The sequence below is a fragment of the Pectinophora gossypiella genome, chromosome 7 (genome assembly GCF_024362695.1).
Source record: "Pectinophora gossypiella chromosome 7, ilPecGoss1.1, whole genome shotgun sequence".
NCBI classification, from domain to species: domain Eukaryota; kingdom Metazoa; phylum Arthropoda; class Insecta; order Lepidoptera; family Gelechiidae; genus Pectinophora; species Pectinophora gossypiella.
In genome coordinates, this window is record NC_065410.1 from 10,238,086 (window position 1) to 10,359,981 (window position 121,896).

Consider the following 121,896-nt stretch of genomic DNA (forward strand, 5'->3'; position numbering starts at 1 on the left):
CGTCGGTATGGTGTTTGAGTTGTTTTTGTCGTAATTTTGTTTAACAGGTAGTGTCTAATGTCGGTTATAAAGTTATGAATTTTCAATTTATGGTACACTTTTATTTTTAGGGGTTTAAAGTACTTATTATGGGTGCTACTTAGTAAAGAAATACGTAATTCATTTAATGATGAATATCGTAATAACATAATATCTCATTTCATATCTGCTAATAAGCGGTGTATCCGCAATGCATTTCATTAAAAAAAAAACGTTTAGATGGAAGACATATAATTGAAAATATACATATACGTTTTGCCTCTAGGTTTATGATGCGAACAGCAAAAGACTGGAACTGTCTGCCGTCGTCTGTTTTTCCAACTCGTTATAATGAGAGCCTTCAAGGCTAGAGTGAATAGGCATTTGTTAGGTAACCGTGATCCACCCTAGACCACATCATCACTTACCATCAGGTGAGATTGTAGTCAAACGGGAGTCTATATTTAAAAAAAATATATAAGTACTAGTACATGTCTTAAATTAATAACTATAAATCTTAATGATTACTTTAAATTCACCGTGCGTTATATACTTACTTGAAAACTTGTAAAATGAAAACGGGTATAATTTCATGTAAATTGATGTGTCCTTTTATGATAATCCAAAGGTCTGTATGAAGTATTTTTCCTTGAAGCACTCCGGCGCAGACTTCGTGGCGCGGTATGTAGATTCTTACATATTTTACCGAAGATGATTAACGTATGGGAGTGGCTCAGTAAAGATACTATACAAATAATTTGCGATTGTGACTAATAGATATAAATATTTGTTTATCTTAAAACAACCTTTATTTTTCTAATAACACGCTCGGCAAAAACAAATTTATTTTTAGTTATATGATGTGTAAATTTAATATTTATATAAATAATTATTTACGATTTTTCTGTTCCTGACACGTTAAAAATTTAAAAAAAAATCATGTACCTACTCAAATAAATATCCTTATGGCCCGCCGGCTTCCTAAAAAACCGCCCTAATGTAAGGTACTCAAGGCGCATTTCTTTAGTTATATTTCCAGTTCATTTTATTAATCTATCTACTTAAGTTCATGCACAAATCATAAATTATTTATTTGCATAAAAACATGTATGTAATAGTAATTATGTGTAATATTTTAAGTACTTATTGATATTTATTTATTATAACAATAATTATATGTGTATTATTATTTTTTATGTTATATTTTATATATACAGGTATTCCTATGCTGCACTATCCCGCTATATTATAAATATAATAATAAATATCTCCTACTTACAAATAAGGCCGACTATTGTACTCTTTCTATTTTGTTTTGTATTTCCTGTGTGTTGGTAATTCCTATATCTATGCTTAACCATAAGTATAAGTCAGCCGTCCAACTGTTTTACCATTTGGTGACAAGTGTCTAATAGTCCAGAATTAGTTAGCTACTATAGTTATGAGAAAATATCAATTAATTTGGAATAATAATGTGTCACAGAATAAGTTAGAAAAACTATTAGTCTATAAGTAGGTAGGTATATATAACGAATAAGCATTGTACCACTTAATAGTTTTTAAAAGACAACCTGCATTATATTAAATGCCTTTTCAGTTGGTTGCGATGCCGGATACGTCGTAATTATAGTTCACATTGAAGAAATAGAATGGCATTTGATATATAAAAACCAATTTGGCCAATAATAAATGGGGTTTGCCTGAGGCCGGGCAACCTCAGGTTGGTCCCACGTTTTGATATCGATTTGGACTTCGTTTGTGACACCGAAACGTAACGTTCCAATTATTATTATAAAATAGAAAGATTTTGAAGCATTCGAAACTTTCGAAAAAAGAAAGGCTTTTGAATGTTTTGTTCTATATTGCTAATGTTTTGAGTCTTTACGGGATAAAATATAATTATCATTTTTGAGAGCCGTTTTATAGATTTTCATGTAAACGATACCCAATTTGATTCATTGAACCTACTTGATATTCAATGAATAAAACCCTTTGCAATAACAGGTCGGGTATCAACTTAGGTTTTACAACCAGACTACATTTAAGTGATTGCAAAGAGATTTACCTGTATAAAGCTTTCTAAAGGATGTAAGGACATGTGATCACACGGAGACACGTACGCCACCACAGCGCCGCCACCCGCGCTCACCGCACTACACCACTGCAGCTCTTCTCACGACTCACGCTACCATGGTGTGAGCATCCACAATTTGCGGTCGAAATAATGGCTTCAAATTACGTGGTCTGTCCTTGGCATGACCATCCGTTCCTGTGCAAGTTATTGCGTCACGGTCCCTCTAATTATGTGTCGATGGGATGCACAAATTATACCCTGTCGGTGGAACAAGGGCCGGCCATTTTGGACGCGATGTCTTTGATACTTTTTGGTCTGTGCTTTAGGTTGTGTGGGTAGACCACCTGGCTGGGGAGACGGTATGCACCTAAACAACCTAATTGGGCCGAGCGCGGTTGGTTTGGTAAGACATCGGTATCAATGTTCAAGTTTACTTCTTACCTGCATACGAGCTTACTCATAATACCAACATACAGATGTATTTACAAAGTGTCATGTTTTGTCTACGTAAAAATAACAAATGATATTCATTGTAACACTAGAAAGTAAACATTTCAATGACAATTAAATGATGGTCCCAAATGTCAGTTGGAATACCGCTATAAATAATTCATATCTGTCCCAGCCAAAACAACCATAAAATAAATTTAATATAGCGTACCCTCACATTACCATAAATAGAAACAAAACCAACAAGACAATAGCTAACAATAAAATATCTGTCGAGGTATCAACGCTAACGATATTCACGCGATATGTTTAAGACATCAGAATCAGAATCAATTATTATTTTCCAACTGGACTTATTCTTTGAGTTATTTATCATTATGATCTCGATCACAAAAGGAGAACAACACGGAATAACTTATTTAGTGGTCGCAGTGGAAAGTGGGCTTTATTTTTGGTAATTTAGAGTAATTTGTTGGGTGGAGGCGGGAAGGGCGATGCTCGGAGCGATTTCGATTTGGGATACATGAATGCGTGCAAAGGATTTGGACTGTTTACGACTTCGTGGGTGGTTGTGGGCGTGGCGTGCCCCGTCCCGCTCGCTCCCGCGGTGGAGCCCTATCGCTATCTCGTCCGCGGCCGCTCCCACAGGACCGCTCTTGTTAACGTGTTTTTTGTTCCTCTCATCTCGGCATTAGGAATGGTCAGATGAGCAAATATTTACTCACGATTTTGAAAATCTTGTTTTCATACTACCAGTTCTTAAAGTAAGGATGATGGCTTGTTAACTGTTGCTTTATCTGACTACCTTTTACAAGTTCTTGACAGTGAACTTGACATATTTATATGTACTTACCTAACACATAGGCCTACACATTTCGCACCAACTTGATGACTATTACATAAAAAGTATAGTTACAAATACATAAGAACTTAAAACACAATTAAGACAATAAAATATAAAACAAAAACCTTAAAATGAGATGCCTCTACCTCTAGCATTTCGCCATCAAAGAGCTCCCAAAAAACCCATAAGATTTACGATCATTTGAACTAGATTACGTCTGAGAGCGTTTCTGTCGGCGATAGTACTTTGGGCTTCTAGGTGTTTATGAGCGCAGGCGGCTCTTCAAAGAGGGTCGGACCTCCCGCGCCCTCCGGCACTCCGATGAAGAAATTATCCGTTTTCCCGCTAACGATCCTCTATACCCCCTAATTGGACCCTGTCGATGCGCTGATTCATTCAATGGATTCAAACCAGAAAATCACTTTGTACCTTTTGTCGTTCATAATAATATTACTTACTACAATATTGTTGAGATGACTTTTGTTTTTTTTATAAGTGGGGTAAAGTAAGGTTCCCATGTGACTGTCAGTTGAGATAGTTTACGAGTGACTACTTTGTTCTAAATTGTAGAGACCTGAAAGCGTAGGTTAAATTTAAATTGTATAAGTACAAATATTAAAAATAAATTCAAACAATTATTTACCTACTATAGATATTTCCATTATGTAATGTTTTAAAATTATCAATTTTATACAATTATTTATTTAAGGCAGAAGCATAAACGAAAGCGCTCTCTCGCCGTACAGAAGACATCAACGCGTTACGTACGAAAAAAAGTTGCCTAATTTTGTATGAGAAATCCACACTTACATGTTTAGACCAGTTTAAACTTTAAAAAAAGTCAGTAAGTCCAGAAATTTCTGAATTGAAAAAAGGTTTTGAAAGGAAAAAACTAAGTGAGTCACTTTAAGTGAATCATACATTAACCGCTAGCTTCTAACGTTTCACTGATAACTTGATAACATTTAGCTCTCATCATTGTGAAGAAAGAAAAGGACTTGAGTATTGGTTAATGTCTTTAAGAAGACCAATTTATGCTTGCCACACAGCTAAAGAATTTTGACTTCTATTTTCGAGACAATTCGGTGTTTTGAAAGCTTCGAGAAAGATAATGTGAGGTAAAGAATTCTGGGTACAGAAGCTTTAAGGACGCCGCCGGCGCTAGGGGGACAATGGTTTATCTGCGGACAAAAACAAACAGAGCATTCGACATTACACCGCATGGGCAAAAACCTCGACAGGTTCGACATTGGCAGGGAAAGTTAACAGGTAGACAAAGATAACACAAACACGCAGGCCTCAGCTATGCGCAGTACCGTAACTATTATATCGTGAAGGACAACTATCCTGCGCCATTGTCCTGTTATGGTGACGTCATTATTTATAGCCTCCCCTTTATTGCCTGTAATCTGCTTATGTAATAGTATTGACGTCTCAAGTTTTATTGCATGGCGCTTAGATACGTAACTTGATCTTATTGTGTCCTTTTATTGAATTCGATTTCACGTATACCTACTTTTGAAAAGATTTCAAGAACAATTAGAGTACCTACCTAGTAGTATAGTTTCATGTAAAGTAGTTAAGGAAGTATAGGACAATCCATACTTCGGGCATGCATAATCATTTCGGGCATGCTGTATAGACTCTAAGTGGGTCGGCTCAATATGTATTCCTCTTCCATTCATCTCTATCAGTCCTCACACCTTTCACACACAATTCATCAACATTTTCTTAGGTCGTCCACTAATATTCATCGACATTCATATTCATCACTTTTATTGTAATGATGCTGTATAGTAGAAAAAATAATATTTTGTGTTGTTTCGTATGTGGGTTCTATATTATTTTTATTTTTTATGTTACATAAAAATAACCTGATGTCAATTTTATTAGTTGTAACTCGCTAACAAAAATTTTCATGAAAATTAATTGTAAGACATAGCAATTGGATGACGCATGGTGTACTCAGCAGGGTTCGGTATTGCGGAGGTGTCAGCTAGCGGGAGGCGGGGGGCGCTAACGCACTATTTTGCCTCAAATATTACGGCTTTGTGTCCAACTTAGCGCCACCATAAAAAAAGCACCGACGGAAGTAAGGTTCGCCACAAAGCGAATGCCAACGAGCAAAAAGTCGACGAAAAAAACTGCATAATGCGGTCGAGAGGCAGTGTGGGCGCTCCACCGCTCTTGTAAAATTTATAACAGCTCTATTTTGTTTACCTGCTTGACTCCGCTCTTATATTGTCCAGTAATTGGAGGCATTTGACGATGACTTATTAATTTATTGAGCGTAGTTTCGCCTCAGTTTTTATGGAGGTGCTAAAACGTTCCTTGTCGCTCGCCTTTGTGTGCTTGTGCAAGAATGTTTTTGTCTCAACATTGGAGCACCGATCACAAATGTTTTAAGTTTTATAACGCAATTTAGTGTATCATTAAAAACAGTGAAAATGAATTCAAGTATGTTTGAAGACAAGGCAGATTTACAATATTTTGCTTGACCACAAGTCGAAAGTGTTAATATAATAAAATACATGTAAGTCGTGTGTTTGTTTGGTCATTCCAGTTTCATGATATATTTATTAGTGTTCATGAGCCACGGAAATGTATTCTAACCTATTTTTATTATACTAGCGACCCGCCCCGGCCTCGTTCGGGTGCAATGCTGGGAAAAAAATGAAATTATTTACGACATCACATTAAAAACGTTGAAAATAACAGTATTTCTCCACTATTTAAATAAACCTTCCTCTTGAATAACTCTATCTATTTAAAAAAAAACCGCACCAAAATCCGTTGCGTAGTTTTAAAGATTTAAGACTTTGTTCTATACTATGTAGTGATGACAGTATAGTACTATGATAAACGCTTGGGTATTATTGTATCCTCCTGTAGCCAGATTTTTAGACAGAATAGTTTAAAACAATGGGGTTTGGATTTTAAAAGGACTTTAGGTCTTTGTATTATATTACACGTAGTGTTTGAATCCCGGGTCGGGCTCTAAACCACTGAATTCGACTTTATAAGTTTGAATTCATGTTTGGATCATATTGATATTACGTGGTTTCCAGCATTAGTGCCCAGTAAATGGCAATAGGCTTGCCCCCTGTTTCATGAGACTTAAATATATCTGGCGAGGATTGGGTGTATTGTATCTATATACTATACGCCTCTGCCTACCCCTTCGGGGAACGAATTTTACACCAATAATGTGTATATAAAGCGTAGATATTTAGAAAGTGGACAAGGTTCGAGTCTCGGCGCGTCGAGAGTGATAGGCCCTGCCGAGAGGGGACGACTCAGCCCGTGTAAACATAAACGTCAACTTCTGTTGCTGACGCCGCATTTGCTATAAGTCTGATAATAAATACTACTTTTGATGAGAAAAGATATAGCAATTCTTACAAACCAATGTTTCAAATATACTTTATTGACATCTAAAAAAGAGGTGGATAATTTCAGGCTAGTTAGAACTTCAGGCTTAGTGCTTAAGCTAATTGCTTTTAGAAAGAATAAATAAAAGAAAAATTCTCTATTCCCCATAATATTTACAAATCGTCTCTACAATACGTTAGTTCCTCATTCCTCATGCACTATTATTCAACATATTTATGCGATATAAAATGTTATTTCGATCATATTCTTGAACTCAAATGAAGGAACAAAAACAAAACCTTCTCGACGTATAATAAAAGCCCTATTTGTCGATTGCACAATCTACAAGATACCATGCGTCAAGAGCATCGCGATGTGCTAGTGAGATATGGCCCTATATTACTTCTGAAGCACCTTGGGAAATCTACGAAACCATCATAGACCGTGACAAGTGCAAAATATTGATATGCTATAAAAATGACGAAGAAGATGAAGAAATATCGAAAGCATCCAACCCACTAGCCATAACAGGAGTCCTTGTCTACTTCACAGCCGCCTATCAGCGCTGTGTTCTGTTGGAATTTGTGCCTTCACTAAATGATTACTGCCTTTGTTTTCTTTTTGTCCGCGCCTCCAATCGAAACGTTAAAACATTATTATGACTTTTATATTATGGAAGGCTTTAGGCCCCGGGCTATAGTGTTATTGGTGTTAATACGTAGCTTTGTGTATGTGTGTGTGACCCACACGCAGGGTCGAATATTCCTCGGCTGTCATTAGCTCTAGTTAGCGTCAAAGTGTTTTAAGTTTTAAGATACAGGTGTCGACGATCGTTCATGGTGATAATTGTAGACGAAGGTATTAGATGATACAGAGCAGTGATAATTTGTCTAAATGCCTAGATTGCAATTTAGATAATTAGTTCGCTTACGTAACTAAATTCAATTATTTTTCAATAGTTTAAGTTATGTCATTAGGCCCTGTATCGGGAATCGGGAGAGACTGATTTCACGGTGTTCATTGTAGTTTCAAAATAGCATATTAGAGAGAATCTTTTCAAAACATAGCACCGTAACCGATGCAGCACTTATTGTATAACTCGTGTAGGTATTGCTTGCGTTTCCACATCTCCACTGTCGCCCGTATGTCTCGGACCGCTTACACCTGTGGCCCTTTACCTAAACGTAACAAAATTGATACACGAGCCACCGTATTATTTTAAACCCTGTACAACGCTGCGGCAGTTTGAAAAGAGTTCATATACAGCTGGAGAAATGCTTCAATGGATCGTAAGTCAGTGGGAAGATGGCAACAAATGACGATCGTGGTGAGAGTGTTCACAATTCAGGTTCTGTACGGCACCTGTAGACGAATGTGCCATTTACATTGTAATGCACACGTACGTCCAACCAGTTCGATTAGGAGGGGAATGCTGTCCACATAGGCCTATAGATAAACTACGAGGTACTTTGTTACATCTTAGTGCCTATCTGCGGTCTGCTCGTATCGGAATCCCGTTTATATTTGGAGTAGGTATACCTACAGATTGGAAAGTTAAACTAAATCGACTAATTAGTTCGCATTGATATATTATTATCTCGGATTTAGAAAAAATAAGGTTAGGCAAAAAAGGGTTCATATTTTTCTTTTAGAAACGTTAATTTTGAATGTTATTGGTTGAGAGACTTCATTTTTATTACCTACTAAATGTTTGTCCAATTGATGACAAATAAAATAATTTTCAATTAAAATGAAACTGTTTTTGGGTTAGGTACTTGTAAGTCATTGCATATAAAAAACTTTTGGTTTTTTCTCAAACTGACTTTTTTTGACGTGACTTATTGTAGATTCGCCGCAAATGGCATTAACTACTTAGCCGGAGAAGTGGGGAGCGCTGACGGCTCTCACCCGGTAACCCAAACTGACTACCAAAACCCACAACAGCCGAAAAAGAAATTATCCGAGTAAAAAAAAATGAAACAACAAATTTTGAATTGAAACTAGCTTGTCTATTGCAAGGTTTTGTTAAAAAAAAAACAAATGTGAATGTGATTTATTCAACATGGCGCTTATATGGTTTTCACTTTACGGTAACGATATAGTTTTCGTAATTTCCCTTAACACTATAGTAATACTATGTACACATATACATTCTCAGACGACGCCCTGAGCAGGGTTTCGCGCCCAACTGAGCACCCTCATGCCTGTTGTCTTAAATTTTGTACCAGATGAGAGCCCTCAGCGGTCCCCATTTGTCCGGCCAAGTACCTAGTTAATGCCATCTGCGGCAAATCTACAATAATTCTCGTTAAAAAAAATGTGTACATACTTACATTGCGTCAACGTTCAACGTTTCGTCACGTCACATAATAATCGTCTGTTTTATTATTTTATTAGTAAACTTTTACGTAGGTAATTTCGGCTGCTTTTCTAGACACAATGCAATGTGCCTTTGTAAGTAAATAGGTAAGCTAGATTTTAATGTAGGGTGCTGTAACTGCATAGACACTTTCTTTAGTATTTTATGTTGTTTGATGTAATTTCGCCTGTTTTTCTAGTCCCGCTACCCATGTGTGTAATGTGCAAGCTCTTGGTGTTACTAAATACATATACACTTTATTTACACTTTTATCAAAAATCGACTGCTTCTATTCACGGTGTGTGCATTGTGCATCTAAGTACAAATGTACCTATATTTTGGTGAAGTGTGGTGTAACTGCATAGACACTTTCAGTGGGAGTAAGTACGTGATTGATCCGCGGGGAGGGAGGCGGGGAGGGGGACGGCAGTGACCGCTCTGCCAGGTGCGCGCGGGCATCGACACCGTAAAATTAATAACCCGCTCTGAACCGATGCACGCTCCGTGTGCACTCCGCATTACCCCGCCGTATGCAGCGAGCATTGTACACTACTGGCTGAAACTTTAAAAAAGTGACGCCAAAAAGGTTTTATTTTCAAGCGTCCTTGACAATGCTGGCTGCTTTACTTTTTTCTATAAGTACTTAACTTATTTTTTTTTTTTATTTAAATTAAAAACTTAATCGGTAGATTTACAAATCATCCCCGCCAAACTTATGAAGTTTGATGGCAAGTAGCGCTCATATGCTTATAAATATCTTAATTTACCTACCGACAGTAATTGGAACGGCATTCTACTTCTTTATCAATTATTTTTACATTACCTATTTGGTTTCCTCACGATGACTTATTACGGCTTCTTCGAGAGTAGGGCAGAGCACGGGATAGGTAAGATCCCTTGAAGTCATGGTTTTGTCTAGAGGGTAGTTACCAACCTCGATCGGCGTTCGTATCGCTAAGAGAAGAGCACGCAGATGGTCTGCACGGGTTGCGTTATTGCACGATAAATACTGTAGATTTCGACTAATAGACATTGCAAATGCTATCTTTCTAGGTACATAAACGTCTAAGTTTATTGGTCAAAGCTCGCGATATTTTGGTTTCTAAAGATGTGTGACTCTCAATTGTTATTTCGGTGGTCTTTTGAACTTAATTATAAATATAAATTAAGCAAAACTTGACGAAAATAAAATATTTTTTGGATAATTTTAGAAGTATCGTATCGAAAAGCTTTACGAAAACTCTTCACCATTTGCCAATAAACGATGCAATCTCAGGACCACTCCTGCGTAATAGAGTTTTTCTGATAAAATAACATAATTATGATCACCAGTACCTATACACAAGATAAAACTTCATAAAGGCAATAAACTTTTCCATTTATGCTGCACAACCGCCGAGACGAACGATAAAATTTATAGTAAACATAAAATGTTCCATTTGGAATCCCTCAAATTGAATTATCATAAATTGGGTCTTTCAACGCGTTCTGGTTCATTCAGGGCTGATGTTAGATTTGTATTTAATAGCGGCTAAATAAAGGTTGCGGGTGCGGCGGCGCGGGGCGGGCGCGGGGAGCGGGGCGGCGCGGGCGCAGCGAGACGGTGAGTCTGCCTGATAAAGGAGGATTTTATCCGGTCGATTTAGCATGAAATTGGAACACAAAGTGAATAAAGCCACAAGATTGTAAACATTATGAGGTTCCTCTTTTTTATTGCGGGTATTCGGCTTATTTACGGTTCTCTTTTTATTGGTCACTAGTGTCTGCCTCGAACCCCTATTTATTACCTTGTTAAACTCTAGTTAACGAACTGATCGCTCGGTACCAGTTCGGTGCTCGCGTTGCAGTTAATTGAAAATTTATCGCTCTACCTCTGCGGAACTTAATTGATTCGCGTCGTAAGTGTCTGTAAACTGGAGTATGCACCGTGCCACGCAATAAATTGAATTTGAATAAAAAGCTCTGAAAATCGAAATATCTAGAGACAATTTGAGAGGCTCGTAAAGTGGAAGCGAGCGTAAATCACGCGCGTTATAGGTTCCCATTCCCACGCGAGCGAAGCGGGCGAGGCGGGCGCAGCGGCGGCGGGCGCGAGTCCGCACCGGAATGAATGACTCACTAAACTCTCAGCTCCATTTCCACAAGTCATAGTGCAATTAATAATATGCGGCATCCTGTCGAATTATCTCTCGCCGTGGCAGGGGTCCGGCCGGCTTTAATTTACCACAATGGAAGTCGGTTCTCAGAATCGTCCGCCGACGAGGCGGGTCGATTCTTCGACGAAAACAAACAGAAAATAATTATCATAAAGATGAAGAGCGGCCGCTCGAGCCCGCCGCTGCTAATGGCGGGCCACCTGGCCGCGCCGCGCCGCGAGCCTCGCGCCCGCGCACTCCTGCGCACACTCCCGCTCACTCCCTTCCCCATACCTACATCGCCCTCGACAACGCGTACCTAATAAACACTTAATTGGTTTTTAATTGTGATTGTTAAGTCTCGTTTTCTGTTCACGTTGAGCGCTAACGAACCGAGATGTATCTGTTATATTTAGTACTTAGAAAATCATTATAATCATGTGAAGTTAATGAGGCTCTCGCAAGAAAAGGACCCGTTTCAGCCTACCTGAAGATTGTTCGTGAGAAGAGACTCTTTAAGTTTGAATAGATGCTTTCTAGTAAGTAATCACTTTATCAGGGCGGTACGAGGAGCAGCCCAGATATCTGGTAACATGCACCGCGGCCCGCCGGCTTGATAAGATAGCTTTGTGTCGTCATTGTTTGCTATCCTCGTACTATTTCTGACACAATTGGCGCTGCTATCTATTAAATTACAATTACCGTTAACCTTTTCAACCCATCGATAAGGTGGCCTTTGACAATATTACATTTCCTAGCAGATGTAGATATGGAGATTCCTAACAGTGAATAGATTTTCCTCATAATACCCCTTATCTCCGAGTGGTCTGAGGTGGGCGACGATATTTTTTCAACCTGTCTGGTATGTAGGGACGGTTACGGTACTTTCTCTTAAGAATTACAAGTACACTGTTGCGGAAAGTAAAGAAAAAAGCGTAAAATGTTTGCGTTGCTCACATTCCTAACATGTCGGCAGCAGGGCACGCAACTATCAATTACGTGTAATAAATATTTCTTATATTACGTAGTGTTAGGTAGTTTTCAATGCTTGGTAACTTTGTGAAGTATGTAAATGATGGATAGGTACAGATGTACGAAGACAAGTCGATGTACCTAACTCATCTCGGGACTTGATTTGGGTTAAGGGCTCCCTCACCGCGAGCTTTCACCCATCGCTACCACCGAGGAGCACCTTTGTGAAATAGATAGATGCCATCACTATTACCATCATAGTTATCTCAAGACTGACAAGGAGAGAACAAAACTGTCTGCAATTATTTTACAAAACCCCACAAGTGCGTTGGCATTTTTTGATATTTTATGCCTAAATTTTTAGTTCTAATTACTCAAGTATTTACTCTAATACTACCAAACTCATAAAAATGCGTCACACAAGACGTCTCCTTCCAGCAATAACTCAGGCCGACCGCCGTGGAACTGTGAAAGCTCCAGATAAAGCCAACTGACGAATTCCTCGGCCACATCAATGGCGAAATGAGTTTTTAGTATTCTTTTTCTCTCGAAGGAGAGCAGTTTTTGCACGGATACCGCCTCATCGGTGGTCCATTAACGAGGAACAAAAGCCACTTGGTTTGTATTACCCATTTTATCTAAGTTTGACGCAGATTATGTGAATACTCTCGGGCTGTGTTTTTTCTAAGTTTGCCTAATGATGTGTCGTTATTATATGGAACACCGCCGTAGGTCGGTGCGTTTGTTTGCTTTTATTAGTTTTGTTTTAAATTGATTTTGATTATGAACAAGGAGAAAATATCGTTTAGGTACTTTGTATTACGCTCTCCTCATTTCAGGTTCACTTATTCATGATTTTAATGATTGTCGTGTATTATTTCATGTAACGACTAATCTGTTAGAAGTATGAAGGTGTATTGTACACCCAAGAGAATCGGCTTACATTAACTTAGATTTATAAAATTAATCGCCTCCTAATTCCAACGAATTAGAAACACGACGAATAAAAACAAAGAATCTGCCCTGACAACATCATCAATGGCTATAAAATCATTACACATTTTTGTTTGGAAAAAATGAGTCATTGGTTAAAATTGGGGAATGCTGGGAAGGCGGTGTGTTGAGAATTTTATCAATTATAAGATAGCCTCGGACCGCACCCGCCCCCCGCGGGGCGGACTATGGAATCACAATACTATGGAAACGGTTTTCTATAATAAACTTATACCACTTTTCTTTTAACAAGATATTTATTAGGTTGCTTAGTACGCTGCATAAAAGTTATTTTGCGTGCGTTTCTTGTTTTACTGGACGGGTCTCAATTATGAAGATTTCAGTGTTGGTTTCGTATCCACATATTGGGCGACGAACTTCGACGTTACACCAACAAACACTACGACGGGGAAGAAGCAAATACTCCTATCTTACATTTTTAGGCAAATCGACTTTTTGATGTAGTTCGTTGCGAAATTTAATTTTACGTTGGCTGGCAAGATCTCCGTTGTATATTTCCTACTTTTAGGGTGATTTTCGATGAATAGAAATAGCTCTTAAAATAAAGATTTTATATGTTGCAATATTTTTTATAAAAATATCTCCTTTCTACAGAAATAAATAACTCCTATCTCATGTTTTAATCGATAATAGCTCCTATCTTCAGAATCAAGCATGAGTCTTTTTGTTTAATGGAAGATGATGGAGGTCGATGGATGATGATGGGCAATGGGCATGGCACGAAATGTGTCTTTGTTTCAAAAATAAGAGATGATGGACCCAAGATCTACTTTTTGGGGTGATTCGATCACTGACACTTTTCAATATTAAATTATTTTTTTCCTAAGCGTGTAGCTCGAAAACGGACGAAATATCAAAAATATATTATATTAACAAATTTGTAGACAATTGAATGTTCTTTAAATTAATATAAAGTTATTTTCTCTAGGACGCATCGTTTTTGAGATATCAGCGAAAAACTCAAAATTGGTATCTCTGACCTACACCCATTCCGCAACACAAAACATTTTTTTAAAGACAGTTATTAATAAAAATTGTTTGACAAGTTAATTATTTGATATTGGATAACTGGGTTATTTATAATTATCTTTTTGTCAAAAAAATTCCCACAGTTTTAATTTTGGAGAGGAATTTAGAATAAAAAGTGAGAAGTAAATCGAACGACCAATACCATACAAAAATATCGATATTTTATATTTTTGTATGGTTTGGTAAACATTAAGTTCATTAAGTTACGGAAATGGCACCATGTTAACGTGGGAATTTTTACTATGTCTCCATAAATAAGGACACATTCAGGAATGTGTTCCGGAACACATTCCTGAAGAAAAATCATAGGATTCCTCCCACATACTCTACAACCCCTTTATTGACCGGGCTATTGATAATTATTTTAATAAGTACCTACTTGTTGATCTCAGTTGATTATTGACTTAATAAATATATAATTCGTACTATATTGATATTTTTTTTAAATGCCAATTAAAAAACGAAGGTGCCTACTTTATCATGATCAATAAATAATTTGTTAAACCTTGTTTAAGATCAAAGTTTATTTTCATGAAAAATGCTAAGCGTAGCACTTTCTTTAAAAAAGCTGTCGGTTCAGTATTTTTTTTAAAAATACGATTATTTGTTATTATATTGCATGCTTTATAATAGTTTACAGTTAAATATTTACTAGTTAAATGTTGCGGCATTGCTTTATAATATCTCCTAACTTGAACATAATTTGAAATTCATTCAAAGCAATACATCCTATCTTACAAAATCATGTATAATTTACGTTAGTTTTATACTTATTATTGTTTTTTTTTAATTATTAATAGGTTTTTGAAGCTACAGTGAATAGTTTACAAAGAGAAATAAGTCAAACAATAGGAATTTGAAGGATTAATTGCAAGTGGAAAAACCGTCTAACGTCAAAACTTTCGACCCAACACAGAAACCAATAGGCTCTAACTTACATTAACTTTAATTCCTCTATATATACAAAATTAATATTAGTTTAAAAAAGTGTCTCTTGAAATAACAAAACTACCTTCAGAACATGACGTCGCGCTATAATTATTAACAAAAAAGTTATTCAGTTTTTCCTCCTCCTGTAAAGTTAGGTCTGTGTAAGATAGGAGTATTTGCTTCTTCCCCGTCGAGTCTATCTTTTAATGCAACTGAGTCACTGTGGTCGTGTGGTACACCGGCTTGCTTCTCAATCGAGGAGGATCGGTTCAAACCCCGATACCGAACTTGCACCAATGAGTTACCTCTAAATTTATCTTAAGTGCAGTTTTCACTAACACTGTTTGCTTGACCATTATAGACGGCGATACGACTCACCACCTATCACGTCGGTCTAACAGAAAGCTCGGTGAGGTGTGGGTACTTAGTTCGTCTTGTGATAGATGTATCTCTGACAACCCCAATGGGATATAGCCGTGAGCTTATATATGTTACGTATCTTTTGTCGGGAAATCGGGACAAGTATAGGTATTCTTTTGTATGAAACCGTAAACAATCAGAGTCCGGGCCGGCTTCTCCTGCTGTTCCGGTTCTATCTGCATTAAGCTTTAGTTTATTGACTGAAAGGTCCGCGAAGGTCCGTGTTGCTCTATGCTGAAAACACTTCGAGATGGTCTATGGTTTCCCAAAGGGAAACCTAATGATATCTCCTTAAGTTTTAGTAGGCATTGATTTAAATTAAGAAGCAGTCTCCACAGTCCCCCGCCGCAGGTGTCTCGTGTGGAGCTGTCCCACTCTACGCGTGTGTTCCAAGCTTTACATTCCAACGCATAATGGATACAACCTACCATTAATATTGTAAGACATACCCCCTAGCCTTTAGTGGGCATTGTTACGACTTCATCGTGTTACGTTTTTTATTCGGGTTATCTACTTGTTTTAGTATGTAGGTACTTATCTAATAGTAAAAAAATATCACTAACATATCCCAATATTGCGTTGGATATAAGCTTTTTAGGTGCCATACTTGTGCCATAATATACGTCTTTGTAGTCAAAATAAATGAACATTTATATGTATATTAACATTGCATTTAAATATTAACAGCTTCTGTGGTGTAGTGGTTAAGGCTCACGATCTGGAGGTCCGGGTTCAATTCCCGATGGGGACATTGTCGAAATCACTTTGTGAGACTGTCCTTTGTTTGTTGTTTGGTAAGGAATTTTCAGGCTTGAATCACCTGATTGTCCGAAAAAGTAAGATGATTTCGTGCTTCGGAGGGCACGTTAAGCAGTCGGTACCGGCTATTAGCCGTAAAATCACCTCCACCAACCCGCATTGGAGCAGCGTGGTGGACTATGGAAAAGTTTACAAGGCTTAAGGCATTAGTACACTAAGCTATTAGGTAATATTTCAACAAGTATGTGGTGCCTTTGGAGGATAAAAACTGCCTATTTCTCCTATCAGATGTCACTACTGTTGAGTGTACTGTTCCCTATCTATTTGAAGGAGCTATAGCGGTTCTAATACAAAATGCGCGTTAGGGCCTTTCTAACCTGTTTATTCTATTCCGTGAAAATTCCTGTAACACTATCTATTGCGTGTATGTAAGTAGTAGAACGATGTTGAAGTTAGATACATACGTATCCGTCGTACATTGTACCCTGCGTTGAGTGCTCTTCCAAGGCGCACCACTGAACTCGATCTTCAGGTGTACTTACCTACTTGTGTAGCAGTGCGTGTTTATGTTACATTGTAACCATTGTTTACACTCACAAGAAATTACCAAGCAACAAAGTTTCAGATTTACACGTGGATACAGACGTCGGGATCGCCTCGCTTTTTGCAACATATTATGAAAACAACCTTTTGTTATTACAGATTACAACATCTATTTTTGGCAGCGTTAATTAGATCACGAAGCCAGTAAGTTATATGGATTATACCTAATGTTTTGTTGCAGTAATTGTTGTATAATAAACATTACCCAACCAACCCCAACATTGTAGCATCCCAAACAACACGCGCTGACTAACCGGCAATGAAACAGCCGAGAAACAACACTGTATTTACTTTAATGGAAAATTATTTAATGTTACATCGCACCGAACGAAAAACAGCACGCCGCCGCTCTGTTTGTAAACGCGCTGAAAAGACGAGGCCTTGGGAAGTGCAGCTAACATGTTCCATCTTTTGCCAATAAACCTCTCGTATATACAAAAATACACCTTCTGATACAAATTAGACGTACGAAATTGGACCAACAGTGTTGCTGCTATCAACACCTAAAGCGGGTAACTGTGTCTTACAACACTGGACTTTGATGTTAAGATTTAGAGTTTAGTTTCTGAAAGCCAGTTGTAAATCCTGGAAACTTCAAGAGCGAGTTACCGAAAAGTGTTTACCCGTAAATCACGTTCATTGTTTGAGTAAACTTCTATTTCGAAGCATACTGTGAAGCGGGGATTCGCGCTAAGCCCGCTTCTTGGTACCGAATGAGAAAGCTAACTGCGCAATTATATTAGGAAGAGCTTTCGAACAACAAAACAATTTTTGTAATAATACCTATTATCATAATAGGCAAATGACAAAGGTCACATAGAAAATACGGAAGACTTATGTTTTGGATGAGTGAAACCGCGTCACATATCACATTTCACACATACATATGTATATCTGTTTTAGAGACAAATCCACCTTTTGTACCTATTTTTATTTTTTATATTATTAATGTGTACAATAAAGAGTTTAATACTGATTTACATTAAAACTAGTGGGAAATAGGCGTGAGTTTTTGTATGTATGTATTACAACTAGTAAATATATGATAGGTATACAGGGTGTTAGTAACATCGTAACGAATACTCAGGGGGATGATTCAGACCATGATCCACTTTTTCGTCGCAAAATTCATGTTTTTTTATTTATGTTTTATTTATTTTCAATTCTATACTTTTGCGAAGGAAAATTCTACTTGATATTAACTCAGAATAATCAGCTGAATCATCCCCCTCAGTATTCGTTACGATGTCACTTACACCGCACACAAGTACATACGGTAGCCATACAAGTAGGTATGGGTGTTAGTGACACCGTAACGAATACTGAGGGGGATGGTTCAGACTATGATTCTGAGTTGATATCAAGTGGAATTTTCAGTCTGAATATTCCTGAAAATTTTTGTGTTTTTTTTAATTATTTTCAATTCCATACTTTTGCGACGGAAAATTCCACTTGATATCATCTCAGAATCATGGCCTCAATCACCCCTCAAAGTTTTTGTTACGATGTCACTAACACCCTGTATATGATATATATGATCAAAATATTTGTACTGTGGTTATATCCGGTTACTGTGACATCTGATTACTGTACTACCAATCAGTACCTAATTAGGTACTTAAACTTTAACGAAGGAAAATCTTTGCAGCGCTATCTGAATGATTTGAGGAACGTAGTCCCTCATTGGGAGGACTGAGCTACTTTGCACTTAATTAAATAGCTACAATTATAAACATAGGACACCAACTGACGAATTTTTAAAAAGTGAAACAGAAAAGGAGCTTTATTTCTTTAAGTTTACTGCTGCTTCTATTTCTAATAAGCAAGTTATACTCTATGCAATTACTCTTCAACGTCCTCCGCAAGATTTCCAGACACCGTTTTATAAACAATTAAAAGAAAAACTTTCGGTCATAAGACCATAATATTGTTAGAAACTCAAAAAAGGAGGCATGACATAAATTCCCGTATAAAATCAATACAAACTATCTTTATTAATAATATATATAATAATTAATATTATGACTACACTTATGGTACACTACCAGGTTTCTTCAATCAAGAACTCGTGGACACACTTGTTGTATCGTTCAGGCAGTATGTCGGACAATTCGTTGCGCGTGAGCCAGTTAGCCTTGCTCTTGTCGCTGGGTTTCCCTCCCTTGTAGTTCGCGTAGTAGAAGAATACCTGGTTATTAAGATATAAGATAGGAGAGTTGTCTTATTAACTTCTCTGCTGGGGTGTACAGGAGAAAGAAATTATAGCATACATTTAGCTACGTCATCTAGCGATGGTCCCGAGATCGATTACCGGTCGGTTATTTCACTATAGCCACTATAAACTGTTATGGACTAGATCCTGATCATCAACATCCCGCAATGGAGCAGTTTGAATAGAATACGTTCCGTACCCTCTTCATTCGGTGAAGGGAGGCCTATACCTAGTAACGGAACGTATAGCAGTATGTGCTGTCATCGTCAGCCCATTAATTTCCCCACTGCTGGGGCACGGGCCTTCCCTATGGATGGATAGGGAGATCGGGCCTTAAACCATCACGCGGGCCCAATACGGATTGATGGTTATTAACGACTGCTAATGCAGCCGGGACCAACGGCTTAACGTGCCTTCCGAAGCACGGAGGAGCTCGAGATGAAAACTTTTTTTTTGTGGTCACCCATCCTTTGACCGGCCTTTGCGAAAGTTGCTTAACTTCAACAATTACAGACCGAGCGCGTTTACCGCTGCGCCACCGAGCTCCTCATATGTTATTAAATGTGCTGTATACGTTATTAAATTATAAATCATATTTTTATTACAATCGAGATTTCGAAAAAGGTTCAACATAAAACAACTGATCTACAAAGAGCGAAAAGATCATAAAATTCTGAAAGCGATAAACCAAAAGTGCAAGAACTGACCTTAGCCCCAATTTTTCCGTCGATCTCCGAGGGGTACTTGTATTTGTAGAAGCCGCAGGGCGCGTTTGACAAGAACTTCACTTTAAGGTCAGGTCCGCATTGCTCCTGGACGACTCTTTCTGCTGTCTATAACAATTCAATCAAAAATATCTTTATTCAGTAGGTATCGTAGTTACACTGGAATCTTCAATTTCTACATAAAGAACGTCTCATCCGTCTAAAACTACTGCAGCTTCTCGCAAGAGAAGTGTGCCAGGATCGAAGCAAATGGAATTCTATAGTCTCTGCTTACCCCGGTGGGAAATAAGCGTGAGTTTATGTATGTATGTATCATAGTTACACTTTGAATCTTAAATTTTTACATAACGAACGTCTTATCCGCCTAAAACTACTGCAGCTTCTCGCAACCTGTATAGCCGAGGAAAAGTAGTAAAAACAACCGCGGCACAGGGTCTTAAACACTCAAATTCATATGTTGGACTGGGACTTGGGAGTTTGGGAGCGAACAAAAACATAAGGCATGTTCATCTGCTTCTCTCTCGGATGTGGTGTAAAATCTGATAGAGGTATTGCCTTTTTTATACATGGGATATTCGACCATTATAATGGGAGATGTGCTTAGGTATGTACAAGTAAAAATGGGTGACTAGAAGAACCGATAAACTGACACTAATATAAAGTACTACTAGTTAGTAGTAAGTTTTATAAATTCTTACTCAAATTCCTTCTGTCTAAGCGATTCTTATGGGAATCCAACATATTTTGTGATGTGGTTTCCCTGCCATCTAGCGATATAAGAGAGTAACATATTCTAATTAGAGATACATTTAGTTTTTTCCACTCAGTATTACAACCCAGCACGCCTAGAGGGCGTTGTGTGACAATTTTTTTTAAATTACTTATTCTAAGTTAAATATTACTAAGTTATTTTCATATTTTTTTTGATATTGTCTAAAAATATACAAATATGTCCAATTATTTTTTATTACCTGTCGGAGAGTTTCGCCCTCTTTCCAAAGTCCTTGAGGTAGTAGACTTTTGGTGTCTTTGCCCAACTTAATTGGAGCCACCAACACTAGATGCCTTTGAAGACACCTTTCTGAAGAAGTCTTATCATTTTTCTTGTCAGCATCTGAAACATTAGTTATATTTTTTTATTTTTTGTATCTGTCATTGCGTATAATAATAAGTCCTTCATGTTAGTAGTACTTACTACTTACTTATCTGTTTGTACTAAAAGTGTGGTTTATTTGACTTACCTGTCTCTGTACTAGCAAATTTGAACTGTGCATATTCCTCATTGGAAGCATCTTCAAAGTCTTGAGCTGTTATTTTGCTCACAGTATCCATGTCCACATCTGAAGATTCATTTTTGAGAAGTTCTGCTTGTATCCTAAAAGTAAATCAATACAATGTTTTTTTTATAAAGCTCGAATCTTCAGTAATTAGAAGTAATAATGTAGGTATTTATAACCTACCCATGTATTTTTGTTACAAATACATAACAGAAAGTGATAATATAACATAGGTACATAATGTAAAAGGCAATACCAGAAATAGGTACCTCATCCACAACTTCTTTTTATTATTAGTTCATCTTGCGATGGATATACCTCTGCCAGATTGTGTTGTTATACAATTGCTAAGGTTGCTGTACTATGAGTTGTAGAAAAACAATTTTAACTGGATCATTCTATAGTTACAATAATTGCTGATTGTTTTGAGATATCCTTGTCTTACTTACTTATCTTGTTCATGGCGCAATTCATGATCAGATTTGAGACTTTTTTCTATTTCCATAGTAAACAGCATATCTTTGAACTTTTGTTGGATTTCATTGAGTGGTGGAGTCACTACTGGAAGCCTTTCAACGCATACTCCCGATACGATGTCCCATTGCGATTTTGTGCTTACACCTGAAATAATTTAATTGATAAATCTGCAAATATCTAATGCTAGTGCACCTAACCTTAAAACAAAAATGTTGTGATTTTACCTCTTATAAAAATTCTGTGGCATAACCTTATTTCAGACTGTAAAAATGTCTTCAAAAACATGTTTACGGAAAAGATACGGGATTATTAACGTTAGAAACTACTATTATTCCGAGGTTTATTTATACATAACCTCTCAATCCAATCAGCTGATCGGTGTCACTTGGTTTGATAAGAAACTCTTTGGCGCTCTGTAATATTTTTTGTGAAACAAATGTGTTGCAAATGTGGATAGTGTTTATTCGTTTTGTCTTATTTATGTTCGCACAAATAACGCAAATAAAACAGTTTTTTCTCCTTTATAGTCTGTGGCTCATCCTTATTGGTTAATTTTGACAGATTTGACAGCTAATCCTGCCAATCAGCGTCTAGCAATGCGTTTTTTATGCAAAATGGTCAATCTTATTTAATGCGTTGAGGAGGAAATGGTCTATCTTTGCAATATAAACCTGTATAAATCTATTTCACTTATATATTTCACATTTGTCCCAAATTATGCCGAATATACTGAGAACGCAAAATGTGCATGGTGTACACACACATACCATACATTCTCTGTTAATTTTATGATTTATGGTAATGTTAATTGTTTAATTTGACTGATTTCGTGAGTTTTTATCGAGACGCTGTTCCCGTACTGGGGCTTTTCGGCGGGAGACGGGAACGGGACAGTTGCTTTCTTCATTGAGTAATCTAAATAATTAATACGAAGTGGTGTTTTGTGGTTAATGATCGCATTAAGTTAGTCGGAAGACATTCGCGAGTGTTATTATATTGGAGTATTCAATAAACAAAGTGTATCTGCCTATTTTCGCTTCGTGCCGGGAAGCCGCTTCATAACTCAAAAGTTTATGCGGACTTTTGAGTTAATTCGTTTGGGGTTCGGAGTAGGAGTCTACTCCGAGGGTGGGGGCTTAGGTTTCATCATCATCACCTTTCATCATTTCATTAATCACCAAGAAAAAAAATACGTCAGACATGGCTGTATGGGCATAGTTCCCTTTGCCTTACCCTTCGGGGAAAACCAAAACAAAAAAAAAAAAAAATGTTCCCGTACTGATATGATAACGTTTCATTCGCTCGTGCGCTTTCGGTGGTCCTAGACGTGTTACGCGTTGTATTCACTTTAGTTCGCCGGTTCCCCAGTGCTGCTTCATCATGGAGATGGAAACCATAGGAGACCAGGCCACTAAACTGGACGACCCTCCGAAGTACGGGCTCAAGTTGCCTTTGGACCATGTATTTCCTCTCCAGACCAAGCAGATAATAGTACCTAAAGCTAATCAGATTCTTGAAATGATGCCTCTTACTGTCAGGTATGTGGATTGTTGTATAAAATATTAGAATTTAATTTAGGACGAGTTTACAGTATGAAACAATTAGTTAAGTTCATTTATTTACTGAATAAGAATGTCTTCAAATATACCTAACATCTTACTTAGTAATTTACTATCTATTCAGGTATCTGAAGTATTATCTTGGAAAGAAAATGCACAAAAAACGTCCAATTATGGACTACATTAACATGATTTCAGCACAAAGAATGTATGGTGAGTCTGATTTTATTATGAATCATTTCTCTGTGGTTACTTATAAGTACTATACAGTGTTTTTTCCCTATTAGTTGGAAGAAAATAAAATATGCTATTATAATATTAAAATTTTGGTTCCAGGATGTCCAATAGGTGGTATAGGAAGTGGTACCATTGGCAGGGGATTTAAAGGAGAATTCTGCAGGTTCCAAATGTTCCCAGGCCTCTATCAGTATGTCACAGTACCAGAATGCCAGTTCATAGTTAACATCAGAAATGCCAACAAAGAAACCATTTTCCAGTCGGTGTTATCGACTTATGAGTAAGTCCAAGGGCGAATTGAATCATTTTAGCACTTTGATACGCTAATGAATGGCTACGATGGCCGTTCAATGGGTACTATTCATTCAATAATTTGTCTAATTATAGCAAGCCCAAAAAAGCACCGGCGTCATGGGAATGGAACTTGAAAGGTGCAAACTGTGAATACACGGCTTTGTATCCACGTGCATGGACCACTTATGATTTGTCAGAGTATGGAGTGAAACTGGTCTGCCGCCAAGTATCACCAGTGGTACCACATAACTACAAGGTTACTATTACTAACAACTAAATCATTTAATTGTTTTGCACTATCACTGGTTTGTTTGCATTTTATGACATTGATATGACTGCATGAGTTTTAAAATCACTGAAATGTTCAAATAGAATGTTAATATATGAATATAATATAATATAAGTTAATATAAGAATATGTTAATATAACTAATACACAGTTTGTAAAATTACAATATAATTCAAAAACACTTTATAGCACATACCTATAATCACAACACTAAAAACAATTACAAATGTGACAAGAGAAGTACAATCGGTGGCCTTATTACTTACACAGCACATTATTTCTTATAACCCTAACATAAAACAAGCATAATTTTGATCTTTTCCAGGACAGTAGCCTTCCTTGTGCTGTGTTTGTGTTCACAGCAGAAAATGTATGCGATGAACACAGAGATGTTAATATTACATTTACTTGGACCGAAGTACTGGCAGATCCCAGAAAGAAGAAATCAGCAAGTAAGACCAAAAAATATTATTTATTTCGTTTAACAAATACTTTGCACACCCACCTGCTTACATAAAAAATAGAAGGAAAATCAGAAAATATTTTTTGTGATTCCTCTCTTTAATCAAACACAATCTTACTTTTGTTGTGACATGAGATAAAGAAAAAAAGTAGATAGATAGATAAATACTTTATTTAGCTTTAAGATTAACTTAACACAACATAACAACAACTAACATTAACTTCTTAAAAGTGTATTAAGTACTTAAAAAAAAGGTTTTGTGTGGGTACTGAATTTGTCTTGCGATAGATGTACCTCTGACTACCCCGATTGGGATATAGTCGTGAGCTTATGTTTTTCTGTTTTTGTATCACATTTATTCTCATCACAGGTGTTTGGATTAAGAATAATATAATTACAGTGATTAGATCAATTATCAAAAGTATTAAGATAATTTCGATGTAATCATAATTATAGTGTCTATACATTGACAGCTTACCACAAAAAATTGGTGCTTACCAATAACAAGTGGTGAACGTTTTTGTAAGTATTTGATAACCAAGCAAATTGGAATCTATAGTGGTTGGAATTTTACTGTGGTTTTTATCCTATTTGATGACTTGTGTCATCCTCTCACAAATTATTTTCTAAGACATATTTGAATATGTGTTCATATTTAATTATTTTAGTAAAATTAGACCTGGAAAGGTACTCAGAAGACCAAACATGCGGTGTGACCCTAGACCAGAAGATATTAGATCAACCATGCACTTTCACCATAGCCAAGACGAAAAACAATAATGAGACTATTCACGAGGGTTACTGCCTGTGGAACGCGGCAAAGACGTCGGCCTACGTATGGCAGTGTATGAAAGAACATGGCAGGCTGTATCCCGACCCGAGCCTCACCCCGCCCCCGCCTAAAGTCCCAGACAAGTCTGAAAGCAAAGATGAAAAGAAAAAATCAGAGAAAGAAAAACAGCAAAAGCAGAAGAAAATGTATAAATGTAAGTTTTATAGTTGCCTTGTCTGCAGTGTTTATAGCTAGACTGGCTGTTACCCATCGTTCATCGCAAATCGTTCTCATGAAATCCTACTATTAAAACTAAGCATAGAAGTTTCATAATAAACTTTGTCACCCCATTTTACCCTATATTATGGGGTTGACTTTCTTGAATTTCTGCTTGCAATTTCTGAGATTTCGCGATGAGGTCAGTTACTCAGTGACCATTCGCTTTTATTTACTGTAGTATATTATTTATTGTCCTAAACCAAAAATATTATGTGACTTTTGTAACTGGGTGTGTTTTTGAAAATGCCTTTGTACTTACGTAATATACCTTTTTGTGGATCGAATAAAATGATTTGTGACGCTCTTATTTGTAGCTAACCTTTGGAAAAACAAGCAAAAATTGCGCCACCGAAATTTAATACGTCTAGTCGCACTTTCAAAAATTCACCCAAGTAATGCAGAATGTCTTAAACAAATGTATGTTTCAGGCGATTCCATAGCTCTGTCAAGTTCGCTATCTCTAAAAGCCGGCGCTACTGGAATGACTGAGTTCTGTCTCGCGTGGGACATGCCTGTTATTAAGTACGCGAAGGATAAGACCATCCGTAAAAGGTAAAGTGGTAAAAAAGTGCTTTGTCTATAATTATTTTTGCAACGTCCGGAATAAAGAGCTTTGGTTCACACCAAAGTTCATGTCTTTGAAGGTCAACGGCGCTTAGAGCTTGATGCTAAGTGCGATGAATGCCCGAAAGCCCGACCACCTGCGACGATCAATTATACGTTATGTGCGAGGATCTTTCCCAACAAGATCGGTTATATAAGCCATATGTGGAGCACAAAAAAAGTCGTAGTCGAAGCAGTCGCCGTAGGCGAAATCGGCTGGATCACATCATCATATTTGTATTTCCGTTTCAGGTTTTACACAAGATTTTTCGGCAGTGACGGTATAGCGGGCGCGAGTATTGCTGGATACGCCCTTAGGAATTATAGAAATTGGGAAAGGCAACTCATTGAGTGGCAAAACCCCATTTTGAATAATAGGTAAATACATTTTGGTACAGGTTTTGCAGCTTCAGATATCTGGAAGCCTTCACTAACTGGGCACTTACCTAGTAGATAGCACGACAATTCCAACAACTTGCAAATTAGTGATATCAGAGTATTCTTATTATCATCTGCGTTTGTTTTCAGTAATATACCAGACTGGTTAAAAAGTGCCTTAATGAATGAGCTTTACTTTATCGCCGACGGAGGAACTATTTGGTTCGACGGCCGCGAAGATTTTCCGGAAGGCGACCCCAGGTAAATGTTGTTCCATTGTGTCAACGTCTGTCACTCTGAGAGATCTATTATGCAATGAAAAATTAAAAAAATCTTGGGGATGATGATACATATGAAAGGAGCTAGAAAGAAGCAGTATCTATAGTTCATTTCGCTAAGATAAAATTTGGATTCTAAGCGCGGGGAAGTGCGGGTCAGCAATACGTATACGGAGCAACATAAAGTTCCCCCTTATTGACGTCATGGGCTGTGTTGTTCATAACGCCGCTATATTCATACCCGAACTTCTTTTTGTTACAGTTCCGTGGATTTATATGTTAAGTATGTCATTCTTTTTTTCAGACACGATTTTGGATTGTTTGGCTATCTGGAGGGACACGAGTATAGAATGTACAATACTTACGACGTACACTTCTATGCGTCCTTTGCTTTAGCACAACTTTGGCCTAATTTACAAGTCAGTATACAATTTTCTTCAAAATTCTTTGTTAACTTGTCATCGGTAAAAATAAAATATCTATTAATTTGCTTTTTATATATTCAACAGGTAGTACTACAATACATGTATCGAGATACAATCGCGCTAGAATCGGAGAAGAGTCGAAAATCTTTATATAACGGCAAAAATGTGAAATATAAAGTCAAGGAATCTATTCCACACGATTTGGGAGATCCAGGTGCAGTATTTTTTGTTTAAAATTATAATTCGTTTCGTGTGCTATTATAATACTTTGTGATGATGATTTTTTAAAAAGCCGCTAAGGAGCTTTTCGCTATAAGGCGATGACCTAAGTAGATTTTTTACACGTACAATACTCTCTTACAAAACAGACGATGTGCCGTTTACGAACATAAACTGCTACAACATCCACGACGTGAGCGAGTGGCGCGACCTCAACCTGAAGTTCGTGTTGCAAGTGTGCCGCGACCTGCGTATCCTGCGAGCTTACGCCGCGCCCTTCGGCAACGAGAGGTACTAATTCACCCAGCTTGTAACAATATAACGGTCGCAAATCGGATGCCTTTTCGTACCTATTCGACTCGTACGTAACCATCTAATGTTCACACACCCTACTTGCTTGGAAGAATTCTTCTGGCGTGTTCGTACGTGTACGCATTGGTCGAGTTCGTACGAGAGTGCGTCCGAAGTGTAACCTTACAGCGTATCTAATTGTAGACACGTTTATACGACTAAAGTCCCCATGTGAACACGTAGGTACCGCTCAATGTCGTATATCGACGACGTGAGAGACGGTACAGAGGACGACTTGTACTCGCGCGCGACGGAGCAGGCGGTGCCGCCGCCATGTGAGACGCCGCCGCCGCCGCCGCCGCGGGCGCCGCCGCCCCCGCGACAGGCGAGCAAGCCCGTGGCCGTCGGCGATATACTAGACCTGTTGTACAGGTGCGCACAAATTGATGTTTCGTTCGTCTTCTAACAGCATGCCGCCGGTGTCGTGGTTTCTAATCATTTACGGGTGGAAATGAAATTAAAAATTGCCTGAATATAAAAATACCACCTGTATTCCTTATTTACGTAACTAAACTAATTATTCATATCATTTTTTAACCGTAATAAAATTTCATGAAGAATAGCGACCTAACCTAACCTTTGGAATCATACCGCGCCTAACTATGCTGCGCTCACGCGGTGGCGGGGCAGTCCACTGGGGACAGATATATCTTTCTCTCTTTGTCCAGAGCATCATTTAAACTCCAGCTTTTTATCCCCCCACCCACTATCCAAAGCACGGTACAGCGCGCGAACACGTCAGAATCGGTCGAACTTTAAGTAGGCTAGCTTGTAACTACTTGTATCCGTGCATGTATTAATATTTAAGATTCGATGTGATTTCCTTAGCTAGTTTTGCTTACCCTTATTAATTGGTCTTTAACATGACATGCCTATAATTATTGAGCTTGTCTAAATGAATGAAACGGGGCTCAGTTTCTGCCTAGTTTACTCAGTGACATGTAGATGATAACGGGTGTTAAAAAGGCCACATCATAGCTATTCGTTTAAAAAAGCAATATTACTGAATAGTAGCATCTAAAAATATTTTTATATGCGCAAATGTCAAATATCAATATTGCTTTTTATATGCTTCGATGTGGCCTTTTAAACCGCCAGTTATGGAGTGAACAGGTAACGCAAAACTTCTATTGTACGCTATTAAGCGCATTGAGTGCATTCCACTTACTTACCTAAGATAAAACTTACTTTGTACTTAAATATTAAAAAATATATAATAGCGTTATTTGTTCATATCTGTGGGTAGATAAAAAAAATTACTAAGGACATCTACATTCGAGCGTTTTAATCTCACCAGGAGCACAGCGTCAGAGGTACAGGAATCCGAAGTGAGGCAGGAACCGCGAGAGAGCGTCACAGCAGTATGGGATAGCAGGCGATACCTCAACGATATGTATCCGTCGTGTTGTGCGCTGCTGCGACGCGCACTTAGCTGGGACGCGGATGGCGACGGGCTTATTGAGAACAGCGGCAGTCCTGACCAGACCTTCGATGCTTGGGTGATGACTGGACCCAGGTGAGACACCACTAAACTTATTTCATAATATCGTCAAACACTGACAGATATTAAAGATGGGTGCTCAGCAGTGAAGGAAAACATCGTGAGGAAACCCACATTCCCGAGAAATGCATTTGCGGAGGTATGTCGCAACAACGCCATCTGTCGTGTTTTTGGGGATCGCCGATTGTAAAGTTCCTCATTGAGCCGTCTTTGGGTTTACTTTATTGACACGTTTATTTCTAATGGTACTCCTTCTCTCGTGTGGGTTGTGAGACCAATCGACCTCATCAACCCTGTTGTCAATGTTACTATTAAGTTACATGCTTACGTAAGTAAACAGCAGCTGGTACCGACTGCTAAACGTGTCCTCCGAAGTACGGATTATCTTACTTTCAAGCGGAGAGCCTAAAATGTCCTAATCAAAATAAGCATCATAAAGTGATTTTATAATTATGTCCCCAACAGGATTCAAAGCCGGGACTTCCAATCACTGGATCACGGAGTACATATTTAGAATAGAATAGAATAATTTATTTGCCAGAAAACAGTGTTTACAGATGTTATTGTATACAGTAGTCCGTGTTTTCAGCTTACAAGTAAGCATGCAATTTTTTTATTTACAAGTACCGAAATATTGTTATTTTCAGCGCATACTGCGGCGGGCTATGGCTAGCAGCATTATCAGGAGTACGCCATATGGCACGTTTACTGGAGAAAGAGGATGACGAGCGAGAATTCGGCAAACTATTGGACCAAGCACAACACTCCTTCCACGACAAGTTGTGGAACGGAACGTATTACCTGTTCGATACCAAACCCTCTAATAGAAACGTTGTCATGGCTGATCAACTCGCTGGCCAATGGTAAGTTTACAAATACCTAAAAGTAGATTTCACAGGACACTTCCCTCCAATCTCGAAGAAGTACTATTTCATTTCAGGGGGGTTAAAATGACACATCGAAGCAATTCATCTAAAAAAGCAATATTGCTATTTGACATTTGCGCATATAAAAGTAAGTCCGCAATACAAACAAATGTCAAATAGCAATATTGCTTTTTTAGATGAACTGCTTTGATGTACCCTTTTTTTAACCCCCAGACATCGATGGTCCCTGTCCCAAGATTTTAGTGAGTCATGTTGAAGATTTACACATAAGCTCGACTATATATAACCCAATTGGAGTAGTCAGAGGTACAGCTATCGCAAGATAAACTAAGTACACACACCTCACCGAGCTTTCTGTTAGGCCAATGGTGAGGCGTATCGCCGTCTATAATGGGCCAACTGTATTAGTGAAAAACTGCACTCAAGATAAATTACTAACTCATTGGTGCAAGTCCGGTATGGCGAACCACAGATCTACAGTGACTACATATAGATTTATTTCAGGAAGTCTTATCATATTTTAAACTTGTAGGTTCCTTCGAGCATCCGGGTCATCCGATCAAGTGTTCCCAGAGAGCAACGTCCGCAAATCTCTGGGGACGATATACGAGAACAACGTACAAAAATTTGTCGACGGCAAGATGGGCGCAGTCAACGGCTGGGTGCTGGAGGGCCGCGGTCGCATCGACACTACCGCGCTGCAGAGCGAGGAGATGTGGACCGGAGTCACATATGGACTCGCCTCGCTCATGATATTTGAAGGTATTTTTTTCTTTTGCCATTGTCTCCAATCGGTTTCCGGGCTACGACAGGATTTACTTCATTCCTTTTTATTTATTCATCAAATTCATAGTGATATATAACATTTTAAGTACTTAAAAAGATAGGTATTAATAAACTAATCTCAGCTTCGAAGTTTCGAAGTCTCGAAGACAGTCGCCCTCAAGATCATGTCAATGTGACATCTTTCTTAAGATTGAGATAGTCTAATAAAATAATTTCTCGGAAACTTTTCAGGCATGCACGAAGAGGCCTTCGTAACCGCAGGCGGGATGTACAAGACATTGACAGATATGGGCCTTGCTTTCGAGACTCCAGAGGCGTTGTACGAGAATGGTAACCACCGCTCCATTGCTTACATGCGACCTCTGGCCATATGGGGTATGTACCAGGCGATAGTCAATAGGCCCCCGCCGCCTGCGCCCGTTGCTAATGGACAACTGAAGCACGCCAAAGAAAATGCTAAGTTATAGTGAATTTCTGAAGGTTTAAGGTCTGTATGGAATGTGTTCAGAGGTAAGATTTATATTTTTTCTTACGATACTTAATGTATATCATGTTATCTCGTAATTTCGGTAGCTTTTTTTGGCTTGACTTTCAAGGGAGATACTGTTACGTTTGATGTACTATGGAATTTGTAAAATGAACTGTAGGATTTTAAAATTATATATAGCATTGTACTGTAATTCGGTTTCCTAGGCCATTTGTCCGCAACGGAAACTCGGTATTCATTCTTCATGCTCTCTTCTGGTTTATGAGTGGAAGAATTGTCCAGATTAGTAGTTGTTTTTTACGTTTTTCATATCCAAAGGATGTGCTGTTTTAGACATCTTAGTCTAGGCAAAGCCTGAGTGGTTTAAGTATACGACTATTAGTTGGAAACCTTTGAAAGCCGTCTTTTAGACAAAGCGAATGTATGGGGTAGATGGAATATTGGTAACCTTATGTTGAACTATTCGATAGTTACCTATTAATTTATTAATGAAATTGTTTAAGTATTGTAAAATTGTGTTTAAAACTGGCGCTAAATGTTGTCATGGGCAATATAAAAAAAACTTAGTTTAAATCGTATGAGGCAATATTGTGATATTTCGTAAAGAAGGAAATGTAAAATTTCGTGTGATTTAGACGTAACTCGTAAAACTATGCATTTAATTTTCTTACCAATTGTTATACCAATGAGATTGCTACAATAGTATTAATTTTATTATATTACTGTTTGTTTATTTTTACTAAGGTTTTTAATGTTTTACTTTGTATTCAAAATATACTTTTTGTTATATTTAAAATACAATTAAGTTATTGTGTTAATGAAGAGTGCTAAATAGAACTTTGAATTTAGAAAATTATTATATTTTAGTAATTTATGTTGTTTGTATTTGGGTACTTAATGGAATGTAACTGTTTATTTCACTTTAAATAATATTAATAAAGGTCAAAATTAAACGATATCATTTTATTTAATTATATATTTCAATAGATTATAAGCCATAAATGCATTTCGGGAATATAATTAATAAAAATCTATTACTAAAACACTAAATGTGATCTTTCAATCTAATGTTTTCGTTAAAGTTAAAGGCTGCTAAAACGATTATTTCCATTTATTAAAAAATATCAAGAATATATTTTGTACTATTTATAATTAAATAATATGTATAATAGATACCGAATACAAAAATAAATAAAAATATCACTAAGAATCTCATATCTAAATTACGTATTTACAATACCTATTTATTTACATCAAAATTCTTTCAGTCTTTATTATTGATGATTATCATGGAATTCATACAAAACCAGCAAAAATACTTGAAGGAGTATAAGTATAAAAATATTGTTTTATAGGTGTATGACCTATGATAGAAGGTAATATACCAGAAGTAACATGGCGGACGTTGATACACGGTGATAATTCGTGCTTTACACAGCTACACTACACGTGCACGTGCATACACGTACGACAACTGGGGCCATATTTTTGAAGGTCGCCTTCAACTCACGTTCGAAAATATATACCCATTTCACGTAGCACATCAGAACAGGTATACATTTTCGTATCCGAGATGAAGGCGAGCGATTTAAATAAAGACCCCTGATCTATGATAACAAACTCTTTACCCTCAGGCCTCAGTGTAGGGAATATATGGTGGTGCCTAGTAGACGTGCAATTTGGATTATTGTGATCCGTTTTAATTCGCGAGTGATCCAGATAGCACACCATTTTATTACAGACAGACATCTATAACTGCAGTTATGTGTGTGTAGCAGAGATGTTCATGTACATATGCGCGCCGTCGCGGTCGTCGCAGCGCGCGTGGTGGTGCGGGCGTGTGAAGTTGAGTCTCAGGTGCGTATCCGGCTCGCAGTCCAACCGCTCGCGGGATGCCGACGGTTCGCGTTCTACTATCGTCGCCATGTGAGGGGCTCTGGAACGATTGACGTTATATATAAGAAAACGAAAAAAGAACAAGAAGACATAAGCTAAATCACCTTCGCTTTAATCTCAATCATGTATATTACGCGTAATACGTCTTTACTATTTTTAGTGGGTTGTGGACATATAACGCAATACATCGGCTTTATTTTTTTGTATCTGTTTACTTTGGAGCACCGTATGTATGTACGTTTATAGTTGTGGTAACCGGTTACCAGCCTAAAGCCTATATTGATAGTGTTTCATGTTGGAGAGAATTTGTGTCAAATTCCATTATCTGGTAGGAATAGTGCCCGATCTTCTTCTTCAGCAACTGAAAATCCCATATAAAAATAATAATACCTGTTATCATTCTTGGGGTGTCCGAAGGTAGTGAACTGCGGACAGCCGTTGAGCGGTCGCGGCGGTGGCGGGATCAGATAGTCATCCAAACGACTGTCGCTGTCACATGCCGAGTGCATCGTCAGCGTGCTGGATGATATCTGCGGGATACATGATGGGGTTAAACAATCATCAGCGACAGGTTTACTAAAGCAAGAATGTTCTATGTTTAAGGCAGAGAAGTTGGTGATGTGGTGGAAGAACAGAAATTAGACGCAGCAGTCTTGAATACCAAAGACATACGCAACATGAAATCCGGGTAGAAGTTTTTCCCGTTGACTGGGCAGAAGGAATAACGTAAAATTATAAACGATTTAAAGAACAATGCGTTCACTATGTCCGAAGCAGAGAACATGGTTGGGAATTGAAGAATAGGAATAAGACTACAGTCGCTAAAGGAAAAACAAATGCAACAGCAGTGAGTGAAGAGTAAGACAATATTAAGCAGAAAATTAAAGATACCCTAAATACGGGTGCTTTTTGAGATTCACCCTCTAACCACGCAATTTTCCTTTAAGAACTGTACCCTTGATCAGAAAATAACATGTTATTGATATGACTTACAATAGATCTGGCTTTGTCATCCATTTCCGACTGTACGCTGTTGGTCTCGCCGACACTACCACCGCTGACGGTGCTTAGACGGCCAGAAGATGACGAACCTGCCAAAACGCAACATTAATTTTAATAAAATAATTCAATATCCCTAATGTGGCAAGCAGTGTGTTTAGAATAAACCTTACTTTCGCTTAAGCTGCTATTTGGTCTGGTTCCATTTCTTTTTTCAATAGTTCCATTGGAGTGATCGTGGTCTGAAAAGAGTAAAAAGATATAGATTTCCAATTACTGGAATAGGCGTAGTAATCTTATGTATGTATGTGTCCAATGATTTCTTTATAGAAAAGAGCTGCATTTGTTTATAGAAAATTGTTAAAAAAATTACTTACTCTTATTTTTGTTTTTGGAGAACATCTTCTTCACCCTCTCGAACGGCGTCGGTCGCTTCATGTTATCTTTTATCTTCTGTTGGATCTTGTCATACTCTTCCCTCATCTTGTTTAGCTGTTCTTGTTTTTCCTTCAGCGACTGCTGTGTCTCATTCCTGTTCTTCCACTCCATTACCAACTTCTCTACCTCCGATATAGTGAAAACATTGTTCTTAAAATCGTTTATAATTTCAGCTAATTCTTCTTGCCCGGTCAATGGGAAAGTCTCTTTCCCAGATTTCATGCTGCCACTGCTGCGTATATCTTTGGTATTCAAGTTGATTTGGCTTATATCGCTAGTTGGCGTATCAATGGTAAAAGTCTTCGATTCTTCGGTGGGTGAGTATAAGAATATATCGTTTTGCTGCGGCATTAACCGCGAGCTATTAGCGTATAAATTATTTGGTCTAAATTTAGGGCTTTCTACTTTAATATTGGAGGGTTGGACTAAGTAGTCATGTTCGATGGCTTGTTGTATTCTTCCTCGTGTGTCGTCGTGGAGTGGGAATTCGTTTTGGTAAAGCTGCTCTTTGACTTTTGGTAATTTCAGGGTTGGTCGTGACTTTTTCTCTTCGATATTTTTCTCTGGGATCTCGAGGTTCTGTGTGCAGGCCTCACTGAACGGGTCAGTGGTGGATTCGTGTGTCTTTGGTTCAGTCTTGTCGTGGGTGGGCGAGTCGACAGTGTCACAAGCTTCGACAATACGCAACTCCTCTTGAGGCTTCCTTTCTTCCTGAAGATCATCTTTATCGTTGTCTGACATGTTCTTCAAGTAATAGTACATGTTGGAGAACTCGTTTATTTTCTGAAATTAAATAATACGTTTTATGGTCACGATCAATCTAATGTGAATTTAAATATTTGGTTTATCCATCACTGAAGTTCATGGGGGAAATTTTGACACTGCATTTGTACCTACGTAATTTACGTTGCCCATTTCTTACATATATACTTATTGACTTACAGAATAAGAGCCTCATAGGCCAGTCGATTCGATCGATAAAAAACTTTAGATAATTATTTAAATATTTCCATCATCACAACAACAATTACGTACTATAACGTCAATTTCAAAAATGAATCCGGTTTTCCTCACAACATCTTACCATATGGTCAGCCAGCACATCAGCCAAGCGATGGTGCTTGTAGTCCCTCGCGAGGTCGGCGGGGGTGCGGTGACGCGCATTGCGGAGCGCCACAGCGGCGCCGCCCCCCGGGCACTCCAGCAGCTGCCAGCACAGGCGCTCCAGGCCGAACCGTGCCGCCCAGTGCAGCAGCGTCGGGTATTCTTCGCCGCCTGTAAGGATATAATCCTATTAGTGTTCAGTCGATGATCGACAAGCTGAATTGTTTACTACTTCTTTTTCTATCGAATCCACTCATTCTTCTCAAAACCCAGTGTTGAGTGTACTCGCGCATTTTGAGACGTTATCCTCTTTCCTACCTCAGGTTTATAACTAAAAAGTAAACATCCAGTCTCACAAGATCTTACCTACCTATGTGCCTTCTATAGGAAAGAGATTTGAATCCGAGGCGTCTGTTTTTTATTAGAAAATCAGGTAGGTAGTTTCAGCACGGTGATCATCATGATAATGAAAAGATTTGGATTATATTTGCAGTTGTACTTTCGATTGACTAATAGTGGTTAAACTATTTAACTGACATACGGTTTTAGTATTTTGTTTTACTGATCAATATGATCAATAATAACTATTTGTTCAATTTACATTTTACGGCGTGTCTTAAATTCATGCGACTCTTCCATGATTATTTATTGGGACACAAAACAAAGAGTTGATTCGAGTAGTAGGTACTAGATAATGAAACAAGGGCTGATTGTCCCCTTAATTTTTTGCATCCGCTCGCCCATCAGAACCGTTTAAGTAATGTCTAAAAATAGGTCGCGTAACAAGGACGGACAATGTTTGTCTAAGTTAATTAAGATGACCCGTTCTTTATGTTCCAGCGAGTGTTTGGATAGGACCATGAAATTGACACCCGGGAACGGAAGGCAATAATTAGTATACAAGCGTATGTTAATTATCACACGCAAAAATGATTGTTTTTTACGTAAATTCGCTTAGACCACAGTGATGTGGTCTTACAGAAGTAATCGTTGTATGTAGGTAGAAGTATGATGATGCCACTTAGTGAACGTACGTCAAGGAATCAATACAAAACTAGAAATAAAGTTTCGGCTGCTCCGATTTTGGTCTAGTGGATGCGCAGCTTTAGGGTTGCGTGCACTTTGGACGTGTTTTCTTACGGATTTGCAACATATCGTTACGGGTACTTGTCTATAACAGTCTATTCGCATCCAATGGGCGCGTTTGCAATGAGATTGTTCCTGCGTTTTCTTTCGTGTACTTTCAATGGAAGTACGAAAATACGACCCAAGTACAACCAGCCTCAAAGAGTGTATACTTACTGGAGACATCAGCTTTGGGGTTGAACTGTTCAGTGGACGCCAACAGGTTAAAGTGCGGCGGAATGTTCTTCTGAAAAGCGTTGAGCATCCAGCTGTCCAGCTGCTCTTTACTGCTTGTTTTGAAACCCAAGGTCTGTCAAATAAACCAAAATAACTTAAACACGTACTACATTGTGTCTACTAAAGATACTATAGTTGGCAACTAAGTGAAGAACGAACTAGTCTACGAGAAGACTCTAGTGTTTATTTGGAGTTATTTAGTAATGGACCTTATTTACTAAAACATTTGAAAACCTTTTCTGGCTTTGTCAGAGAAATCAATGTCTTTTTAAAGAAGAAGAGCTTTTACGAAGAAGTGTTCGGAAATTCCTATTTTGAAAGTATCTACAGCTGATGTAGTTACGAATACCAATGTAGGTTACCTGGCACATGAATTCTAGCGGATGATCAGAGGCTCGTAACAACTGGTCGAGCTCCCTCAGTCGGCTCTCGCACTTGATCTGACGCCGCCCCAACGACTGCCCGTTCTTGCTCACGCGCACCCATATCAACATCGACACCTCCAGGCACGATTCTGTAGGACAGTAGTGTTTTATTTTTTATTCACAATACAGTTCAGGCGGTATTTTAAGACGGTTCTCTGCCAATAAAACGTTCATCTTTACTTACCTATATGGATGTATGAGATAGGTAAAATTATTTTATTACAAAATGGGACAGTTCTCTTCTTCGAGAACATACTTTAGGACAAACTTTTAAAATAAAGGAGTTTTCAGTAAGTCTTTCGGACCAACTAGACACGTGTCTCTGGTATGCAACTTTCTTGAGTTCGTTCGTGTTCATGATTTCCTTCGCGAAGTGTCCAGCTGATTCGAAGTCGTTATAAGTATTAGTAATATACCTGGGATATCAAACTGCAGTGTATACGGGTTCCTCTTCTTGAAGCTATTAATGTGGATGACCTCCCCTTTCTTGTCCACCATGATCTTGATGCTGTCTTCTTCTCTGATCGGATCGTTCAGAAGAGCTATCACTCTGCTTTGGCCCTGTGGACAAAATTGAGAATTGCATTCAGAATAAAAGACCAGGGAAAGTTTCGGTATAATATAATTATAACAAACTTGTCTTACGCTCACGACATCCTGTGCGTGAACGTGGGAAATATCGCGGAAAACATTTTTAAATCTATCCTTGGGAGTACTCAATTCGTCCCTTAAAAGTCATCATGATTAATTTAAGAACCACGCTCTTGTCGGTGTAGCATTGTCTATTCTTGTTTATCAAAGGCCAATTCTTTCACTTATAAGACACGTTCACCTTTGAAAGTACCCACCCTCTTTCCATCTCGAATTATGATCTACCTATCAACTTTTATACAAAGCGGTCCAGTGATATATTTGCGAACGTAGCACAAACTCTCAAACAGATAGATAATTTCGCGGTTATAATATTAGTACATATCAACAACTACTCGGCAAGCTAAATCGATCTCTGGACATGTCATGGGAGCCTGGAAATCTGCCGGAAAACTTCGATCCCTACATCCCAGCAGTAGATAACAGGGTTAGAAGAAAAAGAGATGAATTACTCACAATTTTGACTTTCTTGGGTACGATAGAGAAGCTGGTGCGGTCCGTGGCGGTGTCCTTGCAGTCCTTGGTGCGGAGGATGCCCACTGCGGCCGTCAGGAACGTGTCTACGAAGGAGGTGTCCTTCTCGCGCACGCACATCATCTGCCATTGCTCGATTGATGGGTATTCTGGCGAAATTCAAGGCGTGAATGTGTGAAGTTAGTGTCGTAGTTCGTAGCATTGGTGGCAATATGGGTATTCTGGGAATATTCTTGTATGTGTCAATCGATATTTGAATGTTATGGAGAAGTTATTGTCTTAGGTACTTCACTGCATTGATTTCAAACTTGTCTGTAATTTTCTTTAATGAGGCATAAAACACCCATATACAACTAGTATGTCACTAGAACACACACGTAAAATTAAATTGAAATAACATTGGGGGCGATATAGGGTGGATTTCGTGATGAGAGAATAGAGTTTGTATAAAACTCAACTCGTGCCAAGATTTCATTCCCTAATATCATCCATCATTTATTATTTCCTATCATGTTACAAAAATATACGGTCGAATTGAGAACCTCATCCTTTTTTGAAGTCGGTAAAAAAAAACAGGTACTACCTATTCCTTTTTTAGTCAGAATATCTTACCTTCGGAATTACTAGCAATGACTTGACTCTTCTCGACTCCAAGGAGCATGACCAAGACTTTGTCCACTTTGAACAGATCATCTGCAGCTGTCTCCCTCTTCAGCTCAGCCATCTTATTTATCAGGTTCGGACAGATTATTACTATTTGGAGCTGCGCTTTGATTAGCTTGTCCAGTTTGTCTTGAGCTTGGGCATCGTTGGCTAGAAGTTCCTCTGCTGTTATTGGTGTTACCCTAGAAGTGAAAAAACAATAAGTCAGGGATATCTCGTCGTCGTGGCTAGTATGCAGTTTAGTTTTATCTTAAAACAGTTGCTAAAGATGTCTCATGTCTTCTAACGACTTGTGCTTCTACCTTAACAGATTAGGTAATAGTTACTAAGTACAGCACATTTTCTTTACATATGTCTCCCTCGCACTATGTTGTATTATATCTTTCCTGCTGTTACTCCAATTAACCGATTATGGTAGAAAAGACTTTCCCTCAATCAGCGCTTATCGCAATAGACCCACTAGGGTCGATTAATTGTCTCAAATATTTTTCCTCTCAGACGACGCCCTGAGCCGAGGTTCGCGCCAAACTGGGCACCCTCAGGCTTGTTGTCTTAAACGTTGTACCGGGTGAGAGCCTTCAGCGCTCCCCATTTGTCCGGCCAAGTAGTTAATGCCATTTGCGGCAAATCTACAATAAGTCACGTCAAAAAAAAGACAAAAAAAAGGTAGAAAACATTGTGTTTTAAATATGTGTTACTAGATTATAATGAATGTAAACTGACACCCGTAACTAATTAACCATAGAATATTAATTACATTATTACTGTTTCAAATATTAATCTACAAACGAACGTCGCTTATCATTTCAGGCAAATATTTAATTAATTTAAAGGAGTACCTACGGATGCCGGTATCCAATTAATAAATTTCGGGTTAACGAGTTCACTTCGACATCAATCGGAAAACAATTTTAACTTTTAATTGATAAGCCTGTGAAATATCAGGATTTATTGCTGAAAGTTTGTATTGCGTGTACTTTAAAATGTATAAGCCTGGCAGCAAAATCACGGTTAGGTACTTACCTTAAATTGACTTCGCTGAAGTTGTATCAATTATTACGAGTAGTTCTAAACGTTGGACTTTCCGTCGCAAAATTGTTTGTGTAGCATATTTTTTTAAGCTAATACCAATCAACAAACAATTGTGATGTATGTGTTACCTAATATCCCTAATGCTTGCTGCGGGCATTAAAACGGGGATTTTAAAAGTTTTCACTTGCCGCCTTCCCGACTTAGACCTATTAACTTCCCGCATAAAGTAACTGATACAGTCATGAGCAATATCATATACCCACTTTAGAACCCTGTCGCACTATCGTATTTGACAGTTAGTGAGACTTGCGGCTTAATTTGTCAAAAAACTTAATGTGACATGGTATCAAAGTTTATACATATTAATGCTCGTAACCGTACATACCTATCGAGTATGTCGTCGAATTGTATGAAGGTATACTAGAGTTGTATCCATTGTTAAAATAAGTAGGTCAAGTACGTACCGGTAGTGGTGTCTTGCCCTTTGTGACATGATCTTATCGAAACTGGCGACGAGGTATTCTGACCACAGCGCGCTCTCCGGCGACCCTGAACTCCATAGGATCGCTATATCTTCCATCTCTGTAACAAACATAATATACATGAACATATGCCCGTGGGTGGATAGACCACAAAGTAATCAAAAGACAATTTCCAGCCACTTTTGATACGGAGTCCGATAGGAGTGATAAGATGGATATGAATGATGGTGCCAGGTGATCATCCCTCGGTCTGTTTTTACGACATTCCCGGAGAAATAAGCAGCTAAACACTATCTATGTTTTTATGCGCTCCCAGTTCAGCATGAAAATACAGATCATGGAAGGATAAAATCTAGATGTTAGTGAGATCGTAACGAATACTGGGGGAATGATTGAGACCATGATTCTGAGTTAATATTAAGCGTAATTTCCCGTCGCAAAATTCATGTGTTTTTTTTAAATTATTTTAAATTTTCAAACTTTAACGATTGAAAATTCCATTTGACTCAGAATAATGAGCTGAATCATTTTCCTCACTCAGTATTTGTTACGATGTCACTTACACCACGTATAACTACGTAAACCGTAACAAATACTGAGAAGGATAATTTAGACCATGATTCTGAGTTGATATCAAGTGGAATTTCCTATCAGAAAATTCATTAAAATTTTAGAGATTTTTAAAATTATTTTCAGTTTCCTACTTTTGCGACGGAAAATTCCATTTGAAATCTACTTACAATTATGGTCTGAATCATCCCCCAAAGTTTTCGTTACGATATCGCTAACATCCTGTATGTAACAACCTAAACAAAATTCACGACAGATAATATTTTGTCTGGAATCTTTCAAAATAGGCATACAATTCGCAATATTGCGCATAGTTTGAGAAGTTTTGGAAATTGTACGGATACTTTCAACATTCCCAGACTGTGAGATTGCAGCTTACCTATTGTGTGTTTCAGTTGAGATGTTATTTTATGAGTTAGCCAGGTGTGATCGTTTCAAAAGGCAATTGTATTAGAAAGACATTCAGTTCATTGAACAAATCGTTCTTGGCAAGTGTTCAAGTGAATAAATTCAGATAAGCGTATAAATGAGATCCTGCATTGATAGTTAATCATTTATTGTGGGAAACGTAATAAACGTAATAATAGCTGTTGAGACGACGGGTTGTTGGGGTAGCGATGCTAAAAAAATTATAGCGGAAATCGGACGTCGTTTAAGAGAGAGTGGAGATGACCCCCGTGCCGGATTGTTCTTGGCGCAAAGGTTGTCCATTGCTATACAGCGAGGAAATGCGGCTAGTGTAATGGGCACCTTCGCGCCCGGATTAGTCAGGGGCGGGCTTTTTGACGAGTGCAGTAAATAGCATTATTTTTGTTAACTATTTATGTAATTCCGTGTTTAGTAGTAGTATTAAAATAGGAGTAATAGTATTTGCATGTTTAGGTACATTAATAAATCTTAATGACATGTAATAATATATTGAATTAATATTTGTCTACACAAAGCCCAAAAAAAGAATGTGGGAGTCAGTTCATCAAGCGCTCGTAACGTGTCATATAACAAGCTACGTAACCCGACAATGTAGCGATTGACTACGCCTTCAAAATCCCGTTTGGATTATTGAATGGAAAGTGTTGTTGGGATCAGCCGAGCCATGAATGATGTCCAATGTGCTCGCAGTACCCAGGGTGATTGAACGATCGGGCGAAGTTCATTCCTTACATCACGCTAACTCATAACGTATATGTTTACGTTTCGTGTTACTCCGACATGTTACGACTTCCGATCAAGTAAAAGCTATTTAAAGACAAACAATATCTTTCTGCGTAATGGTTTTATTGTAGCATAACGTTTATATAATAATATTTATGTCGAACGAAAGTAGCAGAGTGCAATATTCTACTAAAGGAAATAGAAACCACTTTGCTCGCTCAGGGCTATTGGTAACTCAATATGAACTCCATATTCAGTTATTCCATTTACGAAGCACTTGAAAGCAATTAATCTACATTCAGCATTGATTTATATATAAGTTTTAAAGTGCAGTACATCATCTGAAACTGACATTTAAAACTACTTTTCGTTGTAGCGTTGGTAACATCAAAAGTCCTTTGTTGTCGGAATTTTAATGATTTCGTAGAAAGTGAGTAACAAAAAAATCTATAGCGTGTCCCAAAAACACACTTAGATATTCCCTTCGAATCTACGGCTACACATGAATGAAAGCATATGGCTGTTAAAAGTTTTATGGCATCGAGTGCATACGCATCGGCTGCTTACAAAATATGCTATGCACCGCGCGGCGCGCGCCGGAAACCGTACAGATTTATACATAGCCACCTCTACCGCCAAATGAAGACCCAACTAAATGTAATATCCGTTTCCTAAATAGACAAACGTCTATCGTTGTCGCCCGGAATAAACTATGGGCGATTAGATGCATCGTAGGGGACTTGCAGTTATGCCGGCTCGAATTTCATTCATGCCAATGTGGTGCAAGTTGTTCTGTCTGTGATTTCAATGCTGCTTTTAAAGTATTTTAGCAAACTTTTATCAACGTGAATTAGTATTTTAATTAGATACGTAAGTAAATTAAAATTGGAAATTGAGTTTAGTTGCTATGGTCTTGTGTTACCGGTTCATTCTCAAACGAGGGCTTCAGTTCGATCCCCTGTAACTATCGGATAAATTTGCAATTAATTTATCACTAACACAGCTCAACCAATATTAAGTTATTCTATAATAACCGTCTATATGGACGGCTCACCAATCATATTGCTCTAACAAAATCTTAGGAGAAAAGTTGATGGATGTACCTCTGACTAGCCCAATCGGGAACATAGTCGTGTGCTTATGTTTATACATAAAACCAACAATAAATATCTTTTGACATAAACATAGTAAGAAAGAAAATACCAAAAATAAGTTCTGTCATTGGTAAAATGTCTACTGAATAAACCTTACAATATATTTTAGTGGAGCAGAAAATTATTCAATTGGCCATGTCTCCCCAATACTTTAAACTATTTTTAACTTAAGAGGGGCAGCTTTTTACTGCAGAGTACATTGTGTACCTTGTATAGATCTACCTAGTTTGTTGGTTTGGGCACGTGAGTATGTGTTCGGTTCACCGCATCCACTCGGGTGAAAGAAAACTTCACAAGAGGAGTGCGTAACGTAACAACATTATTGGCATTTTAAGGCATTTTATTTCTACTTTTGCAATTAAAAACATAACAAACAGCCTTTATACGTCCCACTGCTGGGCACAGACCTCCCTTCGTTAAAACGGAGGGGATACTCGGCCACGCTGCTCCACTGCGGGTTCGTGGAGGTGTTTTTACGACGACTTAACGTGTTTTCCGAAGCACATATCATTTTACTTTTTCAACAATCAATAAATGTTTGAACAATCAGGTGATTCAACTTACAATATCCCTCCCAAACAATGGACAATTTCACAAAGTGATTTTCGTCAATGGCCCCATCGGGATTCAAATCTGAACCTCCAGATGGAGAGACCAACGCTTTAACCATTATGCCACTGTGGCCGTTAACATGTACCTGATACTAGCCAAAAGGTTTTTCTTGCCGCTTAGCACTGCAGACGCGATTGTGATAGCAGGAGTAGGTTTTGCTATTTAATAAATACAAGTCTACAAAACCGCACCTTGTTATTATTATCATAGGATATATTTAGACGTAAATGTCATGTGCGAGCCGACTCGTCTATAAATAATGGCGCCCTGAGATTTTTTACTTTCATTAATATTAAAATCCTAAGCTGCCGTCATAGAATACTAAATAATAGTTACCTACACTGTTTGGTCTTATTATTCTGTTTGAGTAAAATACTTATTGCAATTTATTTAGGTGGATCTTTGTAGGAGGTGTCCTAAAAGAGCCAATTCTATTCTAAGTTTAAATAAATACAAATGCGCGCGTAGGTAACATTATTAACCAACAAATAAAGTCAGAAATGTAATATTCAACGTAATCATACGAGTTTATATTACATAATTAACAATACGAGAATGTGAAACATAAATTCACAACGCAATATTAGTCAGATGACACCTTTTGATTTGAATTGAATAGTTACAGCCGCCCTTCGCATATAATCGGGAAGACTAACTATACTTCTCATCAAAAAGTTGGAACACTTCCGTATTTTGTTCAACGGAACGTGAAATTAATTATTTTTTTCAATTTGAAGGGTCATGCGAAAATATGATATCATGATTCGTCGCCTTAGTAAAGTGAAAATCCCGTAAACGCCATTTTTAAAAATCAATTTCTGTGATTACCTCGAGAACCTCGAGGTTTTATTGAATGAAATCGATTTCATTCACATAATTTAATTCCGGGTAAAAATTGAGACTCAATCTAATGTGATTTGTAAACGCGCTTACGAGGTTTTCGTCTGTAGAACGACGAGTAAATGGTAATACTCGGTCCTATAACTAGTTTCCAACTATCAATTTTCAGTGGAGCAATGCGCTTTGATGTGTACGACTGTGTTGAAATATTGCAGTTTCCCATCCCGCCTGTCTGACAGGTGCTTTTGATCTCTTTCCTGTCGATCTGAATGTTGCCTACTGTCCGATGTTCTTCCGTTGTTTGAATTATGAGCGAAATTGTGCATCTGATTCCGAATAGTGCTATTGTTTGCTAGTTGCAGTCGTTCCGTACATCATCAGGGGTCATGCATCTTTTCCGGAAATCTGAATAATTTATTCAACGAAATTATCATGGATAAACTTAATGACGGTCAATTTAACATATTTGAATTTACGTCATTTCGCAAAGGTTTATTTATGACTGAGAAGAAATGACAAGAAACTGCAACAGCAACACTGTATCTTTTAAATGCGAATTGACCTATTCTTTCAGACGAATAGAAACGCAGATTAACTCCCCATGTGGTCTGTTTGCGGAGATAATGTCTCTTTTGTAAAAAGCGAGTGTAATTATATTACAATATCCGCAAAACCAAAATTCGTTTTGGAGAAGCATATATATTTTACTTAGGCAAGTTCTAATGATGTCAGTGGTTTAGTGGCGATCCGGAGGTCCCGGGACTCCCGGATTTGATTCCCGGTAGGGACATAATATGACAAAAATGTCTTTCTGAACTGATCACGTTTGTCTGAAAAGTAATATGATCCGTGCTTCGGTGGGCACCTTAAGCATTTGGTCCCGGCTACTAGGTAGGTATTTAAATTACAAACTAGAATGAACTCGCAGAGATAGATAAGCAAGATTAATACTAAGGTATTCGAAATATTTCTTATTCTTCTAAGGATAATCATATTAAGTTTCGTAAACATGAAATAATAAAACCGAATCTACTCAGTTTTTTTTTTATTTTGTAGATAATATAAAAGATTAATATCTTAATATGTATGTCTGAATCCGAAGAACCTTTTTAGTAATAACGTTCGAACAATTGGGAACGAGGACGGAATTCCTAGATGTTATGAATCTTCCAAAGCAAGGGTATACTTATACTATAAAAAATGTAGCTGTTTATATTTTACAATAACAAATATATCTACCTATATAAACACACTCACAGTCTGATGACACTGGAAGAAGCGAAAGTGGTGCGGGAAATAGGCGTGCTCATGTACCTATATATGAACGGTCACGATTACTTTGAAACCATGTCACATTAACTTTTTGACAAATTAAACCGCAAGTCTCATTAAATGTGAAATATGATAGTGCGACAGGGTTCTAAAGTGGGTACATGATATTGGTCATGACTACGTGCTTGATCTTATACAGGGTATTATTGACATCGTAAAGAAAACCCCTCCCGACCCGTGGTACAACTGCGATGTCCAACTGGTTGTACTACGGAGAAGTAAAGTTAGCCATAGTTCAACTGGTTGCTTTGAGGGAAGATTCAGAGCATGATTCTGAGTGATATCAAGAGTAATTTTCCGTCGCAAAAGTACGTAACTGAAATTAATTAAAAAGAAACACTAAAATCCCACTTGATATTAACTCAGAATCATGGTCTGAATCATCCCCCTCAGTGTTTTTTTACGGTGTCACTAACACCCATATGTCTACTTGTATGGCAACCTGACTTGTACGGGGTATCGGGTTGTAGTATAGAATTGAAAATATTAAAAAAAGAAATGTAATTAATATTGCGAAGGAAAATAGCACTTAATATCAACTCAGGATCATGGTCTGAATCACCTCCTCAGTATTCGTTACGATATCACTAACAACCTGTATATGGGTTGTTCTTCTTTTTTATCGACAATGATCTGTCCTTCGTTCTGTTTCTGATAAGTTATGTTTTAGAATTTTATTTCATGTTTTGATTGTCCAAAAATATAGTTATCTTATTATACTCAAAATACAAGCAAAATACTAATCGGTTCGTCAATTAGTTATTAACGTAGCTTGATCGTTTTTCACAAAATTATGTGACAGAGTGGTAAATTGAAATGCTGTCTCCGATGAAAAGGGCCACTCTGTCACAATATTTTTTGGAATGCGCCTGCAAAGAAAAGTATGTTACCAAGATAAAGAGAACCACTAAATAGTCCTCTACAGACACATCTTTATATGATGTTTTAAAATATTTATTGTCGATATAATTTTAAAGATGTTAAATCCGATAAATCGAGAAAATGTCTTTTTATTGTCGATAAAAAAGAAGAACGACCCATATACGTATATATACGTTATAATTTACGTAGATACAGTCACGAGTACTAATATGTATACACTTTGAAACCATGTCACATTAACTTTTTTGACAAATTGAACTGTAAGTCTCACTAAATGTCAAATATGTTAGTGCGACAGAGTCCTAAAGTGGGTATATGATATTGCTCATTACTGTACGTGTTCAGTGTTCGTCTAGCTCGAACATTAATAACGGAAAATGGGTTAATTTTATCCAACTCGAAGACGGACTAATTTGGTAAGTAAAACACATTGCCGAGAAAGACTAACAGGGCAGTTGCTCGCCAGACGCAGATGATTCACGACATTAAAATAAACAAATTCCTTTATTTTTCTTCAACCGCCTGAACTCGGTAAATCTCCACTGCGTCCTCATTATAAAACATAAATTCATAATTTCCTTCACAATATTTTTCGCAACGGCTTAACGAATTTCCCTCTTAAGCAATTCAAAGCTTTCATTCTTTTTGAGTCGGTACTTAATTAAGTTCTTCATTATTAACGGTTACTGCAAAACGTAACTTTCTTATTTACATCAGGAAAAGTATAAATATTATTCATGAAAGGCCTTTGAGAGACTCGTCTCAGTACACTAGAGTTATAAACCTATTTGCACTAAAAGTTGACTCCAATTCATTAGCGGAATGAGTAAGCTTAATGACGTCATTGCATTCGCCTACTAACATTTATTGTCCTCAGTAATATGAGTGGATGCTTGAATAAACATATCAAAATACAAAACATCGTCATTTCCTCGAAGATAGGAGGAAAGAAAACAAATGGGGTGTTCCAATAGAGCTTATCAGTGAGAAAGTAAATAATTAGTAGACGGAAAGCAGCCTTGAAGTCGGTCACAAGCGATAGGAAGTCGTACATTCCTCCTGTAGGTATGTACCTACTTACTGACAAACAATGTTATAACTCAATAAGCATCAGATAACATAAGCAACATTAGAAGTCACTAATGGCCTGTTTTTGTGCGTACTGATCTCGCACCTAATGATTGTCAACATTTTGCCATACTTACACTTAATACGTTCCTCGTACTCGTCAGTAAAACATGCCACACACAGAAAATTCCCTTTGTTGACTCGCTTTATTTATATTGAATAGACAACAAAGGAATTGAGGGAAACTGAACTTAACAAAGACTCGCCATCTACATACGAAACAAATTCGAGACACATCCCTTTGCACAAAGAATTCTTGTTTTTTGTAAGACCGCTTAATAAAATACCTTCATACCTACAAAATTTATTCGCTCTATAGAAGATCTGCATAGTGCGGACGGCATAAAGCAAGTAAAGTGACAAGGTACTAACTTGTCCGTTGTGGGAGCGATCTCAAGTCATAGAGCACTGTGTCACATTTACATTCTAGTAGCGAGTACATTACGGGAGGCGCTTCGATGCATGTAAATCACACATGTATATTCAGCTTGCATAGCCCTCTGCATAACTAATAATGTACCCCATAAAACTTTACTAATCGGGAAGAACATTACACTTCCACCTCTAATTCCTTGGTGTTAAGCGTCACGTTCGTTTGTCGTAGCTCTTAGGCAACGGTAAAACGTATTTGGTAAAGGCTACGTTGGTTCTTTTGACATTGATTTTGGATGTGCCTGGACATCTTCAAATGACAACGTGACGCCGATGCTGGGCGCAGTAGGTATCGAAGGACATGTCTAACAATAGGTTGTTAGGGAGTCATAAAATTTAATTATGCGAACACAGAACGCATCTCGATCGTATGGGCGTGATATAAATGTTATTGTTTGAAAAGCTTTTGCAAACTAATACCTATGTAAGTAGACGAAAACTTGTAAATTTGTAGACGTTAAGTCGAGTTTTAAACGAAACGACAGCTATAATTAAGCCAGCGGGTGCCGCGCCATGACTCATTAAAAAGTACAGAGTTATTATTTTAATTGCTAATTAATAATATAGACAGCATAAAGTCACTAAGAATGCAATAAAATATCTAATAACTATTACCTACTACAACTTAAAACTCTTCTTATTTTGGTATCTCACATAAAAAATAAACAAAAGGGTCGTTTCAAAAGTTGATGGACTCACTTGTGTCGGTCATTGTTCCCCCTCCTCTCGAATGTGTTTAAGAAAGTACCCTCGCAGGAGTTCAACAGTTTGACATGGCACTGAACTGCAGCCACTAGAAAGCGCACGGAAAACAGGAGTCGTCGGAACTGTGGCGGAATGAAGTGTCGCGATCATGTGCGTGCGCCGGCGCGGCGGTACTGCGCGCTGGCGTCGGGCGGCGCTCGCGCACGCGGTTCGCATACTAACCACCCGCCACGATAATCGCAACTCGCCATCCCTCGCGCCTAATCTCCACAAACACATTTGGGCCCAGTGTAAATATTCCCCGAGCGTTATCGATCGCCAAATAAGAGGCTGTAAATACTAAACACGTCCCGATTGTATTCCGGCCGCGTCCCCAGATAGCTTAATCGGTGAGGTGAGACATTACGGTTCCTGAAAGCCGATGGACTGGCGACGTTTTGTAGCGCGTGTTTGCTTAGGAACGGAACTCAATGCTTGAACAAAAAGTCTTATCTTTACAACAACACGGTTTCGCAACAAATTCCAAGTATTATGTTAGAATAGCGTAATATTAGATAACCGTGTTGTAAGGTCACATAAAACGTATTGAAATCAAAGTGCCGCCTTGTAATTACATTGTGGAGTAGTTTGGAGTTCGGAAGCTTCAACTGCGCGCCTCGCTATCAGCGGAGGGCGGAGGCCGACTTGGGAGCAACGCTCGATATCTGCCCTTACGTCTCTACGATTATTTACGACCACTATCACTCTCGATCCATAACTATTACCTAATAATAGATTTTACTAAACTTTCCATCTTATCAAGAAACTCGTAAAAATGACAAAAAAGTAAAATAATGTCTCTTACTTTTGATATGGTTTTGACAATTTGTTTTATTTTTGTTTTGATTGTGGAACAGGATATGAGTGTAAAGCAAATACTTAAACATGTCTCAGGGGAAAAATCTACGAAACCTGTGTAAAGAATACCTACTTCCCATTCTCAACATTCAAATAACATTATTTTTTTACCTGTGCTCCCATAAACAAATACTTGTGTGCTACAATGCGAGAATCAGGAATATCGTCGCTATCATAAGTACATATTACTTTAATCTCCTTAGGTAAACAATGTGCTTTCGGTCTTACAACTTTAGGTAAACTTTTAATTAAATAGTCCAGGAGATGTCCTTAGAAAAGGTTCAGTACGATCTACTCTAAACCAGCGTGCGTGTATGAAACGATTTATGAATTTGTCAGGAGCGAAGATAATGAAATTATATTAGTCTCTGCTTACCCAGGTAGGAAATAGGCGTGAGATTATGTACTTGTGTAGTTAAAAAAAGTTCAAAGGGAATAAAGACAAACGTTTAGTAAAGATGGAGACTTACAACAAATTAATATTTTTACCAAAACCACACTGTGTAAGTAAATAAAAACATGTTAAAAGTATGCTATTCCTACCATCTCCAGTACACGAAACAAACAAGGTCGAATAAGTTGTTTATGTATGCAAAGTATTGCAAAGTGAAACACTTCACTTACCTTTGAAAGGAAAGTTCTTAGGACGTCGTCTCTTGACCTCGTCATCCTTGCCGAACCGCGGTGGAGGCATGCGGGGGACTTCACTGGGCACTGTGGTCACCTCCCCGGCCCCTGCGGCCCCCGTGGCCAAGTAGCCCCCCACTGAGTGCCTCCTCCGGCCCTGCAGAGGGATCGTATAAAACACCTCCTCCCGATCCTGAGGCCCTTTCGCTGGTGACAGAGGCGTCTTGCCCTTCCTAAAGAAAAAAGGGAAAACGAAAATGTAACAGGAAACTTTTGTAAGTCAGAAAGTCCTTTAGGACTAAAATTTAGATGGATTTACGCACGAAGCATTTTTGATGCCCTTAACTGACATGTGACTTTTGAAACTGAAGTGTATCTCAGATACGATATTTATATAATATAAGGAAGCTTTCTTTTGAGAGCTGTGTAAAGTCAACCTATTTCTTGATGAGTAGGTAAGTAGAAATACGTTATTCGACGAGTAGGGTAGGGTAGACGTGTAGGGTTCTCACCATAAGCATGGTGAAATGGAGTAGATACACACGTCGCTTGACATCTAAGTAAATACTAAGTACTTTTGTATTTTTTCTAATAATCACTTTATTGATCAAACACGACTGACTCTATCCAAGGTGAAGGTTACAACTGAAACTAGTTACGCTGGATTGTTTACATAAGTTGCGTAACTTTTAATCTCAGTATTAATTGTTATTCTGTAATGGAAGGAGTTATTAAAACTGAAAAGTAATCAAACTCTTCGAGGCGTGACGAGTTTTATCTTTATTATTTAATTGATAAAATGGGAAGATTTGATTAGAGAAAGTATTTCTAACACTTACAGAATAGGAAGCAGTAGTTAATAATTTTTTTTCATTGCGGTGCCTGAAAAACTTGAGGTGCCCAGTACTTTTCGGCATGGATCTAAAAATTATCAATAGGTACTTACTTTATTCTGGGAGCAGTGAAGGTATGCCTCATGTCGCTAGGCGCGCAGTCCCCGGGTCTGGGTTGCCCTTTCAGGAACGCTTCAGCTTGCTCGGGCTCTCTGGCGGACAGGGATCGGAGGAGGGCCCTGAACTCCTTCCTGCGAGGGCTCTCAGGCTCCCTCCTCCGGGGCGACCCGAGAGCCCTGATCTCCGGCCAGCGACTGGGTGCCGACCTGGAGTACACTTCCCCGGAAGCCTCAGCGGCATCTGGTACATCCTTGTTCGGCAATGCGAAGTATGATGGATTGTCTGCAACAAAAAATACTTGTTCAGTATTGAAATAGGAAGGTGGGTATTTCGTCATCGATGGTACTAAGCTAGGGCGGTTTAAAAGTTTCTCTCTAATAGTCTCTATAATGTTTTCTACCCAGGTAGCTTCAGAGCTGATCATAAAAACATACCTAATGTAAATTTTTCGATACACAGTAAATTTTGCTTTTTATTGTTTCTTAATAAAATAAAATATTGATAAAATTACATTTTTTGTCGATTTTCTTAAATTATCAACGAAATATTCGTTAAGTTTTCGTAACAATGTTTTAATACCTAATTAGTTAATTCAAGACGCTCTGAATCCAACTTGGAAACAAAGAATTTAGGACACCATTGTTAGTATCCACAAGCTCTGTTTAAGACATGGCGCTTGAATAAACTTGACCGACTGGATTATAATCGTTGGCACGCAACACTTCGGCTTCAATCTGTATGCAGATTTGTTGTGCGATAAGCTAAATTAGTTTCTAGATATGGTACGCCCTAATCTTACGGTTTCGATTTTATCTACGCGTCTAGACGTTACGAGTCTATTTACTTAGGTAGTGTTTCTCGTCTGAGACAAATAATAATTGCGAAAATTTGGTGACAGGAACCTGGTAACCACGTCTATTAATTATTTATCCAAACATAAAAGCTAAGACATCAATTTTCAATGAATTTCAATTCCTGATGCTAATGCGTGACCTACTAATGATTACGTAAACTTATTTCAAATTCGCAAAAGCGTTTTCTTTTTTAGAAATTAACATAATATATATTTTCAGTGGGCAACAATAACGCGATACATTTAAGGAGCAGCGGAGACGCGGCGGCGGGCTGCGCTTGCGCGGGAATTATTCAATAACGTCAACAAGCTAACGGCTCTCCATTACGTCCAGAGCAACCTAGTTCTGTAAGCCGGAAAATGCGAATTGAAGGCAATCTTCCCGCCCTATCTGGTATCTAGACGAGAACAAAGCGGTCAATGGTCTGTTAGATAACTATGAGGATTGCTACTGTCAATTTGTTATGGGTTTATGGTCTACCTACAAACACTTGTCTCGATAACATAATGTCTTTCGTAGATTCTTTCTATCAGAGTTTATCCCGTATAATAAATATTCAGACTATTTCTCACCTAGCTAACTTTTGCTAAATGTAAATGTAATTTTAACAAGCAGAGCAATTTCAGCGATAAATAGATTTATTTATGAGGGTTGTTGTGATGAATAGACGTTCTAAAGCATGATTGTAATTTACTTTAAAACCCATTTCGGAGTAAACTTTGATATAATGTTTCATTCACAATATTAGCGTCCATTTAAGGTCCATTGACCAGTTTTTGTCTGCCCGCATGTGCGTACGAGTATTATTCCTGCGTTTTGGAGACTAAAACCCCAAGGGCGGAACAAAAACTCGAATGTCCCTGGGAACATGTGGCTCCACAAAAAACAAAGTACCAAATAATGGGGCTCTAATACTTCGTGTCCCTAATATTATAATCAGAACAACAAGCTCTGTTCATAAAACTGTACTGAAGGCCTTATCATTCTTATGTTCGCGTTCTGTCAGGATCGAAGCAAATGGATATTCATATTCTCTGCTTACCCCGGTGGGAAATAGGCTTGAGTTTACGTATGTATATCGCGTTCTAGAAACATACGACGGCAATATATTTCAGTTAACCGGGGCTGCTAGCAGGCCTTTGGCGTTGCATGAGTTGGTACGGTAGCATTCACCTTGTAAACTCTAACATTCCGGTTGGTTACCAGATCGATACCACCACCAATCTTTAGTTCAGCAGTGTGGTGGAATACTCTCGGACATTGAGCGTATGCTTTGTACCGCGGATGAAAGTGGAAGTATGCAGACTTTAGGACGTGTCCACACGCACTGTTTATGTTGCGTATACAAGCAACTGTATTATAAAGATGGTATACCTACTGTCCTCTTTGCGCTGTCATAACAATATATTATTATAATTTAATAATGCTATTTATTATTATTGTGATACTTAGGACAGGGCGATGAAGTATGGTTTATAATTGATGAGATGCCACAAAATGCGGTCGCGTCTTGCTCGCATTAATTATAATATTACACTGAGTATTTTTTATTCGCCCGTGCCTCTGCTGAGCATGTTTTGATTTAATTTAAACATGTGTAATGTATGATTGATGATAATTACGCAAGTGAGTCTGTTGTGATAGCTCTCAATTTTATTTCCTAATTTCGTACGCGTGATTTGTGTGAAGGATTTGTAACAATAAATAGGTAGATGAGTTTAGTGTCTGTTGCGTGCGACACAATATACCTAACGAATTAACAGAAACAAATAAGCAATCATAACTTTTTTTTGACGTGAGTTATTGTATATTTGCTGCAGATGGCATTAACTACTTGGCCGGCCAATGGGGAGCGCTGAGGGCTCTCACCCGGTACAAAATTTAAGGGAACAGGCCTGAGGGTTCCCAGCAATGATAACCAGACTTACGTCCTGTATATGGTATATACCAATTACTAACTATGATTGTTTAAAAATTAAAAGAACGCTACATTTTATTTATTACAATGACATGAACCGTGCGCCACTATTAATTCAAAAGTATTTAGTTTAGAATGTACAAACACCTTCATCTACTTCCATCCTCCATCCGTCTGTATATCCCGAAAGACACATTGTGGGAACACAAACAATTTCTTACTAGTGAATGTAAAAAAATACATTTTTCAGTTCACGGTATTTAAAAATTCATGTAATTTACATCTGCTACAGAACACATGAGCTTTGTCTGATGAATCAATTCTTTCTTAGAACTTTGGTTTTCATAAACTCAAAATGTTGCTACAATGAACCTACTGAGTAATTTTGTTGTTCTTGGTACATCTATCTGTGTTTTTACGATTAGCTGTAAAACTGAAAAACTAGAAGATGTTATTACAAGACTTAGTAATTGATTCTAGCGATTCGATTAGTTGATTTTTTTCGCGGATAAATATTTAGTTATGTCCCAACTTTAGCTAGAATATACGAGATTTTGTTATCATCAAAAAACATGTTTAAATTGCCCATAAACCTATTTTTCTAAGTAGGTACGTATGTACATTTATTTCTTTCTAGCGTAAAGATTAATATGTTAAGTACCTTTTATAGTCTTCTGATATTCATGTTATAATAAGTTACCCGCTTATAAGTATACCTAGCTAGCCATGTCTGTGAATATTAAATGAACATAGTGTTATGAAGTGTTATGAATACAAATAAATTCTCCAATGAAGGACAAAAAAAGAAATTGGTACTTATCTTTGAAACATTAAAGTTTTTAATTAATTAAAAAACGTAAATAAACTCAATTATAGATTCTGAGATTGCTAATAAAATAACTCAAAAAAAATCTTTGTAAAGTTTTATGAAGGCAGGGACTAAATTACAAAAGTTTAAGATTCCAAGTTTGGGACGCCGGCTAATGAGCTTATATAGACACGGGCGAAGGAGAAAATATTCAACACAGATGTTTGAATTTGTTACTTTTGAGATTACAGAAAGGTCATTTTGTATATAAGTAGATATCTGCAAACTTAACTTTAATGAAGTGCAATTCAATTGTATATAAACATAGCTATATAACATTGGAATACTTTAATTTATAATTTATGAAAAATATATTCTTTTACGTAACTTTTACTGGCATTTTCAACTGTAAGACAACGCGGGAATCCTGATAAGATTGTATGTAACCTTTACATGCACTTTGCTTGTCTATATAAACTAAGAACTCCAACGGCATAATCAAAAATATTTTAAAAACTGAACAATAAAAGGAAATGAGAATAATATATGCAGGACTCACTGGTAGCACGTAGGCAGTAGTCGAACTGTGGTCCCATGTTTAGATGCGCGACTAGTAAACACGACACATCCCGGCGCGCGCGCGGCGAGCTCTGCGCTGCGCAAGCGCAGGTGACGCTCACACGTGCGAGCTTTCTCGAGGAAGCGAGCTTTGAGAAGTTTTAGGACTGATGCACGATATGGAGTTGTATTTTCTAAAGGATTCTGATTCCGCAGATAGATACACTATTTTTTTCTTGTTTGAAGAAGATATGCTTGTAGAATTGCTAATTCCTTTTAAACTAATCGTTGACGTCTCCTGTGAGTAACAACAAAATCTCAGTTGTAGAAATACACCAAATTTATTTTGCGTCAACTATAGATAGGGAGTTGGTGCTCAAGACTGATGTTCAAAACATTATGTTTCATTTAGTATAAGGACAAGGGAAGGGCAAAGAAGTAGGTACCTTCAATGGGGCATTTGACTGGGTCAAAGATAAATTATAAAATGCTAATGTAGAAATAGAAGCCAATCTAAGATAATCAAAAATCTATTTCATTTCACTTTTCCATGTATTTTAGAATTGCAGTTATGAATTAAGTACTAATAAGTAAGAAGTTCGACCGCATTTATCGATGACGTCACAGGACAGTATATCTATACAAACTACAATGAAAACTTTCGTTTTGACGTTTCGAAAAAGGTATCTCATTTGACTAGGTTGTCAAGTAGCCTATTGTACCTATTTAAATGTGTTTGCTCCACATTCGGGCAAAGGCAAACATGAGATCGCTGCTTCAAGTTCAACTCGTATTACTTATAACTTTTTTCAGCTGAAACCGTTTGTTTGTGGCCTAACAGCACGCGCGGCGGAAGCGTCGTGTCTCCAGAAATGAGCGTACTGTTCCGAGGGCCCGCGCCCTGTTGCGCCCTACAGCCAGATTTAACCCGGAGTGTTTATGCGCCCGCGTCCGCTGCCACGGCAGTCGCGCAGGCGTCACTGTTTGTAAATAAACCATACACTGTGGCCCGTTCATTCATATTTGGATCTAGCAGCTAGCGCGACTAGCGGTTTCTTCGCCGTTGGCAAGTCTGAATGAACGATTGATGCCGTGTTTAGCGCTCTGTACTGACGGTCAGTGCCGATCGCATTGCATTTATATTGTGCAACCAGCAAACCTCTGCACACACCTCAGTAACCGCAGAGCATGATAAATTATTGTTAGGTACTCCACTGAGAATTGGTGGAGAATGTGGAGACAAACTAAGATTTAAGATATATTTAGTGGTAAAATAACAGCGTGATTGATATTGATAAAAAGGTGTTGTGCAAATTCATCTAGGTGTATATGCACTAACAATACTTAGTACCTAAATTTCGAAAAGGTTATTCAAATTCGTGCTTCGGAGGGCATGAAGCTGTTCCACCAACCCGCAGTGGAGTAGCGTGGTGGAGTATGCTCCATACCCCCTCCGGTTGATTGAGGGGAGGCCTGTGCCTAGCAGTGGGACGTATATAGGCTGATCATGTTATTTTATTCAAAATTAAAATTAAAAAATATCTTTATTCGGTAGCTAACATAGTTACCTACATTTTGAATCGATATTTTTTACATAACGTATGATGATCCGCCTTATAATAAACTACTCACTTAATGTATTAGCACCGGTGTACGTATTTCCAACGTCAGTAGCTACTGACCATCAGTGTAGCTCTAAATACGGCCAAAGAATAACACGTCATAAACATAAAATCTTACGGCGTTGTTGATGAATGAGGCGTAAATAGATGTTGAATTCACTCACTCGCTGCAGGAGAAACATTGATATGAAAATACACGTATATATGTAAACAAGTTACGTAACAATACCGTTGTGGGATTCTTGGAAAATTTATATAACATAGTCTACAGAAATAGAAAACCAATCGCTTCTTTTAGATTAATCATTTATTACTCAGAAACTTTTACAGGTTAGGTAAAAGGGACGCGAATAGGCTATATAAGCGCCCGGTGATTAGTTTTGGCTATTTGACTTGCTAAGTAATTGGCTTCAAGGGACCTCCAAAAATGTAGCTGTCTCCAAGAGAACAACCCATTCGACTTTTGTCGAGGTCTTTGACGAAAATCGTCACTCCATAGTTACCTATGCCAATATATAGTATGAATATTTTGCCGATTCATTACGCATACGGATCTTTAAGTTACGCCGCGAGCTTAATTCTTCTTCTTATCGTGTGGGTTGTGAGGTGGAATACCAACCTCATCGACCCCAGAGTCAGAGTTATTACTGAGCCGCCAAAGGCCCCTGACATGGCTCATGTAACGACTACATACTTACATCAGTAAGTAGTAACCGGGAGCAACGGCTTAACGTGCCTTCCGAAGCACGGATCATATTACTTTCAGACAATCAGGTAATCAGCCTGTAATGTCCTAACCAAACTAGGGATCACAAGGTGATTTTTTTAATATGTCCCCACCGGGAATCGAACCGCTTCCGGATCGCCCAACGCTTAATCACAGGACCACGGAGGGCAAGCTTAATTGAGCTGCACTTATTTATTTTCAACTGTAACATCGAGTTCATTCCTCTGGAAACCCAATATGTTGAAAAATAACGAACGAACGTTGCCAGCAATCGTGCATGACCATGGATATTGCATTTTCAATCTCGACTGAGCAGGCCGCTCGAAAAATGAGAACTGTGACGCCGGGGGTGATTCTTAAACCATTCGTTTATAAATATTACCGACTCAATACTCATGTTTAGATCATAGTGGTTTCTAGAATTGGTGCACGGTAATGGCAATGGGCTTAACATAAATGGCGAGGAGTGCGTGACATATACTTTACACCTCTACCTACCCCTTCGGGGATACAGGCGCGATGCTATGTAATGTATTATGTATGTTATGTAATATGTTATGATAAATACTCATCCAATCAAATAAACTGTAGATTAGTTACTAAAATTGTTGTAATCAAAGCAATGCAGTAACGGATCCAGAATTTGGGTTTGAGAGGGTTTGGCACGAAATCGTATACTGTAAGCGGTGCAACAATGTTAATCATAGTACCTACTTAAAAAGTGATAAAAACATAAAATTTTAAAACATATTTTACCCTTTCGACAACAACTTTACAAGTTATATAAGTAGTTTTACTTACCCTTATTTTATTCGCCTTTCGAGGAGACGCTACATAAGTATTTGTCGTTTTATGTCGCAGCACCAGAATACCCAAATCAGAATTTAAATGATCTGACAATTAAAAGTTTGGCTGTCATCAACCAGATTTAATAAATGTGGATTGAAATTTAGAGATTATGGATTTAAAGCAGATTAGGTAATTACGAGTTCCACGTATAAGTAAAATATATATTATAAAAAAAGAAAACTTTTAATTTTTTTGGAATCGTTTGATCTTATTTTTTCTTTAACTCACGGAGGCAGTTGTAATAGATAATTTATATAACATAAGCACTCTAAGTATATCTATATAGTCAGAGGTACCTACATCTATCGTAAGAAGAACTAAGTTCCCACACCTCACCGAGCTTTCTGTTAGACCTGCGTGATAGGTGGTGAGCCGTAGCGTAGTATAATTGTCGAGTCAACTGTGTTAGTTAGATAACTAAATTGTACTTAAGTATATTTTACAATAACAACCTTCACTAGCCTTGGTGTTGTCATCGAGGTTTCAACCCACACTAAAGATAAAGAAGAATAAAATATACAACGGAACAACTTTCAAAATATTCGAGTTCCATAATCGCCTCCCATTTAGTGGTATTAAAAAAAATACGCCAGATGTCGGGAGATGTGTTTACGTGCATCTGGTACAACAAAGCTTACTTCTGTACCATGGTTCATCGATAGCAACATCGGCATTTTCGGACGTTTTGACCTTCTTGAATACTTTATTTAAGATAGGGGATTTTTGTGAATTGGAAGTATTTCGCAACAGCGAGTAATCTTACTTTCTTCTCATTTCTTTTTCTTTTCTTTTTTCTATATTTCTGTACAATTGTGTATTTTACTTATTTATCTATTTATACGTTCACCTTTCATTCAGGGGCCTTTATCGGTACAATATAATCTCTGGCACCTGGGTTAGAGAGATCTAAGAGAAGAGTAGGTAGATTTCACGTGGCTAGACAACATGTGAAATAGTTTTGTAAAACTACAAATACAGTACATAAGTAATTTTGGATAAGGTCAGTACTCCGAACTGTAAATTGTGATGGTTTTTTTTTACATAAAGTAAGTAAGTAATAAAAATAACGGATAACTCCACTTCCGATGAACCCAAATATAGTAAGGAGAAAATATCGACACAAATCCACGGCGCAAAGCTTATGAGTGTTCAGTATTGGCTCGTTATTGTATCGGAAATCTATAGAGCAGGTACGTCTTATGTAGCAGCGGATTTAAGGAAGAAACTTGAGCTTTTCTACCTCGTTAGTTCAGTTCACATGGTAACTGGAATTGTGTATCTCAATATTTTGCATTTTAAGGACGTAACAAGTAAAAGTGCTCTAGCACTTTATAAACTTACCGTAAAGCTAGACACATTTAGTCTTACACGTTATTAGCTTTTATTTAATCCCTCTTATCCCTTGTGTTAGTTACTTTCACTAAAACTGCGTTACCTATGGATAAAAGTTACCTAAGTAATTTATGAAAGTTAGTATTCTCTCTCTATTTAAGAGCTGAAGAGCTGAAGTAGCTCTTGTCGGTGGAGTAATCGCCATTCCTCTCTTCTTCCCGCCAAAACCTTCACCTCCCGATACGACACGACCTGCACCTTCTCTTTTATTTGTTTCATAAATGTTATCCTAGGTCTACCCCTTCCTCTCTTCCCTTAAATTTTTCCTTCTATAATGTTTGTTATCAATGAATCGTAAAAGCAAAGCCAAAAGGAAAGCTAGTATTAGCTTTCATAAATTACCACCACAACCATCATCAACCATCCATGACCATCCATGATCGTTTTGCTACCATCTTCGTGTAGTAAAGTAGAAGATTTAGACACAATTATTTCTAGGACCTTTTTGTTTGTCGGGTAGTAGTTTCCTTTAAGATCTTTAGTCATCATCTGCCGCATCCACCTTGACAGGACTCCTTCACGTCTCAAATTAAAATAAATTCGTGTTACCTTACTAAAGCCTGCTCTACACAGAAGGTGAATGAAATACAAGAGGTCAAAACCCGTTTGCACATGTGTAAATATCCCGAGAATGCGTTTATTTTCGCAAAATGCACGCATGGTGCTCTTGGAAACCTGCGCACGAGTCTGCATGATTGAATTCCCTCATAATCACCCCAGACATGCTTAACGTCTGCACCTAAAATAAGCAAGCTGAATAAGCCCAGCTTATATCTCACGTGGTATGGAAATATATTTATAAAAAATGTTATAAACCTCTGACTCAAGTAGGACGAATCCAAAGAATTGTGTCAATTGCGACCGCGGTATATGGAATTCAATAAACATCTTGTTACTCGCGGAAACGAAAATAAAGCTGAGTGAGATTCCAGTGCGAAAACTTTGTAAACTTTTTAGAATTCTCGGTTTTGTTACGGGAAAATAGGGTTTTTTTGTCTTACTTTCTTCAATAATAAGAAGGAACCAAGTTCCGTTGTGTCTAACATAATACAATACACGTGTACTAGGCGTATTATATATCTTAAGACCCAAACTCGCACAACTAGGAGCAGCAATTTTTTTTTCTTTCGATATTTTGATGACCCCAGTAAGGATTATTTCTTAGTTTATGTATTTATATGTTGTCCACATTGGACTTTGTCCGGGCATGGCTAAGGAGGGTCCGGAGATAAGTCGCTCGGTCACAATTGGCCACTTCCGTTACTGTCGATCCAATTTACAACATACTCCAATAACATCGTCTGTTTGTCTAACAACAACTAACAAAACACATTAGGTAATATGCTAGAGGTATGTATTATTTTTGAAATAAAATGTCTAAGCTCCATAATTTACCAGACCGCGAAACCAACAAAATGTACGCAGTTGACAACCAAGCTGAGTGGGTTGCGCATCCAGGCAGACAGCACCGTGAGGTACACGACTGCATACATTTTGTTGGTTGCGTGAGGGCTCTTTAACTGGACATTACTGTCATAAAAGTAGAGCCATATCACAATATTACGGTACGGAATTATTTAACCTGAAAATTTGACACGTCCGGTATTTTTACAGAAGCGACTGCCTGTCTGACCTTCCAACCCGTGAAGGGATAAACCAGCCCAATACAGGCTAGGTCACAAACTTCCGAAAATGCATTTCTCGGGAATATGGGCTTCTATGCTGTTCTGGGAGCAAATAAAAAACATAGAACACGTTCAGCTGCTTGTCTTCCCGGGCATGTCGTAAAAACCGACAGAGGGATTGCGTCCTCTAACATGATGGACTAATGTTATGGGCGATAGGCTGATCCCTTATCACCATAAGGTTCATCATATCCATCTTAGGACTTCGTATCAACAGTGGCTGCAAGTTGTCTTTGATTACTTGTGGCTCTGCCCACCCCATTTGGGATTACGGGCGTGAGTTTATGTATGTATGTATGTATGTATGGGTTTTCTCACGATGTTTTCCTTCACCGCGGAGCAGGTGATAATCATTTATTATCCAAACAGAAATTCGAAAAAAAATTCGACAATCAGGTTGGATTCGAACCTGCGTCCTCAAAGTGAGAACAAGCGTACTACCGAATGGGCTACCACGGCTCTAACGGTACGGAATATGTAATGGAAAAACTCTCAATGTTTCTACGAAAAGTACTTATAATAATGTTTCGACTGAAGATTAGTCGCTCGAGATTTCAGCGAGAGTGCGAATCTCAAGCTACTTATCGCCTAATCCGTATTTTCGCAAAAACACGAGGGCTTTGCTTGGACACAGTTTCCTTCTTAATCGGTTAAGTAAGTGAAAATTGAAACAAAACGAATTAAACTTTGGTAATACATAGGTAGGTACTTATACTAAAACAAGAGTCAATTCTTGATGCTGTGCAAGAACAATAACCAGTCATGTCCGTGTAACACACGTATAGACTAAAACATTCACACTCATTTTTCAGTTATATATTTATAACCATTGATGTACGTTGCTATAGTTTATTTTGTTTTGTTCGTCTTCTTAATTTGAAAGTTAAACGTTACACGAAATAAATATCCACCGTCTCTGCTCTACTGATTCTGTACATACAAATTCCATATATTCCGTATAGGTATAGGTACCTGAAAACGAAAACTGCGCGCTATGCGCACGATGCGGAATAATTTTGACTTCTTGTTAGCAAGGTATGACTCAAATAGCATCGTGCCGTGCAGTGAAACTTCCTCTAAGTACTTGTCTTATTCTGAATTTTCGCGATATCTTCCGCATTTCCTCATAAATAGATATAGATACGTCACTAGGTGCAGTATGACACGTAAATTGTGCTTAAACTCTTCGATGCCAAAAGCCGAAAGACCCTTTTAAACTACTCAACAGTTGTGCGAAAATAGCCGAGAATAGTTCAAAAAAGCGAAATCCAAAGTTCATTCACCGCACCTGTCTTAAACAGAAGCGTATGCGCATGTTCATCATCACGTCCCGATTTACACTTCATTTACGAAAGTACTTTTATTAGGTCATCTTATGTAAATATGCATACTGTATATATACATTTCAGATTCTAACTTAACAATGGTTTTCTAGTCGAAAAATTACCATTGTAAAGCATAATTGACAACACAACATCATTGGTATTGAAAAGAGCCAGTTTAAACGATTCACTAATTAATATAATTGATCGATGTGACCCATTTAAAAGTTGATTGGAGGACGTTTACGAACGAGATAACTGCATTCACACGAATGTTCGGGTCTATCGATTTGTATCGTCAATTAATTAACTTATGCAACTTCAGCGACAATTAATTATAAGCTAGTATCATTTTTTTATTTGGTACATGTTTCGAATTAAAGTATTTGACTGGGTTAAAGGGATGACGTCACACGACCGCATTTTCATTCCATGGAAACTTTTCGTTTTGACGTTTCGTATCTTAGTCAAGTAGCCTATTGAATTTCAGAATATGTTTGGAAATAAACATTCTTTTCGCTGCAAGTTGTCTTCAAATCTTCTGACGGTTTGTAGATCTAGGTACTAAATACTAAATGAAAACTATGCTTATGTACTATTGTTTATGATGTTTTGATATTACTTACTAATATTTATTTAATGTGCTTAGGTACAGAAACAAACAACATTTATTGCTTTAGACGCTACAAAGCAAACAAAACTAACATTTACAAAAGCTTCAAATCAGCGTCACCGCCTACTGTTTGAACCACCTACGCAACAATTAATAGTACAATAACAAAACAAAGACATAATTTATAACGATCATAAGAATGCTTCCTGTTCTAAGTTTTGGAGCTCATTGCCCTTTACAGAGGAATAATAAAGATTTAATCGTTGCGCAGTGCGCTCGCGCAGGCGCCGGTGGCATTTGGCACGTGTAACAGTACTACAATTAATAAATGCAAACAGTGGCATGAGAAACGTCTCACTTCATTGCCACACACACACACACTTGAATGAGTAGTGCCATAACATACGTCTTCAATAGTCATAGTTCTAACTAACGATTGTTAATATGGTTTGTTTATTTACCTATTAACAATATTTATTTATAATGGATTTCTATATAACGCCACCTCTAGGTCATTTTATTATAGTACTATATGAATATGTAATTGTTATAGGTAAGGATGAAAATACATTCAGGTATTTAAAAACTTATACCTATATAATAAAGTTAATCGAGCTTTTAAACCCGGAAATGGCGCATAGTGTAGTATGTACTTATTTCACGCATAATATCTGTATTATACATCCTCTTATAGTGAAAACCATTTAAGCACCTTTTTGTAAAATCACATTCAGATGTCATTTTTGTTAACAAAACCTCGCAAAAGGCAAGAGGCAAGCTAGCTTCGATCCAATTGAAATTAATTCAAAGAAATCGTATGTTTTGTTGAAGTAAATCACATGAGAATGTAATATTTCAAAAAAGCGCTTATGCGGTTTTCAGTTTAAGGCAACGATATCGAAGATTGAGGGATGAAGGCTAACGGGCTAACGGTTGATAAATACATTTCAAAAGCTTCGGTCGAGACCAAAATAAAGACCATTTAGTAAGCAGGTATGTTTCACTGTACCTGTATGATATTGTCAACCGATTAGATTACGATGGGCGTACCAAAACCACTAGAGTACAGTCATGAGCAATATCATGTACCCACTTTAGAACCCTGTCGCACTATCATATTTGTCATTTAATGAGACTTACGATTTAATTTGTCAAAAAGTTAATGTGACATGGTTTCAAAATGTATACATATTAGTACTCGTGACCGTACGCACCTACTTGGGTACAAAACGTGCAAGTGTACGTCGACTCAAGCCTAGTAATTACAATGAGTGGCCTTACTGGTCGTATATAACAATGTAACAGTACTGTTGACTGGAAATGTCACGTGCCTGATACACTTTAGGAAGAAGCCACTTGACGACAGCGGGGACCGTGCAGGTGAGACCTATTGCCCTAGAAATTCATTAACTTGAGATTCTTCATCGCTAGCTAGCTGTAGTGAAGTATGCCTTACAACACCTTCAGCTGACTAAGAGGCACAACGCGACTAGAATACGGATTTTAAAGAAGAGGGTTTTATTTTTTACAAAAAATACCGAATTAACTGAAAATAACCTACTAGGTATGTCTAACAGCATTGTAGGTTATCTAACAATTACTACATTGGTAGTACATACAAGATGTAAAACATACATTAGTACTTACTGATATTTCTATTACGTCGTAAACGCATATCCTATACCTACATAACATTCATCGTATGTACAAGCAACATAAAATGCTTTACGTTTTAGCACTCACCTGAATTTTCTCAGTTTATTGTTTCACGTGTCATAAAGTATTATGATCGAATTGGCTTTTGTCCACAAAATATTGCTCGAATTGCTCGATAGATTCAGGTGAGTGTAAATATAGCAGCATCCCGAGGCAGACGTAGTAACGTGACTCGATGTCGGATGAAAAATGTTATTTCCGTGTTTCAAATCATACACGCGGTAACACATAACTGTACACGCTCTGAAGGCATATCACGAACAAATAACTATGCAGTAATTATAATTGGTCCCTGTCAACAGGACAATAGAGATGCAATTTTACGACTGATAGACACCAATAAATTTCAGATGTTACGACCTACCGACAATCACCCGTCTAAATATACCTAGCGGCTATGTAATATATGTAATCGATCTCCACAAAAAATTAGAGGTTGACAAACTTTCGGAGACACGGGACGAATAGAAAATATGGGAACGAGACCGATTGTTGTCGCATTCATATGCCACTCACCCATAGCCGGGACATCCGGCGGGACTTCCGCTGCCAAAGATGGAGGATCTTGAGGACTAGTTCGTTGACACACGTCTTCGATACATGGCTACCGGATTATTTCACGGATTAAATGAGTTTTCGAATGTGTTACACGCGGCGCACGCGCGTCGGGAACGACGATCGGCGTAAACTTACGTTTAGCGCGTCTTCGGGAGCTATTTTTGATGCGATGGGACGCCAATGTCGAGAGCATGCATGGAATATGCAATATCGTCAGCCTTGATGTTTATACTACGCGAACAGATTACACTCGCATTCTTTTTACGAGTATACCTATGCATTACAAGCTTCGTATCAAGACATAATATAGGGACACATTACTGCACGTAGACTCATTTTGTACCTACAAATAAGCAGTTTTTAACACGCAACATTAAGAACATGTTCGTTAAACCACCGACTTTACCACAAAAGTGTGTTTAGTACTTAGACACTGTTGAAGAATGACAGGTAAACAGAAGTCAACCCAATTTTAGAATAATTCGATTGAACTTTGCTTGCCTATTTGGCTCTTCAGTTTATTCTTCTTAAATATTGTTTAAATTGTAAAGATTGTTATGAGGTAGAGCCGTAAATAAGTAATTGTGTAAAATTATCATTGCATGAAAAAAGGAGCTCGGTGGCGCAGCGGTTAACGCGCTCGGTCTGCGATTGTTGAAGTAAAGCAACTTTCGCAAAGGCCGGTCATTGGATGGGTGACCACAAAAAAAAAGTTTTCATCTCGAGCTCCTCCGTGCTTCGGAAGACACGTTAAGCCGTTGGTCCCGGCTGCATTAGCAGTCGTTAATAACCACCAATCCGCACTGGGCCCGCGTGATGGTTTAAGGCCCGATCTCCCTATCCATCCATAAGGCCCGTGCCCCAGCCGTGGGGACCTTAATGGGCTGATGATGATGATCATTGCATGATCTAATTTTCTCTTTTTTACAGTTAATACAGTGTATAAGATATGCATGCATGTACAACATCTATATCGTCATAACATAATTAGTCAGAGTTTATTTCAAAAACATACACAAATTATAAAATAGGTATGATAAAGTAAATCAACAAACTTCTAAATTATGACTAAGCATTATTTACAAAAGTTATGCGTTCTCCAGCGTAGAGCAACACGGGACTCTAAGGTTCTTCAGTGTTCTCGTCTTTACCCTCCAACGCCTTGTCATTTTGCTCAGAATATTATAGCAGGCACTGCGTTTTCGCGGCATTTTGTTGACGTTCAGAAACGGCGTTTAGACTGCTGGACCTTGTAAACGAGTTACACGATCGCTAAAACGATAAGACAAATGTAAATAACAGTATCTGTAATTATTACGCGTCATGTAATTTATAAAGTTCACAGTGCAACGTACCTAAACATGATATATCATTAAAAACAGAAAGTTGTTTGGCCAGTTTCTGAACGAATACCTGTAATTATATTATTTACACTTTCCTATGGAAATATCGTTGCGTGTACATTGCGTGTTGGAGCTAGTAGACAAACTCCTCACTTTCAGATTCCGAGCAGTGTGTAATAAACGCTAAAGTGCGCGTCCCTGGAACCGTGAGCAGAATGGTTCTCAGTATTGATTAGCGTCGCTGCGCAAGAAATTCATTCATTGCTTCACCACAGGCACAAGTCACGTACACATAGAAACTGCTACTGTACACTGTTCGCTTTGTGCGCACGAATTGTATCAAGTTTTAACATCGCAAGCAATGTACGTGGAAACTTTACCCGGCCGCGAGCTACGTCGAACGAGAGCATTGGTGTGCGACACCCGTCGGTATGTAATACTGGTATCTCTGTGGTATTACGCCAGTAGAGGCCGCGGTGGTGTGCTGTGTAGCTGCCACTGTGTTGTCCATTCGCATATTGTTTTTGATACAAACGAAAGTGTAGGCACGAATTTCTATGTGAGTGAAGGGCAGGTTTCACACAGACGCAGGCTGCCTCAGACACAAGGGCAGTATCAGTATCCGCTGGGGTTTCGCCAGGGAGCGTCGCAACATGACGGGGGTGGACGAGATATTGAACTACAAGAGAGATCCCGACGATGATTTTTACGCTCTGCTGGGTTGCGACGAAAACTCGTCTGTAAGTACCGTTGCTTAATTATTTGCACAATTTTCGACTCTATCAAGGATGATATCGATTTGCCGCTGTGCCCATTGACCTTATTTTGGTCGAGGCTTTGAGAGTGACCTACATAATCTGATAAAGTGTGTAGATATAAGGCACTACTACGTCTTACGGGGACCTTTATTCCAATAAGGAAAAAATCCGTGCAAATTAGTTAGAAGTGTGATGTTGTGAGTCAACCAACGGTTTTCGAATGTAATTCCCAGAGCGCGTTATACTAATTAGGCATTGTTTTTGTTTTGGATTGTGATAGCATTTGGAATAAACAGTGTGCTTTGCAACGTTGACTCCACTGACATGGCGGCGTTGCATTCGAATGACATTTTATCTTACTCTGAACAAATTAGATTATAATGTAGATAGGTATATTGGTAAGTAATTATAATTGGTCTTTAATATCTTTTTTTTTTGCAGGCAGAGCAAATAACTGCTGAGTACAAGATCCTAGCTCTGCAGCACCATCCAGATAAGAACGATGGTGATAAAGAAGCCGAAGCCAAGTTTCAAAAACTAAAGGTAGGTCTGAAGCTGTTCTACAAAAGAAAAAAAAACTTTTCGCATTAGAAAAAAAGCAAATATCAGCTGAAAACATTTTTAATATAACACTTTGTGGCAATGATACCAACCTAGGTAATTTTAAATATTCGAAATACACAAGACAAGTAATTAAGTTTTATTTAAAGTATACTTAGATTGGAATATAATTTTGTCCCCTGATACTCCTAGAATCAATTTAGCAATAAACTTCTAAATGTTTACTTAACTAGGTAACAAAATCTACATTAACCAATAATCCGATTTAGCCAGGGAAAAGCAAAGGACTTAAATCGTATTACGCTACACGAATAGGTACCTACCTATTGTTAGCTTAGGTCAGATTGGTAGGATTAGGTATGTGTTTACTTTGTTATTATTTTCCTTTTTTATTTTGAATCGTTTGCAGGAGGCTAAGGAGACACTGTGCGATCCGTCTAAGCGCGCTCTGTACGACAAGTGGAGGCAGAGCGGCATCGCCATGGGGTACAAGCAGTGGCTGGGCATGAAGGAGCACGTGCAGCAGTCCATGCACTGGTCCAAGCCCAACACCAAAGACCGCATGCTGGAGGGCGAGGGCCGCGCTTCGGGGCCTTCTAGCCTCGGCCCCACCAACGCCGCAGCCCGCCGCGCCTCCGAGGGCGGCGCCGCTCTCTGGGGCCGCTGGGGCGCCGGCAACCAGGAGCCCCCCTCCGAGGTCATCAACAAATTCCGCAACTACGAAATCTAATTTCCAGTTGCTTCCCGCGATTCTCTTTTGTTCCAACGTTACCGGTGGGGCGCCGTTCTATTTCGTTAGTTTGTTCTTTTCAAAGGAGGTTATTTGTGCCGTAACCTCCTTAGATCTCGATCTTTTAGCTCGTGAAGGTGCGGCACAGGAGTTGTGGACGACAACCAGCAGGCTGTTAATATCACTTGCCATTATTAGAACTTATTCGTGTTGTATTGATTACAAATTAGTACTTATACTTACTTATATTAGTGTTAAGGTCGACTTAATTAGTTTTAAAGGCACAATATTCATCAAGTCAGCTCAATGAACAAACTCGAATGTGGCTCGATATCTTAAATAATAATGTTCTATGTTCGATGTGCTAAATGTATTGTTCCGTTGTATATGTAGACATGTCGTCATTAGATGAAACTTGATTGTACCCCGCCCCTTAGAGATCTTGGATAGTGTTAAACACTGTATTAGCGTACCCTAGCTGTAAGCTATGCACATTCCTGATAACATATGAGTCTGATTATTGAACATTTCTGCTGTAGAACAATATTTTATCTATAAGAGTCTCTATATTTTGAAGAGTTATATTTTTGACCCTCTTTTACGACTATTTATCTTACTGTAAGTATTATTTTTTGTGATGGAGAAATGAAACATTTGGAAATAGTTGTGAGATATATACAGGGTATAGCAGTGAGGTAGGAGGGAGGTTTTTTTTAGTTAGTCTGTTTCTACTTGACATCAACTCTGTTAGTCCCGCGTGGGTATTGATCCGAAATAGGTGTTGTGTTCCCCATAGAGTTAGTTACTCTGTAGAAGTTAAAGTACATACATATATCATGTGTTAATGTTTTAATCAGTATTTATGTTGGATGTTTAAAATCTCAATGTTATATTAATGGAGTAGTAGATTTTAAAAATTTAAATGTTTTAACTCGATGAGAATCTCTTAACACAATATAAGCCAAATGTTTACGATGTCTTTATTTTTGATGTAATATCAAATTTGAAACAATAAAAGTTTACCAAACAATGGCGTTTTATTTCGTGCCCAGTCTTTAAATATTCGGATTAGTGTTGATGTAGGTACTTAATTGACAAAGCGGTTTGCCTTGTTTATTGTGGCCTATTGTGTACTTGTTCACCTACTTAGATAACTACTGCCTATTAAGTAATGAGGCACTTTCCAAGCTACGTTCCTCGAAAACAATATAGATGGCGCTGTACAGTTTTTCCTTCGTTTAACCTACTAATTTCATGGATAACAGTCATATGCATCTTTATCTTTGTTTTTGAGTACAAATACGATGACCCTTTTTATTACACCCAGGCTCAATTACATCTTCCACCCAGGCACACATCTTCCATCCTTTATTATTCTGATCAAAATAAACAGAAACAATATAGGTAGCAACATAATTCTATACATAATGTGATCTAAATATCAAGCAACAATTATTTTTATATAATACTTCTTCCGCCATTATATTGTATTTTTGAATAATTATATACCCAAGCAATGAGAAAATAGGCAATTGTCACGTTAAAGCTGTACAACGCCATCTGTATTGTTGTTGGTGAACGTAGCTTGGAAAATACCTCATTGAGATTAATTAAAAATAAGTATGTATAAGTATACTTATTCGTCTCATTGCTGCTACACGCTTCCATACGAATGGGCCAAAAACATCACAATAACCACATAAGCACCTACTAAGCTAATCTACAATGTGGATATACAGGATGTCTGAGTTAATATCAAGTGGATTTTTCCATCGCAAATGTACAGAATAGAAAATAATTAAAAATCACAAAAAAGACATGAATACACCTTGTTGTCATATGGTGTTTGTGTGTTAGGTATCCTGTGTACAATAAATTAATAAATATATGAATCGTGTGACGGGAAATTGCACTTGATTTTAACTCAGAATCATGGTTTGAATAATCCCTCAGTTTTCGTTACGATGTCACTAACATTATATACCTGTATATAGATTAATTGTACAGATATATGTAATGTTATAATGATTAATTATATATAAATTACAATGGATACTTATTCGAAAAATTCGCTAAACCAACTTGGGAATAAGCGGGACGTTTATTCCGAAATAACCCCCAAAAAGGCCTTCGACAACGTCATCAACGTGGAGGTTGACCATGGAGACAAGAACGTCGATAAAGATAGAGATAGTGCCAGAAATAACGCCAAAAACTTACCAACAAATATTATGTATCTATAGGTTTACTCGCTTCAGCTATTAAGGAAAACATCATTAGGAAACCATACCCGATATGTCACCTAACCTATATTGGGCTGGTTTTCCCTTCGGTTTGGAAGGACAGGCAGACAGTCGCTTCTATAAAAACAGGTTAGGTAAGCGAACCTCGTGAAAACGGGATAACGCTAGGGAGATGATGAGAGCCGTGGTAGAGCAGTTGCTAGAACGCTTGCCTCTAACTTTGAGGTAGCGGGTTCGAATCCAGCACAGGCCCAAATTGTCGAATTTGTTTCCGAAATCATGTCTGATCATAAAGGATCATCGTGAGGAAACCCATATTCCCGAAAAATGCATTTTCGGATGTTTGTATCCTAGCCTGTATTGGGCTGGTTTTCCCTTCGCGGATTGGAAGGTCAGACAGGGAGTCGCTTCTGTAATAAAACCGGATCTGTCAAATGTTTGGGTAAGCGGACCCTGTGAAAAACGGGATATCGCTAGGGAGGGAGATGATGAGGTGGCTACTTGCGCTAATAAAAGACGTCAATGAGATTACCGATTCACTCATTTTAATATCGCCATACAAAAGAAACCTGTAAGGTACCATTATAATGAAAATGTAAGTTCTAAAAAGAGGCATTATACTCAGCTGTATAAAGCCATAAAGTAAATGTAGTGATTAAGATAAATACTTAGGATTACGCCGCTGTGCCTTATTACAATCTGAGTCGGAGCTAAGAGAAATGGCGCCTTTATTTATTAGACAACAAAGAAATATTTCATTAAATTATACATTAATAATTATAATTTACTTATACTTTGGAAAAACAAACAAGAGTTCAAAATTACGGAAAATAATATTTTGTTCTGTAAATGATATAAAACTATGTTACTACATAACCCCTACTGAATAAATATATTTTTGAATTTAAATTGAATTTACCTCACCCCCCTCGGTCTTAGTTTAGTCTTCAATCGTTTGGCGTCAGACGTCACACACTTATTTTATAGTACTAGTTAAAAGACTGTTACAGGCTTCTCATTTTATTTATCTATCGAAGCAAAGTAAGCGCCTGTAAAAACCGTGCAAGCAATTTTTCTCTGCCGAAAACGACTATTAATGTGTATATAGGCTCGTAGTAAAGTCGTAACATGAAAGATAATAAATAAAGCAATATTTCTAAAGCATTATTAGGGAATTCATTAAGACAAACTTGGAGTCCTTCAGGCAGAATCGGATGACTACTAGTTCAACGCCTCTACTTTCCATCAACCTGCACTGAAGCTGCGTGTATACTGCATTGGAATTTTCTTCGGCTCGTGTGGGTAGTGAGATCTTTGAACTGACCTCATTATCCCTGGAACCCATTGGAATAAGGGTCCCCTTATTCAGCGCATATGCGGAGGCGAAACGTTACAAAATATCAAAAGTTCTTTTTCAGGCTGGTTACATTTTTCATAATTATTTTATTTTACCTCATATCTATACCTAAGGAAGTGGATCGCTAGGTGAAAAAAGAACAACCAAATCAAAGATAAAAAAGTTATTAGAAGACAAAGTGAGAATTTGGCCAAAATTGTAACGGTTGTACCGCTCCATTTAATACTTAGGCGTTTAGAAACATCCTGAAAAAATACTCTTCATAGGGTCATAATACGAAGTAATTGGCCCTCAAATGATTGCAAGACAGATTTGAAGGAAAATTTTACATTCTCCCGGGGGGAACATATATCAGAAAAATCACTTCGTGATCCCTTTTTTAGTTAGGAAGATGATTCTTACTTCGGATGGTGCCGGCTGCTACTTACTGATATAAATATGTAGTCGTTACATAAGTGAGTCAGGGGTATCTAGCGGCTCAATAATAACCCTGACACCAGGGTTGATGAGGCTAGTAACACCTCACAACCCACACGATAAGAAGAGAGATTGGAAGACTAAACTCACAAAATCTTACACTACGGTTAACTTGCCCAGCAATATGGTTTGATTAGAGTAGAATGACATTATAGAGTCAACTACTCTTTTGTAAAGATAATGTGCATATACTTATGAAGGTATCTAAAGATTGATACTGTTGCATAACTGTGTGGTTTGATCTTAGAGCGATACGGGTATCCGGCGAACTAGAGTGCTCTAAGGTTTTTAAGTATGTAAAAGGAAGTGGGTATGTACTTTACATGTGTAAGGTTTTTAATGTTGGCCATACATATAGGTAATATACTAAGTTGGAATAAAAATTACCCCTGACAAAGTCTGTTCGAATAAGTTCTATGTATAAAGAATGGCCGAATAAAAGTAACTTATTAGATTAAATTAAATTAATCAAGAAATCAGTAACGATAAATAATTTATTTCAACTGTGCCGCGCTTGGAATTTTCCTATTCATTTCACCAATTCTAATTTTGCACTATTACGAACGCTCCTTTTCCAGACAAACTACTTTAAGATCCATCAAATCGCAACAGGACGGGTCACGTGCAGTTGTTGACAAGCTTCCTTGAGTTCCTCACTTGTTGAACGCGCGTCAGTTGTAATACTAATAACTTACCTTATGTAAATAAAAATAAAAATGCATAACTGTTGAAGGAATTCTTCAGTGCGTCGCGTCGTGCATCTTTCACTGAAAATATTTTGTAAACACGACACGTGACATCCCATGTGGAAAGAAACATTGCGTTTCCACGCAGTCGCCATCCTGTTGAACAATTCCGAGGATTTTTCTGTAGAAAACATCTTCAGCACGCGACACACGCACACGATATGATCTCAATATCCTGGGCTCCTACAACATGGTTTATATGGATGTACAGGCCCACCTATGCTAAAGCTTTTGTTTAGTGCAATTTTGTTTTTAGATGTTACTGCCTTTCTATTGCGCTTCGTTTTCCATGTTATCGATTCCTTTAATCTGCGCAGCACTGTTATGACGAACTAAACTTACAACCATAGTAGGTAAATGCACATAGTATACAATATAGGTACAGGTAAAGCTCAGTAGCCTTTTAAAATTCAAACCCCATTTAACTATTTTGTCTGGAAATCCCCGGATTTCCAGACAAATTATTGTACCTTTAATCTCGTAACACCCGTGTTACGAGATTAAAGGTACAATAAGTATACCAACCACGATAGATACCTAGCGTAGCGGTAAACATTTTATAAGATTACTTCAACCACAGAATTTTGTTTTAACAATTGAGTTTGTTTTGTGTATCGTGTTTTCGGAACAACAAACTTCTCCCAAGTATTTTTCTCAGAATTGTTAGTAAAGTTTCACGAATACAACTTAGCGAAGTAAAATAGGTTATTGTTTTTTGTTTTGTTAATTCTAGTATAATACTTACAAACAATTTTGAACAAACTCAAGGAATATAGTAACATTACCAGTTGAATAAAATAATGACTTCTACTTAGTCTATGCCAGCCATCTCTCCAGACCAACAGTAGGTACCATAAAGACTGATAATATCTTGTCTTCAATCCCCAAATCGACATTAGGAACAAGAACAGGAATAGGTCAGCAGAATAAATGACCGTTTATACGGCTGATAATAGTTGGATATAATTTGTAGGTCAAAAGCTTTAATTTAAATCGTCACCAAGGTGGCCACGCCATTATCTTTATTCGCCATAGTCGCGGACGTTATGGGCGCGGCGCGCGCGCTGGCTACAGCTGGTCGACAGGGTTGCTAGGACTGGCCACAGAACTGTTACGTCACTATGAGAATATGGGGATGCATATTATGCGGGACACACACGAAGTACGCATGCATGAGTTAAATTTTCTCTTTATGTCCATGTTGCCTAATAGTTTTTGTTTCCAACCAAACTGACCCTAAATAAGTAATCTGAGGCTTTGTTTCTGTTGTAAAAGAAAGTAATTATTGTACTATTTTCGAATATCAAATATTTATTTAAAGTAGGTGTTCGAAAATAGTTGTTTTTCGAGTAGACAGTAAGCCGACAGCCCTAGAAGTGAGGATTCCAGCCACTGGATGTTTACAGTCCGCGGCTCCGGTTACGTCGTTAGCCATCGCCGTCGGCCGCCGACACCACCAGTCCGTTTGCAGCACTTGGTTGACGCGACAGTGACTCCAGTGACTTCTATTGTGCAACCATCAACACCAATTAAAAGAAATCCAAACCAACAGAGAAAAGCCTCCTAAAACTAGCATCGCATTTCAAAACGATTATACAAGACAACTTGTAAGCAAGCAAGGAATCTGAGAGCTAAAATTCGTAGTCAGTTTCATAAAGACACAATAGAATTGTTCAGATATCTTCACGCGGGGTCGGAACTTGAAAATCTCAGGCAGACCGTATTCAAAAGAGTACGCACGGAGGCGAAAGGATCATTGGTGAGTGACAACCAGTTGCTTTTGTAAGCGAAAATATTTAAGTCTAAAGGATAACTTCACAACAGCAGTGATGTATAAGAACACGTAGAGTAAGAAAGAAATGATTTAAATTTAGTTAAAATGTACAAAGGTAACTTAGCGACGACTCGGGGAAACTTCGACGAATTATCATATATTACCTTGAAAGAGACAGATCCTGCCAATTCTTCTACATTTCGACACGTGCCAAACCACGAACATGGGCATGGTAACATATAACTTAATATTGAATAGTTAAAGTGGAGAGTTCCTCGTACGTCCGCAAGTTAGGTTAATGAAACCTAGCTAGCCCTCATGTGTCCAAACTTTTCCAATTAGCACTGTCACTGCATGCATACCGTGCCGTATGAGGATAATTCCTGCGTTAATAAATATTACTTGTATGTTAATAGGTCATCAACTAGCTTCTGGAAGGAGTTAGGTTGGCTTACGTAGTCAACAATTACACGCATAATGGGCCATCCTAGAGTCTAAATGCGGAAAACAGAGCCCACTAACATAGGTCATCAACTGGAGCTGATCGAGGGAAGGCCTGTGCCCAGCAATGGGACGTTATTATAGGCTTTTAATATTATGAGTCCATTTCAAAATTGGGCTCAAAAATTTTGTATTTTTATGAGATCATGAGTTTGAAAAATGTAAATAGAGATAAGACCTCAACTTTACAGATTTTCTTAATAATTGATGATAACAGAATCAGTGTTATACCTATTTTATCATCAGACACTTACATTGAAATATTCACACATATATTCAAATATAAAATAAGTGTCTATTCCAAAGAAAAATCTTCTCAAGTACGAACGTTTTGTTTCATAATTACCTCTATTTGGGTATCTAGCTTTTGCATATTTCCGTTTAGTATTCGAATACAAAACATGGCTTGTTTTGGCAATGTCTAGCGAAATGGTATCATCACAATGTGTACATACGTATCCAAAAGTAATTAATTTGTGAAGACTTTGCGTTTCCATGATGATATTATGACAAATATTCTAATATTTTAAACAGTAATTCTCTTACAGTATAACTTTGAAAAGCAACAGTCTATTCATTTGATTAAATGCGACTGCTTCTGCAACTCTACAACATACTTGTCGTTTTACAAAACTGAATTTCAAGTTATATATTGTATGTACTTACTTCTACAATTGCAGTAGTAATAATATGAAATAGCAATAACATTAATAATCAGGCAAATTAATCAACATTTTCCCTGAGATCATGTTGATTGTTTGTGTTATGTATAGCCGATGACATTGTATCTCTCTGCCTATACACAATGTAGGTGACGGTTGTCTCTGAACATTCCTTCACATTGTTTTCAGATCGCGCTTCTAGGAACAAGAACAGTGTGCCACAACAGTATCGACGTCAGACCAATACACACCTCGTTCTCACAACTTAGAAAACAAAGACATCGCCGTGTGGTGTACTGTACTCAGTATTGAAAGCTCGGAAATGTTTCCGTGAATGTGGAATCCATTGAAGCAACCCGAGCACGATTTCTCGCTATCATTCGATTGACCTCTAAAACAAAGAGCTATTGACAATGAAACGGAACACTAAGGTTTTGTCGTCGGGAACTCGCCAATACCAAGTTATGTGTCGCTGAAAATTGTCGGAATAATCGCGTGGTTTCAAGTTGCGAGAAATCGTTAAAATTCTAAACGGTCGTTTGGAAGTGCGAGACATTTGGAAATTTTGAAAGAAGTCATTCCGTCAAATAGAACATTGATCTAACAGCCCTTGACTTACCATCAATAAGTTGATAGCAAATAGAATCAATCAGAAACTTTGAACATAGCGGGAAATTGAGTAAACTTCAACAAAGAACTCCAGCCAAGTGGAATCAATCGACGATATTGACACGACATAATCGAGTTAATTGTTTGATACTTGAAATTTAAAAGAATACTTTAGCGTTTTGTAAGGAATCGTATAAATTTTGTAGTGAAGATCTAAATATCTACTATTATTTAGGGACCAATCCACAAACAATATAATCAGTTACCATGAAGAAAATCATTACAATAACAAATGCATGATAAAAAAATCATAGCAAATGGAATAAATAAAAATAATTATACAATTGTGTGAGATAATAAGATTAAAAGAAAACCAGAAGAAATAAATCTACCCAAATAATATTTCAAACAGTTACAAGATAATTTCTGATCTGACCATCAAATAAGCTACAAGATTTTCTTTTAGTGAGAAAATTTGTGACAGTGTTAAATTGTTGTGCATCTCATGTAATCCGAGAAGAGAGGAAGAAATATACTTAGCAGAAAATGTTGTCCGTGTGCATTGAGTATTTGAAGTGACCAGTGTGTTTTATTTTTAAAGTGTTTAATTACTTTTTTTATTTTATCCATAGTGAAATGAAAAGTGCAAGCAGTGAAGAATGGTAGGAGTGTTTCATAGCAAACACAGTAGTGTGCAATGCTAAGCTCTGACATGCATGTACTTACTTTGTTTGTTCTGTAATACTCTAACAAGCAACGCAACATTGTGACGTCATCGCCTCAAGAGAACCGAAGAAGTTTTAGGGTAATGTATAAACAACAGGAATGTTATGTACAGTATACGTCTAATTCTATATGTAACGTTTTTGTTGTCTTAAATTGCTCTCCTCACTACGATACTGAAGATTTATGAAGAAACCACAGCGATGTAAGTACATTATGTTTCTTTTACTAAATCACATAATAATAATATTTATTTATACTAAACATGTAAACTCAATATTTTTTTCAAATTGTATATTACTTATAATAAAAAAGTTTGTACACATAATACATCAATAGTATTTGATCATTGAACATTGTCAAGACAACAAAATAATTCCGATTACTTAAACATATTTTTAATATAAACATCCATTTAGTAAATTGATAAAATGTTTCAGTTTAATTTAAAACTTGATCGTTTGCTACAAACGATTACCATAGAGTATAGAACGCATTATAGACTTTCAACATCCTGAACGTGGTTAGGAGCGTACACTGCCACACTGATCCACTATGGTTGTGGAGAAACGTATTAAATCGTGATAATTTAGAAAATATTGACTATGTAGACGCGTACATCGGGACCAGCGGTCATTAATTAGCGATCGACCATTGTTATATGAATAATTCAAAGGAATGTATTTCTATCAACCCAGTGAATAGATTGGCAGAGTATGCTACATTTCATACAAATATGTTACATAATATATTCAAAGTACTTATATGAAAATAAATATAAGATAAAATCAATTGATTCGTCAACGTATACAAAGTAATTATAATGAACATGGATGTTCCTCAGTTTCTAGTACATAAAAAATATCTAATACATATTGCTTTCTTATTAATCTATGAGATTTTTTCTACCAACTATCACTTCATCGTATATAAAACGTACATAATATGGATAATTTGAACTGGATTATAATAAAAATAATTGTTTGGGTAAGTACCTACATCTCTTGCGAGTTAGATCACTTGAATTATTAATTATAAAAATAAAGTAAACGAGATTATACATTTGTAAAAAATATTATTATATAATTATTATTTTCAAATGAAGAATGCATTTCACTGCACTACCTATTTTTTTTTTAATTGTATATTACAATGAGCGAATAAAATAGGATTTTGATGTAATCTAAAATAATACCTAAGAAACATTTTATAGAATAACTAAATGCAAATCGTATGGCTTCGTCTGTTTGTTATCTTCTTAAATGTATGTCCTTCTTCTTGTATGTTATTTGTTATTTTATTTTTATTTATTAGTATTATGGAAATGAAACTTTATTTGTAACACACTATTTTTAAAATTATTTTATTATTCATAAATGTTCATAAAACCTTTTTCCAATTTTATTGTAGTAGCTTTCTCGTTAATAAAATATAATTTTAAAATTAAAATTATTTTCTCAGAAGCCTCTAGTTAGTTTAGTCAATCTAAGTAAATATATTAAAAATTTTAATTAATTTATTCCTTAATGTCATGTTTAGGCAAGAATTGTCAGTATTTTTATATTTTTATTTTAATACCTAATCTAACATTTGTGACAACTTTGAGGAGTGTAGTTAAGATATGTTATAAGAAGTTACTAATGTATAGATATGATCCATAAACATTATGATCAATGTTCAATAGCCAGCCAGTAGCTGTCGATTACAAAATGTATCTTTGGTAAGTTCTTTTTATATTCAGGTTTCAAAGTCGAAAACATTCAAAGAAATATTTACTCGTAGAGTTCATCAAATTATGAACGTGATCCTAACTTACGTTCTTGTTTTAAATTATTATTTATTATATATTAAATTATTATTTTAAATTAGTTTACGTTTCGATCATAGAGATTTTTTTTGTTGAATTTGCTCCGAGAAGGAGCAGGCAAATCGATCATAGAGATGGATCAGTATTGTACTTATTTCTTTTTTTCTTATTTTTTATATTTGAATATTTTCGATATCCAGCCAGTGCATTACATTCAATACTCTTCAAATTCGTTTAATAAAACATAGATTACAATATTAAACACTGTCACTGGGCGATTATGGCAGTCTTCGATGAGATACATATCTTACTGGATAGTCAGGGCGTCTGTTATAAATTGGCAATGGCCGGGATTCCTGCAGATACCTCCTAATTTTATTTAAGTTATAGCTGTCATTTTCTTATCCACCGAAAAGGAAAGGGACGGATAACAGACAACTGTTAATTTTAAAATGAATGAATGAATAGCCCGGGCGAATCAAATAGGTATCTCCATGGTATGCAAACCGTTTGCCGTGTGCTGTTAACGTAATTATGTCGAATGTTCCATTTTTATGCTTGTCGATTACTTGTACCTTTCCTTTTCGTCGAATAAGAAAATAACAGATATAACTGGAATCAGCACCAATACCTTTGTGATATTATGAGTCATAGTCATAATTGGATTGGACTTTTTAGAAGTTCTTCTATGGTGTGGGTTATGAGGTGGAGTACCAACCTAATCAACCCTGATTGATTGGTTTGAATTTCACTAATGTTACTTTATTTCAAGACTAGCTGCATGATGTTTTCTGACGACATGTTGTAGCCCTGCCGATCTTACTAAGGAACAGCAACTATGACCACTAGTATGCATATCAACTTATAGTAGATATACTATAGTTATAATTCTTGTCAATCAACTGGATATTTCACTAGGACCTGTAAAATACGCCAACTTTGCCACTCGTGGTAACTTTGTTCCTTTGATTGGTCGCTTTCACTTTATATGTGATAAGTATTAAGTATTTGTGATATCATATGGAGTTCAGGGGGTCAGAAGGTCACATCGAAGCAATTCATCTAAAATAGCAATTACTATTTGACATTTGCGCATATAAAATGTGCTCTTTTTAGCCCTCCTAGTGTATATAATCGTTTTTGGGGTAAGTTACCAGGGGCCTGTTTCATAAAACTTTACAATTGTAATTACAACGACAATTTAGTATTCATTACGTAGCTAATATGAAACTGCAAAATACTTGTGATCACTAACTCCGCAATGTACATAAAATTGTCATTGTAATTTACAATTGTAAGTTTTATTAAACAGATCCCAGGTGGCAAAGCTGGCGTAATTCACGGTATACAACCTTGACAGGTACTTATAACTACTCAACTTGCATGGATAGGCCGTGTACTGCACAGCGAGCAGTGAAGCGGCGACATGACACCGGCGTCTTTCCGTTCGTTTCATATAGCCAGTTGATTATTTAGAATGAGATTGATGGGTGATTTTTCTGTAAGTTTTCTTTTGCATTAACGATCGTTCAAACTAAACTATTCGTTTCCAAAAATGGTGGTACAACTTTTTTTAAAGCTTAGCATAGGTGAATACGTATATTTTTTTGTAATTTATCATTGGAAGGCGAATGTAAAATAAAGTGCCACAAAAATCATCGCACAATCTCTTAATCTGAATAGGAACAAATCCTTCTACTGCTTTCTATCGTTCTGTTCATGCCTACTTATGACCAAATGTGTCTCACCAGGGTATTAGGTCCACAGGGCGCAGTAGCGGTATAGCTTCTGTAAGCGACGCACCACTACAATCTAGATATATTTTAATTATAAGTAGGTACATTGTAGTATGAATGACAAAATAGAAGTGTAAGAAAACGTCTCTGCCTGCCCTGATGGGAAATAGGCGTCATCTTGTGTATTATGTCACCTTTATAGCTTCACATCATTATTTTCTTATAATAAAGTCTATGAGCACACACGGAAAGCAATTACACGTACAAACGTAGGTTTTTTTGTATGAGTACCTATCTTAGGCCCTCGCGCCGCACGGCGGCGGCGCGGTCGTAGTAGCTGCATACACGCGCGTGCGCTCGGTTGCTTGTCGGATGTGCTCACATATCGCAAACATCTCATACTTTCATTTCCATCCCTTACAATAGCCTTTTTGATCCTTCGACCCAAATCTGAATCAGTGCGATGTTTAAAACACCTCCTCGCGATAAACTATTACCACTTAACGAACGTTCTAAACTCAGTGAGAGGTTATTGTGCGCGTCCGAACATGTGCTCGCGAAAAGTACCGAAGACGTGGAATCTCCAACTAGACGTGCCATGAGTAATATTACTATTCGCAATGATCTTGAAAATAAGACAAATCCGTCACAAAAGTCGGTCAAAAACGAATCTGTAATGTCTTCGAGAAGAACTACGTCATCGGCGGCGGCAGCCAAACGCATGCAGTTAGAGTACGAAGCTGCTCGAGCGAAAGCGAGGATTGATAAGGAGCTTATAGATAAAAAGCTTCAATTGGACTTGGCTATTTGTCAAAGCGACGATGGCAAGTCTGAACGCCGTACAAAAGCTAGCAGGTCAACTTGTAGCGATGGTCGGCCACATGTAGAAGACTGGTTGGAGCGAAGTAATGTGCAGCCCTCAATAGTCCCGGAACTAGAACCGGTGGCAGCGACGGCGGCAGCGAATGCGACAGCGGCGGCGACATCCACGGTACCCCCATGCGCGCCTGTCGACAGCATACTCCAACTGGCTCACACTCTAAAGGATTTAATGGCCTCATCATCTTCTAAGCAAGAAGAACGTTTATTAAGTCGACTAGCTACACCTCGTGAGCTTCCGATATACCATGGCGATTGTATCGAATGGCTACATTTCCAGAGTGCATATAATGAGTCAAATATTATTTGCCAATTCAGTGACAGTGAAAATCTATGGAGGCTTCGCCGCGCATTAAAAGGTGAAGCTAAGGAGGCGGTAGCCGACTTGCTGATCGGCAACACGCCACCCGACGTCATCATGCAAGCTCTGGAACTCAGGTTCGGCCGTTCTGATATTATTATACACCATGTCACATCGCAGTTGAAAAGGCTTTCACCTTTACCTACAAACTATCAACAAGATATAGTTAATTTTTCTATTAAAGTCAACAACTGTGTGGCCACAATGCAGGCACTGAAGGAATATGATTATATTAGAAGTCCAGAACTTTCTGCTGCAGTTGTCTCTAAATTACCCAGCATACTAATTAGTAAATGGACCGATTACGCTTACAATAAGATGTTGACAGATAATGAGCCTAGACTGCAAATGCTGGCTACGTTTCTAACACGCGAAGCACAAATGATGTCAATCGTCGGCGTAACTCAACTAAAAGAAAAAAAACCTGATCCTGTTGTGCCCTTTAAAAGGTCCGATGATAAACCTCGCTACACTTATAATCGACCTGTATTTACAACGTTATCAACTGAAGACATCAATACAAACGTTTGCAAGTTTTGTAAAAAGTTTGTGCATTTACTACAAGATTGTCGAATATTTAAGCGGGCAATGCGTAAAGATCGATGGGCATTTCTTAAAGCAAACGGCCTATGTTATAACTGTTTATCTCGTCACGAGAAGAATGCATGCCCTGCGTCTGTGTGCGATATCGATAATTGCGGAATGACACATCACCGTTTACTACATTATAAAAAACCTATAATGCACACACAAACATTAGAGGAACGGCAACGCGATCGACGGGCGACGGAGAGAGAGGGCGAGTCATCGTCAGCTGACGGCGGCGCGACTGTAGCGTGCGTCGCGGCGGCGGCAGCGCCGAGCCCCTGCGAGCTGCGAGGTAGCGGGCGCGGCGCGGCAGCCGGCCGGCCTGCTGGCGGCGCCGGGCCTGTACCGACTGGTGATGTGATGCTTAAAGTGGTAAAAGTGAATCTGTACGGCCCTAATGGTACCGTAAGTACATATGCCTTATTAGACGATGGTGCATCAATATCGATGATAGACGCAGAATTGGTGAAAGAACTTGGACTGCAAAGTGTTCATTCTAGTTCTATAAAGTTTATTGACGCATTTGGTCTTGAAGTATTTCAACCAGATACACCAAAAATATTTGCAAAATTATCAGGTTACGATAACTTAAATTATGATGTGTGTTTACGTCAAGTTAATAAATTAAAATTGCCAATGCAAAATTTGTCTGTTATAAATAGAATTGAATGTGAACATTTACTACATGTAAAAGATTTTGTATGTAAAGATTGTGTGGTGCCTCGCTTACTAATCGGAGAAGATAACTATTTTCTTTTAGCTCCCTTAGAAATTTTACATGGGGACACATCCCAGCCTTATGCAACTAGGTGCCGCTTGGGGTGGACCATTCATGGGTCCTACAGACCTACTGCCTTCCCCGTAAGTAGCGGGCACGCATTCCACATCGTTCACGCGGACAGCGAAGCACAACAGGTGAGTCACACTGATATTTCGCATTTAAACAATTTAATTAAAGAGTCGTTCGAGTTAGATTCCATTGGAGTTTCAACCTTACGCCGTGAACATACGGCACATCTGAGAGCTGTATCAATATTAGATGAGACAGCACGTCCAGTGGGGGATCAATGGGAGGTTGGCTTGCCCTTCGTTAAGGACGAGTTCACTATGCCCGACAGCTTTGACTATGCACGGTCACGGTTACATGGTTTAATGAAAAAATTTCAAACTGATGACAAGTACGCGGATAGGTATCGGAAGGAGATGCAAAAACTTTTCGACAACAAGTACGCTCGAGAACTAGATGATAATGAACTCTCAGCTGGACACATATGGTACTTGTCGCACTTTGGAGTACAGAACGTAAACAAACCAGGTAAACTTAGATTAGTATTTGACGGTGCAGGCAGGGTAGAAGGTGTATGCCTCAATGACTTCTTACTCACGGGGCCCGATTTATATAATTCATTACTTGGAATTATGTTACGATTCCGTGAACATAAATATGTTTTGATAGGAGACATAAAAGATATGTTTCTCCGCATTAAGATCCGACGTGAAGATCAACATGTTTTGAGATTCTTATGGCAAAGCAGTCGCGATGAACCAATAAAAGTTTGTGCCATGACTAGCTTGATATTCGGCGCGACCTGCTCACCCTTCATTGCGCAGTACATAAAAAATAAAAATGCTTTAAAGTATCAAGATTTGTATCCGGAGGCCGTTGACGTAATTATAAATGATCACTATATGGATGATTGTTTACATTCATGCGACAGCGAAGAAAAGGCCATACAATTAGCGCAACAAATAACATATGTACATAAAAAAGGCGGGTTTGAGATAACGCGCTGGTCGAGCAACAGTAAACAAGTGCTCCGATCCTTCCCGTCCGATCAGCTAGCGCAGACTGCATTGGAATTTAGACATGGAGCAAATAATACAACTGAGCGCACTCTCGGATTGATATGGCATCCGAGCGATGATTCATTTGGTTTTAAAATATCGATTAATGGTATACCGGAAAGTGTTTTAAATGGAATTGAGCCACCTACAAAAGCGCAAATGTTGAGTATAATAATGTCGGTATACGATTTACATGGCTTCTTGTCTCCTTTTATAATAAAAGGAAAAATATGTTTTCAAAATGTACATCGAAGCGGAGTTGAATGGAATTGCCGCATCCAAACAGATGAGTATGCTCAATGGAAAACATGGCTAAGCGATTTAAAACAGCTGAGTTCCCTACGTATACCACGCTGTTACCTTGACACTGGTGAGTGGACACAATGCTATGTTGAGGTAGCGGGGTGGGCAGATGAACACAATTCACGCCTGCATTCCCTATCGGAGCAGCCAGCAACTACTGAGTTACCCATTATCGAGCGGCAAATGCATATTTTTTGCGATGCGTCTGTTAAGGCGTACTCAGCCGTAATCTATTGGCGTTTTACGCGGTCGGACGGCCGTGTACTCATTGCTTTTGTTGCCAGTAAAAGTCGAGTAACTCCGCTACGACCTGTCTCCATTCCTCGGTTAGAACTACAGGCGGCTGTATTAGCAACGCGTCTGGCAAAGACTATTCAGGACGATCACAAAAATGTAACATTGAGCAAACGATATTTTTGGTCAGATTCCAGTACAGTGTTGCAATGGATACGAAGTGACCCTCGCAATTATAAACCGTATGTCGCACATCGTCTGGGTGAAATAGATCAGCTCAGCAAATCGTGTGAGTGGCGATATATTCCCACTAAATTGAACGCGGCGGATACAGCCACACGAGAAGACGCTCCAGCACTTACCTACTCTGACGTTTGGTTTCAAGGTCCAGTATTTTTACGTCGCCCAGAGAATGAGTGGCCAAAAGATCGGAAATTTTCAAAGTCAGAGGAGGTAAAGTGTGAAGAGAGGTCAGTTCACATGGTGACCACTAACAGATCAATATTATCTTTACCTGCTGAAGATAATATATCGAACTGGATCACCCTCGTGCGCGCTACAGCTAGGATGTTACTTTTCATTAGAAGATGTCAGCGTAAACCTTCGCAGCTTGACGTTCTTCTAATGAAGGAAGCGGAAGAGCTGCTGATCAGGAAATGCCAAGAGGATTCATTTGCTGCCGATTTGTCTAGTTTAAAACAAAACAAGCGTGTTCCGACCAACAGTCGCTTGCTTACACTGACTCCCTTTGTTGACAAGTCGGGTATAATGCGTGTTGGCGGTCGCATTAACAAGGTCATAGGTGTGGATATATCTATGGTCAGGCCCGCTATTCTAGATGGTAAACACCGTATCGCGCGCTTGTTGGTAGAACACTATCATAGGCAAGCATTTCACGGAGCTAATGAGCTCGTTGTTAATGAGCTACGTCAAAAATATTGGGTATTAAAACTCAGGCCCACTGTTCGCACAGTGGCATCCAAGTGTTTGTTGTGTCGTTTCAGACGGGCGGTGCCACAACCCCAACGCATGGCTGACTTACCAGAGGCGCGACTACAACATAGTCGACGGCCTTTTAGCTATGCGGGTGTCGATTTCTTTGGACCACTAGAGGTCACTGTTGGCCGTAGAAGGCAGAAGCGTTATGGAATGATTTTCACCTGCCTTACTATCAGAGCCATTCATATTGAATTAACTGAAGACTTGAGTACTGACTCGACTATTATGGCTTTGAGAAGAATGTCTGCCCGCCGTGGTCTTCCTACAGTAATCTACTCAGACAACGGTACAAATTTGAGAGGAGCAGATACCGATTTAAAGCGAAGTCTAGCGGAATTAAATACTACTTTGTTACAGGAAGACGGGACAGTTCGAGGTTTGGAATGGCGATTTATTCCACCCGGAGCACCCGAGATGGGAGGTGCATGGGAAAGGATGATCCGCACAGTCAAAACCGCTCTCAAAATAATTTTGAAGGAGCGCGCACCTCATCAGGATACTCTGATAACCTTGCTAGCTGAAGTGGAGGCATTAGTTAATAGCCGCCCCATCACACATGTTTCTACGGACCCGAACTATCCAGAAGCTTTAACTCCAAATCATTTTTTAATAGGTACGTCTTCTACCAGTCATGAATTTGGTAAGTACACAAATTCAGATCTCTGCTTGAGGAAGCGCTGGCGAGTAGCACAACGACTTACAGATATGTTTTGGGCTCGCTGGACTAAAGAATATTTGCCGACCCTATTACCGCGGCAAAAGTGGACGCAGGAGTCGCGATCATTTCAGGTGGGTGATTACGTTATATTGGTCGAACCTAACTTGGAACGTAACCGATGGCGTCACGGCGTGGTGAGTGCGACACATGCGGGCAGCGACGGGCGCGTGCGCGTGGTGGACGTGCGCACCCGCACGGGCACGCTGCGGCGTCCTGCAACACGCGTCGCTCTATTGTCTCCACGAGAGGATAGCGCTAACTAGTTAGCACTAAGGGGGCAGATATTGTAAGCGACGCACCACTACAATCTAGATATATTTTAATTATAAGTAGGTACATTGTAGTATGAATGACAAAATAGAAGTGTAAGAAAACGTCTCTGCCTGCCCTGATGGGAAATAGGCGTCATCTTGTGTATTATGTCACCTTTATAGCTTCACATCATTATTTTCTTATAATAAAGTCTATGAGCACACACGGAAAGCAATTACACGTACAAACGTAGGTTTTTTTGTATGAGTACCTATCTTAGGCCCTCGCGCCGCACGGCGGCGGCGCGGTCGTAGTAGCTGCATACACGCGCGTGCGCTCGGTTGCTTGTCGGATGTGCTCACATATCGCAAACATCTCATACTTTCATTTCCATCCCTTACAGCTTCTATCTGAAGGACTTGGGGACCGGGTGCGGTATCTTACGGATCATCGACTCCTCCTGGTACTCCAGGTTACATGGCTTGATGAACTCTTGACCGCCTTGGTGGATCCACTTGTTTGATACTGTGGGTAGAAAGGGGATTGATTGGTTTGAAACATTTTGTAAAGAATATGCGAAAAATTTATGTATTTGCTATATAAATAGTTGAAATCACGTGGTTTCCAGGACTTGTGCCCGGTTGATGGCAATAGCCCCCCTCCCCCCCCTCCCTTTATAATGGGACTTAAACATAGCCGGCGAATAGTATATACTACGTATACACCTCTGCCTACCCCTTCGGGGAGTCAGGCGTGATGCTATGTTTATGTGTGACTGGCGTTGAAAGGATTAATCAAGAAGAAAAGAGCAAAGGATAAAGGCTAAGATTTTTTCACATATTACAAACAGTACGCCAGACGTAATAAACATGTACCTAGAACGTTTCCCAAAGAAACTTCGTTATCTATTGTTACCGAGTAGCAAGTAGAAACATCTCCTTCTCCCAAAGGATTCAAGTTTATTTACAATAAGAAGTTTTTTTCTTTATAGGGAACAGGCTGAAACTTAGCTCCGTGAACGCTGTCTGTATGTTCTTTTTCAAAATTTAAGAGCCATGCTTTTGTCGGTGGAGCTCTTTCCAGATTTGCGATCTTTTGCTAGTCCCTTGACCTCTCTGTAGGTCAAGACAGTGTAAGTAACTTCGCCTTGGCCTTCCTCTGCACGGTTTACCTTCTATTTTGCCCTCTAATGCAACATTTAGCAAATAATCTTGGCATACTAGATTCCAAACTCTGTTTTCAATGTATATGTGTGTACGTCTGTTAATGTTATACGTAGAGTAATAAAATAACTAACCCCACTTAGAGCCCCGCAGTACGGGACAAGCGGCGTGTCGTGTGGAGAGGTCCCCTTCTCCGGAAGGATGCAGGTTCATCCAGTAAAGAGCTGCGTTCTTGATGGGGAATACGCTGAGACCTAGCTCCGTGAACACTGTCGCGCCGCCCTGCGCTACTTCCGACATCTGAAATAATGGATTCTCAATGTTGGTGCGAAGTGCACGTATGTATTTACGCAGTAAGGTCATAGTCCACTTACAAGACTCTGCTACCACCCGACGAATAAAATATAATTGAAAGGCTTTAACTCGTGGCCTTGCGATGTAGTTTATATTGACAATATAAGTTAGCAGACAGCTCGGTGTCAGCAAGCTTCCCGCCATCAGACTGCTCGATAGATGATTGCCAGCAATGGTTTTAGTATAGGGCGGTGTTGCAGCAGAGTTATGTAATTGGGCTATGACCTTTACGATTGAACTTTGCATTGGGCTATGAGCTTTACGGTTTGGTACTTACATAAAACAATACGGTTGCAATTCTGTTACCGTTGAATCTTGTAAAGGCATTCTCCTGCTTCTGAAACAAAATTTCAGTATTTTTTTTATCTTCAGTAAACAGGTTATTATGTCCCGTTTTTTGTTTTCCAGGTATATGCTATCATTTTAAGTTTTCAGGATGGCATTTACAAATGGGCGAGAGAGTCGTGTATATGAAGGACTTGAGTCTGAGAACAGGTTATCTGATCGCTTAGCTGATTGTCGGAGAGAACCGGCCTAAAGTGGGTCGAATAGCTGCTGTAAATACTGAAATAGGGGAAACGTTGACCACGCCAGCGGGATATATATCCGGGAGCTGAAGTGTTGTTTCGCGAGCTGATTGCTAGCCTCTATGGCTAGAGTAATCGGGTAAACCTCATAGCGCGGCTCCTAAGGCCTTCCGACACCGTCGTTGACGATTTCCATAGTGGAGGCTATGTTTCTATACCTCCTTCGATAATGGTTGCTAATTCCTAAAAGCGGAACGCGCATTTCTAATCCAGGGTGCTAAAAGAACCACATCACAAATCGTCGAAAGACAAACATGAAGACACTAGCGAGGAATAATGAGATCTCGTAAGCCATCTTCTGAAGTGTAACAAAATATGTGCGAATTAGTCAATACTTACACGAGCGAAGTCATAATGCGGTTCGTAATGGCCTCCTATGCCGTAGTTGACGACTTGCAGCTCCTCCGCGGAGATCATGTTCAGCCCGGTGAAGTCGGACACACGCTGTGACACGCGCGCTATCACTGACGACTCCTCGTCCCGCAACCACGCTGACTTGCTTATCCTGTAATGCGCTGGCACCAGCTCGCCTGTCTTCGGATCGTGGACCACTGCGCGTTTGAACTGGGGAAAGAAAATGTTTCATTTGGCGGAAAGTAAAATATGAATCCGAATCAACGGGCGATAAGCGATATTGAACTATTTAGATTGCGATACTAATCGCATTAACACTATAGTGCAAGTATTTTAGTGCTCGCTCAGAAACACTCTTTAGCTAAAATGTAGAAATGTGACAGCCGCTTTTTGTTTATGATATATCGTGATTGGCAATCGTGTTCCATCATACTAAAACTGTCTAACAAAAAACGAATCGGATCAAAGTAACACTAAAGCTTTCTTGTTTGACCAGAAGACATCAGACTGTATAGACAATAGTTTCAAGAAGGATATTCATAACGATGGGCCAAATGACAAAGTGAATATTTTGCCAATGACATTTCGCTATAAAATTTCAACCAACTCACCCTCGGTTTAGCCAACTCTTGTATATATTCGATTTCACTATCACTGATGACGTCATAGAAGACATATACGTCGGGGTCAATGTACCGCTGCTCACTCTTGATTGGTGCTAGTTTCAGGTATGGGTGATTCTCGGTGAGATAGCGACAGGTCAACCTGTCAACATCAATTACATATTTAGTTTCGATCGCCATCGACTCGCAAAGAAGAAGAATTACATATTAGTACCATCCACTCAAATCTCTGGTCAATGAAGAACCAAACTGAAAGAGAGATTTGAGAAACTAGATAACAAGGTGTGCTGTGGCATATTACGAGGAAAGTGGTGAGTATGAATTGGATTGTGTGAAGGATATGTGTGTCAAAAGAAAACAGTGAAGACGACTGACAGAGATGAATGGAAGTGGAATAAATGCTGTGCTGACCCCACTTAAAGTGGGATAAGGGGATCATGACATAACAAGCTGTGCTGTGAGCGGAATTGGAGCAAATAGAATGTCGGTTATTACGAATTGCTATATTGCCTTAGCATAGACCAGTGCGGATTTGAGAAACTAAGAAACCTTGACATTTCGTCAGTTCCGATTGCGAACAAGTGGACGTGCGCTTAACTTACAACACTTAAGCCTTCAAACTAGAGGTATAGATCAATCCTTATAGAGCATTCTAAAGCCCATTAATTTTATTGAAGTACAGTTTTATTAACTATTAGTCACATCTTGTGAAGTGTAACAAAATATGTGTGAATTAGTCAATTCTTATGAGACCATGAAAAACAATAAGAAATTAAAAACAGAGAACAATTCAACAATATGTATAATATAGTTTTCTAAGTATAGATACCTCTTGGCGATTTCGTTGGGGATTTCCATCTCGCCGCGACACAATGCTTCATAGGTTTTCCGTTCCTTAGCATACGTTGACAATACATTCACGGGCTTGGACTCTCCTTCCGAGTCCCCGGTTTCCTGCAAGAGTAAAATAGAAGAATACCCTGTTAAAAAAGTTAAAAGCCTTCCAGAGACCAATATCTGACCAATATAACTATGTATTCCTGATATTTGTCGCAAATGATGATATTCTTTGCGAAATTGGCGTAGTAATGCTACTACGCTTCGCAAGCGGAGGTAAACTGTTTGCCCCACAGCAGAAGTCGGACTTTGGGGGGGCCATATAAGAATACCCTTAGAATGTCACGAAGCTTCCTCCCAAAGATACTGGATCTTATCGGGTGGATTGGTCTAAAAATCTTTATATTTAAGGTGACAATAGATCTTAGAACGTCGCAGTGGCTGTATCACCACGAGCCCTTGTCTTTTCAAATAATTACAATCATTACGGTATTTTGAACATTGCATACCCCACGACGTTTTTTCTTCAATCGCTCATTCTCTTCATCAATAAGCTTCTGATAGTGGGGTATGTTGCCCCGGGCGCGCACGTGCTTCGGATCCAGGGCTAGAAGCTTCTTGGTCCACTCCATGGCGCTATGGACGTCATCTACAATAAATAAGTACACACAATTTGTTTAAATATAGTAATTCAGGCTCATGAACCATCACAAATAACATTTAGACAAAAATATTAAAAGGAAATAATACATCAATGTTTTAATGAATTTTATTGGAATAACAAAGATTATGACAATGATCGACTTTCCAGGCTACGTTCTCCAAAAATAATATAGATGGCGCTGTCCAGTTTTACTTTATATTTATATTTTTTCATTACTCGGGTACATAAGTATTCAAAAATATAATGTAATAGCAGAAACATTATATAAAAATAGTTGTTGTTTGATATTTGGATAAGATTATAATTATGTATCCCTCTCCTTATTTTGATCAGAATAATGGGTGGAACATGTATTGTGCGTGGTTGTAATAAAAAAGGGTCGTCATTTATACCGAAAAACAAAGAGAAAAGATGCATATGTCTCTTATCCATGAAATTAGAAGGTAACGAAGGTTTATATTTATATTGGCCCCGATTCCTGCAAACACCGCCTAATTTTATTTTAAGTTATATCCGTCATTTTCATATCCGTCGAAAAGGAAAGGGACGGATGATTCACAGCTCTTAAGTTTAGGAAGAATGAGTAAATGAATGTGTCGGGTTATTGACTGATGTAAAATTTTTAGACGGTTGGTTTAGATTTGTGCTTAAAATTGACGTGTGTTCCATAAATTTTATGCTTGTCAATTACCCGTCCCTTTCCTTTTCGGCGGATAAGAAAATGACAGATATAACTTAAAATAAAATTAGATGGTATTTACAGGAATTAGCACCATTATACATATATTTATATCTTTATAAAAGGTGCTGTAAAAAAACGTACCCCACGTAGCCTGGAAGATCTCTCATTGACAAGTCAGTCCCAACCAGAAAAGCACTTCAAGTTCATCCAAGGATATAATCTCTTTTGGTATGAATGAGATTTTTGTACGGACTGTCTGGGGTGGGCTTAGTACTATACTGACCTAATAAAAAGTGCGCGAAGCTGATATACTCCAGGATATCGACTTCACTGAAAGAATAGGCCTCGTTGTTCTCCTCCCTATACTTGTGGAGAGCCTCAGTCATCCACGCTAGGGCGTTCTTGAAGTCCTTGTCGTTGTACAGAGATCGGCCCAGCTCGTAGCAGTCGCCCGCGGACATTGGAGTACTGGAAACATAACATACGATTCCTTATGGGTAGTTTCCTAGGTCAAAGATAAATTATGAAATTCTGAACACTAAACAAAGACAGATCTAAAGGTGACAAAAAACATTTTAACTTATTTACGAATTGTAATAAAGAAAAAAGTAAAAAGTGCGACATTTTGTCACTTTTATATGACGTCAAAGGTTGCTTTTTGGTGTTTTGTAAAAGGTAACTAATTCGACTAGTTGGAAACTACCCTATTGTGGTAGTCAGAGGTACATCCACATACACGTTAGGTTAGAATAGTTACGCTATTATGTTCTCTTTTCTGTTGATATTGAAATATGATTTTCAACAGGTTTAGTTTATAAATAATATAGAAAAAGCAGGTTAGTATCTATATACGTACGCCTGTAGATTTGCCTCGAATAGTGTTCAACACTTGGCCGCCAGAAATGGGAAGGCTAGGCTGTAGAAATGGGAAGCGCTAAGGGCTCTCACCCGGTACAACATTAACGACAACAGGTCTGAGAGTGCCCAGGGGCCTGTTTAATAAAACTTACAATTGTAAATTACAATGACAATTTGATGTTCATTGCGTAGCTAATATGAAACTGCAAAATATTCATGGTCACACACTCCGCAATGTACATCAAATTGTCATTGTAATTTACAATTGTAAGTTTTATTAAACAGGCCCCAGGTGGGTGAGGGCTTTGGCTTAGGGCGTCGACTGACAGTATTACGTATATGAGCATCACTGCCCGTAGTGCGCCGATACCAATATGCGTTGATAGAAGTAGAACGTCGACCACGCAAGCGGGGTCAGTAACGGGCATAAGCATAGGTACGTTTGGCGCAAACTGGTCAATCATCGAAAACATCTTACGATGAATAAGGGATGCTCAAAATTATTGATAAAGATAATATACCCATCATAAAGAGAATCCTACCTGTACATAACCCCATTTAGAACTCCCTCGGCGAGTTCATTGACCTTCAGTTGGTACGTGTTCTGCAGCCTGGTCAGCGCATGCGCAGCGCCGGCGAGATCCTCCAATGTGGGGTACTTCACGTCGTCGTGTGTCATTGTTATGTTCTTTATGTATTCTGATGAAAAATGATAATAAATGTTGCCTACAATAAATAACTGAAATATTTTTTTTTATTTGACAAGTAACGACCTCTGCGGCCCAGTGGTTGAGCGTTGGACTCACGATCCGCAGGTCCCGGGTTCGAATCACTTTGTAATCCCTTGTTTGGTTAGGATTGATTGTCCGAAAGTAAGATGATCCGTGCTTCGGAAGTCACGTTAAGCCGTTGGTCCCGGTTACTACTTACTGATGAAAATAAGTTAGTGGTTACATGAGCCATGTCTGGGGCCTTTGGCGACTAATAACCCTGACAGCAGGGTTGCTGAGGTTGGTAATCCACCTCACAACTCACACTACATAAGAAGACTTTGACAAGTAACGTATATGTCTTGATTGCACGTAAAACACAATCACACGCACTTATAAGTACCTACCTACTCCTTTTAGGCCACAACTCATTATGTAATCTTATATTCCGATTGAGCGAGTATAACTTCTATATTTTCGCTCATTAACAACTCTGGATTGATTGATAGGTCATCGACCTCATAAATATTTAAAAAAAGAACAAGTCTTTTCATTCCAAACTGTGGCTGCAAGTTACCTTCCAACGACTTGTCACTCAACCTTATCCAATAGCGATTAAGAGCTTGAATTAAAGCAGTGATTAGAATATAAAGAAATAGGTAAAGCTTACCAGTTCCTATCTTGATACTTTGTTCTATATCATCTAAATCTGTAGTCAGTCTTTTAATTAGAGTAAATGCGTTGATCGGGTTACCCAAGTAGTTGGGAATATCTTCCATCGCCTTCTCATGTTCTTTCTTATATGTATTTAAATGCCTGAAAATAATTAAGTTAACTATTATTCTCTACGCTTTATGTAAGTAAACGAGTATTGCGTATATTTTAATCAAAATCATCAGCCCATTAACGTCCCCACTGCTGGGGCACGGGCCTTCCCTATGGGTGGATATGGTTGGTTACCTACTATCGACTTACTTCTTCAAAATGATTATTCTTCTCTCTTCTTTCGCGATGTAATCGTCTAAATCATCGATGATTCTCTTGTGTGTCTGCAGCAAGGGCTCTACTTCGGCTATGGCAGTGAACAGTTCCGCCTGTGCTCGTGGCCAGAACCCACTTATCATCACAAGGCAAAACACACCAACCACATGAGGAACCATCATTATGGCACCTGTAACAATGATGATCATCATTAATTTAAGAGCCACTTATCGATGTAGCATTTTCCAAGCTACATTTTTAGGGAAAAAATAGGGCAGTGGTTTCCCTCTTCCCATCCGCCCATAGTAGGTACTTTATCTGACGCAAGTGGGATGACAATAATAATAAAAATATATTACAAATACCTATTTTATTATTATTGTCATCCCATCCGCGGGGATGACAATGGTGCCGATTGTGACAAACAAAACTTTATTTTTTATTTATTTTTACTAAGCTGTTGATTACGTAAAAATAAATAAATAAAAATAGTTACGTCGAGTGTAAGGCAGAGATAAAACTAATTTTTGGACCTGCCAAACTAAATTAAAATATTTGTGCTGCCACACTCATACATGACATAGCTGACGAGGAACGATAACTGATATTAGGCAGCTAAATTACTCAATTGTATAAAAATATTTTGTTTATTTTTTTTTAAAGAACGTCTAGGGCCCTATGCCGAGGTTTTTCTTGCAGCTTCTTTTCCCCGGCTGTACAGGTTGTGAAAAGCTGCAGTATTTTTAGGCGGATGAGACGTTCGTTATGTAAAAATTGACAATTCAAAGTGTAACTATGTACCAACTGAATAAAGATATTTTTGAATTTGAATAAGTATACTATACACCTCTGTCTAACCCTTCGGGGATACAGGCGTGATGCTGTTTATGTTCTGCCAGAATCGTCACCATTACCTATCCGTGCTAGAGATGATTTATTATATTTATCAAGTAATAGTAAATAGTTATTATATTTTGAGTCAAGTATATACTTAGCTCATTTTAATTCCAAATATGGCGCTCTAATAGCAGTGTCATGTAATTTATTTTATCACCATTAAATAAAGGGTTGGATATTATGAATCGTAGTACCTATACATTAATAATTAATTTTTATCCCACGCTCTTAACAATTAGCCATAATTTTCCCTCAGTTCTTCGTGTTTAAACGTCAAATCCCATTAGGTTCTTAATTTTTTTATGTTTTTGTTATTCATATCTTGTGTGAATATCTTTTAGAAGATAATAATGGTTTCAATGACGATTGCAAAAGATATTAACGTATTAACTTAAACAGTATGTGAAACTTTGACATGTGTGTTTATATTACGGTTACTCAACCATAGTTCTTATATGTACGAATACATAGCAGGTACAATACCACGCCCGTGATCGCTATTGAGGTGGGTAGGACCAAAAACCCTCAGAATGTTAGAGGATTACCGCAGTCAACTCTAAAATAATATGGCGAATTGTCTACTGGCAGCTGGTCAGGTGATCAACTCGTCGCCTACAAGTAGCACACACTCATGTTAGACAGAACGTGATCTCGCAGTCGACTTCGCGACACGTCTGGAATGATAAACAGCATGAAACAATTTATTTTTCGTCCTGGGAATTATGGTGACTAAAAGATTTAGGTAGACCATAGCATTTTAAATAGACTAGTACCATAGACAGCTACCGTCTTATAACAAAACGAAGAAAAACAATTGTTGCTTGTTATTTAGATCACATTATGTATAGTTTTCATCTCGAGCTCCTCCGTGCTTCGGAAGGCACGTTAAGCCATTGGTCCCGGCTGCATTAGCAGTCGTTAATAACCATCAATACGCACTGGGCCCGCGTGATGGTTTAAGGTCCGATCTCCCTATCCATCCATAGGGAAGGCCCGTGCCCCAGCAGTGGGGACGTTAATGGGCTGATGATGATGTATAGAATTATGTTGCAGAAAAGCTCTTTATTTTGATTACAATAATGGGTAGAAGATGTAATTGTGCCTGGGTGTAATAACAAGAGTCATCATTGATACCCAAAAACAAAGATAAAAGATGCATAATTATGTCTGTTATCCATGAAATTAAGTAGGAGGATAAACGAAGGAAAAACTGTACAGCGCCATCTATCGTTTTTGAGGTACGTGATATGGAAAGTCCCGCATTTTCCATGCAATGTGACAATATGGTGACAATGGTGACGAATATGACAATGACGAGATCTCACCTGCCCATCTAGCAATACAGGGTGTTAGTGACATCGTAACGAAAAAAAAAATGGAACGCCTATTTTATTGTACTAAAAACGATGGTGGGTGTTTTTCTTGTCGCAAATGTTTAATTAAGATTTTCAATTTTTACTGTGCCGCAATGTAAGTCGAACAACGCGCCACACAGACGCTAAACTTACGCGCGGCTACGTTACGCGTGTGAGATACGATGTTGATATCTAGGTAGGAGTTTTCATTCTCTTGTATTTAGATGCTTAGTAGTGGTTCAACGTTTAAAAATGTTGTTTGTTGAAGTAGAACACCTACTGCCACGATTTTTCACGCACGGTACCTACCTACCAGTTATTAAAACGTTCCTAACTTATTAACAATAAAAACCCTACTCTTGCCTTACCTTAATTGTTATTCCTTCGGATGAAGTACCTAGGTAGGTACCCTAGAACATGTCACGTCACGTAGGTATGCAACATCGCGTTTCCTCCGCGGTAGGTAGGTATCACACGCACTCACAAACACAACACCTTGCTCTTTAATAAACATCAACAATCTTCCATACTTTTGCGCAGTAAATGGTCTATGATCTATCATCATAGTCGACACTACTCATTTACAGAATGAAACAAACACTCACAAACACGAAAAAAATATCCTCGAAAAACATCACGCGATTCGGGTCAAGCTTAGTATTCGACTGAGCGGAAGCGCGCGGCGGCGTTAGCGCAAAGCATCAAAGGCGCCGACTAAGGGCGCCGACGACGCACCGGCCGCGGCCGCGTCGAGCCGACGACTAGAGAGAGAGAGAGAAGTATGTTTATGGTGCAAGTGACAGAGAAAGAAATAGTATCTGTTCGTATGCCTACTTTATTGGCGAGCGTTGCCCTTGACCCGTGCGCCGGCTATTCACCTGCGCATAGCTGAAGTTGTAGATACGTTATTATTATTATTGATGACATTGATAAAATTTAATAATTAGTAATTTTTATTTGTTTATTTTAAATGTGCGTTCTATGCAGCTTAAAACACAATATGGGACTGAAAAAAATCTATTATTTTTATGAATTTGGCGACAGGAAACTTCACTTGATACCTATCAACTCAAAGAAATACCTAGTATCTGTTCGTAATGCCTACTTTATTGGCGCGCGTTGCCCTTGATCCGTGAGGCTATTCACGTCCGAGTATCCATCAAGACAGATCAAACAAGCCCTAACTCGGAGGTCTTGCGTCCCAGGATCCTTTAATTATGTCTTAGAACCTTCTTGGCCTATGTGGTCCAGTGGTTGAGCGATGGGATGCGGAGGGTCCGGGTTCGTATTCCGGTGGGGACATATCACAAAAATCTGTTTATAAGGCCTTTGGTTGGGACGTTACAGGCTGATCACCTGATTGTCCGAAAGTAAAATGATCCGTGCTTCGGAAGGTACGTTAAGTCGTTGCTCCCGTCTACTAGGTACTTATGTAAGCACGTAGCCGTTACATGAATATTGTACACAGAACAGGATAGGTTTAATTAGTTCTTTACTGATGATTTAACAATGAGATTTAAAACTACGAATAACTTAGTACTTAGTACCTCGGTACGGTACCAACATGTAACAAGAAAAATAAGATCACTCCACTCGGACAATTTTTTTCTTTGAACATGCCGACATTGCCTACGCGGCGGAGTTGCCGAACTATCGATAGGTAGATTATCAATTGTTGAACTTGAAAATTGTCTAAACTATCGAAAGTAGTGATAGTACATTTAGATCGATACTAGCGATAGTACCGATAGGTCTTGCTTTGTAACAATAATGGGTATTGATCTAAAAGATTTATTTATTTTCGATTTTTGTGTAGCGAGGTTTTGCGTAGGTACTTACATACTAAGTTGGTGGATGGTTGACATAGTAGGTAACTAATTACCTAATCTGTGGTGGTTGTGTTAGTTGGTTGTTAGTTATTCTAATGACAACAAAGAATACAATTATTTACTGTTTCAACTGTTTTAGGTAGATAATGGCCCTGATTCCTATGAGTAAATGAATGAATAACCCGGTCGAATCAAAAAGGTATCTCGCTGGTAACTTAATTCTGTCGGTTGTTTTAGATTTCTGCTTAAAATTGACGTGTATTCCATAAATTTTATGCCTGTTGATTATCCGTCCATTTAAGAATAAGAATAAAATAAATTTATAATTTACGATAGACAGAGAAAGAAATAGGATCGGTTCGTAGTGCCTACTTTGTAGGCCGCGCCGCCGCCGCGCCGCCGCCGCGCCGCCGCCGCGCCGCCGGCGTGCGGCGCGGGGCGCGCGGAGCGGGGCGTGCGGAGCGGGGCGCGCGGCGCGGTGCGTGTGGCCGTTGACCCGTTCGAGCAGCTGTTGTCTCCATTACATCGAAAATTTTCGATAATTTGTCATTATTGTTTTTTTTATTGAAATTTGGGTTCTATGCAGCTAAAAGCACAATATGGAATTGAAAATAATTAAAAACAAAACTCAAAATTTCATTAATTTTGCGACGGAAAATTCCACTAGATATTAACTCAGAATCATGGTCTGAATCATCCCTTTCAGTATTCGTTACGATGTCACTAACACCCGGTATATGACAGAGCAATCAGATATAATATTTACTCATACATGTGATTCTGCACAAAACTGAGTATAATTAGGTGTGTCATTATTTCCTGTAAACGGCGATTATGTAAAACTATTGTATTGAACGTAATGTAACGATTTACACTGCTCAGTTCAATAGAGCAATGACTGGGTACGGTATATTGCCATTGTACTCCGGTACCGTGTTTGTCAAAACTTACAAATCTACACGTTCACAAGCTACAAGTTACTCACGAGTACGTTTAAATTACGTTTATCAAAAAATGTAGAGGGATTACAAAATATACTTGTGAAATAAATATTGACACTTGTAATGTAATTTATATAGGACTTCGACTTTGATAAACACATTCTTGTAATAATGACATTATTTTACAAGAAAATTGCTTGTAATATAGGGTTTGTAAGTTTTGATAAACAGGGCACAGGAAACGTCTACATCAGCGGGAATGAATCTGCATACCCTGAATTTTAAGTATTTTTTATTACAAATTGAATTCTCAAAGACAGATTCACATAAACATACATTCGGCAACCTTTTTGCAAAGGTATCAAAGCTTGGGTATAAAACCTTTTTAAAGCAGGCACGTTAATGGAATTTGGTAAACGTATTTCGAAGTCGTAAGGCTTCCTAACTGTATACCTATATGCCCGTTATTTCGCGAAAAAAAAATGACTTTACCTTTCGCATTTTAATTTTAAGGACATTTATTACAATGCCCAAATATTTAAAACTCGAAATTCAGTACCTACTTTTTATATCTAACTTATTTTTGTTTGTAATAATGAATAAGAATAAACTGATAGGGAGCTAATCGAGCTTGTTAGGTGTCAGGTTATGTAAATAAATCCAGCACATATAAAATAATGTAGGTCGTACGTAAGTTAACCTTTAAATATCATTAATTAACATATAGGTATTAGGTATTAAGACTAAAAGCGCTTTTGCTTTGAATGAGGATCGGATGAATCGATTAGGGCGTGAGAAAGATTGAGGGCTTTCCAGGCGACGTTGCTTAAAAACAGTATAGATGGCGCTGTGCAGTTTTTCTTTCGTTTAACCTTCTAATTTCACGGACAACAGTCATATGTATCTGTTTTTTTTTCGTTTTTGGGTATAATCAATCAATCAATATAAATATCAATAATAAATTAGGTAAAAATGCGATGTCCCTTTTTATTACACCCAGGCTCAATCACATCTCCACCCTTTATTATTCTATTCAAAATAAAGAGGAACAATATAGGTAGCAACATAATTCTATGCATAATGTGATCCAAATATCGAGCAACAATTATTTTTATATGCTTTTGCCCTTGCATTGTATTTTGGAGTAATTATGTATCCGAGTAATGAGAAAATAGGTAATTATCACGTTAAAGCTGTACATCGCCATCTGTATTGTTTTTGGTGACTGCAGCCTGGAAAGTCCCTCATTGAGAACGAACGATTCACACGATGAACATAGAGTAGGACTCCTAGTAATTGCCATAGCAATACTCTTTGTGGAAATTGTAGTAGGTTAGATGAATATTCCAAAACAAGATGTTGATGATGATGGAAAAGGCTTGTAAAGTTAAGGTCAAAAGAAAAATATCGTCTTCTAGTGAACATTATTTCATGCGCAATCACTAAAAACTCACTGAAAACTTTAAGTAAGATTTAAAGATGTATTCAAAGTTAATAATGCCTAAAGATTTGCTTGTTATGTAAAAGTAGTATTGTGTAACTAAGGCCCTGCGCAGACGACAGACTATCCGTGACGCACTTTTTAGTCTGTGAAAATATAACCTATGCAATTATATGCAGTAACGCGCCGGACTTTTTGCGCGTCGTGTGCGTTACTTTTTTAATTTTCGAAATATAATTGCATAGGTTACGGATAGTCTGTCGTCTGCGCCGGGCCATTGTCAGTAAAGACAATATAAATAATGTCGGAAGAGAGTAGGTACGGTCACGAATACTCATATGTGTACACTTTGAAACCATTTTTGTCAAATTAAACCGTAAGTCTCATTAAATGCCAAATATGATAGTGCGACAGGGTTTTAGAACCATGTGAAGTGGGGACATGATATTGCTCATGACTGTACATGCGTGTTGGTTAACGTGACACACCACGCGTACCCGGTCCCGGCCGTATTATCAATCAACGCCGATAAATGGACTCCTCATAAACGCTCTACATACAAATTACACATACACTCGCTCGCGTTGAGACAACTGGAGGGTTAAGAAAGCCACATCGAAGCAATTCATCTCAAAAAAAATTTACATTTGCGCATTTATAAGTGTGAAATGCAAATGTCAAATAACAATATTGCTTTCTTAGATGAATTGCATCAATGTGGGCTTTTAAAACCCAACTATACCGGATTTCAGCTAAGTAAATGTTTCAATAAATAATACTTAATTAACAAAAACAGTTACGGATACGTCGTTGGACGTTTTAGAAATATCAATAGCTACTACAATATTTATCATGTAGAGTTGTTAAACTTTAATTTCGACTGTGCTCGTGATCTTTCTAGAAATAATGATCTCGATAAGAATGCTGATTTTATTTTAACTAATTTTAAAAGTATTCGTAAAGTATTCAAAGCATGCTCTAGATTACAGATGCCTTAACTGATTGCTTATTATAAGGTAGAGAAAGTGCTCTACAATCAATTTATTTTAACAAGTTACGACCCATCCGATACGATAGTTGTTCCAAATTGGAGGTAAACGATATATTCAAACGTAAAATGAGGTTTAAACGCAGTAACGCAAATGTTCCTTGAAAGTTCCTTGCACTGTTTTATTTTAAGTACAGGAAGCTACAGCAGCGGCTAAAGAAACAATATCCTTACCGGTCTAGAAGTAAATTAAGTGGTGCAATCTGGGTCACTGAAATATTGAAAGACTTGAAACCTCACGAACACGAACCGCTGACTTTGAAGGTGGAACTGGAGTGAGTCACAAAAGAAATAAAAACTGTTTTTTTGGGATAAACGCGTACAAATCTGCGGATTCGACGCAGCCGGTGCGCTCTGGTGCGCGGGCGCAGGTCAACGAACAAATGCCGGCAGCGGCAGTCGTTGGCGTTCGGAAGCTAGCCGCGAGCGACCTTATCTAACGGCTTATGACGTGTAAATATAAATGATGTAGCTAGAACAGCTTTTTGGAGCAGATCTTCCGACAGTAAACAGTGCGCTATGGAATGCTAATCGTGTTCGTTAACGCGACTTAATGTAGATTTGCCTAACATGTTATTGACCGGCGCGGCGACCGAATGCAGGGTGTTAATAGATGCCAAATATGATAACAAAGAAGATAACATGCTTAGAAGTGCAATAACAGGGTTTATGCCTATAAATCAATTAGGAGTAGGATCTTAGATTGAATTATGTACCGAGAATATCATGATTCATGGCTATTTTCTTTCGAACGTGCTAAGAGATTATCCAATAACTTACTAAATACGAACCTATAGTTTAAGCACTATTGTTAAAACATAAAAAAAAAACTTTTTGTAGCAGCTTTGAGGAGTAGGAATTTCAATTGCTGATGCTGTTCCTACTTATCATTCAATAAAAAGCACATGATTGACTTGCTGCCACAAACAAACACAAATATTTATTCAACGCATTTACATAGCACTTGAAGAGTTTGCAATAATATCGTGTAAAGGCACGTCTTTCATGTTTATTTTGTATTAGCTAATATTTAAACTAGCGAAATCTACGAAGTACGGTCACGAGCACTAATATGTATACACTTTGATACCGTGTCACATTAACTTTTTTGACAAATTAAACCGTAAGTCTCATTAAATGTCAAATATGATAGTGCGACAGGGTTCTAAAGTGGGTACATGATATTACTCATGACTGTACGACTATGTTCAATAAATATTTTTGGTTCAAATTATAATCTACATCAGCTGAACACGATCACCTACCAACCATGACTCTATTTTGTAGGGAATGTAGAGTTGGAAGAATTTCAATTGCTGAAACGAAATAGCTGTTCAAAACCGCACGTTTTGAAATATTTTTGTATTTACAAGTGCCTAGTTACATCTCTATTGAGGTCATGTCATCAACATGCGTCATGTGGTTGGTATACCCACAAAATGTGCCAGCGGTTATCAAGAATCTCTAAGGTTTTATGCCTGTTATAAACCCTTCATGGTCATCTGATCCCACATAAAAATCGTCCCGCGGGCTGAATGACCTAAAGGACTTAGCTTTGCCAAATATGAATTCCATCACTATAGCGCTCACATAGCTATCATTAAATGATTCCCTGACGTGCAGTTTATAGGGAGCGTGCTAAAAAAGCTCTAGAACTTATCAGATATATGAAGAGAACTTTAACTTTGAATATTTTAGAAGATAACTAGAAACGTCTAGTTGGCCAATGGGAATGGATTTCTTGCTTAACTTTACACCTGTTCTTCAAAACATGACACATCTAGATGTTTTGGCATCTAAGCATTTATTACACGGAGGAAGCATAGCACTAGAAAAAAATAGGCAAAGCCATTGGAATGAATTGGAAATGATGTAGGCGCCTAATTGACAGGCGGGTCGTCACGAGACGCCACTTTCGCTCAATCTCAGCGGTTGATGAAACTCGACCCCACTGTCACGATATGCCTAGCTCTGTTGAAACCTCAACTACTCTGGAGAACCATTATAGGTATTCCTAGAAACTTTGCGCAATATACAAATCTATTATTTCGACATATTCGTCTTGATTGAACGTAGGTACGTGGATTACGTTAACCTTAAATCTAGTGAAGATTACGTCTGACGGAATACTCAGAGCAGAGATGACATAAACTCGACGGCAAATAGTTTACTTAATTGCTAAATGAGGCGGCAAAAGTGAGCAAGTGCGTGGCGGGTGGATAATATTTACAAGCAAACTTATTGCATGTTGTTTAACGAAACGAGAGCGGCAGAAAATCACAATTTATTTTACTTGCTTTTTTGTGTGGAGGAAGCAAAGGTGCTCTGACAAGATAACTGGAATTTCGTGGCCCACTCCAACGGGAAATAGGCATGATCTTACGTATGTCTTTGATCACATCTTCGCCATTGGTCATGTGCAACAAACAGACGACAAGAGAGAAAACAGATAAAGAACCACACACCATTCTGTTTGCATGGCAAAACACTATGAAATCTACTGAAGTTTTGAAGACTATATTTTGTGGATACTTCTCGTATTGCATGAAGATGAATCCATCACTCGTCATGGATGTACCTTCGATAACTTTAATGTTTTAACTAGGTACCCAAATTTTATCATGAATCCGGTTAACTAATTGTTCCTAAATAGGCACCTACTCTATTTAGGTACCTCTATTGAGATCTTTACAACTGCCGAAACAATTGGATTGTGATGTGCTATAAGCATTTGTGTTCTTTCTTGGCAATTATTAGAGTAGGTACACATGAGTTCAACGAACCGATTTAAATTCGGCATGTCGCCGTCGCGGCAGCTACCGCATCAGAGGACAAACGTGGGCGAAACTGGTTTTGTTTGTCGCGGAAAATTCAAAATACCCTTATTGTTTCTCAAGTGGGACTCTTAATTGTGCTTCTTGCAACAGGACTTTCAAAACCAAATTTGGTTTTGCTAGTCACGCCCGCGCCCATGCAAGAGCCCAGGCTAACACTAGCTAAGGATGTCGCCGTCAACGGATACGTCTGGGAGGACATCATCATCATCAATGTTAATTTTGTGATGTGCATATCTCCTAATAAATGCAGGAATGGTGATTTGCTTAGCTTATCTAGGGCCCATTTAAATAATTCATGTGTTGCAGTTAATTTGTAAATCAACCAGACGGATGATAAGTGGACATTCTCCTCTCTCTCTCTCTCTCTGTATTTAAGAGTTGCGCTCTTGTCGGTGGAGTAATCGCCATTCCTCTCTTCTTCGCGCCAAAACCTTCACCTCCCGATACGACACGACCTGCACCTTCTCTTTTATTTGTTTCATAAATGTTCTCCTAGGTTCTCCCTTCCTCTTTTCCCTTCAATTTTTCCTTCTATAATGTTTGTTATAAATAAATGAATCGCGTCGTATCAGGTGGCCAATCCTATTTCCTCTCCGGTTCTCTATAAGTAGTCTTCAATATGGTTTTCCTATCTTCAACCCTTTCCAGTTTTTTTTTTTTTTTTTTTCTCTTTTGTATTCTGCTACTTGGCGATCTGTTGTTTAACAATGAGCCAATTTTAGGTCTGACTTGTAGTCTGATATGGTTTACTTTATTTAGAAGGGCATTCATCAATGCCACTTCCATTACATATTGTCGAATCTATTTACTAGATTAGGGACACTATGTCGTTTTAGTCTGGAGTGGAGTAGGCTGCCAGTCATTTCTAGCTGTGTCGCTAATGGATTGATATGGTTAGAGAGTCTTGTTTGGTATTTCCGGCTAAATTGTGAAACTTCTTGTTTAACAGTTCTAATGTTGAGGTCAGCATTGATAAAGTTGTTGCAAATATATTGTGGGATATTAAGCATAGTTCGCATTGCCTTGCTTTGAAATCTTTCCAGAATTTCTATATTACTATTACTAGCAGTGCCCCAAAGCTGAATACCATATGTCCAGATTGGTTTAAGTATGCATTTGTAGATTGTCATTTTACTGGAATTCGACATTTGTGAATTTCGACCTATTAGCCAGTACATGTTTCTTAAGCGGGTATCCAGTTGCTTCCGTTTTGTCCATATGTGTTTTCTCCATGTGAGGCGCCTGTCTAGGTGAATTCCAAGGTATCTTGCGTCGTCTGATTGTGGTATTGTTTCATTATTCAGTAACACTGGTGGGCAAGTTTGCCTGCGTAGAGTAAATGTAACGTGGGTAGACTTGTTCTGATTAGCCTTAATACGCCATAGGTTTAACCACTTCTCAATTTTCGTCAGGTGCTTTTGGAGATTGTGTGAGGCCAACGTTGGATTATCATGGACAGATAGAATTGCTGTATCATCAGCATAAGTAGCAGTGGTTGTGTTAGTATCGACAGGCAAGTCAGCAGTAAAAAGCAAATACAACACAGGTCCAAGTATGCTTCCTTGCGGCACTCCGGACTCTATAATACTGAGTTGAGACTCTTCAGAGCCACACCTGACTTCAAAGCATCTCTTATACAGGTAAGATTTTATTATGTGAAAAAGTGAGTGCGGCAGCAATTTCTTAATTTTAAAGAGTAATCCATCATGCCACACTTTGTCAAAAGCCTGACTAATGTCCAGGAATACCGCTGAACAATACTGTTTATTTTCCAGGGTTCTACTTATAACATCCACCAGTCTATGCACCTGTTCTATGGTAGAATGTTTCTCCCTAAAACCAAACTGATGAGTTGGAATTATGTCGTTTAAATGGTCCCTCATTCTATAGAGTATGATTTTTTCAAATAGTTTCCCCGGAATTGACAACAGACTTATGGGTCTGTAAGAAGAGGCTTCGTGAAGTGGCTTGCCGGGCTTGTGAACCATGATGACTTGAGCGATCTTCCAATGGTTTGGGAAATAGGATATTCTGAGGCAAGCATTAAATATCGCCAAAAGTAGGAGAATCCCCTTCCTAGGTAGTTGCTTGAGCAGAGTAGCATCAATTTGATCGTAGCCCGGAGATTTGCCCAGTTTTAGGTTTCGGATTTCGTTACTTATTTCGTTCGGAGTTACACTTCTCAATGGCATACACATTTGATCAGCTGAGGTGAGGTAGGAATGTATTTTAGCATCGTGGTCGGGATTGGTACTGGGGAACGGTATAAACACGGATTCCAAGTGTTTCGCATATTGTTCAGCTTTGTCAGCATCGGACCTCGCCCATACTCCATCCTGGGAGCGTATAGCTGAGTTATGATTTTGCGGGCGCTTGAGTTTCCTAGTAGCTTTCCAGAGTGAGTAATTTGTTATTTTATTAGGTGTTAACTGTGCCAGTTGAGATTGTAGATCTTCATTGTTCAGATCTTTTATTAGGTTCTTCAGTTCATCAGAAGCTTTATTGAAGGCCTTTTTGTCTTGCGGATATCTGGAGTTATGCCATTTATTTCGCAGCTTTCTGCGACGAAGTACCATATCTTTAATAAATTTAGGATATTGATGTTGCTTAGCCTTCAATCGTGGTTTTTGAGGTGTCGCCTCGTTTGCTGCTTTATGGATTATTCTATTATACGTCTCTATGGCATTATCTATGTCGTCAGTTGTTTTTAATGAGATGTTTAGTTGAACTTCCGTATTTATGACATCTGTGTAGTGCTGCCAATCAGTGTTGCGATTGTATAATCTTGGTGATGGTTCGACTAGGATAATCTTACAGTCGACATTCAAAATTACCGGCGTATGATCAGATGACAAGTCCACGCATTTATCTACACTCATTTTATCTAAATTAATGTTTTTCGTAATAAAGAAATCTAATAAATCCGGAATTTTATTTTTATCAGTTGGCCAATGTGTTGGTTCTCCATGTGACATACACTCCAACCTTAGATCTTGAACTACCTTGTATAGCTGTCTACCTCGTGGCAGAGAGATTCTCGATCCCCAGTATACATGCTTTGAGTTCCAGTCACCTCCACTTATGAATCTAGGTCCCAGCGAAACAAAATACATCCTGAAGTCAGCTTCATTAACAGTGTGCCTTGGAGGGCAGTATATTGCTGATATAGTTGTTTCAGTTTTATTGTGTACTACTTTCACTGATGTCGCTTGTATTTTTTCAGTTCTGTATTCCTCAAGGACATAATGTTTTATGTTTTCTTTAATAATAACAGCCGTTCCGCCATGTGAATTGCAGGATGGGTGATTTGTTGTGTGCACAATATAGTTTTTGATTGATAGGTGGGTTTTAGGCGTAAATCTAGTTTCCGATATTAGAGCAATGTCGATGTTTTCCATTATTAAGAATTGTTCGAATTCCAGTTTTCTGTCTGTTAGTCCGTTGGCATTCCATGTTACTAATCTCAGGTTGAGGATCATTTTGAAACAATTTGAGTAACTAGTTGGATAACGCGATCCATCATGTTGAGCATCATATTGCTTATGACAGTTTGAAATTTATTAAACATTGCATCTAATATATCCATTAGATCATTAGATTCAGTTGGATTGTTGTTTCCGTTCAAGGGTATTCTCCTACTTTTAGTAATTTCTGCATAGCTGCGTTTCTTTTCTGGTATGGTATTATATGTATTACTATTAGGATTTGTGCTGTCTTGTATGTGAATATCAGTGATTTTATTGGTGGTCTCTGGTTTATTGTATGATTTTGTGTTAGGTTGGATTTTAAGAATTTTTTCTTTGTACTGCTTATATTTTTTACAGCCTTTGTAACTTGCGGGATGCTGTTCGAGACAATTAGCACATGTCGCTTCAGTGTCAGGGCTTTTCATACACGAGATCGTCGGATGCTCACCACCGCATTTTACACACCTAAATGGTCTGAAACATTGGTTTTTTGAATGTCCAAATCTCTGGCATCTTTTGCATTGCAGTATTTCTTTTTTCTTGTATGGAGTTTCAAAACATACTTTCATGTAGTTTAAGCGATTTATATTGAAAATCTCCTTATTATTCTGTTTTGGTTCTAGGTCTACATAGAAAAGAGGTAGAGGGTCCTTGGTTGATCGATGGCGAACATTCACTATTTGACGCACATCGTGTCCTAATTCTCTTAGCTCATTCTTTATAAGTGTGGTATCTTCAGATGAGTGTAGTCCTCGGAGAACTACCCTGTATGCTCTTTCGCTTTTTAGTTTGTAGGTATAATGACTTATTTCCATTTCAATAAAGTGCTGTCTTATTTTTTTATAGGTATCAATGTCGGCTGGTACGATTTTTACAATATGGCCTGATCTCAAAGTGGACAAGATGTATGCGTTATGTTCTGAAATTTTATTTAGTATATCTTTTAACGATGTTATGTTGATTACTCCCGTAACAAAGATTGGTTCAGGCTTGGGTGCCTTAGGTAGTTCAGACTGCGTGACTTCTTCATTGCTGTCTGCCAAGTCTTGGAAACTATTGTGAGTTGGTATGGCATAAGCAGTTTTACTTATTTTGTAGGTCTGTTTGTTATCTGGGCTGGATTCATTCCGTTTTCTTTTAGTTGGGGGAACTTGATCTTTTTGCCAATTTGGTCCTTTATCATGCTCTGCTTTTTTTTGTAGTGATGTACTTGTTTGTGCCGTGCTTCCGATGGACGCACTTCTGTGTCTATTAAAGAAACTTGGATGGAAAGCTTGTTGCACAAATTTTTTGTTTGTAGTGAAGCCAATACCCATAGAAGCCTGGTCGCCATCGCAGAGTAACTTTTCAGTGGCACTTTTTATATGATGCATTGACTCATTTTGCTGATCTAGGTTTTTTCCAGAAATATTTTGTTGAATAGGAGCCTGGTCACTCACTCCAGGTGTATTGTTTTCCTCATCCATGGTAGAAAAGGTTTTTATAACGTGGTATCACTTTTCCAAACATCAAATGACATATTTACAAATTATTAAAACTAATGAAGGTAGAACAATTTTTTTTTGTGGAGTCACAAGATTGAATTTCCGAAATTTTCGTATCTAAATCACTTCGTTAGCCGCGGATAACAATAGCTCAGTGCCTTTGGATGTTAATAATCACTTTTGGTATGATTTTGTTATCGAAAACACAGTTATTCACATCTAGTAATAAAATTTATACAACAGCAGGTTAGTGCGTGTTGACAGATGACAGAAGCCAGTACATTTTTTTTTTTGGACATTCTGATTGGTTAAATTACCTATTTATATTATTAGTAGGTAATAAGTTTTTGTATCAGGAAAAGCTGGTACACCTACTGAAATCCGTAGTTAGTAGTAAATAATTGTTAATTGAAAAAACTCTCTCCTTTTAATATTTTTTCTATGATTCTTTTTAGGAAATTAAACTTGAACCTACTGTGATAAAGTACAGGTACCAACCTATATTCTACCTAATCTATAATATAAAAATGAATCGCAAAATGTGTTGGTAAGCGTATAACTCAACAACGCCTGGACCAATTTGGCCAATTCTTTTTTTTTAAATGTTCTTAGAAGTCCATTATGGTTTTTACGGTGAGAAAAAATCGTATATTTGCCGGAAAAGTTCTAAAAACAGCCCTTTTCTTTTCCCATACAAACGTTGTCTAACCATAAGTAGGAACAAAAAACTGCAAATTTACAAACATTACAAATCTTTTTGACTGGACGAAGTCTGTCGGGTCCGCTAGTAATATTATATATTACTTGTTATATAGGAATCAAGAATATTCAATGATGTTGCCTACATAAAAAAAAATAAAAGCTTAGCTTACAAGATGTCATATTCATAATTTAATTTAGTTATTTTTTGTTTTGGAATATATAATGTACATACCTCCATAGTTCTGTAAACAAAATTTGATGTTCTAAGATAAGCATTCTTATGTTAAATCAGGAATAAAAAGAAATGCTGCTGAAATAAATGTGTACAATACACATTATTACACATACCTACATTAACTCATGGTTATTAGGTTATTACCCACCGGGCTCAGCAGAAACTATGGTATTCTATTTACTGTAACCCTGACACACTGTAAAAATAAATAAATGTGAAAGTGAGTTGTTACACTTTCACACCTTAACTTCTCTAACAATCATTATGATATTTTGCAATAGGTACTGACAGGGAAAATAATGTAGTTGCCGCAATAACCGAAGTCTAAGATAGTGGCTTAATAAAAGTAAAACACTGGTTTTCGTAAAAGCTCGTACATCATAAAATCAAGCCCATTCTCGTGGCTATTCAGTGTTCGTTCATGGTCCTCGTCGAGTTGTTAATATGACTACCATAATAGAACTAATAAGTGTTCGTAAGTGGCTCAAAGGGGGTTTATGTAGGCAGTTTGTATGAATACTATAATAAAATAAACATTCGGTGGAAAGGTATGAGGCGGACCCAAGGTACTTACAACTCCTGAAAAGTTTCAAGACTGCAGTGTTGATTTAAACGATTAGTAACAGCTGTCTAATGATTCGACACGTCTATAGAGTAAACATTATTTAGAAAACATAGGTACTTAATTCATACAATAACTTACAAAAACTCAAAATATAATATTATATGGCACTGTTTTGTTGAACTATTTCTTTATTTTTTTTTTTGTCGAATTTTGACATTTTACTTTTTTACGATAGAGGTGTCCCGTTATAGAATAATGGTGTACTAGCAGTTACTATTATAATAACCGATACATTTTGTTGGAATGAGAATCACTATTTTTCTATTCGAAGGCCCATGTTGCATTTTGAGGAATTTTAATATGGTTTCCTAATATTTTACACTAATTGATTTAAATTTTCAATTTTAAATAGTTATAGCTGTATGGGATAACGGTCATGGCCTACTTTTGGAAATAATTAAAAATCCTACCATGTGTTCTTGACATTTCGATTTTCGAGGCTTTTTAGCGGGAAACGGGAACGGGACAGTTGCTTTCTTCGTTGAGTAATCTAAATAATTGATACGAAGTGGTGTTTTGTGGTTAATGATCGCATTAAGTTAGTCGGAAGACATTCGCGAGTGTTATTATATTGGAGTATTCAATAAACAAAGTGTATCTGCCTATTTTCGCTTCGTGCTAGGAAGCCGCTTCATAGCTCAAAAGTTTATGCGGACTTTTGAGTTAATTCGTTTGGGGTTCGGAGTAGGAGTCTACTCCGAGGGTGGGGGCTTAGGTTTCATCATCATCATTCATCACCTTTCACCATTTCATCAATCATCAAGAAAAAAAATACGTCAGACATGGCTGTATGGGCATAGTTCCCTTTGCCTTACCCTTCGGGGAAAACCAAACCAAAAAAAAAAAAAATCGATTTTCGATTACGTTGACATTTTGAGGTTAGGTAGTAAAACGTTTCGTGCAGATTTTTGCGTCTTATTCATAAAACACTTACTGAAGTCACAATTTATCATGTCTAAAGTGAAGATAAAAGTCATAAGTCGCAATCCAGAAGATTACCTGCGCGCTACAAAAAGAGATATCCATAAATGTAAGATAAACAAACATACTTTAGCTTCAGTCATTATTGTTTACTATAACTTTGTGATGTTATCATTATATTTCTTTTAGTACCACGAAACTATGATCCCAGTCTTCATCCTCTGGAAGCGCCGCGAGAGTACGTCCGAGCACTGAACGCTGTAAAACTTGAAAGAGTTTTTGCTAAGCCATTCGTTGGTAACTTAGACGGCCATCGAGATGGCGTTTCTAGCATGGCTAAGCATCCGAGTCGGCTCGCTGTCTTGGCCAGTGGCGCGTTCGATGGAGAGATACGAGTGTGGGACTTAGCAATTAGGAAAAGTACTAGAAACTTTGTGGCGCATGAGGGCTGGGTCAGAGCTATTTGCTACACACCTGATGGAGAACAATTTACAAGCGTTGGCGATGATAAGACTATAAAAACATGGAAGGCAGAGGTTCGCACTGAAGAGGATGAGGAGCCCGTGAATACCCTGCTGAGTATGACTCCAGTATCTGGCATCACACACCACAGATTCAAACCAATATTTGCAACTTGTGGTGAACACTGTCAGCTCTGGGAAAATACAAGAAATGAGCCTATAAAAGTTTTCAAATGGGGAGTTGACAGTCTTCATCATGTAGCATTCAATCAGGTAACTACCTACCTATATTTTAGAATTCTATTATTTTATTGATCTAAGTCTGTGTAGGAAATCTGAGTACAGTTAATTATTGACAAATGTTATGACAAAGATAATCTTGTAAACTTCCAGGTGGAGCACAACTTACTAGCTTCATGTGCCAGTGACAGAAGTGTCATACTGTATGACTGCAGGGAGTCTGGGCCTTTGAGGAAAGTAGTTATGGAACTCCGGTCCAATGCTCTCTCCTGGAATCCTATGGAAGCATTTATCTTCACTGTAGCTAATGAGGATTACAAGTAAGTATTTATCTTCATTATCGTAACGAACTTTCACTCTTTTGCTGTGCAGCAATAAAGCCACTGATCTTAGGTACTTCTTTTTCTATTTATGTTACTCATTTGTGGTTCTGTATTTTGTAAGAAAGAGAAAGAAAGAAGAGCCTAAAATGAGTGAGATCAGTGTAACATGTTTGTGAAAGGACAAATGTGTGCTGTGAGTATTTGAACTGGATTTGTGAGATTATTGTATGTTGTCAGACTATGTTTTGTTTAAATATTGTTATTTTGTTCCAGTTTGTACACATTTGATGTAAGGAAACTGAAACAGCCAATCAACATTCATATGGACCATACTTCAGCAGTTGTTGACATTGATTACTCCCCAACTGGACGTGAGTTTGTATCCGGGAGCTATGATAAAACTGTCAGGATATTTGAGAGCTTAAAGGGTCACTCCAGAGATGTCTACCACACAAAGAGAATGCAAAGACTGACTTGTGTTAAATGGTCTCTGGATAATAAGTACGTCTTATCTGGTTCCGATGAAATGAACATCAGAATGTGGAAGGCTAGAGCATCTGAGAAGCTTGGTATTGTAAGTATTGATTTCTTTGTTGTTTATGGGAGTGATTATTAACTTATTTTCAATGAAATCGTTTCAATGAAATTATTTTATTTTCTATGTTAACATTTACATATCTTTATTTAGTTTCCACTTTCAAGGCATTAATTATATTAGGTACATCAAAGAAAACATTAATTGACAATCTTTTACAACTAGATAGGCAGTTAGTGTAGCCTGTTTTTTTCTGAGAAATGTACTAGTGAACGAATTGCATGTCACTGAATGGGATTATCAATTTGCGCAGAAACCTTTTATATAACATTATGACTTAATTATATTTCCAGCTGAAACCCCGAGAGCGCACAGCGCTCAACTACTCAGACGCTCTTAAGGAGAAGTTCGCAAGTCATCCTCAGATAAAGCGCATCGCCCGTCACAGGCATGTGCCTAAACACATTATGAATGCACAGCAGGAAATAAAAACAATCAGGGAGAAGAACAAGAGGAAGGAAGCCAACAGACGCGCTCACAGCAAACCAGGAGCCGTGCCCCATGTTGCCGAACGCAAAAAACATGTTGTCAAAGAGGATGAATAGATTTATTATTATGAATATTGCTTTTCCTTGAGGTGAACCACTTTCTTATTCCAGAACACAGTAATTTACTTAGTAACTAATTTCGTTTGCACCATAGCCATTTCTGCACTTACTTTACTGTCAATTTTATTATTGCACACGTAAATTTGTAAATAGATTTTCTTTCAATACCGTTTGTAAGTTCCAGTACTGATACTATCACAGTAAACAATTTTAGATGAATAATTTGAACAAGAAATGACTATCGTCTTGGGATACTTTCACACTAGTGTGTGTGATAGCAGTGGCGTGACTCGTCGCGCCGCGTGCTTGCCGCATTAGTGTGAAAACTCCCTTAACCTAAGCTAAGCTAATTTTAGACGCTAGACTAAAATAAAACATACTATGATATAATAAAAATTACAAAACTTGTACAATAATGTACTATATAAAATTTATAATGTTACACACACAGTAATATAAAATAATTTATTGCTAAAGATAAATGACTGTTAGGCAGTTTTTCACACTAGAGGATGTTGAAGCACTAAACTATACTGACCCCTAACTATTGCTGACCCCTTTAATTTTTTTATCATGCACATTTAATGGGCTTATTCTCCGGCAGCAGGAATTCACTGAATACTGTCAATACGGTCCGCGTGACATTTAAGAGGCCCCCCACACGTAGCGTCTTTCGAGCGTCGTCGTTGTGTTGTGGGTGCTCGAGTAACGACGACGCGAGACAAGCGCGGGCGCCGCAACGATTATAACGTCATTCAAACGTCACCAACTTGTCAGCAGCACTTGCGCAGTGTCGACGCGACGACGTCAGCGTAGGGGGGTCTCATATTGTTCACTCATCTTCACTATCTTCATAGTAGATAATTATTAATCACCCGGCCTGGTTGATGGGTCGACTAATGCGGTTCGGAGTGGTTAGCATCCGAATGTCAATTCTGTGAAAAAAAAACGCTGTTTTTAACAAACCTACGACGTAAAAAGAGTTTCATGAATGATTATATAACACAAATACCGGAAGACGCATTTATTACACTCGTAGCTTAAAGCATCGTAGAATCTGTCACCAGTGTATCCTCTTCTTCATAATCAGACCCTGATCACCATTTACCCATAACCTGTTCAGTCAGACCGTTCTAACTAACCCAAACAAGATACCTCTGCTGTAAATTGGTAAGATACTGTGGTACTGCAATATCCAGGTTGCCAAGTTCTTGCAATATCATCGAGGTAATAGGAAACTTTTTCGATTCAATCAGACCTGTACACTTGTAGCTAGTTAGCTACTTAGCTAAGATTGTTTCCACAACAAAACTGCTTGATCTTCGAAAACTGAATAGATTAATTTGGCCCTAATAACATTTTTCAAACTAAACCGTAGAAGTTGCGACGCCACAGACAAGACAATTTAAAACACCGTTTTGTTGCGGTTAAGAAGAGCTGGTGATTATCTTCAAACAACTTATCCGATTTTCTTGAATTTTATCTAACTAACACCACGCGATCAAATTATTTCCTCCGTTTGGCAGCTAAGATAACAGAGAAAGACACACAAGTTGCAACATACACAACAACCCCCTGTATTCATACTGTAGTAGACCAAAGAACCTGCTAACACCTACTCATACTCACCAAATCAAGTTTCTGAGGGTTTGAAGAATTGTCGAAAATGGCGTATCATAAAACCTATATAAATCGACAGCTCACATTAACATAACCCGAATATAATTCATGACATTTCTGAGCTATAATTGTTTATAACTAAAATTCAAAGGTACTTAAATGACATGCAAGTTCAGCTCTCCGCAACAGTCTGCAAGTGTTGTATTTAGTATGAAATACAAACTTACTGAATGTCTCTTGGAAGCAAGGACTGGTCTAAGTCATGCTCCAGCACCTGTAGAAGGCTCAATGTCTTGAGAGATGGCGAGTAATCCAAGATGTGGAGGTCGCTGTTGTCTATCAGCCGTTCAGGATCGTCAACGTTGACCGGTGACGCGTGAGGGCAAGGGCTGTGAAAGATGCAAATGTGATTCAGAAGATCAAAACCTTTCATCATGTTATAAAGTTCTATTATGTCAATAAGTTTACATTAGGTAAACGGCCTCTGAATAAAATGAGATAAAGATAAATGCTTGAGAGATGACATAAATAATAATACATAAAGAATTAAATAGGAAATTCACCTAGTACCACCAAATAGGTAAACTTTATCCTTATAGGGAAGGCAAGCTTGGCGACGCCTTTTGCACGGTTCCTTGCCAGTAGCATGCACATACTCCCATTTGTTATCCTTTATAGAAAATCTATAGAGATCATTGAAATGTGCCTTGTTGTTGCCATTGAAACCTCCAAAGATGTACATGTAGCCACCGTAATACCCTGTAAAATTTAAAAAAAGGTTTAAAAGTTACATTATGATAGGATTCACAAAGTATTCACATATTACAAAGACTAATATTGGTTGATACATGATAATCTTCTACTACTTCCAAAAGTTTGATGCTGAAATGTAACAACATAAATCAGACTCACAGGCAGAGTGGCTTCTTCGTCCTTCTGGCCATGTTCCAGTAGCTTTCACACACACCCATTTCTCTTTAACAGTGTCTAAATAGTAAACATCAGGGCAGTACACTTCCTCCTGGGAATTGTAAGGACTGTTCAAATCACCACGCCCTCCAAACACATACATTCTGTCACCGACTGCTACAGCAGTGTGAAAGTCTCTGTGTGTAGGTATGGACCCGGTTGCAAATACGTAACTCCACTGCATAGTTTCTAAATCTAAGCAATGGACATCCTGCGAGTATTGATCGGTCAGATATTCAAAGCCTCCAAAGATATACATTTTGTTCTTTATAATGCATGCAGAATGGCCATCTTTGGCATACGGCACCATGCCTGTTACGTCAGGGGTGGACCATTCTAACGTCTTTGTGTCAAAGCATGATAGCTTGTCACAAGCAACAGCATTGTTTCTACCACCCCACATATAAACCTGAAATTAGAATATTTACATATTATTATACATACAATTACAAATTTAACATAAGGAAGTTAATTACTTATGTTAATTTTGTAACAGAATAAAAATAAAGAGTCAAGGTAAGCATGCCATTAACGTCAGTGATTATCTCACTGAATAACAGTGCATATAATGTATATACATATTCATAATCCAGCCACTAAGAAAATATAATACAAGTAAAATTTTGTAGAATTCAATAATTTACATGACTTTTTATAATGAAAATTGATCTGGCTGTACTATTCTAATCTGAGTTAATTAATAAATCCTTCTGAGATTATTATCATGATAATACAAAGATTTATCTTTTGTTTACATAGAAATTACAAATTATTTATTGAAATGTAACATCTTAGGTATCAAGGTATTAATATAACAATATCATAACATACCATACCTACTGTGTTTCTGTGGCACCGTAACTTATTATGTCACTTTCTTGAAATTGCGAGAGAACTAGTTAGAAGTACCTTTTTAGTAGCTTTGCTTGATATTTTAGAGATTATGAATTCCACTTGCTTTTATTATTAAATACATAGTTGTACTCACTTTATGTCCATAGGCAACTGCAGTGTGACCATATCTTTGGAATGGGATAACTAATGTATTCTTATAGTTCACTGGGACCCATCTTAAGGTTTCGGTATTTAGAATATGTACAGGTATGGGTGCCCAGTCTCTATATTCTTCCGTGGAGCAATAGCCACCAAACGAGTATATTTTGTCTTCAACACACACGGCTGCGTGGTTGACTCGCCGCGGCCCACCCTCCAGATGTACCGTCCACTTCATATTTACCAGAGAAACCTGCTACAAGAAAACAACCACAACTATAGGCTTCATATCAACACATCTGTTACACCGTAGTTATACAAATTAATTTTTATCCATAAAAGCAAATTTAGAACACGACTTACCGTTTCGGCAGACTTTAAAGTAATGGCCCACTGCAACTTGTTTTAATGAGTAGTACAACTAGAAATTATTATAAAAATCCGAAATAAAATAACATCGATCAACATTCGTTCGTAGTACCTACGTACTACAAACGTCAATGTCAAATTCAAATTGTCTTGTTTTTTTTTTCGATAGAGTTGTTCGTCACAGGTATAAGTTATACCTGTTATAAAAAAATAATAATTATGTATTCAATGATGGCTATTATATAATCTCTTTGGAGACAATTAATTAATTAATGAAATCCAAACAAATACTTTTCATTGAAGTTACTCACCGAATACGTAAGTAAAGCGTGGATAAGTACGCAATTTAAACGGAAGACCACATGCAACCATTTTTGAAGTGAATAAAATTAAAGATTAATGTAGGTAAGTATTGGGAGGAGGTAGCTCACCGAGCTTTCTATTAGACCAACGTGAAAGTGATGAGCGGTATCGCCATCTATAATGGTTGAACCAAGTGTATTAATTAAATCTGCACTTAAAATAAATTAATAACTCTTTGGTGCAAGTCTAGAACCGGGGTTTGAACCGGCGCTCCTGTTTTAGAAGCAAGACTACAGGACCATAGTGAACGTTGCCATAATCCTTTATAAAAGAAATATGGTTTAAAATGCTAATGATACCAAAATAATGTTAAATTTCAAATATACTTAGAATACCTACCTACTTATAGGAACCTAGCTACCTATAATACATAAGTATTCTATATCCTAAGTAATAATATCTATGTAAGGTTGAAGCTAGAGTCGTTATCATCCTTCTTTCGGAGTAATGTAACATTTTTTCATCAGCAGAGCGCATAGGCGTGATCTTTCAACGCCAGGCGGCGTTAGGGCGCGAATCATTTGTTATTATTTCTCTCACGCGTCGAGTTTTCCAACAAATTGTATTGTAACTGACAATATGAGCGATTATTCTTCGATTTCAAACAAATGTTCGGCCGGTCAGTGCTTGGAATTAAATAGTAAAAGAAAGTGACAGGAGATTTATTTTTACAACACAAAATAGAATCACGCCTGTATCATCGG

General features: G+C 38.0%; 7 protein-coding genes across 14 annotated transcripts; 3 read left to right on the top strand and 4 right to left on the bottom strand.

The window, feature by feature from the left end:
• Positions 1–18,949: 18,949 nt before the first annotated feature.
• On the bottom strand, positions 18,950–22,066 carry LOC126368084 (39S ribosomal protein L46, mitochondrial). The gene is made up of 6 exons (XM_050011968.1): positions 21,895–22,066; positions 21,643–21,814; positions 21,158–21,291; positions 20,888–21,030; positions 19,899–20,024; positions 18,950–19,167 (listed from the first exon to the last, which is right to left on the bottom strand). Exons 1-6 carry the CDS (start codon positions 21,953–21,955, stop codon positions 19,021–19,023), a joined length of 783 nt encoding a protein of 260 aa, XP_049867925.1. The 5' UTR covers positions 21,956–22,066; the 3' UTR covers positions 18,950–19,020.
• Positions 22,067–22,444: 378 nt separating this feature from the next.
• On the top strand, positions 22,445–31,838 carry LOC126367997 (non-lysosomal glucosylceramidase). Of its 2 annotated transcripts, XM_050011819.1 has the most exons (18): positions 22,445–22,519; positions 22,939–23,208; positions 23,354–23,442; positions 23,566–23,746; positions 23,854–24,016; positions 24,375–24,501; positions 25,181–25,498; positions 25,992–26,115; positions 26,419–26,544; positions 26,695–26,805; positions 27,127–27,241; positions 27,332–27,461; positions 27,616–27,757; positions 28,001–28,189; positions 29,115–29,333; positions 29,966–30,181; positions 30,738–30,967; positions 31,223–31,838. In XM_050011819.1, the coding sequence occupies exons 2-18, from the start codon at positions 23,051–23,053 to the stop codon at positions 31,456–31,458; spliced, it is 2,874 nt and encodes a 957-aa protein (XP_049867776.1). In that variant the 5' UTR covers positions 22,445–22,519; positions 22,939–23,050; the 3' UTR covers positions 31,459–31,838. The 2 variants fall into 2 exon arrangements, with proteins under 2 accessions (XP_049867776.1, XP_049867777.1); XM_050011820.1 differs by lacking the exon at positions 28,001–28,189 and having other exon boundaries at positions 22,447–22,519.
• Positions 31,839–32,846: 1,008 nt separating this feature from the next.
• On the bottom strand, positions 32,847–67,044 carry LOC126367994 (phosphoinositide 3-kinase adapter protein 1). Of its 3 annotated transcripts, none has more exons than XM_050011814.1 (15): positions 66,869–67,044; positions 52,282–52,570; positions 51,333–51,568; positions 40,987–41,104; positions 39,440–39,672; positions 38,810–38,976; positions 38,119–38,263; positions 37,640–37,791; positions 37,218–37,350; positions 35,896–36,086; positions 34,751–35,594; positions 34,547–34,615; positions 34,368–34,465; positions 33,765–33,904; positions 32,847–33,414 (listed from the first exon to the last, which is right to left on the bottom strand). In XM_050011814.1, the coding sequence occupies exons 1-15, from the start codon at positions 66,870–66,872 to the stop codon at positions 33,240–33,242; spliced, it is 2,994 nt and encodes a 997-aa protein (XP_049867771.1). In that variant the 5' UTR covers positions 66,873–67,044; the 3' UTR covers positions 32,847–33,239. The 3 variants fall into 3 exon arrangements, with proteins under 3 accessions (XP_049867771.1, XP_049867770.1, XP_049867772.1); XM_050011813.1 differs by lacking the exon at positions 66,869–67,044 and adding an exon at positions 56,428–56,502; XM_050011815.1 differs by lacking the exons at positions 51,333–51,568; positions 52,282–52,570; positions 66,869–67,044 and adding an exon at positions 49,806–50,008.
• Positions 67,045–68,705: 1,661 nt separating this feature from the next.
• On the top strand, positions 68,706–71,332 carry LOC126368096 (J domain-containing protein). Its single transcript, XM_050011982.1, has 3 exons — positions 68,706–68,993; positions 69,453–69,554; positions 69,982–71,332. Exons 1-3 carry the CDS (start codon positions 68,907–68,909, stop codon positions 70,300–70,302), a joined length of 510 nt encoding a protein of 169 aa, XP_049867939.1. The 5' UTR covers positions 68,706–68,906; the 3' UTR covers positions 70,303–71,332.
• Positions 71,333–79,499: 8,167 nt separating this feature from the next.
• Positions 79,500–113,919, bottom strand: LOC126368026 (prolyl 4-hydroxylase subunit alpha-1). Of its 4 annotated transcripts, none has more exons than XM_050011877.1 (13): positions 113,740–113,919; positions 96,924–97,119; positions 96,619–96,764; positions 95,781–95,937; positions 94,664–94,848; positions 93,544–93,683; positions 93,027–93,151; positions 92,186–92,339; positions 91,560–91,784; positions 90,911–90,967; positions 90,414–90,579; positions 89,518–89,641; positions 79,500–82,984 (listed from the first exon to the last, which is right to left on the bottom strand). In XM_050011877.1, exons 2-12 carry the CDS (start codon positions 97,109–97,111, stop codon positions 89,523–89,525), a joined length of 1,662 nt encoding a protein of 553 aa, XP_049867834.1. In that variant the 5' UTR covers positions 97,112–97,119; positions 113,740–113,919; the 3' UTR covers positions 79,500–82,984; positions 89,518–89,522. The 4 variants fall into 4 exon arrangements, with proteins under 4 accessions (XP_049867834.1, XP_049867831.1, XP_049867833.1 ...); XM_050011874.1 differs by having other exon boundaries at positions 90,911–90,970; XM_050011876.1 differs by having other exon boundaries at positions 90,911–90,970; positions 113,869–113,914.
• A 726-nt stretch (positions 113,920–114,645) lies between these two features.
• On the top strand, positions 114,646–116,890 carry LOC126368042 (DDB1- and CUL4-associated factor 13). The gene is made up of 5 exons (XM_050011899.1): positions 114,646–114,820; positions 114,901–115,445; positions 115,566–115,732; positions 116,009–116,309; positions 116,624–116,890. Exons 1-5 carry the CDS (start codon positions 114,742–114,744, stop codon positions 116,873–116,875), a joined length of 1,344 nt encoding a protein of 447 aa, XP_049867856.1. The 5' UTR covers positions 114,646–114,741; the 3' UTR covers positions 116,876–116,890.
• A 612-nt stretch (positions 116,891–117,502) lies between these two features.
• LOC126368058 (kelch domain-containing protein 3) lies at positions 117,503–120,950 on the bottom strand. Of its 2 annotated transcripts, none has more exons than XM_050011930.1 (6): positions 120,824–120,950; positions 120,456–120,713; positions 119,411–119,876; positions 119,062–119,257; positions 118,726–118,887; positions 117,503–117,813 (listed from the first exon to the last, which is right to left on the bottom strand). In XM_050011930.1, exons 2-6 carry the CDS (start codon positions 120,696–120,698, stop codon positions 117,750–117,752), a joined length of 1,131 nt encoding a protein of 376 aa, XP_049867887.1. In that variant the 5' UTR covers positions 120,699–120,713; positions 120,824–120,950; the 3' UTR covers positions 117,503–117,749. The 2 variants fall into 2 exon arrangements, with proteins under 2 accessions (XP_049867887.1, XP_049867886.1); XM_050011929.1 differs by having other exon boundaries at positions 120,456–120,716.
• Between the last annotated feature and the right edge of the window lie 946 nt (positions 120,951–121,896).

What these genes read in the sequence shown, in the direction of transcription:
- LOC126368084 (XM_050011968.1), bottom strand. Translation starts at nt 21,955, where the DNA reads ATGTTTTTGAAGACATTTTTACAGTCTGAAATAAGGTTATGCCACAGA. An exon ending in CCACAGAATTTTTATAAGAG is followed by an intron (nt 21,815 to 21,894) that starts GTAAAATCACAA and finishes AAATTATTTCAG; the next exon opens with GTGTAAGCACAAAATCGCAA. An exon ending in ACGGAAAAATTGGGGCTAAG is followed by an intron (nt 19,168 to 19,898) that starts GTCAGTTCTTGC and finishes CTTAATAACCAG; the next exon opens with GTATTCTTCTACTACGCGAA.
- LOC126367997 (XM_050011819.1), top strand. Translation starts at nt 23,051, where the DNA reads ATGGAGATGGAAACCATAGGAGACCAGGCCACTAAACTGGACGACCCT. An exon ending in TCGGTGTTATCGACTTATGA is followed by an intron (nt 23,747 to 23,853) that starts GTAAGTCCAAGG and finishes GTCTAATTATAG; the next exon opens with CAAGCCCAAAAAAGCACCGG. An exon ending in TGGGTGATGACTGGACCCAG is followed by an intron (nt 29,334 to 29,965) that starts GTGAGACACCAC and finishes TGTTATTTTCAG; the next exon opens with CGCATACTGCGGCGGGCTAT.
- LOC126367994 (XM_050011813.1), bottom strand. Translation starts at nt 56,464, where the DNA reads ATGGGACCACAGTTCGACTACTGCCTACGTGCTACCA. An exon ending in ACTGCAGTTTGATATCCCAG is followed by an intron (nt 37,792 to 38,118) that starts GTATATTACTAA and finishes ACTGTCCTACAG; the next exon opens with AATCGTGCCTGGAGGTGTCG. An exon ending in CACCCCAAGAATGATAACAG is followed by an intron (nt 33,415 to 33,764) that starts GTATTATTATTT and finishes CAATCGTTCCAG; the next exon opens with AGCCCCTCACATGGCGACGA.
- LOC126368096 (XM_050011982.1), top strand. Translation starts at nt 68,907, where the DNA reads ATGACGGGGGTGGACGAGATATTGAACTACAAGAGAGATCCCGACGAT. An exon ending in GTTGCGACGAAAACTCGTCT is followed by an intron (nt 68,994 to 69,452) that starts GTAAGTACCGTT and finishes TTTTTTTTGCAG; the next exon opens with GCAGAGCAAATAACTGCTGA. An exon ending in CCAAGTTTCAAAAACTAAAG is followed by an intron (nt 69,555 to 69,981) that starts GTAGGTCTGAAG and finishes AATCGTTTGCAG; the next exon opens with GAGGCTAAGGAGACACTGTG.
- LOC126368026 (XM_050011874.1), bottom strand. Translation starts at nt 97,111, where the DNA reads ATGATGGTTCCTCATGTGGTTGGTGTGTTTTGCCTTGTGATGATAAGT. An exon ending in AAGTATCAAGATAGGAACTG is followed by an intron (nt 95,938 to 96,618) that starts GTAAGCTTTACC and finishes ATTTTTCATCAG; the next exon opens with AATACATAAAGAACATAACA. An exon ending in CCCAACGAAATCGCCAAGAG is followed by an intron (nt 92,340 to 93,026) that starts GTATCTATACTT and finishes TGATGTTGACAG; the next exon opens with GTTGACCTGTCGCTATCTCA.
- LOC126368042 (XM_050011899.1), top strand. Translation starts at nt 114,742, where the DNA reads ATGTCTAAAGTGAAGATAAAAGTCATAAGTCGCAATCCAGAAGATTAC. An exon ending in ATCATGTAGCATTCAATCAG is followed by an intron (nt 115,446 to 115,565) that starts GTAACTACCTAC and finishes GTAAACTTCCAG; the next exon opens with GTGGAGCACAACTTACTAGC. An exon ending in GTAGCTAATGAGGATTACAA is followed by an intron (nt 115,733 to 116,008) that starts GTAAGTATTTAT and finishes ATTTTGTTCCAG; the next exon opens with TTTGTACACATTTGATGTAA.
- LOC126368058 (XM_050011930.1), bottom strand. Translation starts at nt 120,698, where the DNA reads ATGAAGTGGACGGTACATCTGGAGGGTGGGCCGCGGCGAGTCAACCAC. An exon ending in CAGTTGCCTATGGACATAAA is followed by an intron (nt 119,877 to 120,455) that starts GTGAGTACAACT and finishes TTCTAATTTCAG; the next exon opens with GTTTATATGTGGGGTGGTAG. An exon ending in TTGCTTCCAAGAGACATTCA is followed by an intron (nt 117,814 to 118,725) that starts GTAAGTTTGTAT and finishes TTTTTTTCACAG; the next exon opens with AATTGACATTCGGATGCTAA.